Genomic DNA, 134,891 nt, shown 5'->3' on the forward strand with positions numbered 1-134,891 from the left:
TCTGTGATCCATGGCTTCAAACCTAGGATCAGGAGCAGCCTGACTGTTTGTACTTGCAGGATCCATTGGCCCTGTCGTAATGTCAGGATCGGGACAGGGATCCAACACGCAGAGTACAAACAGTAGCCAGATACGTATACCGGACCTTAGAATGGCCGGACTAACGTAAGTAGTACAGTATAGAATGGTCAAAGACAAGCCGAGGTCGAGGGTAACAGAAGACAGGTAAGCGAGAGACAAGCCGAATCAAGGGTAACAGAGATAAGCAGAGTAAGGTAAACAAGCCGGGTCAAAACCAAAAGGGATAATAGAATACACAAGCACTGAGTGACTAGAACAAGCTAGAACCACGACAGGGCAATGAGCTAATGAAAGAAGCTCTGTTAAATACCCTGTTCAGAGCAGTAACCACGCCTCCGAGGCGTCCTGATTGGTCCTGCAGCAATTGACTGACAGGTCGTTCCGGGGGAGTGTCCTGATGACTACTTCCTGCCTAGATGCTGTAAAAGGCAGTCACTCCCTCGCGGCCGGCCTAGCATGACCGGATAGACCGCGGGGAAGGGAGCCATCAGACCGTCTGGATGGAGGAACAGCTAAGTCTCTACCTCTTTCGGAGGTAGAGACCACAGGTACCCTGACAACAACCTAGCTTGCACCAGTCAGTTGTTATTATTATACCAAGATATGGAGCATAGCTGAGCATTATCGTCTTATTATCCAGGGAGCGCCTTGTGCTACATGACCATCCCATGCCTAGCCTGAATGTAATACCACTTGACAGCATAGGTATAAGTGTACATATACAGAAACCTGCAACAAGACTGCTTGTCCCAATTTAGTTAAGCTTGATGTCTACATAAATTTACAAAAATGTGTGTATTCTCATGCCACTGTCTAACCTGTTGTTACTCTTGAACCGCGCTGTTGTGGCGTAAGTTGATACCCTGTAACCACCTGCACAACTCAAAATAAAGAATAAAAAAAAACTAAAAACTTAATGTATAAGCTTCTGTACTCATAACCACTACAATAAAACAGATTGTTTAGGGTGCTTGTAGCATTTCTTTTCTTTTTCTTTTTTTGGTAAGAGCTTGATTCAGAAGGCTTTATTTTTTCATTATAATTAAATTATTGTATTTGAATATTGTTTTAGTGGGTCAACTTTAAATAATTGCACTGAATTGCTGCAATGTCTTTTTTTTGTGTGTGTGTTTTACTTGTTGATGAACAGAACTTATCAATAAATACCAAAACAATTACTCTTTTATGTAACATTTTTATCTTGAAAATTGACCTTTGACAGTTTAATATTATTATACATAACAAGGAGGTAAATATTAACTTGAGATTGTTGACATTTTTGAGTCCAAGTTTCCGATGAAAGTTAACACTCATCATTTTTCTGATGAAAGTAACAAAGTGAAGTGATTATAAGATAATGCACTGAGCCCTGGGCCCAGCTAGACCAAAGTTTACACAATATCATCTGTCAATAGTAATTAAATCCTTCATTAACGGATATGGTCCCATTAAGTGAAAAAACATTTTTAATTATGTGATAGCACTTTTTACTCCACCAATAATGAAATATTTTTACGTAAAATAGCAATATTGTGGTGTGCAAAAATAGTGAACGTTTTATTATTATTATTATTATTATCATTAGCATTTATGGGCCAACTTACTCCGCAGCGATTTACAATGTTAAAAAATGGGAAATTTAAAGGGACACTTTAGTCACCAAAATAACTTTAGCTTAATGAAGCAGTTTTGGTGTATAGATCATGCCCCTGCAGTCTCACTGCTCAATCCTCTGCCATTTAGGAGTTAAATCCCTTTGTTTATGAACCCTAGTCACACCTCCCTGCATGTGACTTGCACAGCCTTCCTAAACACTTCCTGTAAAGAGTCATCTATAGATTATTTTTGCTTTATTGCAAGTTCTGTTCAATTTATTTTAACTTTTGTATCTAAGAAAGGAGGAGATTCACGGCCATGTATTGATTAAACAAGATCACCATCAAAAATGCTTATCCTATTCCCCTTATCTCAAAGTAGTTTGACAGACTCCAGGGTGCTAAGGTGTTTACCAAATTTGACCTTAGTAGTGCTTATAATTTTGGTAAGGATTAAGGAGGGACATGAATAGAGAACTGCATTTAACACAAGAAACGGTCACTATGAGTATCTTGTCATGCCCTTCGGCTTATGTAATGCTCCAGCCGTTTTTCAGGATTTCATTAATAATGTTCTCAGAGACTACATTTATACTTTTGTATTATTATATCTGGATGATATACTCATTTATTCCCCCGATCTCCAGACTCATCATGGGCATGTTAAACTAGTTTTACAAACTTTGCTCAAAAACGGGCTATATTGCAAACTTGACAAATGCCTATTTAACCAGACGCAAGTACAGTTCTTAGGCTATACTATTTCGGCCTCTGGTTTTCAGATGGACCCACGTAAACTAGAAGCTGTTCTGCACTGGCCATTACCCAATGGGTTACAAGTCATTCAAAGGTTTATTGGGTTTGTGAATTATTATACGAGAATAAGAGATGCATCAAAGGTTTCTCTACTGTAATTGCATCCATCACCAATATGACTCGTAAGACTGTAAAATATGCTCTAAAGCGGCTAAAGAAGCTTTTGAGCTACTTAAAAAATGATTCGCTTCTGCTGACATATTGTTACACCCTGACACTAGCAAACCCTTCATACTAGAGGTAGACGCCCTTGAGGCAGGGGCTCTACTTTCTCAGAGGGAGAGTCAGGATACCCCTTTGCATCCTTGTGGGTTCTTTTCTAGAAAGTTGTTGCCAGCAGAATGCAATTATGATATTGGTAACAGGGAATTATTAGCCATTATCCTAGTTGCCCGGTCTCCCTCCTTTCCGTTCCCCAGCAGGTGCAACGTTCTAAGGAATGCCGGCCGCTGCGGTCCAGATTTTTATAGGAAACGTACCTTTGCCCACATCAAAGATGGCGCCAACGTGTGTTCGACGTTACGTCATAGATGCGCATGCACGTTTTGGGGTCAGAGGTCAGAGACAGCCAATTACAGCCTAAGGAGGGTTGTTTATACACAAATTGCCTTTTTGTCAGTGCCCTTTCGTGGTTTCCACTAGCTGGTTATCCGAGAGTGTGTTCCTGATTGTGTTTTTCTGGTTTTTGACTTTGGATTCATTATGACTTCCCTGATTTCTGGTATCCTTGACTTCTGGCTTTCCTTATCGTTCCTTATCGTCTCATTCTGTGTCCCTGACCTCGGCAAGTATTTTGACTATTCTCAATTACGTTAAGTCTGGCCATTCTAAGGTCCGGTTAGACGTTATTCTTAGTCATAGGTGTGATACTATTCTGCGTGCTGGATCAACTATAATCCTGACACTCCCCCGCTAATCCCAGAGTCCAGATATACTCCGCCTCCATAAAGGCCTGGTTTTCGCAGCGTAAGACCAGGCGCAACCCCTCTGAAGCCAACCCCTTTCCCACGCCCCCTTTTTTTGTTTTCTCTCTCCTTCTTCTTCTTCCCCACCCCTTCTCACCACATTCCTTCGGCCCTTTCTCCTTCACCCCCCCACCATCAGATTGCTGCTGGCCCGGGTCCCTCAATAACCCCAAGCATCTCTTCCCCACGGAACAATTGACGGTGCACTTACCGCAGTTGTTCCATGGGGGAAGAGGTCAAATGCGTATCTATCAACTGTAAGGGCCTCAATAATCCATCAAAAAGACACCAATTTCTACGCTGGGCCAATAGGACCCGGGCAGATATACTCCTTCTACATGAAACTCACTTAGTTCAGAACAGACCACTCCCAACATTATAACAAATACTGCACAGCCGATTGCCCTTTGGGCAAACAAAACGAAGTGGGCTACAGCACATGACTACACATTCTACTCTCACCCACATCAATCCCACTCCAGAATAGATATGTTCCTGATCTCCCCATCCCTCATGCCACAGGTCGCAACAACATCCATAGGTTTAATCACCTGGTCAGACCACGCAGACATCATACTCACGATCAACATGCCCAACACAACGAGACCATAGTCATGGCGCCTAAACCCTACATTCCTCCACAACCCACCAATCAGAGAACCTATCCAGAAAGCCATCACCAAATACTTAAACAAGGACTTGGTAACCTCCAAAAGCATGCTCTGGGCAGCACACATACCAGTACTCAGAGGTACAATAATAAACCTTGCATCCATACACAAAAAACAATACCTCACTGGCCTGGAACACACTCTAACAGAGCTGCGAACCCTGGAACACCAGTACAAGCGCAACCCTACTCCGGCCCTTAAACTGCACATAACTAAATGCCAAACAGACCTTAAAGAATTCATGGCCAAAGACTCAGCTAAAGCCCTTCAGTGGACAAAACAAATGTTTTATGAAAAGTCTAACAAAGCTGACAAAGTTCGTTGTCGCATAGATTACGACAACAAATCGCACATAAACACATTGACAAAATCTCTACCCCAGACGGACGATTAAAATAACTCCCTGACCAAATAGCTGAAGTCTTTTAAATTATTTCTCTGTATTGTACGATCACAACTCACAAGCACACTTAGAACCCAAGGCGCTTTAGAACTTAACTTATAACTATTTAAATTCGATACGATTACCCACCCTCTCCAAGACAGCAGCAAACACGATCTCAACCCAGATAAAAACAGAAGAAGTAGCAAAGACACTGAAAACACCGAACAAAAGCCCCAGCCCAGATGGCGTCACTGAACTGTGCTACAAAACCTTCTCCGGGACCCTCATTTCACATCTGTGCAATCTTTTCAATACAATTTTACAGGGGAAACCCGCTACCGCCAGAGATGCTTAAGTCCCTAATTCCATTTCTGTGCAATCTATTCAATACAATTTTAAAGGGGGGACCTCCTACCGCCAGAGATGCTCATTTGCCTCTTTCCCAAACCAAATAAATTCCACCTTGAACCAGGACACTTCCGCCCCATATCGTTATTGAATGTAGACGGCAAATTATTCGCTAAGCTACTGCCGCAATGCTTGAACCCCTTTCTCCACAAATTAATCCACCCTGACCAGGTGGAATTCATCCCCTCCAGACAAGCATGCGACAGCATTCGACGCACATACAACCTCATTTGGGTGGTGACACATAGGAAAATCCCCACTCTAGTCCTGTCGCTTGAGGCCGAAAAGGCATTTGACCGACTGCTATGGTCCTTCCTATTCTCGGTACTACACAAGTTTGGCTTCCTGTAGCCCTTCTTGAGGATGCTGCAAACACTTTACGCTACCCCCACAGCAAACCTCCTACTTCCTCTTACCCAACCCCCCTCTTTTGAGATTCACAACGGCACAAGACAAGGCTGCCCGCTATCCACCATTCTCTTCGCTCTCTCACTAGAACCCGTCCTACAAACACTTAGGCATAAGGGGGAAATTAAAGGAATCACAATAAGCACAGATCCATTCCTCCTATTGTCGGATGTAAGGATGTATATAACAAACATTTTCAGTGCAAATATAAGCCATCGCTTCCACAGAGAAGATGATTCAATAAACTCAGAATTGTAGCAAACTGAAAGCCAAATGGCAAGATTGAGGCTATAATTGATGATTTGGTAAAATTCTCCAATTTAGTTAAAGCCACAGCTGGTCTATTTTTTTTTTTTTTTTTTTTAATTCTTTATTTTCATTGTGCATGAAATAATAGGCGAGCAGAGCCACAATAGCAGCTGCAGGCTTTTCATAACATTTTTACAAATTAAATTGTGGCAGATTAAACAGCACTTTTTTTTTTTTAAAGCAAACATGCAAATATCCATCGTTATGACAATAGTAGATATATATAGATTCACTAAGCTATACAAGCCTATGAATTGTCAAGTTTAGTTACGTTTAAGATTATATTAAATGAAGCAAACATGCAAATTTCTAGCGTTATGACAATAGTAGATATACATAGATTCACTAAGCTATACAAGCCTATGAATTGTTAAGTTTAGTTACGTTTAAGATTATATTAAATGTTATATCAGGTTAAAGTAAAAGGAATAAAACAAGCTTGGACCATGTAACTAGGATTACTGAGCATATGATAATGTTTTAGTTAATAGAACCGTCTGGCTGCCTAAGTGTACAATCTGCAATCTGCATATCTTTACAAGGTATATACAAGTGAGGCACATATTGGATAGCACGTTGAGGCATTAATTAAGCAGGCTGTGTGCCTAACATTAAACTTAGTTTGCGTTACAAAAATTGACAAGTGGTTCACTTAATGCTGACATATTACTAAACATGCTCGGCAACGAATTAGTATCGATTATGCTTAAAACCAGGTATGGTTGACCTATTATGCTTGTTAATGAGTACGTTTAATGAAAACAAGAAGGTAAGTGTAAGTCCCTTACTGTCCATCAGGTTGGGGGCTGACAGGATAGATAGAAGGCTGTAGACTGACCCTATGGAGGCATGCTCGTTCATAGGTCACAGGGGTAGTCTTGTTAGCCTATGCCCATTGCAGTGACTTGTGTCCTGCCTGCGTCGTTTGTCTCAGGGGCTCCTCTGGGTCGGGAATCAACTCCCTCTGCATTCCGTAGAGTGTGCAGCTTTGCGGCTCCTCGCTTGGCAGCAGTGGCGTGAAGGGGATGATATAAGTTCCCGGTTCCCGGATCATTTTGCCGTTCATAGTTTGATTTGATAAAATTCAAAGTTTAGTGTATAACCCTGAGACTGAGAAACTGAAATAAATCATTCACTAAGGTAAAAATTGTAGTACGAGATGTTGACTTTATTGACAGTTCTATTTGAACATTGAAGAGAACAGATGTACTATAAGCCACGCAGACATAGATCATTATGTGATGCTTTGCAAGTCAAATGCCAGTTTATTTATTGTTTTGCTTGTGATTTAGTAGACTCCGCTTGAGAGGTCTGTGAACCTATTTTTTTTTCTTTTTGCTTTGGCTGCTGGTTGAATTCTGAGAAGTCCACAATTACTTTCTATAAGGTATTAAGAAGAAAAGAAAATGTTATGAGTCGCATGCATTAAGTATGAAAGCTAGGTTCTCAGTGAAGAGAAATACCATTCTAAGAGGATAAACATACCAGAAGTAAAATTAAATGCTCACTTCATTCACACTACACACAATTCCATATGCAACTTAAAGGACCACTATAGGCACCCAGACCACTTCAGCTTAAAGGACCACTCTAGGCACCCAGACCACTTCAGCTTAATGAAGTGGTCTGGGTGCCAGGTCCAGCTAGGGTTAACTAATTTTTTTATAAACATAGCAGTTTCAGAGAAACTGCTATGTTTATCAATTAGTTAAGCCTTCCCCTATTTCCTCTAGTGGCTGTCTCACTGACAGCCGCTAGAGGCGCTTGCGTGATTCTCACTGTGAAAATCACAGTGAGAGCACGCAAGCGTCCATAGGAAAGTATTATGAATGCTTTCCTATGTGACCGGCTGAATGCGCGCGCAGCTCTTGCCACGCGTGCGCATTCAGCCGACGGGGAGGAACGGAGGCGGAGAGGAAGAGGAGAGCTCCCCGCCCAGCGCTGGAAAAAGGTAAGTTTTAACCCTTTTCCCTTTTCCAGAGCCGGGCGGGAGGGGGTCCCTGAGGGTGGGGGCACCCTCAGGGCACTCTAGTGCCAGGAAAACGAGTATGCTTTCCTGGCACTAGAGTGGTCCTTTAATGAAGGTCTAGGTCTAGGTTTAACCCTTTTTGCTTTTTCAGTGAAACTGCTATGTTTACCTATGGGTTGATCCAGCCTCAAGTGGCTGTCTCATTGAGAGCCGCTAGAGGCGCTTCCGCGCTTCTCACTGTGATTTTCACAGTAAGAAGACGCCAGCGTCCATAGGAAAGCATTGAGAAATGCTTTCCTATGGACTGACTGAATGCGCGCGCGGCATTGCCGCGCATGCGCATTCAGCCGATGACGGAGAAAAGGAGGAGAGTTCCCCGCGCCGATGGAGTCCGGCGGGGGAAAACAGGTAAGATTTAACCCCTTCCACTCCCTAGAGCCCGGCGGGAGGGGGGCCCAGAGGGTGGGGGGGACCTAGAGACCCTATAATGTGCCAGGAAAACGAGTATGTTTTCCTGGCACTATAATGGTCCTTTAAGAAGCACACCAATAATTTTCCTATAGTTACTTTAATAGGGACAGACTGAGAGAAACAGGTACACATTACAGCTAATTCTATACAGAGAGCCTAAAGCTATATGTAGTTTGACAGTTATGTTAAGTACTAAACAAGCAAATCACTCTCCATTTCACCCATTTGGGGATGGGATTTCTTTTTTTTTTTTTATTATTATTATTATTATTTATAAAGTGCTGTATAATAGGTGGATTAATAAATCCAATTTGCAATAAGCCAAGCTGGATATACAGGGACAGTAGCAGTAGGTGCTGAGGGCCAAGCCAAAATTACAAAATAAAATACATACAACACACATTTATACCCTAGAAGGGTAACTATCACTTCTTGTTTTATATTTTAATACTATTTTTTACTTATTTCTTTATTTAACCCCTTAAGGACCAAACTTCTGGAATAAAAGGGAATCATGACATGTCACACATGTCATGTGTCCTTAAGGGGTTAAAGGGACACTATAGGCACTAAAGCAACTTTAGCTCAATTAAGTAGTTTTGGTTTGCAGATCATGCCCCTGCAACCTCAGAGTTCAATTATCTGTCATTTAGGAGTTTAATAATTTTGTTTATACAGCCTTAGTCACACCTCCTTGCATTAAACGTCCTGTAAAGTGACATATAATACTTCAACTTTATTTACTGCACATTCTGATTATTTTAGAATTTAGAATTGAACTCCTGCCATGTTAATAGCCTTCTAGACCCCTCAGGAGCATACTGTATATGATTAAAGTTCACTTTACAGAGCAGGAGATAAGAACTTCCAGAGCAAGTTTACATCTGGTTGAACATAAAATATTTTTTTTCCATGCAGCCTGTGTCAGTCACAGTCAGGGGAGGTGTGGCTAGAGCTACATGAACAGAAACCAAAGTGATTTAACTCCTAAATGGCAGTGAATTGAGCAGTGAGTCTGCAGGGGCATTATCTATACACAAAAACTGCTTTAAAGGGAAACTGTACTCACCGAAAATACAGCTTATTTTCCTCCCAAACTAAATTCTACCCATCCCCTGCACCTCTGTAACCCCCCTTGCAAGACATATAAACTTCAATAAATATTATAATTCTTACCTTATTTCCAGCGCTGCGTCACACATCCATCCTCCGTTGTCTACACCCCCTTCCGCGTCATCCGATCAGCTGACCCACCCTCCTTCCCTCCGCCAATGAGCTCATACTCATTGTGAATCATTGGGAAGCAAGAGTGCATGCGCATCTAACGCAGCGCCCCGCCCCTCGCACGCTTCACGCAGAGATTCATTGAATCTCCTTGTGAAGCTGCATTAGACCCACGTGATCTGCGACGTCCTCATACAGTGCGTGGGGGCGTCGCACGTCGTAACTCATCTTTCCTCTCCTGTGGACGCGGAAGCACCATCTAGCGGCTATGTAAGGGGAGGCAGCTGGAAGTGGGATTTTCAATTTAATCAAAACACTGCGGTTTAGCAAAAACCACAGTGTTTTGACAAACTTGGTTAAGGGTAGAGGGTCAAGGCACCCAGACCACTCAAATGAGATGAAGTGGTCTGGGTGCCTAGAGTGTCCCTTTAAGGCAACGTTTATTTGATACCTGAAGCATCCCTTTAATAAATGTTTATTTGTGAGTTGTAGAAAACAAAACTGAAAACAAAGGTCATGTCAAACTAACCTAATTGCATAGGTCATGTCAAACTAACCTAATTGCATTCTACGAAGAAGTAAGTAAAATATAGATCAGGGTGTTGCAGTGGATGTGATCTACTTGGATTTTGCCAAGGTGTTTGATACGGTCCCTCACAATAGGTTAGTCTTCAAACTAAAAGAAATTGGTCTAGATGCATATTCTTGTTCTTGGGTAGAACATTGGCTTAAGGATAGAGTACAATGAGTTGTCATTAATGGTACATTTTTAGGCTGGACAAAAGTGGTAAGTGGTGTTCCTCCAGGTTCTGTTTTGGGACAACTTCTATTTAACATATTTATAAATGATCTTGAAATAGTCATTGAAAGCCATGTTTCAGTGTTTGCAGATGACACAAAAGTTTGTAAAGTAATAAAACGTGAGCAGGATATTGCTTTGCTGCAGAGGGATTTGGATAGATTTGGGCACTGGGCACTAAAATGGCAGATGAAATTTAATGTAGAGAAATGCAAAGTTATGCACTTCGGGGTCAAGAATGCACAAGCAACTTACACCTTAAATGGTAGTGAATTAGGGATAACCTAGGGGCATAAATTCTCGGGATGAAAATATAATTTTGCCTCTTTATAAATCACCTTGAATAAGCTGTGCAATTTTGGGCACCTGTTCTAAAGAAGGATATCATGGCACTAGAAAAAGTGCAGAGACGAGCTACAAAAGGTAGGAAACAGGAGGGTGACTAATGTATGAGTGTGTGTGTCTCTGTGCATGTTATATGGTATGTATCTGCATGGATGTCAGTGTGTGTTTGTTTGTATATCTGCATGTGTGTCAGTGTATGCACGGGTGTGTCTGTGTAACTGTCACCCCACCAGACACACTGTCACCCCCCTTCACCCTGCCACACTCCACCAATCCTGTCACTCACCCATGCCATACTTACCTCTCATCGCTCTGCCATATTCACCCCATTACACTCACCTTCTCTCGCACTGTCCTACTTACCCCCAATCCTGTTACTCAACCATGCCATATTTACCACCCATCGCTCTGCCATATTCACCCCATTACACTCACCTTCTCTTGCACTGTCACACTCACCCCCCCCCCAATCCGGTCACTTACCCATGCCATATTTACCACCCATCGCTCTGCCATATTCACCCCACAGCCACTCTTTCTGCATATCTTGAACACTTGATTGAAGAAAGTCAGACAGACTTAGTTCTACCAAATGGGGGCTGTGGAAGAGCCTTTACTTCAAGCCTTCATTCCTGAATTATTTCCATAATATGAAAAGTCTATATAGAGAAGGGCAAGATCACTCAACGAGATACATATCTGCTTCTAGAACAGCTGAATCTGAGGTCTCTCCTGAGAGCGTTTGTTGGGCAGCATCATGGAGGTCTTTGGATACCTTTTAGAGTTGAGCGAACCCGAACCGCAAAGTTCGGGTTCGTACCGAACATTACGTTTTTTAGACCCCGGACCCGAACACGGACATATCACTGTATGTTCGGGTTGGAGTTCGGTGTTCGGCGATTTAATGGCGCGTTTGGAAAGGCTGCAGGGCAGCCAATCAACAAGCGTTTGACTCGTTTGCCCTTAGAAGCCATCACAGACATGCCTACTAATGGCATGGCTGTGATTGGCCAGTGCAGCATGTGACCCAGCCTCTATATATAAGCTGGAGTTGCGTAGCGACGCACGCACATGAGCTCTTATTAGTGTAGGGAGAGGATGCTGCAGCTGTTAGAGACATATTAGGAAAGAATTCTGCAAACTAGTACATTAGTAGGGTGCACTTCATATCTGAGAGTCAAATAGAAGCGTAAAATAGAAGCGTCAAATACTGCGGTTACATCGGAGTTTTAAAACTTTACATTTTTTGGGTGCTAAAAAGTACATTAGTGGGGTGCACTTCATATCTGAGAGTCAAATAGAAGCGTCAAATACTGCGCTTACAGCGCAGTTTTAAACATTCTTATTTTCTGGGTGCTAGTCTGCTAAATAGTAAATTTGGGGTGTGCTCTTCATATCTGAGAGTCAAATAGAAGCGTCAAATACTGCTGTCACATTACAGTTTTAAAACTTAAAATGTTTTGGGTGCTAAAAAGTACATTAGTGATTGCACTTCATATCTGACAGCACGGGACAGCCCTACAGACACATCAATGGAAAATCACGGATTATCTCTCCCAACACGTAACCAAAATGCTCTCTCAGGAACAAACCGAAGACCTGGAGCAACCCTTAACCCTTGAGGAACTCAAGGGAGCACTGAAAAGCATGAAAGCCCATCGGGCACCCGGCCCTGACGGTCTGCCGCTTTCATATCTTCGTGCTTTTAGTGATACCCTATTGCCCAAGCTCCTGACGGGACTGAACTCGATTCGCGAGGGCGGTCAGTTCCCAACAGATACCCTGGCAGCTACAATCACAATAATTCCCAAGGACGGCAAGGACTCGACCAATTGCTCGAGCTACTGTCCGATTTCTCTTCTGAATTCGGACCTCAAGCTCTTTGTCAAGGCTCTGGCCCGTAGGATCTCTCCGATCCTCCCGGGCCTTATCCACCCTGACCAAGTCGGGTTCATCCCAGGTAGAGAAGCCAGAGATGACACGATACGGGCACTCAACATCATTCATACGGTGAAATCCAAGAAATGGGAGGCTGTGCTGCTATCGACGGACGCCGAAAAGGCGTTCGATCGGGTAGACTGGACGTATCTCACAACTACTCTCCGCCACTTCAGATTCGGCCCTCAGCTATGCGCCTGGGTGTCAGCACTGTATACAACGCCTACAGCGCGGATCCGCATAAACGGAACCTTAACGCAATCTTTTCCGATCAGCAACGGTACACACCAAGGTTGTCCCCTGTCCCCCCTCTTGTTTGCCCTCTCCCTGGAACCATTTCTAGAGGCGGTCAGACGGGACGGGGGCATCACGGGGGTGTCACTGGACGCGGAGGAGCACAAACTCGCTGCTTACGCGGACGATATGTTCTTCTTTCTAGAACAACCCCTAATCTCGATCCCCAACCTCCTCAAGGCGTTTCAGCTGAAGCACGCATGGGTCAGTCGCTCTGCACCAGACTTGTCCTCTAATTGATCAGTTAAAGGATTTCAAGTGGACTCATTACAATTACAGGGCCTCTAGAGAGTCCTGTATTGTTATTTGTCGTCACTACCTTCCCGCGTCAGGAGTGGGTCATTTGCGCGCCTTCTGCCTTCCTTGCATGTGGTAGCCGTTTCTCAGGCTCCCTCTCCAGAATCGAACCCTGATTCCCCATTACCCATGGTCACCAGTAAATGGCATTGAAAGTTGATATGGATGACATACAAATGTGTTGTCGCCTTGTCGTTGGGGAGCCCATTGAAAAAGTGCTCTAGCATGACGAGCTGGGTGATCTCCTTCGGGAACTGGGCTTTATGGGAGTTGAGCCAGTTCTGGGTGGCCCTTTTGATGCGGCATGCCCACTTCGCATGGGAGTCCTTCTCCCCTTTCCGGGTCTCCCTAAACTTTTGGTGGTATTGCTCGGGGGTGACCGCATAACGGGCAAGGAGGATTTGGGTAATAAAGGGATAGTCTCTGATCTGCTCTTCTGGTACAGCCCGGTAAATATCCGCTGCCTTCCCCACTAGTTCAGCTTTCTGTTCTGGCCACCTCTGACATAGAAATGTGGGCTGACACTCTGGTGTGTTACACCACACCCCCACAGCCCCATTCGCAGGAGGACCAGAGCAGCTTAGACACAATCACAGGTGATTACAATAAAGCTTATGAGCTTAAGGTATAAATTTACCACCCGGACAGTTTCTGCTCACTGCTGATACCCCTGAGGACGGCGTGTGGTCACGCCGAAACGTACGTCGGGTTCTTCTGTGTTTTTAATACTCTTTGAGCACTTTGCTCTGAGCACCTTTTTCATTTATGTTTTTCTAGCATGTGTGTGTAACCTGGGGCTTCAGATGTTATGACAGCATTTAGATTAGAACACCCATGAAGGTGTTTTATAGGAGATAGGGTATTAGCATAGCACTACTGTTTGGTTGGGAGTGTGTGTTTCTCCCTTTCCCTGTTCTCTCATACTGCTTTGTTACCTGAGTTATGTATGGGGGTACATATTGCCTTCTATCCCCTCTCCGTTTTTTGTGAGGGTTCCTTTTGGCTATTAGGCTCTTGACTAGCCCTGTTCCTACCATACATATTTCTCCCTATATTATTCTGTCCATCACTGATAACCCAGGTTTTTAATAGATTTCAATAAAGGCTTTTTTATTTTTTGGCAACTACACTACTGTTGAGATTGGACTGGGTATTTACCCTCTGGGCGGTCTTTATATAAGACATCCCTTTTTGGGTTTTTTCTTCTTTTTCCCCACTAGTTTGCTGGCCAGGATGGTGACCCAGTCGCTGGGGTCTACGTCTTGGAGTCATCGATGCCTTCTTCTGCTTCCTTGAACTCTTTGAAGGAATTGTATGGTAGTTTGTGGGCCAGGGTGGTTGTGCTTCCCGGCGTCCTCTGCTCCTCTGCTTCTGCGCAGCGCAAGCAAATTTAATAACATGCTTGCGCTGTATTTGCTTTTAAATTGTCTCTGGTGTCTCCACAAGTGGGATACCAGAGGACAAAAGGGCCAGGAAAGTGTATGGTGCATGTGTTTGGAGCCTGCTTGTGGGATTGCGTGTGTGTAGAGTGTCGTGTGGTATTGTGTAAATAGGTAATTTCATTTGTGTTTGTGGTGTAATATGTGTGGCTAGGGGCTGTAGAGAGTGTGTGTATAGATGGCATAGTGTTATAGGGGATGTAGCGAGTGTGTATATATGGGCTGTAGTGTGTGTGTGTGTGTATAGGTGACGTAGTGTGTGTAGGGGTTGTAGAGAGGGTGTGTTTAGAGAATGTTGTATGTGTTTGCTGACAAGTAATGCAGTGTGTGTGTGTGTGTGTGTGTGTGTGTGTGTGTAGGAGTTCTAGTGTGTAAAGGACCCAGAGTGTGTATAGGAGATTGTGTGTGTGTGTGTGTGTGTGTGTGTGTGTATAGAGGATTAAGAGTGCATATAGGGTAAGGGATCTAGCGTGTATCTGGAGCGTAATGTGTGTAGTGGTGCAGTGTGAGGGGTGCTGTAGTGTGTGTGTGTGTATATATATATATATATATTTGGACGTATTGTATGTGTGAGGGGCGCAGTGTGTGTGTATGTAAGAGGGGTGCTGTGTGTGAGGGTGTTTTTATCTGCCGTCACAGTCTAGGTTTCTAATTTTCTTTGTTAACTCACTGAGGGTTATTTTATATATATACGAAGAAGCGAATAATGAATAGGGTAGATCCAATAATTCACATAGCTATATGCAAAACATTGAAAAGGACCCCATGCATTGCCTACCTCAAAGCTGCAAAGTAGGGGGTAACCCAGAGAAAATACACAGAAAAGGAGACCCTTGAAACAAGGGGATCCTGAGAAGCAACTTTGGACACGGAAAAGGCACTTGAATGCCCGGTAACAGGAAAGAGAGAGAGAGTAATAGGAGAGTGAACAGGTGAAAGATAATGAATCATAACCTGTACCCCCAACTTGCTTGATATATCATACTTGTACAAAATAATAGTAAAAATAGATAAATAGCCCCACACGAGGACTATAGAGGAGTAACAAACAAGAGAACCCCCAAAAATATCTCTCCAATAGCTGCCTAGTATAGTATGTGGATACAACCACCTTAACTAAGGCAAACACACTAAATACCTGCTACCGCTGGCAAACCGAAAAGTCACCTAATAAAAAACTATAAAGTGCTACCTAAAAGTGTGAGACAAACATTCATTATCTTTCACCTGTTCACTCTCCTATTACTCTCTCTCTCTTTCCTGTTACCGGGCATTCAAGTGCCTTTTCCGTGTCCAAAGTTGCTTCTCAGGATCCCCTTATTTTATATATATATATAAAATAAAACAAAACAAAAATAGTAATGCACTCCACCTTCCTTGATGTACTTGCCCGGTGCTTATCAGCAAACAGATACAGCCAAAAGTACAAGATAGCACTCCAGGGACTTCCAAGTTGAATGAATAAAACTTAGCTTTTATTAGCTTAAAATAAAAATCAACGTTTCAGTCTGTATCACAGACTTTCATCAGGATGACTATATATATATATATATGTGTGTGTGGGAGTGTGCTGTGTGTGTGAGCGAGGGTGCTGTGTTTGAGGATGCACTGTGTGTGTCTGAGGGTGCTGTGTTTATCTGAGGGTGCTGTGTGTGTCTGGGTGCGCTGTGTGTGTCTGGGGGTGCTGTGTGCATCTGAGGGGGCTGTGTGCCTCTGGGTGCTGTGTGCGTCTGGGTGCTGTGTGTGTGTCTGGGTTCTGTGTGTGTGTCTGGGGGTTGTGTGTGTGTCTGGGTGCTGTGTGTGTGTAGGTGCTGTGTGTGTCTGGGGGTGCTGTGTGCATGTCTGGGTGCTGTGTGCATGTCTGGGTGCTGTGTGTGTCTGGGTGCTGTGTGTGTCTGGGGGTTGTGTGTGTGTCTGGGGGTTGTGTGTGTGTCTGGGGGTTGTGTGTGTGTCTGAGGTGCTGTGTGTGTCTGGGTGCTGTGTTTGTCTGGGGGTTGTGTGTGTGTCTGGGGGTGCTGTGTGTGTCTGGGGTGCTTTGTGTGTCTGGGTGTGCTGTGTGTGTCTGGGTGTGCTGTGTGTGTTTGGGTGATTTGTGTGCCTAGGGGTGCTGTGTGTGTCTGGGGGTGCTTTGTGTGTCTGGGGGTGCTGTGTGTGTCTGGGTGTGCTGTGTGCCTAGGGGTGCTGTGTGTGTCTGGGGGTGCTTTGTGTGTCTGGGGGTGCTGTGTGTGTCTGGGGGTGCTTTGTGTGTCTGGGGGTGCTTTGTGTGTCTGGGGGTGCTTTGTGTGTCTGGGGGTGCTTTGTGTGTCTGGGGGTGCTGTGTGTGTCTGGGGGTGCTGTGTGTGTTTGGGTGCTGTGTGTGTTTGGGGGTTGTGTGTGTGTGTAAATGTATTTTGTATTTAAAGAAAAAAGTTATATCCCCCCCTTCCTTCTTACCTTTAGCCTGGGGGGGGAGCCGTTCTGCCATGAGGGGGGGGGGGCATGCTTCCTTCCCTGGTGGTCCAGTGGTCCTGAAGGCTAGAGTTCACTCTCGCGAGATCTGAGCATTGCCCCGGTAACCGCTGGATAGAGCTTTGCCGGTCCTCTCTCCTGCCTCCCTCCCTCTCCTGTCGGCAGCCGCATCTGAGTGCCTGTGGGCCGGTGAGGGAGATCTTTGATCTCCCCACTGGCCCATGGAGGCACACAGTGGGGCCGGCGCTAGGGTAGCGCAATGGCCCTGCAGGGGCTGGCAGGGGAGATCCTGTGATCTCCCCTGCCGGCCTCGGCCCCACGACCATCGCGGCCCACCGGGCATTTGCCCGGTGTGCCCGATGGCCAGTCCGGGCCTGACTCCAACCCTCTCTCAAATGGATAATTCTGGTAATCCTCCTGACAGCCATGCTTTAGATTTTGATTTAAGTTCTTCCAAAGCTAAAATCAAAGATTCCATCTAGTGCTATTTTATGGCTCAGCTGTATTTTTTATTTTTAGGTATTTTATGTTATTTTAAATGATTTCCCTATCCACATTTGTTTGCAGGGCACTTGTCCTACTCTTACCCCCATTTTACTTCCTTTTGCAGCCCTCTAGCCCTTTCCAGGACTTTTTTAGAGGCATTTTTGTGCCCAAAAGTTCGGGTCCCCATTGACTTCAATGGAGTTCAGGTTCGGGGTCAAGTTCGATCCTGAAGCCGGACTTTTTTTTTCAAAGTTCGGCCGAACCCGCCGGACCCGAACATCCAGGTGTTGGCTCAACTCTAATACCTTTGACATTGCAAGCAACAAGTTCTTCAGATGACAAATTTAGGCACAAATAACTTTCTTCTGTTTCTCATAATAAATGTATTTATAGTTTTCATACGGCTTCACTATCTTTTGTTTATAGGCATGGGCAGCTGATTACAATATTGCTGAGTTACTGAATTTAACGTCATAATTTCTCATCTGTCAAATGAGAGAAGAGGAACTATCTACATGTATGCCGCCATGAAAAATAACCAGGGGGAAAATAATTATATTGTAATACAATATATATATATATATAAACATTTAATATTAAACAGTGACGTGTGCTGCTTGAAATAGATTGATATATTGACTAAATTAGCTGCACTTGTTAATCTAAAAAAAAAAAAAATTCATTTTACCTGCATGGCTGCTAGAATGTCATCGTCTGTGAGTTCAACCTTTGGAATAGTTGCTCCCGGAGCGCTGAATGTAATCTGAATTATTTGACTACGGAATTTTTCAAACTAGATATAAGAAAGTAAAAGAAGGTTATTATTATTTTACTCTCCCTGAGGGTTTATTACATCCCATTATTTATTTATATAAAAAGTTATTTAGGTGTGCATAGAGATTTGGGATAGGGCGCAAGTAACTTTTTTCTTAGTTTTTTTTTATTTTATGCTGAGTAGCCATGGTGGGTCACATTCTGATGTTAACTGATCACATACTGCTCATTGTAACGTGCTTGCTGCAGCAGGCTGAAAGAGACCAATCACATTATCGCCCGGTGTATACTTTATGGCAGCAGCTGACAGCCGTGTCTGTGTGTCTGTGTGTCTGTATGTGTATGTGTGTGTGTGCGTCATTCTGCTCTCTTCTCACCTGCACCCCTCTCTCAGCATTTCAAAATGACCAACATTAACTGTTATATAATGTTTGTTCCCAGTCTGTTCTGTTCTACCTTCTGATTATTAGATTATTCTAAAACATTAAAATCTTATAAAACATTAAAAAAAAAAGTGATCGTCCATCATTTTGGCTAGCAGAAAGTATAGCAGAAAGGATGCTATGGAGCTTTTGGTACAGTTAGGGCAGCCTCTACTGGCATTTTATGATATTACATAAAAAAAAACCTTCAACCATAATGTATCTATTACCTGTGTTCTTTAAATCAGCAATATATTTAAAGAAACACTACAGCATTAGGAATAACACTGTAGTGTTCTCTTCACCAATTAGATTCAGGGCCCCCTTAAATGTAAAGGAAAAAAAATGGAAAGGTATTTACTCACCTATTCCAGCTGACCCCTTTCCTGTAGCCGTTTGATTTGTCACCCATGATGGCACGCTATCTCTTCTCCTATCCAACCCAATGCTTTTCATAGGGGAGCATTGGGGATAAAATGCACATGCATGGCAAGTGGAAATAAAGTAGGAATATAAAAATAATAGAATAAAAATACACAAATATTACACTATTAAAATGGGCTAGATGCTGAAGGATTTTAATGATGTAATATAGGTGTCCTTTAAGTTTCTTTATTTTTTTTATATCTACTTTATTTACCATTAAAGTTTTGTTATTAATTTTCTTTATCAATTATAGTTTTAATTGATGGGTTATCCCATCTATGCATTTACCCGAATCATTAGACTTTCCAGTGACATTTTCACATTTATTATTATAGGGACTTATTGTGTGTAACAGGCCTATTAGCATGTGTTAGACATTTTTGTATAATAGTTTTAATAGATGGTTTATCCCATCTATGCATTTACCCGGGTCTTCAGACTTTCCAGATCCATTTTCACATGTAGCTCAGAATACTCCAAGTCTTCAGCCTTGCTCTGAATGCTGTGCTTTTCCTGCTTAAGTTTATTAATTTCACTTTGACATTCTATAGTCTCCTTCTGTAGACCCAGAACTTGGGTCTTGAACTCATCAATTTTATCATTTTGTTTTATCAGCTCCGATTTCAGTTCTAAAACAAGCTAAAGACAGAAAGGGATTATGGAAAACAGAATAGCAAATTAAATCTTCACATTCAACAAAAGAAATCAGGCACTTCACTAACAAGCAATATGTGTAAAAAAAAATGCAAAGCAATGACCAAAAGATTGTTTCCTGGACAGGAAAAAAAGTTTGCAGAATAACAAAGTTAAAAGACAACAATCGTCACTGTGACACTATCGTTTAATATAATGATCCTTTCACCAAGTTCAGAAAGGATTCTGTGTTATATGAAGTATATGTAAAAAAAAAAAAAATTTAAACGCATACTTACCTTTAGTATATGGCAGGATCCTACATACACCTTTGGTTAGACAGTGTTTAAAAACCTCTATATAGTCTCTATGGTCTTTCCTGCTTCACTTCTTGCAAAGTGCAAAGACATGATTAAAATGAATGCTGGTCAAATTCAATCACTGTTTGATCCAGGGTGCATGTATCCTGTATCCTGGATACGCAGGGAGGAGTTTTTTTATTTTATTTTTTTACATATACTTAAAGGGACACTGTAGGCACCCAGACCACTTCAGTTCATTGCACTGTTTACATTGCATCTCTAAGTCTGCCCTCAGTGGCTGTCTATCAGACAGCCACAAGAGGGCTTCCTGAATTGAAACAGACCTTTGGTCCAGTATTTGAAGCTGGAAGCCCTCACACTCTGCATGGGGACCTCCAGCGTCAGATTTTTCCCCAATGCTTTCCTATGGAGAGGTCTAATATGCAAGCACGTCCATGCGCATTAGGGTCTGTTAATTGCGGGGCTTTAGAGGGGGCAGAGCATCAACCCAGTGCCGAGGGACATCAGCGCTGGGATAAGGTTTTTAACCCTTTATTCACAGGGTAGGGGGGCGCGCGAGGGAGCAGGGAGGCAGGGGGAGCGATAGTGCCAGGAATATAGCTTTGTATTCCTGGCACCATAGTATCCCTTTAATGTATCAAAGATCTATTTCCTTTCAAAACCTGATGAAAGGTTCATTATATTAAAAGATGGTGTTGGGGTGACAGGTCTCCTTTTAAAGTTAATGAACACATATGCTGAACAATAAAGTGTTTATAAATTTAACAATCTGATATTTTTTTTTTTTTATTTTTCCTGTGCTATGATGACACTTTATAATCCTATATAATATAGTGGGATAAGCTTTTCAAATGATTTAATATTTTTGGAAACCTTTTTTATGCCATTATGCAATACAGAGCTTTAATGTCCAGTGACAGCGTAGACTGTAATGTGATAAAACTACCAAAAGGGTTAAATCCCTGATGGCAACAACCCAGTTATCTTTTGATACCTGGCGGTCCCCTCTATCAGCTGGGGCCAGAATAGGTGAGCGCTGCAACCAGGGATTTAACCCCTTAAGGACACATGACATGTGTGACACGTCATGATTCCCTTTTATTCCATAAGTTTGGTCCTTAAGGGTTAAAGGGTTTCTCCAACCACCATGACCACCTCTGCGTTTTGAAGTGGTCACCATGGTAGGACTCTGGCTTGAAACACTGCACATCCAGAGTAATTCAAAGTAATAACACTGCACATCCAGAGGGGGCAAGTTGCACTAATGCCAATTCTGTGCATTAATTATGTCTGTCGTCAGCGTGCCATGCATGCTGGCCACAGATGTAACTGCTTCCCCCTTGTCACTCAAAAACTGGTAAATAATAAATGTTGGTGCAGTAAATGAGAAAGATGGAAATTGGGGTTGAACACACTCAGAGCACTCAGAGCAAAAATGTAAACATTTCTTGTGTCCTGAAGTACTAAAATACTTTCCATGAGACAAAATTATGGCCTTAATTTTGATTGCATCATTTTTAACTGAACTTTAAAAATATAATTTTGGAGGGATTGACCAGCATGGTGAGCAGTCACACACCACATGAGCTCCAGCCTCCAGAACATTTATTGTAACAGAGTTCTTTTTGGCTGAAACCTCGAGAGCTAATTTGGTACTGCTGACCTACTGCATACCTGGGGCTCCTACTCTGCTCTCTTGGAAGCCCACACGGCTTCATTTACTGGATGACCTCCCAGGGCTGTCCTGCGGTCTAGTGACACAGGAATGTGTGAGGCAGCCGATCCCTCACCCCATGATTTACCAGTGGAAGACACAGTGGACTACCCTGTTTTCCCCTCACCCTCTCCTGCCCGTGAGGGATAATCCGTTACTCTTTTACCTTTTATCTGGGACAAACCTGAGCACACCCCGCTACAGAGAGGGAAAAACGTCTTTGATCCCCTGCTGATTTTGAACGTTTGTCCACTGACAAAGAAATGATCAGTCTATAATTCTAATGGTAGGTGTATTTTAACAGTGAGAGACAGAATAACAACAAAAATAAATAAATAAACCTCAGAAAAGTTATGAATTGATTTGCATATCAATGAGTGAAATAAATGTTTGATCTCCTATCAATCAGCAAGATTTCTGGGAGAACTGGGTGAAAGTGTTGTGGTCAGATGAGACTAAAATCGACTTCTTTGGCATCAACCCAACTCGCCATGTTTGAAGGAGGAGAAATGCTGCCTATGGCCCCAAGAACACCATCCCCACCGTCAAACATGGAGGTGGAAACATTATGCTTTGGGGGTGTTTTTCTGCTATAGGGACAGGACATCTGCACCACATCAAAGGGATGATGGACGGGCCCATGTACTGTCAAATCTTGGGTGAGAACCTCTTTCCCTTAGTCAGGGCATTGAAAATGGTTCGTGGATAGGTATTCCAGCATGACCATGACCCAAAACACACAGCCAAGGCAACAAATGAGTGGCTCAAGAAGAAGTACATTAAGGTCCTGGAGTGGCTTGGGCAGTCTCCAGACCTTAATCCCATAAAAAATCTGTGGAGAGAGCTGAAGGTTTGAGTTGCCAAATGTCAGCCTCGAAACCTTATGACTTGGAGAGGATCTGCAAAGAGGAGTGGGACGAAATCCCTCCTGAGATGTGTCCAAATCTGGTGGCCAACTACAAGTTCGACCTCTGTGATTGAAAAGAGGGTTTTGCCACCAAGTACTAAGTCGAAGGGATCAAATACTTATTTCACTCAGTGACATGCAAATCAATCAACTATTTTGACATGCATTTTTCTGGACTTAAAAAAAAAAAATGTATTCTGTCTTTCATTGTTAAAATATGCCTACCATTACAATTATAGACCATTTCTTTGTCAGTGGGCAAACGTTCAAAATCAGCAGGGGGTCAAATACTTTTTTCCCTCACTGTATGCACAAGGGTATTAGCTCCAAGTCAACAACTAAAATGGTGACGGAGCAGGACTACGCGGGGCCTGTGAGGCCTAGCCCTGGCTTTCTGGCAGCATTCATTAGTATATGCGCTGCCTACTGAGATTGATTGGGGCAGCAAAGGATTCCAGCATACACAGGGCACTGATCATACACATGGATCCAGCATCACTCCCCCTTACACTACGCCAGAGCTGCCAGATTAGCTCACAAAGGTACACCAATCAGTGCCGCGATGGAGAGCTTTTGATCTCCTGCAGGGGTGGAATGTGGTGAGTAGGGAACCCTGGTACGCTCAATGTGAAGGAAGAGACGGATGAAGCAACCAGGTGGTGTGAATCATCGGGGGAACTTCACAGCCTTGCTCAGACCCCCTAACTGTACAGTAGATTGTTCTAGGGCACGCTTGTCTCTATGCACCGACACCTGAACGGGGTTCCAGCCAGTTGTTTCTCTGAGAGGGGTCCTCCCCTGTTTTAACTGGCATTTTGCCAGCGTTGGCCTTGCCAAGTGGCTTAGGCTAAGTGACTTACCATGTCTAGGGTCCCTTACATATGCAGCTATACCTGGGTCTACCACCCCCAGCATTGTGCCCCTAGATCAGGGATAGGCAACCTTCGGCACTCCAGATGTTTTGGCCTACATCTCCCATAATTCTCTTACAGCCATAATGCTGGCAAAGCATCAAGGGAGATGTAGTCCACAACATCTGGCATGCCAAAGGTTGCCTATCCTTGCCCTAGATTATAATCTGACCGTTCTCTATACCCTTTCGTGTGACCCACAGAGTTATTTCATTGCCAGTGCACAGTCCTCTTGGGTTTTGCCACAAATTATATACCATTCGACGTAGCTCTGTCTATGTACCACTGCACTCCAAAAATAAAGAATTTACAGAAAATATGTATAATTTTGAAGTCAATTATTGCTCTGTCATTTACAGTGCACTTAATGCTGGTTTGTATATCAGCTTACCTCTTTAATGTCACAGTTTTCCTTTCTTATAGCGGCCATCATTTCTTCATGATTTCCCTCTTCCCGCAGTCTTGAAAACTTTTAAAGGGAAAAAGCAAATCTACTTATAATTTCTGAAAACACCCTAATTCTGTTCAAATTAAATTATAAACTAGAGGTGCTTAGTTGCCACGATCTCTTTTGCTGAGGTCATTTGGATACACACACAGGTGAATTATTTATTTAACCCAACTGCCCACCTATAGGCTTTGAGTGGGGTTATGGATAAAGGAAGGGATGGACATAGTATTAGCTTCAGGTGTGGTAATATTGGCATTAGCACATGGCATAGCAATAGCATCGCCCACCCAAAAAAGTATTGGCCTCTGCCCCACGGTGTTTATGGGTCCTCAAGCCCCTGACCATGCCCCACAATACAAAACAAAACCCTGCCTACCACCTCACCTACACATTCAGGAGAGCCCAATAGACCTAACACCTGTAAAAAAAATTGTCATGTGTTACTTCAAAAATATATTTCCTTATTGTCTTCTTTTTTCTTCAGACCCACAAAAGACCACATTAGAATAAAAAGAGATCTCGATGCTACAAAATAAAAAAGAACCAAATCGCAAACAAAAACATACACAAACAGAAAAAAATTAAAATCATATGCTTAACCCTGTTAAAAGTCCTAACCATGTTTTTTTTTTTTTTTGTACACAGCGTTATTAACGGCACTTTCAAATTGCTGTGATCGTATAAACGCCGTGATATTTCAAAGTTGTTCAATATGGGACAATTGGTATTTAAGAGATTTTTTTACTGCATATCAGAGTAATAACGATAGCAAAGGAATCCACATCAACAACATGACAGTGGCTTGTAAGTGTGATATGCTTCCCTACTGTCACCCAAAAGTGGTGGGGGAATAGTTTATAGAAAACTAGAGAGGCTACCGGTATTTACTAACAAGGTTTGCTAGAGTGCTGATGGAGAAAGCTGGAAATGGGCCCAATTAAAAATGGTGGATATGTTGCAGACGAACAAGTGGGAGGCAGGCACAGATAGTGAATACTGGGAAGTATGCTTGTAAGGAAGTCCGGAGAGGCTATTAATGGAAAAGCCTGTGAAGGGTACTGATATGAAAGGCTGAAATTGGCTCTGGTGGCAGAGGATAGAAAGTGTGAAATTGAGCAATGCTGTATGGTCAAAATGTTTCTAAGACAACATTTTAATGTCAATGTTTTAAAGGGAACCAAACGATTCTTGGACAAGCAGCTGGGTTTTGCTTATTTTTTAAATCAAAATTTTAAGCCAGCCGCTAAATTTGAATAAATCATTAAAAACGTTTCTCATTTTTGCTGGTAGCTATTAATTTAAAATGTGTCTTGGAATTTTTGTAGTTTTATTTTGATAAACTGCTAGAGAAAAGTTAGTTCATCTATATAACAGGTAGATCTGATTTATATAGTAAAAACCAAAGAAAAGAAAATGTTACCTGCGCTCTCTCCTTAATCCCTATGTATATTTAGACAAATGGAGGTCATTTAGTTGCTCCAATGGCCATAGGAGGGAATGAACGCCTGCCAACGTCAAGGCAGACCCCCCTAAGCAGGTCCTAACACTGACCCTTCAGCCTGCTTCCTTGAGCTTCTGGCAAAGATATCTCTAATGAGACAGAGAGGGGTATTACACCCCTATATACTTATTAAGATCTGATTTATATGTCCAACTCTAGATGATAACAGTTGAACATGGTTTTAAAAGGTAAATAACTTTGCATAAACAATTGTCTGAAAACCAAAAAGTAATACGCTCTATAATGCATTACCGTATATACTCGAGAATAAGTCGAGTTTTTCAGCTCATTTCTTGTGCTGAAAAACTCCAACTCGACTTATACTCGAGTCACTGTCTGTATTATGGCAACTTACATTGCCATAATACAGACAGGGACCGCCCGGGACTCATTACAAGCTCGGCTGTCCTGTTGGGGGCTGGCAGACAGCGGTAACTTACCTTTCCTGCAGCTCCTGTCAGCTCCCTTCTCTCTCCTCCGTTCCGGTCAGCTCCTACTGCAAGTCTTGCGAGAGCCGCGGGGTCACAGTGTTGCCACGGGTTACCGTGGCAACGCTCCGCACGGCACTCGCACCGCGAGACATCCACTGGACCACCAGGGAATGAGAGCCGTCCTCCCTGGCCATGTATTAAGCAGGGAGGGGGGACGAAAAAAAAATGTAAAATTAAATAATATAAAATAATTTAATTAATAATATAAGTAAAAAATAAATAATAATAAAAAAAAAATGCCCACCCCCACCAAGGCTCTGCATCACACACACACACTGCACACACACACACACACACACACTGCATTCATACACACACACACACTGCATTCACACACACACACACACACACACTGCACTCATACACACGCACTGCATTCACACACACACACACTGCATTCATACACACACACACACTGCACTCATACACACACACACACTGCATTCATAAACACACACACACTGCACTCATACACACACACACACACACACACTGTATTCATACACACACTGCATTCATACACGCACACACACACACACACACACACACACACACACACTGCATTCATACACACACACTGCATTCACACACACACACACTGCACTCATACACACACACTGCATTCATACACACACACACACACACTGCACTCATACACACACACACACACACTGCACTCATACACACACACACACTGCACTCATACACACACACACACTGTATACACACACACACTGCATTCATTATATACACACACTGTAAATAAATATTCAATTAATATAATTTTTGGGGGATCTAAATTTATTTAGAAATTTACCAGTAGCTGCTGCATTTCCCACCCTAGTCTTATACTCAAGTCAATACGTTTTCCCAGTTTTTTGGGGTAAAATTAGGGGTCTCGACTTATATTCGGGTCGTCTTATACTCGAGTGTATACGGTATGTAAATCAAAAGGGCTGAATACCTTCTTATGGTACAGGTAACTAGACTGTACCTCCAAACATTTCAAATGGACAAAGAGGGACACTTTAATTTTTGTGTTGTAAAAGTCGTGACTGTTCTGAGATATTTTAGGTGATTTACTAATAAAAATTTATACAACTAAAATATAATTTAGAATAAGAGCAATGTATCTTATTTACACAGACTGATTTCCAAACACATTTATTGTAGTTTAAAGACACATTACTGTGAGTATTATTGCTGTGAAGCTCTGTTATACACGCAAACACACCAACAATACGGAGGTCCTAAAAATAGAGGGATATTAGGATAGATTAGGAGGACAGAATAATTTAGGACTGTCCCTCCTAAATAGGGACACTTCTGAGGTATGCTAGGAAACTAGCGAAAACTGATTGTTACTTGTGAATACCTTGGAAGACATGGCCTTGATCTGAATGATTCTCTCCTTTAGGTGTCTCTGCAGGGTATCTTTTTCAGACTCCGATCTCCTGAGTTGACATTCTTGTAATGAAATTTGTCTCTGCAGTGAGATGACTGTTCCTAAATATATATATATATTTTTTTTTTTTAAAAGAGAGAAAAAAACGTATAAAGTGTGTGTGTGTGTGTGTATATATATATATATATATATATATCAAGCGATAAAGTGGAGCACTCCAAAAGGACTTTTCAATCGTGTATTTATTGATACAAAAAACGCTTACATTAAATCATCTGTTTCGACGTTTCGACCCCTCAGGGTCTTTATCAAGAACAATTTGCAAGTGACAAAAACAACATTTATATACAAGTGAAGATAATTGACTCACCAATCTCTAGTGTGTGTGGCCAGAAGGTTCAGAAGGTTCATTTAGTCATAGAAGTCGTAGGCGACCCAAATTAAATTATCAAGTCTGCTCTGATCTTCTAAGTAATGCCCCACTATTTAGTATTTGAATTATAGAAAATAGCCATTGAATTTGTATTCATAATCTATAAGTCATGATAATAGATCCTTGAAACATAGATTTTCCATATTACTCTACCTAAGAATTAACTCCTTCTACTTTGTTTTTAAATATAATTTATGAGATGTATGCAGTGGCGTACTAAGGGGGGGGCGGGGGGGGCTGTCCGCCCCGGGTGCCATCCAGTAGGGGGGTGCCACACTCTGTACCTCCTGCTGGTCGTCCTCTCCCTCGCGGCTCCGGCGCCCAGTGAGTGAGTCAGAGCACAGGGAGGGGATTCCCAGCCTGTGTTCTGAGTCATCACTGAGCACCAGGGATGCTGTTATGGAGTGTGCCAGCAGGGGGCGCAGGGCGTGTATTCTGACAGGTTTCTCCCCTGCGGCCACTCTGCCTGCACCTGCTGCACTGCCTGGGCTGGGATAGAGAGAGACAGCCCCTGAATCATGGTAAGATAATATTATTGTAAATTCACCCTCACCCCCTCCCTCAGTCACCCTGTCACCCCCTCAATCACCCTGTCACCCCCTCCCTCAGTCACCCTGTCACCCCCCCTCAGTCACCCTGTCACCCCCCCTCAGTCACCCTGTCACCCCCTCAATCACCCTGTCACCCCCTCAATCACCCTGTCACCCCCTCAATCACCCTGTCACCCCCTCCCTCAGTCACCCTCTCACCCCCTCCCTCAGTCACCCTCTCACCCCCTCCCTCAGTCACCCTCTCACCCCCTCCCTCAGTCACCCTGTCACCCCCCCTCAGTCACCCTGTCACCCCCCCTCAGTCACCCTGTCACCAATCACCCCCTCAGTCACCCTGACACCCCCCTCAGTCACCCTGTCACCCCCCTCAGTCACCCTGTCACCCCCCTCAGTCACCCTGTCACCCCCCCTCAGTCACCCTGTCATCAGTCACCCCCCCCAGTCACCCTGTCACCCCCCCCAGTCACCCTGTCACCAATCACCCCCTCAGTCACCCTGTCACCCCCCTCACCCTGTCACCCCCTCACCCTCCTCAATCACCCTGTCACCCCCTCACCCTCCTCAATCACCCTGTCACCCCCTCCCTCAGTCACCCTGTCACCCCCTCCCTCAGTCACCCTGTCACCCCCTCCCTCAATCACCCTGTCACCCCCTCCCTCAGTCATCAGTCACCCCCCCACTCAGTCACCCTGTCACCCCCCTCAGTCACCATGTCACCAGTCACCCTGTCACCCCCCTCAGTCACCCTGTCACCAATCACCCCCTCAGTCACCCTGTCACCCCCTCCCTCAGTCACCAGTCACCCCCCCACTCAGTCACCCTGTCACCCCCCCTCACCCTGTCACCCCCTCCCTCAGTCACTCTGTCACCCCCTCACCCTGTCACCCCCCTCAGTCACCCTGTCACCAGTCACCCTGTCACCCCCCTCAGTCACCCTGTCACCAGTCACCCTGTCACCCCCCTCACTCTGTCACCAGTCACCCTGTCACCCCCTCCCTCAGTCACCCTGTCATCCCCCCATAGCCACTCAGTCACCCTGTCACCCCCTCAGTCACTCTGTCACCAGTCACCCCCTCCCCAGTCACCCTGTCACCAGTCACCCCCTCCCTCAGTCACCCTGTCACCCCGTCACTCTGTCACCAGTCACCCCCTCCCCAGTCACCCTGTCACCAGTCACCCCCTCCCTCAGTCACTCTGTCACCAGTCACCCCCTCCCTCAGTCACCCTGTCACCCCCTCCCTCAGTCACCAGTCAACCCCTCCCTCAGTCACCAGTCAACCCCTCCCTCAGTCACCCTGTCACCCCCTTCCTCAGTCACCAGTCAACCCCTCCCTCAGTCATCAGTCACCCCCCCACTCAGTCACCCTGTCACCCCCCCTCACCCTGTCACCCCCCTCAGTCACCATGTCACCAGTCACCCTGTCACCCCCCTCACCCTGTCACCCCCCTCAGTCACCCTGTCACCAATCACCCCCTCAGTCACCCTGTCACCCCCTCCCTCAGTCACCAGTCACCCCCCCACTCAGTCACCCTGTCACCCCCCCCTCAGTCACTCTGTCACCCCCTCACCCTGTCACCCCCCTCAGTCACCCTGTCACCAGTCACCCTGTCACCCCCCTCAGTCACCCTGTCACCAGTCACCCTGTCACCCCCCTCAGTCACTCTGTCACCAGTCACCCTGTCACCCCCTCCCTCAGTCACCCTGTCATCCCCCCATAGCCACTCAGTCACCCTGTCACACCCTCAGTCACCCTGTCACCCCCTCAGTCACCCTGTCACCCCCCTCAGTCACTCTGTCACCAGTCTCCCCAGTCACCCTGTCACCAGTCACCCCCTCCCTCAGTCACCCTGTCACTCTGTCACCAGTCACCCCCTCCCCAGTCACCCTGTCACCAGTCACCCCCTCCCTCAGTCACTCTGTCACCAGTCACCCCCTCCCTCAGTCACTCTGTCACCAGTCACCCCCTCCCTCAGTCACCCTGTCACCCCCTCCCTCAGTCACCCCCTCCCCAGTCACCCTGTCACCAGTCACCCCCTCCCTCAGTCACCCTGTCACTCTGTCACCAGTCACCCCCTCCCCAGTCACCCTGTCACCAGTCACCCCCTCCCTCAGTCACTCTGTCACCAGTCACCCCCTCCCTCAGTCACCCTGTCACCCCCTCCCTCAGTCACCCCCTCCCTCAGTCACCCTGTCACCCCCTCCCTCAGTCACCCTGTCAACCCCTCCCTCAGTCACCCTGTCACCCCCTTCCTCAGTCACCAGTCAACCCCTTCCTCAGTCACCAGTCAACCCCTCCCTCAGTCACCCTGTCACCCCCTCCCTCAGTCACCAGTCACCCCCTCCCTCAGTCACCAGTCACCCCCTCCCTCAGTCACCAGTCAACCCCTCCTTCAGTCACCCTGTCACCCCCTTCCTCAGTCATTCTGTCACCCCCTCCCTCAGTCACCCTGTCACCCAGTCACCCCCTCCCTCAGTCACTCTGTTACCCCCTCACTCTGCCACCAGTCACCCCCTCCCTCAGTCACCAGTCACCCCCTCCCTCAGTCTCCCTGTCACCCCCTCCCTCAGTCTCCCTGTCACCCCCTCCCTCAGTCTCCCTGTCACCCCCTCCCTCAGTCACTCTGTCACCCCCTCCCTCAGTCACTGTCACACCCTCTTTCAACACCCCTGCCCTCTCTGCCATATACACCACCGCCATATACACCCCTGCCTTGTCATAATATCCTCCCTGCTATAAACCCACTACCTGGTCATAATTCCCACCCTGGCATATACCCCTTTAACATGTCATATAATACCCACACTGCCATAATCCCCTCCCTGCTATATACCTCCACCGTATCATAATACACACCCTGCCATACACCCTGGCCCTGCCTTGACATAATATCCTCTCTTCCATATAACACCCAATCCCATTGTTCCCACCCGTGACATAAAACACCATATACTCACCACCTCGCCTGCAGTCACCTCCTTCAATCCACTGTGTGCAATGGCACACACTGACATAGTATCCACCACACTGTCCCACCCTGCCATATACCTTTCTCCTGATCGTAATACTCACCCACTTACATATACATCCACGTTGTCACATTCCCCCAGACAGATAGGACAGATATATACTGGAAGGCAGTGAGATTAAACATTTTTATGGACCATATAGGAGCTTGTGTACGCCCTGCAGTAAGCCGGCAGCCGGGGTATGACGTCATCCTGGCATCGGCATCACTACTGGTCGTGCAAGTGAGCTGTGAAGGAAGAGCACAGAGATCCCAGCAGCAACCGCTTGTCACTCCCAGAGTAAGGTAGGGAGGTTGGTTGGACCTCTTAATAACTAAATGCGTGTGTATATCTGTGGTTGTGTATATGTTTAGTAGATAGCTCCCTAATTTGGTGTCCTTAAATATGTCAATCCCACATAAGGATAACAAATAAGTGAGTTATCTACTAAACAACCTAAATATTAAAATTAAGAAAAAGGCTTTTAAAATGTAGATCTTTTAGCTATTTAGTAGAGAATTCCCTAAATTGGTGCCCTTATGTGAGATTCCATATGTAAAGATACCAAATTAGGGTGCTGTTTAGCAGATAGCTCCCTTATTTGGTGTCCTTAAATATGGCAATCCCACATCTCAGCATCTTGCCAACACTACACACAAACACATCCCTGCATTCCAGTGCAAACACTACATACAAACACACCTCTGTATTAAAACATCACCATTATATATAACCACACCACTGCATCTCGCCAACACTACACACAAAAGCATGCCTGCATTAAAATGCCAACACTACATACAAACACACCCATTCATTCACTCACACTTACTCCATACAAAAGCATGCTTACATTGAAACATGGAAGCACTGCTCAATGCTACATACATTAAAAAAAATTGTGGGTGTTTTGTACATTTTAAAGTGCGGGGGGGGGTGCCAAAACTAGGACCCGCCCCGGGTGCCATATGCTCTAGGTACGCCCCTGGATGTATGTTATTGTATGCATTCACTTGGGTGTTGGTATTCTTCACCACACGGTTTTCAGTGTTTTTCAGCACTAATCGCACTCTGACCCTTTCGGGTCTTATGTCTCATAATGATTTATTTACTTCATTAACCCTGAGGTTTCCCCTCCGGCATACCTATCACTATGTAGATCTCCTTTCCAGAGACCACATATTTTATACACGTTTCAGACTGTTATTCTGAACCTTCTGGTCACAGTAATCACATGACCGCACTGAGCATAGTCTATCGCATAGCAACCACGTTGCACGCACTGACGCACGCTAGGGAAACCACGTGGGTCTCCGTGACACTTCCGGGTTCGGACGGGCGGCCACACACACTAGAGATTGGTGAGTCAATTATCTTCACTTGTATATAAATGTTGTTTTTGTCACTTGCAAATTGTTCTTGATAAAGACCCTGAGGGGTCGAAACGTCGAAACAGATGATTTAATGTAAGCGTTTTTTGTATCAATAAATACACGATTGAAAAGTCCTTTTGGAGTGCTCCACTTTATCGCTTGATATAAATCCGGACGCTGGATGCACCAAAGGCAAGATATACTGAAGTAACTTGCAGGGGTGAGTGCCTAAATTATCATTTTTTCTATATATATATATATATATATGTATATATATATATATATATATATATATAACAAGAAAAATAATCCTGCACTCCACTCACAGAGTATATTAGCCCGGTGCTTGTCCAGCAAAATACAAAAAATAAAAATAAGATAGCACTCCCAGGACTTGTAAATCAAAAGGTAAAACTTAACTTTTAATAAGCTTGAAAAAGATCGACGTTTCAGTCTGTTAACCACAGACTTTCATCAGGACTAATACACACACTGTAAAAACACATATATATACAAATATACATATTAGCAATCAACTTACCCACCACCGAGATAATTGCATCTCCCTGTCAGCTCAGTCCGGGTTTCCCGCGGGTTCCGCCGACGTCAATGCGTGCGTCAAAATGACGTCATTGCGTAGCGCCGGCGTCATTACCGCAACACGTGACCACCCGTCCGGCAGCATCATGGGGAGGCTGTTACCATGGAGAAAAGCTCCATGGTAACAACTAAAAACAAAAACACAAATGACTGAAGAGGCAGTAGAAATATAGAATTAAATAACATTGCATATGGGAAACCCACAATGTAGCATCTGACCCTATAAACTAGGGAGATTTAGGAGTTTAGACATTATTAATACATTACTGTGAAGAACGCTATATTGGAAATATCTCCTGAGGGGCAGCACACATAGGTGCCAAAATATATGAGGAATAAACTATTTGTAGAACGTTAAATACAATAAAGAAATAAGTAAATATGTCCTTGGGAATAATACACAAGTAGGAGCAAATATACAGCCACCAATGGTATCCCTAAATCATGTAACAACCCAACACAACAACTCAAACAAGTAAGCAAGTAGGAAGGTATACCAGACCTAGCGAGGATGATTCAAACTTTTTTACCATCATCTATGAGGTGTCAAGGGAATGTGCCTATCCCACCGGGTGGGCAACATTAACCCATATTCATCTCATCCGGTCACCAAAGTATATCTGATCATCGGCCTTAAGGTATATTTATCATATCACCAGTTAAAGTCCAACATATTAAGAGACAGTAATGGATACAACAGAGGATAACACATGTGGTGATTCCACCAACAAAGTGGACACCCATGCCATCGTTCTATCTGTACTGGTAGCCACCGAAACAAAAAAAAAGGGAAAAAGAATAACCATCCTCAAAACTGAATATACAGGGAGGTAGCTTAACCCCAAGGGTGAGCCCCCATCTCCTATGTCAGTATCCGTCAGGTTATGTATAATTCAAATCACAAAAAAACAGATAATGAATATTTTTCATTTAGTCCATGAGGATGAACTGTTTGTAGAGTCCTTATCCAGAACAACTCTCGTTGCAGGAGCATCTTTTTGCGGTTCACACATCCTCATACAGGAACAAGTTTCCGCATTCAACACCGATTAACGTGCACCAGTGACTTCGTGATTTATAAGCTGACGTGCCCTTGTGGCTTAACGTATATTGGGAAAACGGATTTACCATTGAGGGAACGTATCCGGAACCATAGGTCCAGCATTAGAACAGCATATAGGGACCACAAGTCGGAGTTACCGGTAGCGAAGCACTTTCTTGAACTAGGTCATACTCTGCCATCTATGAAGCTAATGGCTATCGACCATGTCCCTGTGCCTAGGAGGGGTGGTGACCGCAAAAAGATGCTCCTACAACGAGAGTTGTTCTGGATAAGGACTCTACAAACAGTTCATCCTCATGGACTAAATGAAAAATATTCATTATCTGTTTTTTTGTGATTTGAATTATACATAACCTGACGGATACTGACATAGGAGATGGGGGCTCACCCTTGGGGTTAAGCTACCTCCATGTATATTCAGTTTTGAGGATGGTTATTCTTTTTCCCTTTTTTTTTTTTTTTGTTTTTTTTGTTTCGGTGGCTACCAGTACAGATAGAACGATGGCATGGGTATCCACTTTGTTGGTGGAATCACCACATGTGTTATCCTCTGTTGTATCCATTACTGTCTCTTAATATGTTGGACTTTAACTGGTGATATGATAAATATACCTTAAGGCCGATGATCAGATATACTTTGGTGACCGGATGAGATGAATATGGGTTAATGTTGCCCACCCGGTGGGATAGGCACATTCCCTTGACACCTCATAGATGATGGTAAAAAAGTTTGAATCATCCTCGCTAGGTCTGGTATACCTTCCTACTTGCTTACTTGTTTGAGTTGTTGTGTTGGGTTGTTACATGATTTAGGGATACCATTGGTGGCTGTATATTTGCTCCTACTTGTGTATTATTCCCAAGGACATATTTACTTATTTCTTTATTGTATTTAACGTTCTACAAATAGTTTATTCCTCATATATTTTGGCACCTATGTGTGCTGCCCCTCAGGAGATATTTCCAATATAGCGTTCTTCACAGTAATGTATTAATAATGTCTAAACTCCTAAATCTCCCTAGTTTATAGGGTCAGATGCTACATTGTGGGTTTCCCATATGCAATGTTATTTAATTCTATATTTCTACTGCCTCTTCAGTCATTTGTGTTTTTGTTTTTAGTTGTTACCATGGAGCTTTTCTCCATGGTAACAGCCTCCCCATGATGCTGCCGGACGGGTGGTCACGTGTTGCGGTAATGACGCCGGCGCTACGCAATGACGTCATTTTGACGCACGCATTGACGTCGGCGGAACCCGCGGGAAACCCGGACTGAGCTGACAGGGAGATGCAATTATCTCGGTGGTGGGTAAGTTGATTGCTAATATGTATATTTGTATATATATGTGTTTTTACAGTGTGTGTATTAGTCCTGATGAAAGTCTGTGGTTAACAGACTGAAATGTCGATCTTTTTCAAGCTTATTAAAAGTTAAGTTTTACCTTTTGATTTACAAGTCCTGGGAGTGCTATCTTATTTTTATTTTTATATATATATATATATATATATATATATATATATGTTACCATACTGAATAAAAACATATAAATAAAGCACTCAAAAACCTCAATTTACTGATGCCAAAGCAAAGGTCCCACTGGCCAAATGAATTATATTGCACAATTAAAATGTAAAACATTATCCAAGTTAAAGAAAAACTCCAGGCTCTACATTGTGCTGCTTTCTGCAGCAAAGCTCCACCCCCTGGGCCACACCTCCCTTTTTCAGAAAATGTCTTCCTAATTGGAAGGTAGGCAGTATGCACAGCTAATGGGTAAGGAGTGTGTGAGCTGAATTGCTGACTGTACTCTGTCCCACTGCCAATCAGTAAACTCATATTATCCGGATAGTATTTCAAAGGCTATGAAAATCATGAAGGCTATGATTGGTTTTGAGGTGTAGTCGTGTCAGTAAACCACCACCCACAAAAAGATATGTTTAAAAGAAATGTGATGGAAAGGAGAAAAGAAAAGGAAAAAATGAGTGGGGTATAACCTTACATCCACTGCATGATTGTAAAGTTATGCGGGCTATTCTGACACTATATAAATGCTAACAATAATAACCAAATTGACAAACACTGGGTCACAATGAGAGGGGCAAATGTTTCTGTCTTGTCTAATGCCGACTATCGAATAGGACCTCTCAACAAAGTTGAGTGGCACCCGGCCGTAGGCATCTGTGTATCTCCTTGACTGGTCCTGCTCCCCATCAATGCTGTGAACACCCTAATGCAATGTATGGTACACGCCTATGATGATACCTTTACTTATCTCATGGACCCTTATCAGGCTTTCTAGTTCATGTTGTAACGCCTTAACTTGATCTTCTTTGCTGTAAGTTACATCTGGGTGGTCTGGAATCGAGTTACATAAATGACTGGCATCTTCACTCTCACTAATTTCTTCATCTGCATTGCATTCAGTTAGCAAACTCTGCTCGTTCCAGAAATGAACACATGAAAAATATCAAAAGTTCACCATAGAAGTGAAAGACAGACTACAGCAGACATTCAGCTGAATATTTATTAAGGTGACATTACATAAATTCCTGGAGAATGATCCTCAATCCACACTTATCAGCTTATATTTTTATGAAGTTTTGAAGCCACCCTGGGTCTGGTGACATCAAAATGGGTTCTCATTTTTGGCTCTAACATCTGATTGTTAGTCTATTCAAAGCCTTGCTCAATTTTATTTAAAGGAACAATCCCAGCAACACAACTACTAAAGACTGCTATAGTGCTAGTGGTGCCATGAGTTTCCTGGAGTTCTCCCGGGGCAAGTAGTCAAACTGCAGCCAGCAGTTCAGGGCTTAGCTCCTTGGCTGAGAGCGCTTAGCTGATGCACTCAGACACGAAGTTGGCAATGAACAGTAGGGCTTAGATCAGTAGAGTGAACGGAAGTTCCTTGCAGAAGTTTCTGGCTTCAAGAGAGGGGGCAACCAGTGCCCAGCAGACCACAGTTGAGTTGTCAAACCATTTGCAAATGAGTTGACTACTTACCCTGTTAAGACACCAGGGCATTTCTGGTATCATAACCCCTACAACAGACTGTAGTGCTTATGGTGGTTGCAGTGTTGCTTTAATGTCATACTGTCTATAAAAGAAATGAAGGGTGAGCATTCACTTACTACAGTCCTTTTATGGTGTGTGAAACCTCAGACCGTCAAAACCATAATTAAAAAAACAACACCAAACACAACAGCCCAGCACTCCTTAGTCCCAGCTATCATTTACTGTAGCAAACACATAAAATTATGACATTTCAGTCTCAAATCAGGTCTTTGTCAGGTTCACTCTACATAGGCCTTGCATGAGGCCTAAACATTGTCATTTTATGAATAAGGGCTGCTGGTTCAACTGCTTTTTGTTTTATAACTTGAAGTTCAGATACATGTGATGCATGTTTTGGCTACATACATTTTCTTGATTAAAATAGCAGAAAGAAATATTTATGTATTTGCAGTGTAGCTCACCTCTGTATTGTCTGTTTCCATTGCTTATGAATTGAGAATCCTGAATTTGGGGTGCCAGTAGGGGCTCAACCCACGTCATGCCGCTTTTTCATGTCTAGTAGCAGTTGGTGCGTGTAACTGTTTGGAACATTGGCTGTTTCATAGACACCAATGAGAGAGATTTCCCTCTCACTCCCAGGAGGTATAGAGCCATGTTAAGTATACAGAGCACACACATAGGTTTGTGTGATACTTTTTTATGCCAGACTAACTTATAAACACTCTAGCAAACGTCAATCATGGCTTCTGATATCCTCTGTCATGGTGTCAATGCCCTGAAATTTCTCTGCCCAGCGTGAGTGTCTTTGATGATTCCCTTTTACGGCTTTCTGTCTAGCTCAAATTTGTAACTTTTTTAACTAACCTTGGACTGTTGGTAGGTATGTGCTACTGATGATATGGACTGAAAATTAAAGAAATAATCTCCAGAATGGCTAGGCATGTATGTGCACTTTCCTTGGCAGGCCATCTCTCAAAAATAGGACCAAATGGTGCTTCTTGTCAATCATTCTACTTTAGAAGATGCTAGCTAGTTTTTTGGCTATGAATAAATTAACCACTATTAATTATTATTAATACATATTACTAATAATATAATAAGACATAATACCAGATTTATATTAGACTGAATAGTATGATTCAATCAGAAGACTCTCTTTCTGCTGAATAGAGCCTGGCCTGACACCAACAGGGTTATCCATTAAATAAGAATTGATAGTAAGTCAATGTGAATTTCAAGTTCAAGTGGAAAAATTCTCCAAGTCATCTCTGCTTCCAGGTCATTTATTCTGGTCTTAGATTTCAAATTCACTTTCAAATGATTCAGAATTCCTGACCATTCTCATGTTAACGAATAACTGCATATATTTTATTATATTATGTAGTTAATGAACTTTATTGTATTAAATGAACAGAATTGATGTTTACGATTTACTGACAGCTCCAGTTAGCATGGAAATGAACACGGCTCAGGTTCCATCAAAGTATGTGGCTGTGAATTAGCAACCCATTAGCAATTAGGACCCAACTCCGTGACCCACATTCCGTGCCAAATTAGACAAATATATTGAACAATGGTTGCCCCCACCTCCACCCCATGGTCAGGAACTAAAATAATGAAGAATACAATAAGACGTGCCAGGTTCTTGAAGCTTTAATTTAAATAAAGGCAGAAAACAACTTTTACTTTTACTTATCATCATCCTCTATTTTCGTTTAACTCAAACAATGTCATCTTTTGCCCAAAAGATCAGGCTCCAAAATTGCAAAACAGAAATATGAAAATAAAAGTTTCATTCTTGACACAACACATAAATAATCCAATCCATTCAGTTCAGTGAAGAGAATATATCTCATTTCGTTGATGCGAGAGGCCCTTAAAATAACCCTGAAGTACCCCGATACCATTCATTTAGAGCTCAAGGAGTTGTGAATAGCATAACGATATATTTCAACTTAATTATTATGCAGCACTTCACAATCTACACAGAACTCTTGGGTAAAAATGTTATACCTTTGACGCATAACGAAACAAATTACATTATTTTCTTCTAAATTCATTATTTATTAGCAAAAATATTATTTGTTTAGTTTTATACATATAAAAAAAAGTCCCTCGTTGTACACCTGCTCATTTCCCTATTTCCTAGGGTCTGAGATGAAGGTTAAATAAGAGTGGGAGTAGGGGATGATCCTTTTAATACCTGGGAGATACCTGTTAAATGGCCCCCTGTCCCCAGGAATTCAGAAATAATTATAAGGAGTAAATTGTGGGGTAAAGTAGTAAGATCAATTGGCATGCCCATGCAAGTTTTGCAATAGGGAGTATATATGGACCAAACTAAATAACCCAAAAGGGTGGAATGTACAGAATTCCTATTGAGAAGTTTGCTCTAATTGTCTGAACGTTGATGCCCCGGACGCAGAGGCGGCTCTCTAATTAGGCGGTTTAGGCGGCCGCCTAAGGCCTCGCGCTGGCTGGGGCCTCGCGGCCGCCTAAACCGCCTGAGGGGAGAGTGTGTCAGGTCCTCGGTCACTGACCGAGGACCTGACACCAGGAGTGGGCCCGGCGGCTTGCCCGGTATGCCGCCGGGTGCGAGGCCCCTCCTGGCTGCCCGGCCACCATCGCAGACACTGGTCTGCAGCTCCGCAGTGTGCAGAGCTGCAGACCATGTGACTCGCGAGAATTGGCCAATCAGAGCGTTGCCGCGGGTTACCACGGCAACGCTCTGAAATCTCGCGAGACTACACAGTCTGCAGCTCTGAGGAGCTGCAGACCGGAAGCAGTGGCCATCGGACCACCAGGGAGCCCACTGGACCACCAGGGAAAGGTAGGCTCTCCCTCCCCATCACCCCCCACCACCCTCACCATCACCCCCCACCACCCTCAGCCTTACCCCCCACCACCATCACCCCCCACCACCCTCAGCCTCACCATCACCCCCTACCACCCTCAGCCTTACCCCCCACCCCCTCACCATCACCCCCACCACCCTCAGCCTCATCACCCACCACCCTCAGCCTCATCACCCACCACCCTCACCTCCACCACCCTCACCATCACCCCCCACCACCCTCAGCCTCACCACCCTCAGCCTCACCCCCCCACCCTCACCATGACCCCCCACCACCCTCACCATCACCCCCCCCCACCCCCATCATCTCCTCTGACCACCCCCAGCATCACCCCCCTCACCACCCTCAGCATCACCCCCCTCAGCATCATCACCCCCGCCATCACCACCCTCAGCCTCACCACCCCCCACCACCATCAGCCTCACCCCCCACCACCCTCAGCCTCACCACCCCCAGCATCACCACCCTCACCACCCTCAGCATCACCCCCCTCACCACCCTCAGCATCATCACCCCCCTCAGCATCACCACCCCCACCACCCTCATCATCACCCCCCACCACCCTCATCATCACCACCCCCCACCACCCTCATCATCACCACCCCCCACCACCCTCAGCTTTATCCCCCCACCCCCCTCAGCCTAACCACCCCTCACCAGCCTCACCACCCCCACCACCCTCAGCCTCACCACCACCCTCCGCCTCACCACCACCCTCAGCCTCACCACCCCCACCACCCTCAGCCTCACCACCCCCACCACCCTCAGCCTCACCACCCTCAGCATCACTACCCTCACCACCCTCAGCATCACTACCCTCACCACCCTCAGCATCACCCCCCACCACCCTCAGCATCACCCTCTCATCACCCTCAGCATCACCCCCTCACCATCCTCAGCATAACCCTCCGTCACCACCCTCAGCCTCACCCCACTCACCATCACCCCCTCCTTCTAACATCACCCCCTCTCACTCTCACATTACCCCCTCTCACATTAGCCCCTCTCACTCTCACATTAGCCCCTCTCACTCTCACATTACCCCCCTCACTCTCACATTACCCTCACTCTCACATTACCCTCACTCTCACATTACCCTCACTCTCACATTACCCTCACTCTCACATTACCCTCACTCCCACATTACCCCCCTCACTTTCACATTACCCCCTCACTCTCACATTACCCCCTCACTCTCACATTACCCCCCTCACTCTCACATTACCCCCCTCTCACATTACCCCCCTCTCACTCTCACATTACCCCCCTCACTCTCACATTACCCCCCTCACTTTCACATTACCCCCCTCACTTTCACATTACCCCCCTTACTCTCACATTACCCCCCTCACTCTCACATTACCCCCCTCTCACTCTCACATTACCCCCCTCTCACTCTCACATTACCCCCCTCTCACTCTCACATTATCCCCTCACTCTCACATTATCCCCTCACTCTCACATTATCCCCTCACTCTCACATTATCCCCTCACTCTCACATTATCCCCTCACTCTCACATTACCCCCCTCACTCTCACATTACCCCCCTCTCACATTACCTCACTCTCACATTAGCATCACCCCCCTCCCTCTCACATTAGCATCACCCCCTCCCTCTCACATTACCATCACCCCCCTCCTTCTCACATTACCATCACCCCCCTCCCTCTCACATTACCATCACCCCCCCCTCTCACATTACCTCACTCTCACATTAGCATCACCCCCCTCCTTCTCACATTACCATCACCCCCCTCCTTCTCACATTACCATCACCCCCCTCCCTCTCACATTACCATCACCCCCTCCCTCTCACATTACCATCACCCCCTCCCTCTCACATTACCATCACCCCTTCTCCCTCTCACCATCGCTCCCTCTCACCATCGCACCCCCTCTCACCATCGCACCCCCCTCACTCTCACATTACCCCCCTCTCTCACATTACCATCACCCCCCCTCTCCCTCTCACCATCGCACCCCCTCTCCCTCTCACCATCGCACCCCCTCTCCCTCTCACCATCGCACCCCCTCTCCCTCGCACCATCGCACCCTCTCACCATCGCACCCCCTCTCCCTCTCACCATCGCACCCCTTCCCCCTCTCACCATCGCACCCCCTCCCCCTCTCACCATCGCACCCCCTCTCACCATCACCCTCCCTCTCACCCTCCCCTCTCCCTCTCACCATCACCCCCCTCTCACCATCACCCGTCTCTCCCTCTCACCATCACCCCCTATACACACACAACACACTTCAAGCAGCTACCACATGCTCACAGAGACATACATTCACACACAAGGATACTCTCTGTCAGACACACTCTCAGGCACATACACAGGTAGACAGTGCATCAATGTGTATATGTGACACTTTTTTGTTAGTGGGGCCTCATGTTTGCGTTTCGCCTAAGGCCTCATAAAGTCTAGAGCCGCCTCTGCCCCGGAGAACAATCTGACTGTGCTGACAATTCTAACCATGACTTGTAATATAGACAGTGTTCAATATACTTGATAATGTATACATCATTAAATAAAGTCTTTTTGTAGTTCATTTATTTTTTCGTGGAGTTGATGGCAACTGTTTAGTAATGGTTTCCAAGCTGTGTAGTGGAGGCACTTTTACTCCTTTTTGCTTCAGCTGCTGGTGGTAGTCTGACCGTTCTGTAATTATTCTCTATCAGACAAAAAAAAAAGAAGAAAAAATATATCAATCTGTGTGCATCATAAAATCTGAAAGCTAGACTTCAAATTAAAGAAAATATGTTCTAAAAGGCTTAGCAAACCTAATGAATGCCAAATTCATAGTACCTATAATTCAATGTACAACTTAAAGGGAATACAAAAAAAAAGTCCTGCGCTCAAACTCCCATCACTCCTGGGTGGCAGCAACGACAATTGTACACATCAGCCCAAATACATACAGTAAAAACCAAAGAAAAAAAGTTACCTGTGCTCTTTCCCAAATCCCTATGTGTATTTAAACAAATGGAGATTTTTAGTTACCTCCAATGGCCATGAGAGGCTATGCCCACCTGCACCTTCAAGGCAGACCTCTTAGGTGGGTCCAACTCTAACCATACCCTCTCATGGCCATTGGAGGGAACTTAAAACCTCAATTTGTTTAAATATACAACTTAAAGGGACACTGCAGGCAAAAAAAAAGTGCAACCATTCATCTTAACTTCAGGTTTGGCAGTTCTATTTGAAATTGGTACTATATTGTACCAATCACAAAATAAACTACGGACACATTTTTTTGAATACAGGAGAGGTCCCGGGACTGGACCGAAGGGACAGGAAATCAAATGTGGGACAGGAGATCATGTGGGACTGTCCCAGCATAAACGGGACAATTGGTAACTATACATGTTGTAAGTCAAATGATAATACATTTAATTAAAGATTTTGCATTTATTACCCCTATTAGTTTTTTTACTGCAATAATGTGTACATATCTTGTATTATGTTTCTTCTCAGTGTATACCCACCATGTTAGCTAGGGGTCTAAGTTTATACAGGGTTATTTACTAAAGTGAGTAAAGTGAGAATTCAAAGTGAATTGAAAGTAAATGTAAAATTTAGGTCAAAATAGCCAAAGTGGAATAAATCAGCTATGCGTTGTGTTTAGCTATCCTTAAAGGGACACTGCACTTTCCAAATAAAATAGGTACACAAAATAAAAATCACTGTTTACTAGATTAGGAACGATTTTATTTATGATTTTTTTAATTCGGGGTATAGCTAAAAACAACTTGCAAAAGTCCAAGTGACTGCTAGGGGGTGTAACAAGGTTAATTTATAAAAGTGCCAATATCTATTAAAATCTGCACTTTATGTAAAATGAAAAAAGGGGTCGTAAGTGTCCCTTTAAATTTCAAATGCACTTTGATTCGGAAAGTGTACTGGGAGGATCCGGCTAGTGGTTAAACTACACATTTATATTGTGTCACCTGTCACAAAACAGGGTGAACTTGTGGCTGGACAAATAATTCCTGCAATCCATAAAGAAGAAATAAAACGGTCTTACCTGCATAGCCTCTAGAGCTTCATTATCAGGTATTTCAACATGTGGAAACTTAACTCCCGGAGCACTGAATGTAGCTTGAATGATTTTACTCCGGAATCTCTCAAACTGAGTTTTAAGAAAGTGAAAGAAACAAAAGAATTAATTATCTGATTCATAGTATCAAGTAAGAAAGCCTTTTTAGACACTTCATTCAGAACTTAAAGGGACACTATAGTCCCCAGAACAGATCAGCTTATTGGATTTGTTCTGGTGAGTAGAATCATTACCTTCAGGCTTTTTGCTGTAAACACTGTCTTTTCAGAGTAAATGCAGTGTTTACATTACAGCCTAGTGATAGCTTCACTGGCCACTCCTCTGATGGCTGTTAGAGATCCTTCCTGGGTCATGGCTGCCTAAACTGCATCCAAACATTCAGGGTCTCCTCCCTCTGCATGCAGACACTTAACTTTCCTCATAGAGATTCATTGATTCAATTCATCTCTATGAGGAGATGCTGATTGGCCAGGGCTGTGTTTGAATTGTGCTGGCTCTGCCCCTGATCTGCCTCTTTGTCAGTCTCAGCCAGTCCTATGGGGAAGCATTGTGATTGGATCAGGCTACCACTTCTGATGATGTCAGTAGGCAGTGGGAAGGTCTAAAAGAAACGGTGACAAAGCATGCAGCTCCAGACTTGAATACAAGTAAGATTTTACAATATTTAGGGAGGCATGAGGGGACCAGGGTGGCTAGATGGTGGTTTTAACCCTTTGGGTCAGGAATGCATGTTTGTGTTCCTGACCCTAAAGTGCTCCTTTAAACTTAAACATTGCGGTGTGTCATACAATAAATCTGCTTGAAGATATATCCACCAAAGCCTGCTCTGCATGATCACACTGATCATACTCTTTTCTCCCCCTGTCGGGATGTTGCAAGGTGAAGAGATCTTCTAACTTCACATGTGTAAATCTGCCAGGCATGTCCAATGCACTTTTCAGTATCCCTAGGGATAGAACACTGATTGGTTAGATCAGTGTCTCCCTGAAGTAGGTTTAGAAAGAAGAAGCATGTAACCATGAAAAAAATCATTTGCACTTGCTTTCTTCAGCCTGCAGAGTGAGGCAACTGTCTTACTCAAAGCAAAAGCTTTTGAATGAAACAGTTGTTTCAAAGCTTTTTCAAAAATTAATATCAATTGTTTACGGCTGGGCAATGAAGTTTGATTTGTTAAGAATTTAACCCCTTAAGGACTGAGCCAAATGTACACGTTGTGAACAAAACAAAACGTAAACAAAACCTGGCATATGCGCTATATGTCTGTCCAACCGTAATTCACCTCTTTAATATTAAATGCACACCCCCTTATTATATATCATTTTATTCAGGGGAAACAGGGCTTTCATTTAATATCAAATATTTAGCTATGAAACATAATTTAATATGTAAAAAATGGGAGAAAATAAGAAATGTTGTTATTTTTTTAGTTCTACATTACATTTTAACTGTCAATGTCATAATACTGTTTGCTTTTACTGCAATAAAATACACATATTTGTATTCAGCAAAGTCTCACGTGTAAAACAGTACCCCCTATGTACAGGTTTTATGGTGTTTTGGGAAGTTACAGGGTCAAATATAGCACGTTACATTTTAAATTGAAATTCACCAGATTGGTTATGTTGCCTTTGGGACTGTATAGTAGCCCAGGAATAAAACTTACACCCATAATGGCATTTGCAATAGTAGACAATCCAAGGTATTGCAAATGGGGTATGTCCAGTCTTTTTTAGTAGCCATTTGGTCACAAACACTGGCCAAAGTTAGCGTTAGTATTTGTTTGTGTGTGAAAAATGCAAAAAACGCCAATTTTGGCCAGTGTTTGTGATTAAGTGGCTACTAAAAAAGACTGGACATACCCCGTTTGCAATACCTTGGGTTGTCTACTATTGCAAATGATATGCCATCATAGGGGTAATTTTCATTCTTGGGCTACCATAGGGTCTCAAAGGCAACGTAACCAATCTGGCGAATTTTAATGTGAAAAAAATGAAACAAAAGCCTTATATTTGACGCTGTAACTTTTGAAAACACCATAAAACCTGTACATGAGGGGTACTGTTGTACTCGGGAGACTTCGCTGAACACAAATATTTGTGTTTCAAAACAGTAAAAAGTATCGCAGCAATAATATCGTCCGTGTAAGTTCTGTTTGTGCGTGAAAAATGCAAATTTCGTCACTTTTACTGGTCATATCATCGTTGTAATACATTTTACTGTTTTGAAACACTTATATTTGTGTTCAGCGAAGTCTCCTGAGTAGAACAGTAAACCCCATGTACAGGTTTTATGGTGTCTTGGAAAGTTATAGGGTTAAATATAGTGCTAGCAAATTAAATTCCCTTTACTTTCGGCATGGGTTGTCAGGCAGGTCCCGCTAATTGTAATTAATTAAGATACCTAATTATGTAAAAATATTACATAAATATATGTGTAGAATTAATATATGTATATATATATATATATATATATGTGTATATATATGTATATATATATATATATATAATTTTTACAAAATATTTTTATTTATAGGTATATATATAGTGATATATACGTATATATTTATGTATATAGATATATATATTATTTAGTTCTACGTGTATTTTGATATAATTATATATATATTAATATCACAATACAGTTAGAACGAAATAACACACATCTATATATTTTTTAATTATTTTTTTTAATTTTATTTTTTAACGTATTTACATATTTTTTTATATTATATATAAATATATATAAAACAATAATTATATATATATTTAATCAGCATCAGTCTACGTTTAATTTGATATTAATATATATATATATATATATATATATATATATATAATTATATATATATATTAATAGTAAAATACACCTAGACAGTGTATGTGTGTGTATGTATATGTGTATATATATACTTAGATCATATATATACTATATATATATGATCTAAGTATATTATTTTTTTTTTACACTTATTAACTTTATTTTATTTTATTTCCAGCCAGTAGGGGGACTAACTGTCATTACAGTTAGTCCCCCTGCTGGCAATGCCTCAGCCAGCTAACCCGGCCATGTGATTGTGAGGTCCTCGCAAGGACCTCACTCTCACATGGCCGGGGGGCCCCCAGGAGGACGGACGGTAAGTAAAAAAAAAAACGGAGGGCGTACTATTACGCCCGGCGGCGTTTAGAGCCGCTTAAAATAGGGCCTAATAGTACGCCCTCCGGTCTTAAGGGGTTAAAGTGAAGTTCGAATTACAGTCCATCACATAAAATGAAAAAAATCCGATCTGACTTTGAGAATTTTGCCAATTGTCTGTATTTGTCTGCAATATGGACTTCACTTTAAAATCCCTGTCATTCACACTGTACTGATTGGAAGACTGAAATCCATGCATTTACCCTGGACTGCAGGCATTCCAGAGACACTTTCACATGCTGCTCAGAACTTTCCAGGTCTTCAGCCTTACTCTGAATCACATTTCTCTCATCTTCACGTTTCTTCACTTGCGTCTGATATTCTGAAATCTCCTTCTGTAATTTTTGATTTTGGGTTTTCAAATCACCGATCACATCATTTCTTTTCATCAGCTCAGATTTTAATTCTGAAATGAGCTAGAGCAGAAAATAGCAAAATAACATGTTATACATTGTATATATTACTATTTAATACATATATATTTTAATATTTTACTTTTTTTATATATTTATATTGATACATTTATTTCAAAAGTGGATCAGTACCTTAATGGAACAAGAAATGGACACACAACTATTATATTCTGCACAATTCAAACATTGACTAAAACATATATATTTACAGGTTTATACACTAAAGTGAGAAGTCAAAGTGAATTTCAAACTTAAGGTTGAAGTAGCCAAACTGGAATATTTAGAAGCTCTTTAGTAATCTACTTTTGCCAATCCCACTGACAGGTAGCTTAGCCTGTCCCCTCCTACAAGTAAAGCTGACAACTTACCGTCATACCAAACCTGAGAATAACACAATAAGCATGTCATCTGACAGTTAACCAGCACATGTTATTCTTAACTCACCCCGCAAATGTTTATGATTATGCCTGCATGTCATGCCCGAACCATAAGTTACTTTGAAATGTGCAGACTCCTTTAAATGCCTTCAAATGTTGAGCTTTATCTTAACCGCACACACTACTAGGGCATTGCAGACATGTACTGTTTAACCTAACTTGTGTTGTGCCATGATCTTTTTTTTTTTTCAGTTTGCACACCTCTATTTACACACACCCCATGACCTGTAGGGGCAACCCAGGGGATAGCATCATTAATCACACTGCAAGGGCCCACCTCAAAAATTCCTCAAACAACACACACTATAGGTATATACACCAAGCTACTATGCAACACCAGACACCACATTAAAGGTGATATACTATTGCCTATACTATAAGACGACCGAACAGGATACTAATTCATAGCTTGTACCTAGCCTGTTTAACAAACACCACTGACGTCTGATACACTCTTGTCACATACTCATACCAAAACATTCACCTAAACTTTAACACTAAGCATGTTCAGCATGTTCATAAAATACATGCTGAAATGTGTAGACTCTGAGCAAGGCTAACAACTTGTCAAATTATGAAGTTTCTTTGTATTGTTATAACTTATTTTATTTTCTCTTCTACTGTTTATTTCATCTTTCTTCTTCCCCTTACAATACTTCCCCTAACTTCACTCCATCTGCTGTTCTATGTTCATTCGCACCTGCTACATTGGAAGAGGTTTCTGCTCTGCTCCAGACCTCCCGCCCCACCACCTGCTCCCTAGATCCAATTCCCTCGCATCTCATACTTACTCTGTCTTCTTTTCTTTCTCCACCTCTCACTAAAATTCTCAATCTCTCTCTCTCCTCTGATATATTTCCATCGCACTTCAAACATGCAACTGTAACCCCAATTCTAAAGAAGCCCAATCTTGACCCTAACTCCCCATCCAACTATCGTCCTATGTCGCTACTGCCTTTTGCATCCAAGATCCTGGAAAGAATTGTGTATGTGAGATTGCCAGACTTCCTCGAGTCCAACTCTCTGCTAGACCCGCTTTAGTCTGGTTTCCGCGCTAAGCATTCTGTGGAAACGGCACTGACCAAAGTATCCAATGATCTACTCGCTGCAAAATCTCGTGGTCACTACTCTATCCTAATTCTCCTTGACCTGTCTGCAGCTTTTGACACTGTTGATCATCAACAGCTTCTTCTCATCCTCCGCAATATCGGTCTACAAGATATTGCTCTCTCCTGGTGCTCCTCCTACCTCTCCCAGCGCTCTTTCAGTGTTTCTTTCTGTGGCTCTGCTTCTTCTCCCCAACTCCTCTCTGTTGATGTCCCCCAAGGTTAAGTCCTTGGTCCCCTACTGTTCTCTACCTATACTGCCTCCCTTGGTAAACTCATTAGCTCCTTTGGCTTCCAATATCATTTCTATGCAGATGACTCGCAAATCTACCTCCTCTCCTGATCTCTCCCCGTCCCTCTTGACTAGTGTCTCTGACTGCCTCTCTGCTCTTTCTAACTAGATGGCTGCCAACTTCCTTAAACTAAACTTGACCAAAACTGAAATTCTGGTCTTTCCTCCCTCAAGTGCTGTTGCTCCTGTGTCTGTCTCCCTCCAAGTCAACGGTGCTACCATCAGTTCCACCACGCAGGCTTGCTGCCTGGGTGTTCTCTTTGACTCCGACCTCTCCTTATAGCCTCATGTTCAATCTATCGCCAAATCCTGCCACTTCAATCTCAAAAACATTGCGCGCATCCGCCCCTACTTAACGTCAGATGCGACTAAGGTGTTGGTCCATTCCACTGTCCTTTCTCGCCTATACTACTGTAAACCGCTTCTCAGTGGTCTTACGTGCTCCCAACTTGCGCCGTTACCGTCCATAATGAATGCGGCGGCGAGGCTCATCTTCCTGTCCAACCACACCTCCCATGCCTCATCCTTCTTTCAGTCCCTACATTGGCTTCCTATAAAATATAGAACTCAATTTAAAATTCTGGTTCTTGCTTTCAAAGTTATCTTCTGGCATAATTAGCACCATCCTGTTTAATTATAAAAATTGTGCAGTTTAATCTGACGTCATGGTAATGTTTGCTTGGATATGCCTCTTACTGCTTTTGTGGAGCTACAGGCTTGCTACAGGCTTTTTGCACTTCAAAAATAAAGAATTTAAACATTTTTCTTTTTAAAAAACCCTTCTGTCACTTGGCGCTGGTTCAGGCTCAGCCTCCACTCCTCAACAGTTTACAGGAATGTATATCATCTTGTATTACAGGATCTGGACTGCCCGTATGGGTGGGGCCAGTCTGATATGTTTCAGAGATGTTCTCTCTGTAATGGCACAAGATGAGCTAAAACCAGCTTGAGATTTGAGCAGGGACCCACCGAAGGGCAGGCTATTTCAGCTGCTGCCTGTTCCCAGTATTCTCTTGCGCCACCGTTTTTTGCGCTCTTCTTGTATTATAGTCCAAGAAGTCAAACTGTAGCTTGTATATAGGATCCCTGTGGGTTAATCTATTTACACCCCTCTAATCACTTATCAACATCCCATTCAGTCCATCTCAGAGTCTCTCTCTCCCCTTCTTGATCTAAATATAGAGCTTATTTTCTTCATAGATCTTTTTAGTGGGTGTATGTTATATGCTTTCTTTCCAGAGATTAAATAAAATGTATCTTATTGTATGTTATGTTATATTATCTGTAAGGAAACCAAGTATATTTAAACCTCCTTCGGTAGTTTCCTCCAGAACCGCCAGAGCCTAGTATATATAGCTCTCCGTTCGGTAGTTGCAATAGACAAAATCCATATGAAATACCAATAGCTTTACAAGATAATTCCCTTAGTAAAGCATACAAATCCCCAAACATCAGCCGAAGTCAAGAAGAAGGGTACAAAATTAACTGTCTTTAATTACCACACACCGGCTTATATGCAAGTCCCCATGCAAGGGAACATCCCACAGGGAGGGACAAAATCTAACCAATCACACACAGTAAAAGCATAAAACACACCCAGCACAAACATACAATTCCCTCCCCTAGCCCTGGAGATAATCAAGTCTGATAAAGTAATAACTTGATTATCTCCAGGCAGAAAAATCACCATTTTCCCCAATATCTGGAACACCCCTTTATACATGGAGTATCCCCACAAATAATATGTCCCCTGATAGCCCCAATCTGGGTGACCAACATATTCAAATTTCACCCAGATCGGTTCAGGGGTTCTCAAAAACTATGGAAGTCCTCTGTGACCGGTTCACTGTGGGTGGGCTGCCCAAAATAGTTCCACAAGTTTGGGTGGTTTTGCCGGTCACTTTAGAAAAGGGAGAAAAACAAATAAAAGTACCGAATGGATTCCCCTGGCTCCTAGCAGCGATTGTTCCCCTCATTCGTATGCACAACCGTACCGAATAGCGCTCTTCTAGCTAATCGGTACATATAGATCCAGCGTTCGTGTGTTTGAGACCGATGTTCGGGAAGTCGAGTGTCCGATTTTAGTTCCAGACACTCGATGACCAAGTCCCGCTGCCTTTGTTCGTCTGAAAAAAAGATGGCCGCGGTTTTCTCAGCCACGTGGCGTTCGGTAGTACGAACGCTGGCCGCACATGTAGAGGGTTTAATTGACGCAGGCTTTGAAGTTAAATGAGCTAGGGGGTGGTCTTTGTTCGGTAGTTCCATCTACCGAAGGGAAAAATGAAGAAATACCGAATAAAAAGGTAATTTCTTCACATTATCTTATATTATACAAGAAACTTTTTTGTGTCCATTTGACTTCTTCCTATGGAAATGTATATATTTCCTCTCCACTCCTCTTCCGCTGATATCAGCCAGTGGTGGAGGCCTAATGTGCATGCGCGGTGAGGGCCGCAATAGCATTAGGACATTCCCAGTATGAAAGCATTGTATAATACTTTCCTATGGGTAACGCTGGATGTCCTCAGGCTTAAGCTCTGTACAAGGGATAGCTGATGGGTACAAAAACATAAATGATGATTATTACGCTCCCCTTTGTTATATCTTTGCTTCTCCCATTCTTTAGTTTTTCTTCTACATCTCCCCATTCTGTTTGCTCATTGCCTTCCTCTGTTCTCTGTGCGTTCTTGCACTTCCCTACCCAACCCAAATCCCCTTGTGGATTGCTTTTTTATTGTCAATTAATATTTTATTGAGGTTTAGGAAACCCATAAAGTACAGAAAAATTTAATGAATGCAATTGGCACATTTCAGTATCAGAAAACCTCATTTTGGTACAATGATAACCAGATAAATCAGTACAAATTGAGATATTATCAGCATGTTATTACTCAAATCAAATAATACCAGCATGCAATAGCCAGAGCATTTTTTGGCATCTGTAAAGACATCTAATTTTGTATATTAAAAGAGAATAACAGTCATATGGGTATGCAAGGAAAACATTAAACATACCTTAATGCGAGACAATGACAGGTTAAGTTAGAGTGACTTAAGCTATTACAAGTCAGTAGAAATTGTCAGGATGTGTTGGGTTCATAACCTATGTATGCTACTAAAGTAGGATTAACCCCTTCAGGACCTGACTGTTTTTGCGATGTTTGTACGTTAAGGACCAGAGCTATTTTAACACTTTTGTGGTGTTTGTGTTTAGCTGTAATTTTCCGCTCTCTCATTTACTGTTCCGATACAAATTATATATTTTTTTTCAGGACAAAAAGGGCTTTCTTTACATACTATTATTTTTATCATGTCATATAATTTAATTTTAAAAAAATAATAAAATATGGTGAAAAATTAAAAAAAATGTTTTTTGACTTCTACTTAAAAAATATTTTACTGATCTACAAAATCAAATGAAACAAACTGCTAAATAGATTCAAAATGTTGTCCTTAGTTTAAAAACACCCAATGTTTGTGTTTTTTTGCTTTTATTTGCAAGTTATAGGGCTATAAGTACAAGTAGGAAATTGCTGTTTCAAAATGTACATTTTTCAAATGTATCAATAGTGACATTGTAACACTGTTATGTCATAAATCTCCAAAAAACACCCAACATGTATATATTTTTCTTAAACTACATAACCCAGGGTTCATCTAAGAATATTTTGATACTTTCTATGCAGCCATTTTATCACAAACCTTTGCCAAACTTTGCATAGGTAGTTAATTTTTTTTATTTTTTTCACATAAATTGCAATTCAGGTATACATTCACAGATTCTGTTAGGTGTCACTACCAAACAACACCCCAATATGTGTTCAGCAACATCTCCCGAGTACAAAGATACCCCCCCATGTATAGGTGTGTCGGGTTGTCGGGGGGCTAAAGGGCCAAATTTGGCAGGTGCGCATATCAGTTTCCCAGCTTGGAATTTTGACATGTAGTCAACCTGCATGCATGTCCTATTTGGGACATTTTTGAAGCCGGACAATGTTTTTTACCCTCATCAAACCATATATTTTTGAAAAGTAGTCACCCTAGGGTATTTCACATGGTGGAATTTTTACACTTTCCATGCACTAATTCTACCACCAGGCTTTGTCAAACATTGAGTTAGTAAAGTTTTTTCAGTTTTTTTCAAACACCTTGTACTTTAGGCATGAATTATCAGATCCTGTTATGTGTCACTGCCACACAACACACCAATATGTGTTCAGCAAGATCTCCTGAATACAGTGATACCACCCATGCATAGGCTTGTCGGGTTCTTTGGGGGCTAAAAGGCCACATTTGGCAGGTGCGCTTATCAGTTTTCCAACTTGGAATTTTGACATGTAATCGACCTGCGCCCATGTCCCATTTGAGCCAATGTATTTTACCCCCATCAAACCATATATTTTTGAAAAGTAGACAACCCAGGGTATTTTAAATGGTGGTATTTTAACACTTTTCATGCACTGAATTCTACCACCAGCCTTTGTCAAACATTTGGATAGTAATCTTTTTTTGTTTCTTTGTCACACACATTGTACTTTAGGCATGAATTAACAGATCCTGTTATGTGTCACTGCCAAACACTGCCCAATATGTTCAGCAACATCTCTTGAGTACAGTGATACCCCCCATGTATAGGGTTTCTGGGTTGTTTGGGGGCCAAAAGGCAACAATCAGATCTTGTACAGGTCAGTTTTTCAACTTGATATATAGGTATGCTTGGTCTATCTCCAGTTTGACATATTTTTTGTACCCCCCAGTTAATGTTACCATCATGACAGTATATATAGTATATATTTTTATAAAGTAGACATCAAAGGTTATAGAGGATGGGGTGTTTTGACTTCTTTCCCCCAACCATTTTGCCCCCCAAAGAAAGTGTAGTGGTAATTTTTTTATTCTGGTTTTTATGCACATGTCATCTGGTTTTGGCCAGCTGGCAGGGCCGGTGCAAGGATTTTTGAGTACATAGGCGAAGATGTATTTTCCGCCCCCCCCCCCTTTCAAAAATAACATCTTCACCTATGTGCCTCTTAACCAGCCCCTCTCCCCGTCCATTATTGGTCCCCTCCCTTCCCTGTCCCTTAGTGTTCTTCTGACAGTCACACATACTCAATGACAAACACAGAGACTCACTGATCTGACACACACACTGATTGACACTCATTGACAGACACACTGATAGTCACACACAGACTCAATGACAAAGATACTCTCACTGATTTGACAGACACTCACAAACACACACTGACAGACACACACATACACTGACACACTCATACACTCACATGCAACACTCATACAATCACTCACAGACACACATACACTCACTCATGCACACACTCACAGTCACTCACAGACACACATACACTCACTGACGCACACACTCACAGTCACTCACAGACACACATACACTCACTCACACACTCACAGACACACAGTCACTCACAGACACACAGTCACTCACAGACACACATACACTCACTCACGCACACACTCACACACAGTCACTCACAGACACACACTCACACATACACACTCACTCACACACACACTCACTCACACACACACTCACACAGACACTCACACACACACTCACACAGACACTCACACACACACACTCACACACACACACACACACGCAGACACACACACACGCAGACACACACACACGCACTCTCACACAGACACTCTCACACAGACACTCTCACACAGACACTCTCACACAGACACTCTCACACAGACACTCTCACACACACACACAGGCACTCTCACACACAGACACATCACATACATTCACAAATTATTTTAATAAATAAATAATATCCACCCAGCCTCCCTACCTGGAGAGCTGGTGTGGATCATTCCCTGGGGTCTAGTGGGGCTGCTGGGCGGCGTGCGGCAGTGCTGCGATCACGCACGGCGAGGGAGCTCTAACCTCTCTGCTCTGCTCCCTCGCGCGCTGTCTGCTGATGCCGCGGGAGCCGGAATATGACGTCATATTCCGGCTCCCGCGGCATCACTAGACAGCGCGTGAGGGAGCAGAGCAGAGAGGTTAGAGCTCCCTCGCCGCGCCTGATCGCAGCACTGCCGCACTGCCGCGCCGGGGCTGTAGATGGTGGCCGGCAGGAGGGAGAGCTTCCCTCCTGCCGGTCACTGAAATCTTGCGCCCCCGGAGCCGGTGCGCCCTAAGGCAGCCGCCTGTGCCGCCTTATGGACGCGCCGGCCCTGCCAGCTGGTTATGGGATACTGCCAGAAAACTTGTTAGGCTAAATGTGTAGGTAGCAAATGTACATTTAGCAACAATCTTTAAACTGACTCCTGCAAATAGAATCTAACTGGAGATTTGGGGGAAGGAAACTGACTAACAAAAAATGGCTGCTTTCCAAAGAAACTGAAAATAAAATAAAAATTCAGGAACACTTGTTACAACTGTTCTGTGTGCTACAGCTTGAAACATGTTCCTACACACAGTCCTGGTTTCGAAGGGCAATCAGGACAGTGAAAAGGGGTGTCTGTCCTTTTCCCGTTTTTAAAACAGACCCGGCAACGTTTCTGTTTTTTTTTTTTTTCTAGCAGTTGGCGGTAACTTAAAAATAAAATGTCTGGACTCAGCTTGCACCATTGTTGGAGCTTGTCCATCTCCATAAATTGTTAAAGAAATTATTTTCAACTGAAATTGGAGAAAGGTGGTTTTCCCTGGATTATTTTTTTAAAAAGCAAAAATGAGTTGTGGGTTGCTATTTGCATCAGATAGATAGCCACCTTTTTATACCATGCTTTGGTTTTTCGTAAAATAAGATATGGCTGCATCAGCTGATCAGCCAAATCAACACCCCCCATGTACTTATTATACGCCCTGATGCAAACCGGTTTGGACTCTACTCTGCCCCGGACAGAGACGTCTGACATGCGTTCGTCATGGATGGTGGTTAGCATGTTGACATCCTTCCTGTCCCTAAATTTTAGTGCAAGCACTTCAGCTTTCCGAAGTGCTTTCCATTCGCCTTTTTTTAATTTTGCATCTATGAGAGATTGTGGAAAGTCTTTGGATTTTTTTCTGGCAGTGACGCAGGCCAGTGTCTGTAAACCATAAAGTGTTTTAAACAGACGGACACTACTATAAAAATTGTCCACATTAAGGTGGTAACCTTTATTAAACAAGGGGTTTAGTAGGTCCCATACAAGTTTCCCACTTGTCCCCAGGGAGTCAGGACAGCCAGGAGGGTCCAGTTGACCATCTTTCCCCTCATATACACGAAAGGCAAATGTGTATCCACTTTCGCTCTCGCACAGTTTGTACAGTTTTATGCCATACCTAGAGCGCTTTGAGGGGATGTATTGTCTGAACCCTAATCTCCCTTTGTATTTCATTAGAGATTCATCTATGGATACATTTTGTTGGGGGGTATAAACATCCGAAAATTTGTCCTGAAAATGGTCTAGCAGTGGGCGTATTTTATAAAGCCTATCGTATTGGGGGTGATCTCTAGGGTGACAGAGGGTATTGTCACTGAAATGTAAAAATCTCAGCAGTAACTCGTATCTGGCTCTAGGCATGGTTTGGGAGAATACTGGACTAGACATTATTGGGTTGGTGCTCAAGTATGAGCGAATCGATGGCTTCTTTATAATCCCCATGAGCATTGTAAGAGCCCAGAATTTTTTAAGCTCTGGGACATCTGTGGGATACCAGTCATGCTCCCTGACTGTATAGCTACCTGGATTGTTATCAATAAATTGGGTAGCATACAAGTTAGTCTGGGAAGCAATCTCCTCCCAGATGGTATCCCCTAAAAATAGTTCTACATACTGCATTGGGGAGAAGCCATCCACATTAACATTAATGCCAGCGTTGGCACTAAAAGGGGGGACGTCACGTTGGGCTTGGCTAACTGTGGAGGTACCCAGTCCTCCTCCACATTCGGCGTAGCAGAGGAAGCACAGCTTCTTTCTTCAGCCGGCTCACACACAGACAGGGCCGGCGCGTCCATAAGGCGGCACAGGCGGCCGCCTTAGGGCGCACGGGCTCTGGGGGCGCAATATTTCAGTGACCGGCAGGAGGGAAGCTCTCCCTCCTGCCAGGCCACCATCTCGACCCCCGGCGCGGCAGTGGTGTGATCAGACGCGGCGAGGGAGCTCTAACCTCTCCGCTCTGCTCCCTCGCACGCTGTCTGCTGATACCGCGGGAGCCGGAATATGACGTCATATTCCGGCTCCCGGCATCAGTAGACAGCGCGCGAGGGAGCAGAGCAGTGAGATTAGAGCTCCCTCGCCGCGCCTGATCACACCACTGCCGCACGCCGCCCAGCAGCCCCAGGCACGATCCATCATCCACACCAGCTCTCCAGGTAGGGAGGCTGGGTGGAAAATGTGTATTTATAAAATAATTAGTGAATGTATGTGATGTGTGTCTGTGAGTTACAGTGTGTGTGTCTGTGTGTGACAGTGTGTGTGACAGTGTGTGTGACAGTGTGTGTGACAGTCTGTGTGTGACAGTCTGTGTGTGACAGTCTGTGTGTGACAGTCTGTGTGTGACAGTCTGTGTGTGACAGTCTGTGTGTGTGACAGTCTGTGTGTGTGACAGTCTGTGTGTGTGACAGTCTGTGTGTGTGACAGTCTGTGTGTCTGTGTGTGACAGTCTGTGTGTCTGTGTGTGACAGTCTGTGTGTCTGTGTGTGACAGTGTGTGTCTGTGAGTGACAGCGAGTGACAGTGTGTCTGTGAGTGACAGTGTGTGTCTGTGAGTGACAGTGTGTGTCTGTGAGTGACAGAGCGTGTGTGTCTGTGAGTGACAGAGCGTGTGTGTCTGTGAGTGACAGAGCGTGTGTGTCTGTGAGTGAGTGTGTGTCTGTGAGTGATAGTGTGTGTGAATGACAAAGTGTGTGTATCTGTGAGTGACAGAGTGTGTGTGTCTGTGAGTGACAGTGTGTGCGTCTGTGTGTGTCTGGGAGTGACAACGTGTGTGTCTGAGTGACAACGTGTGTGTCTGTGAGTGACAGCATGTGTGTCTGTGAGTGACAGCATGTGTCTGTGAGTGACAGCATGTGTCTGTGAGTGAGTGTGTCTGAGTGTGTGTGTGTGTGTGTGAGTGAGTGAGTGTATGAGTGTGTGTGCATGTGAGTGTATGAGTGTGTCTGTCAGTGTATGATGAGTGTGTTTGTCAGTGTATGAGTGTGTGTCTGTCAAATCAGTGAGAGTATGTTTGTCATTGAGTCTGTGTGTGACTATCAGTGTGTCTGTCAATGAGTGTCAATCAGTGTGGGTCTGTCAGTGTCAATGAATGAGTGTGTGTCAGATCAATGAGTCTGTGTCTGTCAGTGACGTCTGTGTGTTTGTCATTGAGTGTGTGACTGTCAGTGTGTACAGAGTGTAGCGGAGCGGAGTGCGGTACAGGAGCTTCTGTTTCCTGTACCTGGCCAGACTGACAGGAGGTGCTCACAGAGAGAGCACTCCCTGTCAGTCCGGCCGGGTACAGAAAACTGAAGCTCCTTTAGAGGCACACCAGGAAGGGGAGTGTGACCACTAAAGGGGTGTGGGGTGCACCAAGGGACAGGGAGGGAATGGGAGAGAAACATCAAGAGACAGGGAAAAGAGGGGGGAGGGGAAAAGAACACTAAGGGACAGTGAAGGGAAGGGACCACTAATGGTCGGGGAGGGGAGAGGGGCTGGTTAAGAGGCACATAGGTGAAGATGTTGGTTTTTTTTTTTTGTGGGGGGGGGCGGAAAAATGCATCTTCGCCTATGTACCTATAAATCCAAGCACCGGCCCTGCACACAGATGTCATGTCGTCTTGACTAGACGTGTCAGAAAACTGACCTGGGTCAAAATCTGACGCAGTGTCAGTGGCGTCAGAGTTTGACGCCAAGAAGGCATATGCCTCCTGCAAGTTATACAGACGCTGCATGTTTTACACACGACTAAAACAAATTACAAACACACACATTTTTTTTTATACTTTTTTTTTTTTTTTTTTACTAAAACAGACTAAACAGCAATCCCTAAACTAACTCCTGTCACAAAAATCTAATGGAGATTTGGGGGAAGGAAACTGACTGACTAAGACAGACCAAGACAGACCAAAACAAATTTAACCCTTTAAGGGCAAAAAAAAAAATACAGACAGTACAAATGCACTGCTGTAACAGATCTGGCAGGGAAGGGGTTAAAACTGATTTTTTTAATTCACTTTAGATACTGTATAAAGCTTTGGAACACTTCTGCTGCAACAAACTATCACGATCTCTGTCTCTCTCGCCTCACAAAACGCTAAAGAGGAGAGAGGGGCAGAGATCACTGTCAAAGTGAGTGTTTGTAACATCCACTTTGACAGCAGCCAATTGTGAGCGATCGCGGATCGCTCACACGCCGCAATTGGCTGTTACTATCTGCCTGGGATGTCTGGCAGATATTGACAGTGTTATACTGGTAGGAGCGATCTTAGATCGCTTCCCGCAGCCCGTTTTTTGCTATGACGGTTCAGGACCGTCAGCGGTCCAAACGCACGTTTTACCGCTGACGGTCCGGAACCGTCAGTGGGCCTGAAGGGGTTAAAAATTAATGAAAAATATTAGAGAATTAGAGAAGTTTTCTGTTTACTAATACTAGACTTAACATAAGTGATACATTGATTTGGTTTGATATTAGGGTAAGACTAATGCCAAGCAAAAAAAAAATGTTAATGAAAAGAATAAATGAAAGTAAGAGACAATAGCAGAACACGTGAGATAAGCACTCAGACACCAGCAATACAGTGTCAGATGAGACACAGACAGCACTAGTCCGAGACTCCCTCAGCCAATGCCACAGCTCGGAAACCACAGGCCTCTAGAAGGTACTAGGTCGCAGTCATAGGCAACCTTCAGCATTCCAGATATTTTGGACTACACCTCCCATGATCCTTTGCCATCATTATGAGTGTAAGAGCATTATGGGGGATGTAGTCCACAGCATCTGGAGTGCCGAAGGTTGCCTATCCCTGTTAACTAGGGGTAAAGCACAGCAGTATGGGAGTTGATGTAGATCGGCATATCAGCGCCCTTCTGGATTGTTTTTAACTGCTATCTACTTACAATTTCCACCTGGCTCTCTTCATCTTTGTTTATTTTTAACATAGGAACTCTCACATACCTATACTTTTGGATTTGTATAGCTGAATGCTTCCTATAACAGTATACATTTTGCATCCAAGAACATGATTGGAGTTTCCTTACAGATTTCCCATTTATCTTTTATGCACCCTTTTACTTATTTTTCCTTGAAAATCAGTAAATATCCACAATTTGAAAACCAATTATAGAAGTCTAAGGAATCCGTAAGCACCCACGGATTATTTAGGGAACAATTGTGCTGTTAGTCTAGTAAAACACTCCAAGTCAACAATGTTTTCATTCTGTCTATTAGAATGAATTGTCAGGAATTTAAAGGGATTTCTAATTTTAGGTCACGTTAGCCAAATTTGAGAAATTCTCCACGTTAGCTATGTTTGCATTTCTACCTAAAATGTAAAAAATCCCTATGGATTTAGTTTCTGATATTTCTCATTGAATAACCTTGTATAAAAGCTAAGCAATGCCATGGAGCTTAGTAAGCAACTTTCTTCATTAATGATCTTGATTTCACTGTTAATTATGGTACACAAATATAATCCAAAAGGCAGATTCGATATTGCTATGTGTGCAGCCGCTAAGTGGGAGCTGCACCCAGATCTTTCCATTTTTCAGAAGCTTACCTCTCTTAAATTAAAGTTATCCTTCTCTATAGCTGCCATCATGTCCTCGTGTTTTCTTTCTTCCCGCAGACTGGAAAACTTTAAAGAGACAAATCAACTTATATACACACTCAAGATAACATAAGAATGAAATTGTGTTTAATTGCTTTAATTAAAAAAAATCTTTGTCCCTTAAAAGTTCAAATGGAGTCAAAAATATAGCAAACCAGAATTACAAGAATTTAAGTTATTAGGGTACTCTAAGGACACCTAGTGGATGTTTATATCATTATACATGGTCATTTTCTTTAATTGACTAGATCACAGAATTTTTGTCCGTACCTGTTAAATTGCTTTTTAAGTACAATATTATTTTAGCAAACAGGTTTGGGTTCAGCATCTAATTACCCCTCGGCTGCTTAGCTGCAGTATTACCTGCCCCCACCCACCCACCTCACTATTTTATTTAGTGTTTCTTTTATTTAGTTTCTTATACAGGACTAGTGAGCCCTAATCCAGTTGAGCATTATTTAGCATCTTATTTCCACACTCCCTCCATTTATCAGGATAGCATGCCCAATCCTTACTGGGTCACCTTGCCCTGTACTAGATTTTTATTAAAATACTTAAATCAAAATATTAAATAATTTGATAAATGTAAAAAAATATATATTAAATCGAGGCCATGAACAGAAAGTTTGGATAACCAATTCTGAATGTGCATTCTACTGAACTATTTCCCTTTACCTTATTAAACAATACTCTCTTCATGTGCATTCATTCAACCATTCATTAGAAACTTGTTGTTAGGAATCTGGCTATTGTGACACATGCTCTACCAACAGTGCCTTTTTAAATAGTGATTTAATAATGTAACATGGTATTCAACACCCAAAATATTACAGGAAGAGCTGCATACATAATTAATAACTGGTGATTGTTTCTTCTGAATACCTTGGTAGACATGGCCTGGATCTGAACTACTCTCTCTTTTAGGTGCTTTTCCAGAATGTCCTTTTTGGACTCTGTTCTCCGGAGCTGAGACTCTTGAAGCGAAACCTGTCTCTTCAGCGAGAAGATTGTTCCTAAAATCAATGATCAATGATATAAAACAAACATAATTAAAATAATTTAATTATTATAATCAGATTTATTGTTCTATTTAATCACAAGTAGCACCCACCTTAATTCTAAGAATATTATTTATTTATTGAGAATCCACCTTGAAGCTAAGAATATAAAATTTTCATTATGTTTCACAAATAACTGTACATCAGTTTTGATGTGACAACAGAATGAATCCTAAAAAATGCAGAGTTTCGCCAGGAAATCCTTCAAATTAAAACAAATTTTAAAATATAAACAAGGAACACAACTACTACTGAGTTGGTTGATCTATGTATGAATTTGATTTTTAATACCTGAATTTGCTTCTTTGTGTTCTCTATTTAAAAAAAAAACTGTATACACATCACAGGATCAAATTAAAATTTACATAGCGTATGAATTGGCTATATTTAATAAATTATACATTAAGCAAATATTACAAAAGTACCTGTTCTAAATATACTACAAAAATATTTGTGAATAATTCAGACATAACCAAACATTTTCCATATCATTTAATACAATTCCCATTTGTAGAGTTCGAGTTTAGAAAATATGTCTATATTCTCAATAAATTTAAAATTTACCTTTAGATATCTCATGGTCTTTTTTAAGGTTATCTAATTCTTTCTGTAATTCATTAATTTGTTTTACTATGATGTTTGGTACGACCATGCCACCATCAGTTTGGCTCTGGATAAAATGGTCGTCTTCTGAATCATTAGACTGTCCTTCAGCCCTGTGGGTCTTGACCACATTCTGCATACGAAAAATATCACAAGAGTTATAGAAGTCAATCTGCTGCCATGTGAAGATTATTGATCACGTGTTATTGATAGGGTAATTCCAAGATAACGGGTAATTCTCGATATTGTATTACTCAACATTTATGGCCATGGAGTAAAGCTTGGTGTGACTCACGTCAAAATTTTGCAATTGCACTGCAGGTATCAAATTTCTAAATGTGTTGTCATAGTTTTATAGTTAAACTTGATTCTGTTATCGAAGGGTTCTTCTTAAATTATTTGCTTAAAAAAACATCTTATATATCAATATAATTTTTTAAACCTTTTTTTATACATGGCTAGATACATTCTTGTACTGTGTGGATGTATATTCTGAGGTTATTCCAGTTAATCAAAGAGACACTCCACTGTCAAAATAAAAAAACAAATAAATCGCTGTTTAGTAGATAGAGATACCCCCAATGAAACCATGCGTGCATTCATTTAAGATTTTTTTCAATTGGGGTTATATCTAAAAAAAAAAGCTTGCAAAACGTACAGATATCTTGTTTGCTGCCTTTTGAAGCCCTCCCCTTGTAACTCCGCCCAAACTTTCTGTGACTGTCCAATCACAGACACCCAAATTCAGCTCAATGAGAGGTCTCTGCATGGCAGGTGCTCTGGGCAATTGGCTGCCTCTTGTGTTTAGCCCCACTGAGCTAACCAAAGCAGTAAGTAACATGAAAGATGACACACTCTTCACTCATGAAGCATTTCTGCAAGCTAAAGTGCTTTAGCGGTCTGGAGTGTCCGGCTTTAGAGGTTCCAATTTAGTAAACTTGTTCGTTAGCTAAGGGGAATTCTATTAACCAGTTTAATATCTCTCATCGTTAGTGTTGTGTTCCATGTAACACGTGGCGTTTTAACTTTTAAAGAAATTATAATGAAGTGAACAGACCCAGACATTACCTTTGTTTCAGGTGGTATCGGCTCACTCTCATTGTGTGACTCAGACACGTTTGATGATGATAAGGAATTCAAATTATCTCCTTCTGGATTCGTTTCTGAATCTCTGTGACATAGGGTAGAATATTTTGATTCGTCTTGGAAGTTATTATTAATTGGACAGGTATTAAAATGTGGTTTCTCAGAGATGGTAAGCTGATTTGGCTCATTATTTTGCTGTATAGCGGTGTCTTCCTGTAAACACAAGTGAATAAAGTGTTTAAATAGACTGTTTGTGTTTATTAGCCTATTGTTTGACATGGATGTCATCTATGCATACATTGACTTCAAGTGCCCACCTGTTGTGAGTCAGCTTCGATATCAACTGCTTGTTGTAAATCACTCTCAAGCTGCAATATAACATTCTTCAAGTTGCAAATAATTTCGTCCTTCTTCTTGCATTCGACTTCATACCTCGAGAGGCGATTTATTTCTTCTCCTAATTTAAGAAGATAGCGTTCCTGATAATGGACAAGGAAAAAAAAAAGAGAGAGAGAAACGGTTGTTTGTGAATTTACAGAATGTATGCATTATCCTCTAATGAATGTTTTTTTGCTGTGTGTTTGTTTTGTTTTTTATTTTGTTGTCTCCTACAAGGCACTAAATGTCTACACTTCCAGTAAGATGTCTCACGGCTATAGTTGCACAAAGACAAGTGCTTGTGAGTTGCGGAGCTTTCTACCCGCACATACTCACCTTCCATTATCTTGTAAGCAGCTGTACATCTATTGTGTGTTTTTTATATTTGTAATAAACTTTTTTTTTATATATCAACTATACACAGCTAAGCTCTTTACCAAGTATTTATCAGCATCATTTTGATATATTGATATACTGCACAATCATTTGGTATCTGTGCTCTTTTTTAAATGGCAACATTTGATTCATCGAGAGCCACCTAACATAAATGTAAGTATACTGTTCAATTGTAGTATCTACACTTTTGGGTGTGTACAGGGGCTCACTGTAATTATCTATTTTGTTTGCGCTCCACTTTCATTTATTTGCATTTCAAGTGTGTTGGAGTTGGTATCTGGAGGTGCAGCACTTAAGTGTGTAGCAGCTTTTGTATACACTGGTATATACCATTATATATACATCTGTTGATTTTCTGCACTTTAAGGGAGATTATCCAGTTTTTTACCAATTTTTTTCTTGCTCCTGTGAATGCCTTTTTAGCACTTTTAACTATATTTTAAATTCAGGATATCTGCACAAAAGCATAGTAAAACATCAAACACTAATTGTTTCTACTGACATTGCTTCTGTATTGTGTTTGAGATTGCATATCAACATAAAAAAGAGAAATGACTGGCTTCTGATTGACTGAGCTATCAATGGCCAATCAGTCTATTGTATAAACTCCATTAAATATACAGTTGCAAGAAAAGGTATGTGAACCCTTTGGAATGATATGGATTTCTGCACAAATTGGTCATAAAATGTGATCTGATCATCATCTAAGTCACAACAATAGACAATCACAGTCTGCTTAAACTAATAACACACAAAGAATGAAATGTTGCCATGTTTTTATTGAACACACCATGTAAACATTCACAGTGCAGGTGGAAAAAGTATGTGAACCCTTGGATTTAATAACTGGTTGAACCTCCTTTGGCAGCAATAACTTCAACCAAACATTTCCTGTAGTTGCAGATCAGACATGCACAACGGTCAGGAGTAATTCTTGACCATTCCTCTTTACAGAACTGTTTCAGTTCAGCAATATTCTTGGGATGTCTGTGTGAATCGCTTTCTTGAGGTCATGCCACAGCATCTCAATCGGGTTGAGGTCAGGACTCTGACTGGGCTACTTCAGAAGGCGTATTTTCTTCTGTTTAAGCCATACTGTTGTTGATTTACTTCTATGCTTTGGGCCATTGTCCTGTTGCAACACCCATCTTCTGTTGAGCTTCAGCTGGTAGACAGATGGCCTTAAGTTCTCCTGCAAAATGTCTTGATAAACTTGGGAATTCATTTTTCCTTTGATGATAGCAATCCGTCCAGGCCCTGATGCAGCAAAGCAGCCCCAAACCATGATGCCCCCACCACCATACTTCACAGTTGGGATGAGGTTTTGATGTTGGTGTGCTGTGCCTCTTTTTCGACACACATAGTGTTGTGTGTTTCTTCCAAACAACTCAACTTTGGTTTCATCTGTCCACAGAATATTTTGCCAGTACTGCTGTGGAACATCCAGGTGCTCTTGTGCAAACTGTAAACGTGCAGCAATGTTTTGTTTGGACAGCAGTGGCTTCCTCTGTGGTATCCTCCCACGAATCTTGTTTAGTGTTTTACATATTGTAGATTCGCTAACAGGGATGTTAGCATTTGCCAGTGACTTTTGTAAGTCTTTAGCTGACACTCTAGGATTCTTCTTCACCTCATTGAGCAGTATGCGCCGTGCTCTTGCAGTCATCTTTACAGGACGGCCACTCCTAGGGAGAGTAGCAGCAGTGCTGAACTTTCTCCATTTATAGACAATTTGTCTTACCGTGGACTGGTGAACAGCAAGGCTTTTGGAGATACTTTTATAACCCTTTCCAGCTTTATGCAAGTCAACAATTCTTAATCGTAGGTCTTCTGAGAGCTCTTTTGTGTGAGGCATCATTCACATCAGGCAATGCTTCTTGTGAAAAGCAAACCCAGAACTGGTGTGTGTTTTTTATAGGGCAGGGCAGCTGTAACCAACACCTCCAATCTCATCTCATTGATTGAACTCCAGTTGGCTGACATCTCACTCCAATTAGCTCTTGGAGATGTCATTAGTCTACTTTTTCCACCTGCACTGTGAATGTTTACATGGTGTGTTCAATAAAAACATGGCAACATTGTATTCTTTGTGTGTTATTAGTTTAAGCAGACTGTGATTGTCTATTGTTGTGACTTAGATGATGATCAGATCACATTTTATGACCAATTTGTGCAGACATCCATATCATTCCAAAGGGTTCACATACTTTTTCTTGCAATTGAATATCTACAAAGGGCACAATGATTGCTCGTCATTATGTCCCCCCCCCCTCCCCCCAAATAACTAAATAAATAAATAAGCAAACCCTAAGACCCTAAGATCCTTAGTTAACAAAAAGGTCTGGATAGGTTGTCCCTCTTCCCTTTCTCCATGTCTATTCTACGGAGAATTATATATATATATATATATATATATATATATATATATATATATATATATATATATATATATATATATATATATATATATAAAATATTTAGTAGTTTGTCTAGAACAGGTACTGTTGCTAATGAATATCTATCTATCTATCTATCTAACCTATGTAGCTGTTAATTGTAATTTTAGTTAGCATCTACCTTAAAGCACAACTGTAATGTTGCATATATTTTATTATTCAAACATTGTAACATTGTAACTCTTTTACCTCATGAACAGTGTGCTTTTTATTTTTGCTTTTTTTTTTTAAAAAAATCATTGATTAAACCATCAAGTTCCCACCTCCCTTCCCTCATTCCACCTACTAGAGCTGCCAGAACTTATCACCAGCTTCAACCAAAGCGGTGGATTCAATTACAACAAAAAATTGATCATGAAAATTAAACTAATGTGGAAGAATTTTGGATCATCACAGATTCATTTTAGCATTCAACATATTAATAATTTTATTTATATTTATCATTTAGTTTTGTGTATCATCTCAAATAGGACCTTGGAAAAAGTCTGAATTGGGTACAGTAATTCGAAGACAACCATGTTTTCCCAAGGTTCCCAGCGTAAAGTGCAATTGAGCATAGACAAGCATCATATCAGATGTATAGAAACCGTATTTTGAATTTATATAAAAAAGTTGAGAATTTTAACAGTTTGTTTTGACCACATCTTCAACCTGCAGAAAAGCAGAATTATAGAAAATTGCGTAAACATGATCTTCCGGAATTACTGTGCACAAGGTCCTACTTTAGATACATAAATCGATGCGCAAACCAGTGGGGAATTTTATCATTTGTGTTCCCACCACAACTTATTTAGTACTCAACTTTACTTACTAAATAATTCTCGCTGGTAGAGTAGAAATTTCAGGACAATGCACCATACCTTTTCATGTAGTAAAGATATGTACCAAGGTGTTTTTAGCTCTACTGATGTGAGGTACGTTTGAGAGCTTTGATATCCACTATTAGGTATGTGTATTGATGATCCATCTACTGACATGCTGGTCTTGGAAACATCACTGGAGGAGTTAATGAGAGGAAGCTTTCGATCTACAACATATACAGAAACAATTTAAAAAGAAGGATTTTGGAACTTTTTGTATAATCTAGTTTTTTGAACCTATCCAATGGCATAGTAGTAATAGGGGAATCTACAGCAAACACATATAATTGAGGACTCTAATTTGTGATCTTCTGCAGCAGTTCTATTTCATAACTACATGAAAAAAATAAAGACCTCAAAATATTGGAAAAAATATATATTACTTAACATGAACAATTTTAGTTTTTGAAATGAGCCACTGTTTTCTGATTCTATCTTAGAGCTATCCAAATTATACATAAAAGAAAATATAATAAAACACAAATTGCATAATCTTAATGTTCTTATTTAATTATAACTATAGGAATATAGCCAATGGGTGTCTAACTATGACTCTATCATTTCTTTTTACTAGTGTTCCACTAATTCCATGCTAGCAATTTATAGACTATGGGTGTTGTGTATAAAACGTGCTGTATTCTGAGAAGTGGAGCAAAGTACTAAAAGTGGAGCAAGCAACAATTAAACCAAAAGAATAAGCAGGTGCATTCCAATGTATAACATTATATATAATTTAACCAGTATAATTTTTAAAAAAATTACTATTTAGTAGACAAATTCCCAATGAAAACATGCATGCATTTATTTATGGGTTTTTTTTCCATTGGTGGTATATCTAAAAACAGCTTGCAAAAGCTGCAGATCTCTTGTCTGAAGCCATTGCAAGTCTTCCGCTTTTTCTCCACCACATGTGATAGGCACCTGACTTCTAAAGTGCTTTAGCAAGCCGAATTGCTATTTGTTAATGGAATGTTCCCTTGAGACTAGCTGGCAAGCCATGGCTAGGCAGGCTTGATAGTGAACCATTATTCTGTTTCATTACTTGAATTGTGAGTTTCCTACGTGTTACCAAAATGTAGCCAATCCAAAATTCTGTACTGAACTGCCAAATCACAGTGCCCGCGTTACTAAAACAAGTGTAACATTGTAAGAAATGTCCAAGGCTATCTGAATTTTATTGGCATCTAATTATTAAATGTCTTGTTACTACATTACTACATAGAAAAGTACAAATGTTTTGGTATGACTTTCATATTCTTTTACTGATGGAACAATCAATTGCAGAAATGATAAATTAGTTGATTATCACACAATGCGTTATCACATTGGACAGGCCTTACCTATGTGATGTGAAAACAGGGAAATGTTGTTTAATCTGTAGGACTCCCTGAGTGATCCATTGGATGATTGTAAATTAATTACCCCAGATGTACTGTAATTATCCAGTGAGGAGGCTGGAGAGGATGGTGTAATAAGAGACTGCAAAGAAATTGAGACAGCTATAAACCATTTGATGTGATATATGGATGTTGTAAATGGCAATTTGTAAACAAGCACTAATGGACAATAAACATGCCAGCACCTTGAGATAAATTACATTTTCATTAACATTCATTAGGCTTTACCCAGTCTTGCCTTGTAGGATTACAAGCGAGTGATCAGACAACACATGTTGGCAACAATTTTGCTTTTAAAATGACACCCCAAGCACTTTGCCACTGCAGCTTATTGTAGTGGCTATGACGCTAGGATAGGGTGGGTGCAGTCGATTTACTTTTTCCTGTTTGTTTATAAATCAAAAGGATTCTGTTAGCTCTTTGACATCTTGCTCACTCTACAAGTTCTTTCCCTGTTTGGATCAGAATCTGCCCAACAGCTACATTGCAGTATAACAGGTAGCATACCAGATATTTATGAACTTCAGTTCAAATGACGCTTTGTCTGCATATGGGAAATGTAACATCAGTGGGCTTACTACTATGCTTGACGCAATTGATTACCAACAAGCTGTCATTCTAAGTCATTAACTGAGTGTCAGGACTGTGCCCACTGATAGTCTGCACCTGATATTGGTACAGACCACAAGGCTTCCCAATTGATCCTTGTAATGAACCCCCTGTATTTCGTATAGTACATTCGTTCGCACTCTCCTGAACTCCTGTAAGGTTGTGTGAATATAGTCCTTTCGATTCTTACGTCCATTCATACTCTCCCGAACTCCAGCAAGGTTATGTGATTATAAGCTCTTCGCCGTTCGCATACCCAAACATCAGTCAAGACTTGATGAAGGGTACAAAAGGAATGTTTTATTATGGCCAGATGGCCCACTTTTATACACAGACCCCTACTCCTGTGGGCATGTTGGGTATTGTGTTGTGTGTTACCCATGCTGCTCCAGGATCTCCTCAGGGTGACAAAGCCCTGGGGAATCCAGCTCAGCAAGCATGGAGGTTTGCAAGTTAAATGCACAAACTGACATAGCGTCCTGCCCACATAGGGAGGTGTGGACACCCTGTATCTCAGAGGAGCCTTCCACTTATATAGATCCTTAGACCCCGCCTCATGGAAGATCTCCCATTCCCTTTTCCCTATTTAAGCACAGACCACCCTATGGTCTGTGCTCAGTTGTTTTGTTGTTCTCCTGGAGTACAGAGCCAGCTCCTGACTGAAGTGAGTTGATTACCTTCTGTCAGGATTAGTAGTTGATCCAGCACGTAGAATTGTGTCACACATGACTAATAGGTAACGTATTACCGGGACTTATAATGGCCGGACTTAACGTACCAAAGAGTAGTCAGGATACTTGCCGAGGTCAGGAGATACAGAAAGAGACACAACAGTAAGGGAAAGCCAGAAGTCAGGGATACCAGAATACAGGGATGTCAAAATCAAAGCCAAAGTCAAAAACCAGAAGAAACTTGAACGCGCTCTCGGACAACCACTAGGGAAACCACGACAGGGCACTGAGCAGGATGAGAACTGGGCCTAAATACCCCTCCTCTGGATCTCATAGGCTGTAATCAGCCTTTGACCCCAACGGCAGTTACCAGTAGTGATGTCGCGAACATAAAATCTTCGGTTCGCGTACCGCGAACTTCCGCAAATGTTCGCGGACCGGGCGAACCGCCATAAACTTCAGTAGGCAGGCGAATTTTAAAACACACAGGGACTCTATCTGGCCACAATAGTGGTTGAAGGGGGGGGGGAGACCTACTCTCCTTCCCCCTCTCTGGCCCCCACCCCTGTGCGGCGGGTGGGGGCCCTAAAAATAACAGTAAGGGGGGACCTACTGTCCCCCCTGGCCCCCACCCCTGAGCGGTGGGTGGGGGCCCTAAAAATAACAATAAGGGGGGACCTATTGTCCCCCCCCCGGCCCCCACCCCTGAGCGGTGGGTGGGGGCCCTAAAATTAACAATAAGGGGGGACCTACTGTCCCCCCCCCCGGCCCCCACCCCTGAGCGGTGGGTGGGGGCCCTAAAAAAATACAATAAGGGGGGACCTATTGTCCCCCCCTGGCCCCCACCCCTGGGCGGTGGGTGGGGGCCCTAAAATTAACAATAAGGGGGGACCTACTGTCCCCCCCCCGGCCCCCACCGCTGAGCAGTGGGTGGGGGCCCTAAAATTAACAATAAGGGGGGGACCTATTGTCCCCCCCGGCCCCCACCCTTGAGCGGTGGGTGGGGGCCCTAAATACAAAGGGGGGGACCCTAGTCACCCCTCCACCCCCCCCCCAAAAAAAATGATCTCCCTACCTAGCCCCCTCACCCTAAAAATAATGAGGGGGGGACCTTTAACTAAAAACCTGTAAAAAAAAAATAGATAAAAACAACTTACCATTCGATATTTTCTATCTTCTAAAATCTTCTTTTTTCAGCCCCAAAAAAGGCCAAATAAAAAACCATAATAACCGACACAATAAAAAAAAAACGAGCGCACAAAAAAAAAATCCATGTTCACCCATGGAGGGCTCCGCGCAGACTGAGCTCTGCAGGGCGGGGGAAGGCTTTTAAAGCCTTGCCACGCCCTGCAATTAGGCTAAGAACACTCTGATTGGCTGGTTTAAGCCAATCAGAGTGCTCTTTGTCATTTTACACAGCGTAGGTTTTACATTGCGAGTAGGGGCACAATTTACTAATACTAAGTAATTTTTACTTAGTATTAGTAAATTTGGCCCAAAAAAAAAGGGGGGGGCGGACCGAACATCGCATATGTTCGCCGTCCGTGGCAAACGCGAACACTCTATGTTCGCCAGGAACTATTCGCCGGCACTAGTTACCAGCTTCCAATTTGCATAAATGCTGCTTGGCACAACTTTTCCTGTCAGAACAGTACATGTCATTAATCACATTTTTATATGCGGATGAATACGTGACACCTTCACCTGTGGATTTCCCTGAATCAACTTGTCTGCCTGAAACCTTGATTAACCCCTACAACGCTGTTTCAACCTTGATTAACCCCTGCAATGTTGTCCCAGCTCTGATTTATCTCCTTCAATCAAGCCTTTTTTTTTTATTTACCAAGTGAACTCTGGTAAAGACTTTATTTTTCCTTAAAGACTTTTATTTCTTATGAAGGAACTGCTTTATTTACCGTTTATACTTGCATTGGGACTTTTGCATTATATCTATTTGTTTTCAAACTAAAACCTTTAAATTTAGTGACTGCCCATATAAATCTCTGCATACTGAGCTCATTCACCCCAAACCCATGACATCAATTAGCTTACTGTACTTAAACTAATTATCTCCTAGGCACTAGAGGTACAATGAATAAAATATAAAACACCCCAAAACATACATAACATTAATAGGGACCCCCACAAGTCTTATATCTCCGGATTGCCCAAAGTGTCCAAATAGCGCTCAGATCCCAAGAACACAGCCGAATTGCCACTGGGGTATAGTTTTGACCAACCGCACACGTGGCGTCGGTCCAAATTAGTTCCAGAAGAAAAGTGGTAGCGGTCGGTCACTTTCGGGAGTCCCAAAACTGTTCCCCTGGCTCATAGGTAGCGATTTGTTTGTCTAGTTCGCACATACCTTTCCACCGAATAACGCTCTCCTGGCTTGTCGAGAACAGAAACAGGCAGGGGTACAAAGTTACCGGTCTTCGAGTTATAGGCTTGGAGTTCCAGACACTCGACGACCAAGTACCACTGCCTGCGTTCGGGAGACAAGATGGTCGCTGTTTTCCAGCGCACATGTCTTTCAGTTATACGAATGACGGCGGCCCAGAGAGAGCACTTAACTTTGTGGTTACGTTGAAGATAATGAGCCAGAGGAGTGGTCTGCGTTCGGTAGATAGAACTACTGAATAAAGGGGAACATAACTTGGGATAGTTTGTCACAATCCTGCTCAGCCTTTAATAGATCACCAGGGAATGGTAAACAGAAGGAAGGCAAAACACACACTACTCAAACAGCTCTCAGTGAAACTCATACTCCCCTATATACACACACACACACACACAACTGCCAGACTGTTCCACACACAAAATTCAGCAACCACACACACAACACTCAAACAGCGCACACAGGCACACTTAGCCTTCACCCTACATACAACTTAAATAATTGTATCTCAATCTCTAAATTGAACTTTAATCACATACCAGAGGCTCTTGCAGGGTCTAGCAAGCTTTTAACATAGCAGGGGATAAGAAAATCTTAATTAAACAGAACTTGCAATAAAGAAAGCCTAAATAGGGCTCTCTTTACAGGAAGTGTTTATGGAAGGCTGTGCAAGTCACATGCAGGGAGGTGTGACTAGGGTTCATAAACAAAGGGATTTAACTCCTAAATGGCAGAGGATTGAGCAGTGAGGCTGTATGGCTATGTTCTATACACCAAAACTGCTTCATTAAGCTAAAGTTGTTCAGGTGACTATAGTGTCCCTTTAATGGTGTTTTTCTTCACAAGTCCTTGTGTTTGGTGTGCATCCTTATAATATTTGAGGGGCATTGCACTTTTGGGAGTGCACAGTATGGTTTGCACCCTGGATGTATTGCTTGTTTTTGTGACACACATTTCTTTGTTTTAGATTTTAACATTTGTATCATGTCCGTTGGAGTAGCTAGCTCACTCAACTTTACATCTACTTCAGCTAGATGTAATATGGAAAATCTAAGAGAGAAAATGCAAACTCTGAATATATCCTACAGGAGAAAGTAATCTATTCAAAGTACAAACAAGCATTAAAGTCTATCTATAAGTAACATGCTGTATTTGGTTTTCGACAAACAGAACACGAAAATGAAGGGAAAGTTTAAGAGGAGGAATAATGTTTGCTCAAAACTAGCACCTCATAGGAAAAAGCAACCCATGGGTAAAGCAGAACCTTTAAAAAATCTATTAAAATACATATTGAAAAACAATAATCAAAATAAAGTAATGATCTTAGTCAAGATAAGGCTATAGCGTGTAAAATGAACAAGTAGGCAAAAATTTTTGTAAAGGCTAGAACGGATGATAAATCCAATATCAATACTTCAAAGGATAGAAGCTAAAGTATTAGTTATATTGTAACTCCCTAGCCATACAGAGTTAGAAACAAATGGGCAAACAAATAAGACTGCTATCTTGATACAATGGAGCGAGGAACAGTGAGTCAAGGGGAAAAGGTAAACATCCTACCTAAAAGTACTCCAGACAAAAATCTCTAAAGCATAAGAGCATAAAGAGGTGGGATGGGGAACGACAGTAAGAAGGGAGAGGGACTATATTACTCCTATTGTGCCTTCGAGGACACCCCTTAAAAAATCTAGACCACCTAAAGATGAAATGCCTGTAGCTAAGCTTTAAACTAACCCCTCTGTTATTAATACACGATAAGAAGGTAATAAGAATAACACCATGTAAGAAAAAAATATGTGATTGATCAAAAAACTAAAAATGTGTAAAGAAAAAATGTGTTTTAAAACCAACCAATACAAGCAGTAAAAAAAAATTGTCATGAGTGTGGTGGCTGTCTACAAAATCACATATTTGCTGCAGCATCGTCCCCTATAACAAGCCGACCACAAACATAAGCATCCCGACGGGCGTTTCGACACTAAATGGCTATTAAAATTAAATTAGGGGTTACACCCCATCTTCTACCAAGCGACCTGACACCCTCTCCCTTATGAATTCAGTTTGTGCTGGTTTTCAGCAAACACCCATTAAACGTAGAAATTCAGGTATATTGAAGCATTAGGAGATTTATGCACTAAAATACAAATTGTAGTAAATTTAGAATTGAATTTCAAAATTTAGCCTAAAATGTATATCAGCTATTTTTTTTTTTACCTTATTTCATTTTTGTAATTCTGTCTTCAATTAACTAAAACTCACTGTTTACAAAATAATTTCTTAAGAGCCATTTGCTGAGGTGATTGCAGAAGACGTGGACATGTGCTGAGTTTTATAGTGTCCTGGTGGATTCATTGTGGCAAATAATTGGAGATGTCCGAGATTGCATGTTGGATCACCACTAGTTTTGTAAAATTAATGTTGTACTCAGAAAAGTATAGTAAAAGGGCAACCATGCTTTTTGTAAGAAATCCACGTCATTTGCGTGAGAAATGTAATGTGAGAAATGTAATATAGTGCGCAGCACAGAAAAACTGGCTAAACCTAAATGCCATTTTGACTGCAAACTTGTGTTCGATCCATACGACCTGTGATCGGTTATAAATTTACTCTTGTATTTTCTGAGTACTTTTTCTAATTTGTCAATATAAAAAAAGAGACCACAGATAAAATAAAGATAAAATAAAGATGGAATGCTAATCACAAATATGGTACTGTGGAAACTATTATCTACGACTGCTGGGAGATATGACTTGTTAACTAATGTGAAATAAGCACCTGTTTTTCATTTCTTTATCTTATGTAATACTTTTTTTTACCACATGATGGCCCTGTCATAACTGACTTACTGACAATGTTAAAGTGCACAGGTGGCCGAGTGTTGTACACAACATATATTTTGTTCAATTAACTTAGAGGCATTTCACACTAGAAATGATACAATGATCTGCATATCATTTGAACAAGGTGTGGCTGCACCCACTTACAGTCTGGTTCCCTCAATACTATCAGTCCAGCCTACATTGTCCTATATTTAAATTGGTTTAACCCTTTTCTCTCCAAACATTTGATTTATCTTCTCTCCATCAGCCTATTACATCTCTCGGTTACTTTTAAATAATTTAACTGCTTACTCTTCTGGGGTTACCTCCGTGATGGTAACAACAAAACGCTACTTTATCTCTCCCTTTGACATTTGTAGGTGATGGGAAGGGTGTCCCACCAATTTTCAGGTATGCCAAAGCAATGTTCTGCATTTTAAACAATACCATTTATTTAATGTTCACATTAAATGAGAAAAAAAAGTAAATTTAATACAGTACTTGGGTCTCAAAGGGATTTCCACGTTCCGGAGCGGATTTGCTATAACTTTCTCTTCTTGCGTCCATTTTGGGTATTTTCCATATTGCGGTCTCGGGCCTGCGATTCCTGGTCCACTGGGGCTCATAAAAGCTTTGCATTTTCAAACCAATTTCTTCTTTCATCTTAGTAAATGATTCCTTTACCATTTCAACCTGCAGGGGGGAAATAATTTCGATATAATACAGAATAAAACACAATTCCTGCTCGGATAATAGGGGACATGTTATATCAAATAGTTTTTTTTTAATTTGCCACTCAAATATTTTATAAGAATTTGCTCTTGCGCCTACCCTGCTTTGATCCATCTTAGTGAAACCTTTTTTAAAACATTGTTTCTTATACCCCATTTTGTGTTTAATGCTGAATTTGTTTAGCTTTTCCTCATTTAGCCACTGTAGCGGAGCGGCAATATTAAAATCCACGATCTCCGCTGGTACAGAAGATAATCCACAGTCAAGCGCTGAAAAGTAAGGCAATGTCCCAAATCCCCCAGTAACTGGACGAAACACAGTTCTGGGAGTCAACTGAGGCTTTATTCACAGGCTTCCAGTATTTATGCAAGTTCCCATGCAAGGGGTTTCCAGACAGACATAATACAGTGGGGGACTACATGGGGGACTTCACATTCTGGGCATTTCTCCCATAAGGCACTGCTGCACGAGAGGGATACTCCCACTGGGATACACCGTTAAGTGGATTATCCCTCCGTGCAGCAGAACCGGAATTTCATATTTAAATCTGTAACTTCCACATAATTCACCTAATTTGCACAAATGGACGTTCGGTAGATAGCTGGGGTCTGGGGTTACATTTCGTGGGAGTACCACTCAGATCCCAGCTAAAACTACCGAACGCCGCACGATATACACTTTGTATTCGAGTTCGGTTTAAAACCACCGAACACCGATGGGGAACCTTGATGGGACACAGTCGGAACTCCCGAACGGCCTGGAAGTCCAGCGGTGTTCGTGTCGTCGAGTAGCCGTTTTCACAGCAACCACTTGGGTGTCTTGGGTAACCAGTCACCAATTACTAGGACCAGTTCTTGGGCATCCATTACTGTCCTTTATCTTTGCTAAAATGACCATTTCTAGGGGTCTGGCCTGAGAGCTTTGTGAGTGACCCATCGTTAAAACTGCTGCAAACCCCATTAGCCGTTGAACCATATCAGTGGAAGAAGAGGCAAGAGAACACATAGACTCTGCCTAGTCCACGGAACAGGCAACCCTTGGCACTCCAGATGTTTTGGGCCATATTTCCCATCATGTCCTTACAGCCATATTGCTGTCAAAGCATAAGGGGAGATGTAGTCCACAACATCTGAAGTTCGGATGGTTGTCTACTACTGGCCTAGTGTATAGAATCTTCCATCTTGCATGCAGTAAAAGGAAGATAATTTATTTTTATTTATTTACCAATGGGTATCCTGTTCCATGGTTTCCTCCAATTGTCAGGCATTTTGTGTGGATGTATCTAGAACACTTACCCGGTTTATTATTGTTTTACTTTCCCCCTAATTCTTCTTTGAGTGAAATCAGAGGGCATCTCAACAGGGTCCCCTTAGTTTTTATGGGTCCCTCTGGGTTTCATGGAGTTGCTTGCAGCCTGATGAATGTGATGTGTGCATGCTCCAAAAAACTGGGTACCCACTGAAATAGCATTGGAACTCAATTTTGTACATCGATACGGGGGTAAAAAAACAAAACACTGAGCTACATGGAGCACTTGCAAGGAAAGCTACTTCAGATGCACCAAGATGCACTTTCCCTGCACTCGTTCTCCTATCTATAACAAAGTTTGTAGGTGCAATACAAATGTTTTTTTAAAAAGAGCTATGTCAGTATAAAAGCTAAAATCTTCACTTGACTACAGGTAAATTAATTTTGGATTTTGATGAAATTAGACATTTTCATGAGGATTTTTACTAGAGCCATTACACGATTGGCACATTACTAGTTACTAGTTAGAATATTTGTGAGCTGATATAAACAGCTTAACAAGTTGAATATTCTCAGGTCCAGAAATAGAACATGTCCAGGTATGAATGTGAAATGTTTGTTTTAGGTGACTGGTTCACTTTAAAGCATTGTGGGAAGGGACTTTGGGGGGGGGGGGGGGGGGGGGGGGGGGGGGGGGGGGGGGGGGGGGGGAGGGGGCACATTACTTTACTAAGAGTTTGTGTAAGAGTTTGTTCCTAAGCTACTTGCCAGCTTTAAGACTGACCTGTTAGTATAATACCTGGCAATAAAGGGATAATGGACAGAGAGCAGTAAGATAACATCAAGAGTCTAAAGCTTAAAGATAATTTATGGCTGTCACATACCACTAGGAGAGCCTCAGCTCTGCCCCAACACACAACAAAGGAAGCTATAAACATTATACTCCCTCTATTGTCAATATTCTTGCTGTACCCGACATGGTGGGATTAGTCTAGCAAATCTGAGAGACTAGCCACATAAATTGTGAGATGCCTTTGGTATTTTTAAGGGTTTCAAAGACCCCAAAACTCCCATAAATGATTTTTTGTGTACCTGATTGCATGTTTATTTTCCATGTTGTAGCTAAGAGTTATTTTTTTTATTTTTTTTTACCATTCTTACTTCACCATTATCTATAGAGTTGGCACTTACACAATGAGGGTTTTGGGGTTTGATATTAATATTGAAATTAACATTTTTAATACTGCACTTGTTTTAGCTCCTAGCTCTTTCTTTTAGCTCCTGAGAGACAACACTGTCAGAAGAGTCAGTTAAAAAGATTTTTTACTGTGCATTTGGCATTTGTATATTACCTTTTATCAAGGGAAAGCGTTTTTACTTATCATTTATAAGGCACAAAAAAAGGTTATATAGGCTTACAGTTTTCAATTTAGTTAACTTATTAAGTATTGTTAGTGAATAAAATTACACTGAATTAAAAACGTTTAGATTTTATTATTGAATTGATCACAAACTTACAGGGGTATTCGAAGCACCATAAAGACTGCAGCATGCTGTAGTGGTTATGATGTCAACATAACTATGACTCAATACGGCAAGTCAGAGGCCAAGTCAAAGAACTGGATGATGGCGCCAGGGGTATGCTGGCACCATAACCACTACAGAGAGTTCTAGTGGTTGTAATGGTTAGAGTGACCCTATTCATTATACTGATTTCATTAATTAAAATTGTGGTGACTGCAACAAAGGCATTAGAGGAACCTGGGTAACATCTAAGCACTTCTCTGTGACACCTTAATTCATACAATGTGGTTTGGGATTGCTAATAAAGGAAAAATGGCACATGCAGCTAGAGTACTAAGAGCATCTTATTCATATACAAAGCTAATAATATCACATTCAATAAATGTAACTACTTACATAATGAGAACTCACCCGTCCATCTTTAATACAGAAACATATCACTCAATGCTGCGGGAGGCAAGAAGAAAAACAACGTATTCTTGGATTTATTCTGGCTTGGATACAGGATTAACATTCACAAAAATACAAAAAATTTCCCCGGACATATCTATTAAAATTACACCAATAACATCAGAATGTCAGTTATTTTGAGACTCCGTATTCATGCATTAAAATGTATACAATAACAATAAACTGAAAATAATTAAATACAAAATAAATATACTCAGATTTTCAGTTACTGTATTTGCTGTAAACACTAAGGCTTTTTGGCTCTCATAGTGAACCCTGCTCACACCAGGAAGTAACTCAACCAATCAAGATAGTCCTTTAAAGGAACACTACAAACACCATAACCACTACAGCTCACTGTGAAGTTTATGGTGCCCGGAGTGCCATTGCTCTGTCCCGCAGTAAGTAATCAAACCCGTATGTAAGTGTTAGTAAGGTTTCACAACTTACCAGGGTTCCTCAGGTGCCCGCACCACATTCAGTCTTCTTCTGAAGGAGTAGCTGAATGCCTCTTTGGAATAAAGCACACCTGATCCAGGCCCACACTCAGCTTGAATATGTTACTGACCAAGGTTACTCATTACACCCCGGTCAGAAGTGAATTCTCCGCTCAGCTTATCAACCAGTATTTCCAGGTAAAGCTAAAAGAGGCACATAGATATATGCCTGTGGGGCTAATGAATTTGTAGAGCATAGCTTACTAGCAGGAAGTGGTTTTAAAAGAACATAATAACATACATTAAAACAATGGATAAGCCGGTCACCTGACTTAACATTTGTTCTAAGAAACTAAACATGATGTTTTCTAAATTCCAAAAGTGATACAAATAAAGATTAAAGATAAAGTGCATTCACATACTGTATGTCCTATAATCTTCTGCCACTGGGAATAAGACTCTCAAATTATTCCCAAAACAAATAAAAAAAAACATAAACTACAGGAGCTAAAAAAAATTATCTATCTAAACCAGTGGTAGTCAACCTTTTTCTACCTACCGCCCACTAATGAATCTTTCTTGATGGAAACATTTCCTTACCACCCACCAGTTTTCGCGCAAGTGCGGAATATTTTTTAGAAAGCAGGGTGTTTTAAAGAAAATAAATGTACGTACATTTATCTTTTTATTTCTACTTTATGCATGTTTATAATGTTTTTAACTTTATAAAGTTTAATGAGAAAACAATAAAGTCAATTGAAATTACCTTTACAAAAGATTAATAAGATCCTTGATCTGGTTCGATTTTCGTAAGGAACAAACAAAGGTCTCCTCTTTCGGTGATATTCAGACGACTTCTCTGTTTGCTCATAATATGATTTCTAATCTGTGCGTCAGCTCCCCTCCTCTCCCTCCTCAATTCCCCTCCCCACGTTTTTTTTCTATTTTTAACCTTCCTTAAAGCAATGCCCAGTAGGAAGGCTGAGCTAGGTAGCCCACTTACTATTACTTACTATAGCCCACTATAACAGACATGCACACATACATACAGATACACACACAAGACACACATACATACACACATACAAGGCACAGATACATACAAAGACACATACATACAGACAGGCACAAATACATACAAAGACATATACAGACACACACACAGGCACACATACACACATACTAACACACACACAAGACACACACAAACAAGACACACATACATACAAACAAACATGCACACATACATACATACAGACACACACACAGACAGGCACACATACATACACACATACAGACACACACACAATACACACATACATACAAACAGACAGGCACACACTCACACAGACATGCACACGTACATACAGACACACATACACATACATACAGACACACACATACAAAGACACACACATAAGACATACAAAGACACATACACACATACAGACAGACACAAGACACACATACATACAAAGACTCATACATAAGACAAACATACATACAAAGACACATACACACACAACACATACATACAAAGACAAGACACACATACATACACACATATATACAGACACACACACACACACACAAGACATACATACACAGACACACACACACATACATACATACAAAGACACATACATAAGACATACATACATACAAATATAATTGTAGCAAGGATAGGCAATTTGTATTGGACCCAAGAACCACATGTGTGTGGTTCTTGGGTCTAATAAAAATTGCCTATGGTTTGGAACAAATTGGAGTGCCTGGATTATTTTCTACAATTATATTTCATATATGGTCTCTTTGGTACTGGGACTGATCCAGCAGCACCCTGAGAGTCCAAAGCGAAGGGTTGAGTGCAGTTCCACCATCTATATATCAACACATACATACAAAGACACATACACACATACATACAGACACATACATACAGACAGACACACACACACAAGACATACATACAAAGACACACAGATACATACAAAGACACACACACAAGACATACATACAGACACACACACAAGACATACATACAAAGACACATACACACAAACAAACACACACAAAATATTTTAGTCACCCTCCTGTTTCCTACCTTTTAGGTGCAGGAGGGTGACATTCCCTGGGATCCAGTGGTGGCTCAGGTGGATGGGAGTCAGAGTTCCCACTTGACTCCCTCTGCTTCCTCCCGCACGGTCTGTGTGTTAGCTGGGAGGAGTGACTTCCTCCCAGCTCTGTGTGATGTAATCACAGGGGGTCCGGTCGCGCTGTTAAAGCGCCCAGCGCTGACCGGGCCCCCTTACAATCCATACCCATCGGGTGGCCCTGACAGCATGGGCCACCCGATGAACTCCTTGGACGGCGGCCCCAATCTCTCAAAATGAGGAAATCCCTACCGCCCACCTGAAATCCTGAAACGCCCACTAGTGGGCGGTAGGGACCAGGTTGACGACCCAAGATCTAAACCGTGCTAAATAGCACCCAGTGAATTATTCTCTGCAACAAGTATAAATTTATATTCCACAACATATTATTCTAATGCAAAGTATCCAGGTTGAATGTATTATATAAAAAAAATACATAATGCAATACCATCACTACAATGTATACACAAACTTAAAAATGGATCACTTACACAGCAAAATGGTCAAGGTATTAATTTGCGCCGATTGAGCAGTATGACGTCGATGGCTTCATCCACAGTCATCACCTGCAGGATCAGAACTTATTTAAGAGTGGTGACTTTTGAGGGGGCCATAAGGGGCATATTGCTCTATTGCTACAAATTAATACCTAGCGATTTTTACTCTTAGAGTGTGAGTTTGTACTCTGTATAAAAGTGGTTATAGTGTCATCATGCTCCTAGAGCTAACATAACCCAATGAAGCTTACTAATTGAATAAGACTCCGCAGGCAAATCTTGGATGGAATGATTAATTTGGATGTGAATTAACAGAAATTTGAGGTGGACGAACCGGCTCACGCTAATCAAACTATAGATTGCACTACTGTGCATCAATTTTTATACATAACCATTTACTTTTCTTATGGAACTTTGTCTGTATCATAACAAAGTAAGGCTTCAAAGAAATGGCTATTTCCTCTTGTTTTGTCATATGTTACAACCAGTTTTATGTCTATTAATGGCTCTTCTTTGTCTACTGTATGAAGGCTTGAAAAAATGAGTGAAAGGTTGCGATAAATGCCATGGATGCTAACAGCAAACATATCAGTAATTTTGGGCCATTGCCAAGCCAAATGTGTTCACCAGACTTCTGTTGACAGAACAATAATAATGCTGCATTGTTGAGTTCTAACACACCTTGTGATCCATGTGCAGTGCGTTGTGGGTAGCAACCATGCCACATCATTAAAGGTGCAACTTCTAAATCCGTTCTGGTCAATTGAACTGTAAGAACAATTAAGGCTCCTGGGAAACATGTTGTGTTGCAAGCTTAATGACAACTTCTAAAATAGGAAATTGGTTGCAACAGAAAGGAAAATAAGGATGTAAAAATGAGTTGTTCATCACAACTAAAGGTTTTCTGTAAGGGTAAATTCATAACAAATATAAAAATACAGACTGCAGACAGAAGTCACTCGGCCTTAGGGTATCTCATATGGTGCATATTGTGCTTTAACATGCCCCCATTTTTTCACCAATATATGCCAAAGCATGTGGTAAAATATAATTTTGGGCATTTTTTACATATGGATTACATTTTTGCTGGGCATTTTGTACATTTCATATGTGCCACTAAGTTCAAACCCCCCAAATTATGCTCAGCTAAGTCTTCTGAGTAAAGCAATATGCCCAATGTATGACCTAGACACTATTTTGTGAAGCTACACTGCTGTAAAAGAGACATAACAAGTTAAGTTTTTTAAGTGTGAATTTTCATGGAGGGTTTTGATGCGTCCGTGTCCCACTTTGGAGCACTTGAGCAGGCTATATATTACAACTACACTATAAAGGCATACCATTTCTTAAAGAAGACATCCCAGGGCAATTCAAAAGGCATTTTTTGAACCTTAGCGTGGGATCATTTTTCCGCTAGCTTGTACCAAGTGTAGTGGTAATACGCATTTTTTCTGCCTTTTTGACACACAAAGTGAGTTTGCGCAGTATATTTTTCAAACCTTATGTGTACTACGACTGTATAATACTTCATATGTTGCTCAACTATGTCGGCTGAGTACAGCAATACCCCCGTATGTACCTTTGCCAGGTATATGTTGACATTGAAGGGGCACATTTGAGACACAGCCATTCCAGTTTTTTTCAAACTTTGAATTTTTACGCTGTGTCCATGTCCCATTTTAGAGTATTTTACAAGGCTATATATTACAAATACACTATAAAGGCATACCATTTCTTAAAAAAGACATCCCAGGGCAATTCAAAAGGCATATTTTGAACCTTAGCGTGGGATCATTTTTCCGCTAGCTTGTACCAAGTGTAGTGGTAATGAGCATTTTGTAATGTATTTTTTTACTTTGTAAATCTTTTTTTACTTTGTAAAACTTTTTTTACTTTGTAAAACCCGTTTTTAAACTTTTTTTTTTTACTTATTAAATGTTTTACATTTTCTTAACTTTTTTTACACTTTTACATTTTTTTCTAAACTTTTCTTTTACCGTTAACCCCTAACTAGCAGTAAGCAGCACTAACAGTAAATTCCCCATTTTCCCATAACTCCCACCCACCCCAGCTAGCAAAATATATAATTATAAAATATTTAAATGAATTAATTAAATAAATTGAACCCCTGAGGGTTAAAAAAATAAATAAAAGTTAATTAGATCACAGTATAATACTGCGATCTGTATGTTGATCACTGTAGGCAGTGATCAACTGGCAGGGAAGGGGTTAATTTTTATTTAGACTGGGTAAAGGGGGGTGGTATTTTTTTTTTACTTAAACGTTACTAAAACAGTTAAAAAAATGTATTTTACCTTTTAAAGCTTATTTTAAAAAAAAATTAACGTTAACCCCTAGTTAGCCTAACACCAAATTCCCCAATTCCCCACTAACTTCCACCCATCCCAGCTAGCTAAATATATAATTGTTAAATCTTTAAATTAATTAATACAATAAAATTAACCCCTGAGGGTTAAAAAAATAATAATTAACCCTCAGGGGTAAAAAAAAAAAAATCAGATGACATTAAAATGTATACCCTGCCAATTGATCACTGTAGTCAGTGATCAATTGGCAGGGAAGGGGTTAATTTTATTAAAACAGGGGAAGGGGGGGGTGGGATTTAACTTTAATTTTTTTTTTGCCACCAGGGGGCAGGATCAGTGAAGATCCGTCTCCCTGCACTTTACACAGAACCCGGAAGTACAGGGAGGCGGAAGGTAAGTACATTGAGCACATGTGCTCGCTCTGACATGCTGTCAGAGCGGGCACATGAGCTGGGGTAGCCCGATCGGGTGCTCCCGGTCTGCCTCTAATACAGAGGCAGACCGGAGCACCGTTAACCCCGCGATCGCCGCGATTGCGGCGATCTGGGGTTAACTTTTGTAAATGACGGAAATTTTCCGTCAACGGTCCTTAACTGAAGGACAAGGTTGACGGAAAATTTCCGTCACCGGTCGGGAAGGGGTTATTAGTCCCTGGCCTTATCTTATAGTTAGGATAGCCTTATGCCTATCCCACGCATGCTTAAACTCCTTTACTGTGTTAACCTCTACCACTTCAGCTGGAAGGCTATTCCATGCATCCACTACCCTCTCTGTAAAGTAATACTTCCAGATATTATTTTTAAACCTTTGCCCCTCTAATTTAACACTATGTCCTCTTGTTGTGGTAGTTTTTCTTCTTTTAAATATACGCTTTTAAATATCCAATCTATTTTAAAACTTTTTGTTTAACCCCTTCACAAATTAAATGTCTTAATAGTGGCCACTCTGGCATTTAAGACATTTAAGAAGTAATTACTTTATCTTATGTTTATCCAAAAATTAAATAAAAAAAAAAGCTATGGTGGAGTAAAGGGACAAAAAAAAAGAGTCCATTTAAAAACGAAACCCGCAAAATATATAAAAAATTGTTTTCAATTCTTTTGAAGAAACCAGTGCATTAACTGGCATAACCCATATCTAACACTTAGTACCTTAAACAGATACATTTGAGAAAATATAACAATTAAAATTTCTTCTTTATATTAAAAAAAAAAAAAAAAAGCTTTTCATTTTGGTTTGTAGTATATGTTGAATATTCAGGTACATTGGATCACCATTATCCATGGGTGAATTGTGAATTGTGAATTTCAATTTTTTGTCTTTAGTGGTCTTTCACTAGGTTCTCTATATTCATTTCATAAAACAAGAGGTCTTTTTTTTAGGTAGCAATGGGAGAAATTTGAGGAGTGACCAGAGGCAAGAACCTCTTATATGAAAGCCTCAACTGTTAGCTGCGAGTGAGTTTGTAGCTTGTGTGTTCAAATGCTGCCTGATCAACTCTCAGACAACTTCCCACACAAGATAAATCCTCGATTTACATCACACGGATTGCCATATTTTTTTTACTTCTCATTCTAACATAGAAACAGCTGGTGATCTATCTAAACCATGTGAGTTAGGTATGCTGTCTTGGTAATAAATGGGTTTTAATGGGTTTCATCTTGGTGTCGATGACAAATCCTGCATATCATTTCGAAATCAAATGTTTTGCCTTTTCAAAGACTAAAGTTTCCATTACTCTGATTTAATCCACAAAAGAACTATAGCATTAGCATAGATGCTTCTTGGTCAAAAAATGTTTCATAAAAAAAGAGAATCAGGTACAAACCAGAATAGACATCCATCTTTAAATAATTCTCTTGATAATTGACATGCTACATGAGGTCAATATAGCTATGAAGAAACAATATAAAAAAAAAATGTTTTCACAAGTTACAATGACTATATATTCACCGAATCAAATCATTAATGTTGTACCTTAAATATAGATATCAGATATTTCTAATTTTCTCATTAATAGAAACATAATAAAAGTATTGTACTTGCCTCTTAAAACCATTGTCTTTACGTTCTTTAACACACTGGAGCAGGGTAGAATGTCAGGTGCATGTAGGCACAAGATTCTAAGGTTCCTCCTCCTTCACAACCAAAATAAAGGCAATTTATTACCTGGACATATTGATATTTGACTGATGTAAATGTATTTATGTGTATATTTCTGCTCTGCTTGGGATGTACGGCATTTGGAGACGTGAGTGTATGCGGCTGTGTAAATTCATGGAGGATTACAGATAATATAAGGTGTTTAGTGTTAAGAAGAAAAAAGCCTAAGAGGGGTTACAGTTGTAGTATAAGAGCTGTTTGGGTTTAGGATTCCAGTAAGATTAAAGTCAGCATTTGAGAACAAGGCTTGTTTCGTTTTTAAGAGGCGTTAAAGACGGGATTAAGGTAGAGTATATTTTCAGGTTTAGGCTTTGAGTTCTGGAGTTTGAAGGGCTATTACCCTACTATGTCTACTGTAGGTCACTCAGAGCTGCAGGATTAGTTATACAATGTGCATCAGTCAGTGTGAACTTCCCCTGCTCCTCCTGCAAGGCATTTCCTGTGTGACCAGATGGAAGTGATCCCTTCCTCTTCCTGTCCACTCCAGTCTAACACAGAGACAATGGAGGAGCTGGGACAGTCTTATACTCTCTATAACTCTATAGCTAAGCTATTAAGGTTGACCAGACTACGGAGGCCAATGTCCAAGGCTCCTGGTACTTATCTCTCGGCAACAGCCTATCTATGCTCAAAAAGGGACATTTAGTGCTGAAAACAAGCACCTGTGGGCATGTGCCTACTCGTCCTAATGTGAACTCCAGCACCCCTTGATGAAGCCCTGTGTTGGCGAAATGTGTTTTGTTTGTTTTTAATAACTATTTCATTATTAAAGAAATATTGGCCATTTTTATCATCCTGTGCTATATACCTTTTTTAAATATTTATTTATTTATTTATTTTCATCCTGGTCACCTATGTACGTCTTTGGAGAACAACTCACCACAGAATCCCAGGTGGGGATTATACCATTATACCTGTTTAATTAAATGTGAGTATAAGACCAATTTTTACTGTCTATTCCATATTGGTTGTATACAAAGAGCACTATCTTGCCTTGTCTCTTTTCTTTTGGGATACCTATCTCTGAGAAATCTGTTGAAAATACCGTCACCTATATCCTTCCAGTGGGGGATCAACGCCACTGAATTCGAATTACACCAGAGCTTGTATTAGCTCTAAAATATGTGAGTAGGACTATTAAGTACTGTACGCTACCTATCACATTTCTGTGACATAGTACACTATATTTTTCTTCTTCTTCTTTTTATAGTTAAATGGATTGAAGAAGCCGTAAGTCTCCTGATTCCCACAAGAAAGCAATGGATATAAGGTCCTGATTATAACATTTGCTGTACCTCAAAGTTTGGATATTTTTATCTCTTGTTTTATTTAAAGGGACACTATAGTCACCTGAACAACTACAGCTTAATGTAGTTGTTCAGGTGAGATCTATAGCTCCCTGCAGGCAATCTAATGTAAACACTGTATTTTCAGAGAAAATACAGTGTTTACATTGATTGATAGGAATACCTCCAGTGGCCGTCACTCAGACGGCCACCAGAGGGACTTCCTATCACGCAGGGCCCTAAAAAGGCCCTGTACACGTCAGACGTTTGAAAATACGTCTGACGTGTTCAGGAGAGAGAAGGCACTGTGTGCGCGCCTTCTCTCTCCAGCTTGTCAGCGGAGAAGGGGGGCGGGCAAAGACCGCGAGCTGAGCTGTCACTCAGCTCAGCTCGCGGCCGCGCACACCGCATTCATGCCGCTCTCTGAAGTATGTGCGCATGTGCAGCGAAGCCGCGCATGCGCTCAAGGGAGCAATGACGCTTCCAAATGGAAGTGTCTGATTGCTCCCTGCTTGCGCCCGCCTATTTCGTCATTTTTACAAAATAGGGGGCGCGGCTTCTCGAGGCTCCCGGCGCTGGAACCAGGTGAGTAAAATTGCCTCCCTGGAGAGTCCCTTTAATTTTTAAATACTGGACTTTTAGCATTTTTGATTATAATTACTTTTTATTACTTTTATCTTACGCTACAACCCCAAAAATTGTGTGTATTCCTGGGTAACAAAAATCTGGCTTTATAAAATTTTATCAAAACTAACACACATGGTAAACAATGCAAAAAACATATACAGCAGGTGTGAAATTACAAAAATATGGGCAGACCAAAAAGGTGGGAGAACAAAAGCTGGAAATTAGCTTCCTGAATCCTTGGTATTTCATGGCATCAAGTAAATTATTATTATTATTATATTTATATAGCGCCAACAAATTCCATAGCGCTTTACAATGAACCACTCACCACTGTGTTCAACACAGAACAGAAAGCTGTGTCAGAGTTTAGTAGATAAGTATTGAAAAGACCTATCTGAATAGATACTTTGTAACCATCCTGTGAGGAATACTGTCAGGAATACGTCTGATCTTGGTACAAAATCTAGTTCAGGGGTATGCAACCTACGGCACTCCATATGTTGTGAACTAATCTCCCCTGGTGCTTTCTTCGCATTATGACTGTAATGCCAAAGGTTGCCTACCTCTAATCGTACCAAAATGAAACAAAAGAGAAGAGTATTACTTAGAGGTGGCCAGTATAATGCAAATACCAAGATTGACAAAATGCCTAGAGGAGAGATTAAACTAGAACAAATCGAGGTCAGGGGAGAAAAGAGAATCAGTAATACAATTAAACAAACCAAGGTCAGGATAATAGAGAGCAAGGAAGTGTCCCCAAGCAGGGAAAATCAAAAACGACTTTGTGAGGAGCGAGGGACACTTTAATTTTATGGGTGTGAGTCGGGGTTTAATTTTATGGGTGTGAGCACGTTTTGCGACTAAAATTTAATTTAGAGCAAAAATAATGTATCGTATTTACAGTCTGATATCTAAACATATTTATTGGAGTTTGAAGATACATTACTGGGAGTATTATTGCTGTGGAGCTCTGTTATACACTCAGACACATTACTGGGAGTCGTATTGCTGTGGAGCTCTGTTATACACTTAGATACATTACTGGGAGTATTATTGCTGTGGAGCTCTGTTATACACTCACACATTACTGGGAGTATTATTGCTGTGGAGCTCTGTTATACACTCAGATACATTACTGGGAGTATTATTGCTGTGGAGCTCTGCTATACACTCACACATTACTGGAAGTATTATTGCTGTGGAGCTCTGTTATACACTCAAGACATTACTGGGAGTATTATTGCTGTGGAGCTCTGTTATACACTCAGACACATTACTGGGAGTATTATTGCTGTGGAGCTCTGTTATACACTCAACACATTTCTTAGAGTCGTATTGCTGTGGAGCTCTGTTATACACGTAGATACATTACTGGAGGTATTATTGCTGTGGAGCTCTGTTATACACTCACACATTATTGGTAGTATTATTGCTGGGGAGCTCTGTTATACACTCAGACACATTACTGGGAGTATTATTGCTGTAGAGCTCTGTTATACACTCAGATACATTACTGGGAGTATTATTGCTGTGGAGCTCTGTTATACACTCACACATTACTGGGAGTATTATTGCTGTAGAGCTCTGTTATACACTCAGACACATTACTGGGAGTATTATTGCTGTGGAGCTCTGTTATACACTCAGATACATTACTGGAAGTATTATTGCTGTGGAGCTCTGTTATACACTCAAGACATTACTGGGAGTATTATTGCTGTGGAGCTCTGTTATACACTCAGACACATTACTGGGAGTATTATTGCTGTGGAGCTCTGTTATACACTCAACACATTTCTTAGAGTCGTATTGCTGTGGAGCTCTGTTATACACGTAGATACATTACTGGAGGTATTATTGCTGTGGAGCTCTGTTATACACTCACACATTATTGGTAGTATTATTGCTGGGGAGCTCTGTTATACACTCAGACACATTACTGGGAGTATTATTGCTGTAGAGCTCTGTTATACACTCAGATACATTACTGGGAGTATTATTGCTGTGGAGCTCTGTTATACACTCACACATTACTGGGAGTATTATTGCTGTAGAGCTCTGTTATACACTCAGACACATTACTGGGAGTATTATTGCTGTGGAGCTCTGTTATACACTCAGATACATTACTGGGAGTATTATTACTGTGGAGCTCTGTTATACACTCACACATTACTGGGAGAATTATTGCTGTGGAGCTCTGTTATACACTCAGACACATTACTGGGAGTATTATTGCTGTGGAGCTCTGTGTTACACTCAGACACATTACTTGGAGTATTATTGCTGTGGAGCTCTGTTATACACTCAGACACATTACTTGGAGTATTATTGCTGTGGAGCTCTGTTATACACTCAGACACATTACTGGGAGTATTATTGCTGTGGAGCTCTGTTATACACTCAGATACATTACTGGGAGTATTATTACTGTGGAGCTCTGTTATACACTCACACATTACTGGGAGAATTATTGCTGTGGAGCTCTGTTATACACTCAGACACATTACTGGGAGTATTATTGCTGTGGAGCTCTGTTATACACTCAGATACATTACTGGGAGTATTATTGCTGTGGAGCTCTGTTATACACTCAGACACATTACTTGGAGTATTATTGCTGTGGAGTTCTGTTATACACTTACACACATTACTGGTAGTATTATTGCTGTGGAGCTCTGTTATACACTCAAACATTACTTGGAGTATTATTGCTGTGGGGTTCTGTTATACACTCACACACATTACTGGGAGTATTATTGCTGTGGAGCTCTGTTATACACTCAGACACATTACTTGGAGTATTATTGCTGTGGAGTTCTGTTATACACTCAGACACATTACTTGGAGTATTATTGCTGTGGAGTTCTGTTATACACTCAGACACATTACTGGGAGTATTATTGCTGTGGAGCTCTGTTATACACTCAGACACATTACTGGGAGTATTATTGCTGTGGAGCTCTGTTATACACTCAGACACACCAACTATATTGTGCTCCTAAAAATAGGGACATTAGGATAGAAAAGAGGGACAGAGGAATTCCCAAAATAGGGACTATGTCTCCTAAATAGGGACACTTGCGATGTATGTAAATGTAATAAATCATTAGAGCATGGCATTAAAAGGTAGAGGAGGACTGGCAGAAAGGGTGTAATAGTTTAGGATAAATGGCATAAAGTAAAATTTAATGTTAAGGGGAGTGGTATAAATGAAAGAGAGAATGTAAGGGGACTAATAGAAAGGAAATGAGGGGGAGTACTATTAGGGTAAAGAGATACTAACGGTATTTGAAAGGAAGGTACAGAATGGCTGGTACCAGAGTCTCAATGAAGCATGGAGGAAAGAAGGAGAAGGTAGATTATATGGGAACCGTGTGCAGGGCCGCCATCAGGGGGTGACAACCAGGGCCGCCATCAGGGGGTGACAACCATGACTGTTGTCACGGGCCCGGCGGCCCTGGGGGGCCCGGACTGCTCTGGCAGTCCTGGGCCCCACTTTCTTTCTCTGCACACATAGATAGCGAATATCGCTATCTATGTGTGCAGCCGCGGGCCCCCGGCTCCCTGTTACCGCAGAGGGGGCCCAGGCAGCACACAGCCTCTTCTCTTCTCCTCCCTGCTATAACTCTCGCGAGACCCGGTTGCCATGGCAACGCTCCGCGGGTCTCGCGAGAGTTATTGGAGGAGAGAAGAGAGGAGAAGCTGTGTGCTGCCTGGGCCCCCTCTGCGGTAGCAGGGAGCCGGGGGCCCCCACCGGACCACCAGGGATGGAATCTCCCCCCTCCCTGGACAAAGGTAAGCAGGGAGGGGGGAGAAACAATGTAATTAAATTTAAATGTGTAAAAAAAAATTCTGTGAAAATGCCCATTCCTCCCCCTCCCCCTCCCCCCCAGATTTACACACACACACACACCCACACTACACACACTGACACAACACACACACACACTACACACACTGACACAACACACACACACTACATACACTGACACACACTACATACACTGACACACACACACTCTCTACATACACTGACACACACACACTGCATACACTAACACAACACACACACTACATACACTAACACAACACACACACACTACATACACACTAACACAACACACACACTACATACACTGACACACTACATACACTAACACAACACACACACTACATACACCGACACAACACACACACTGCATACACCGACACAACACACACTGCATACACCAACACAACACACACTGCATACACAACACAACACACACTGCATACACTAACACAACACACACTGCATACACTAACACAACACACACACTACATACACTAACACAACACACACACTACATACACTAACACAACACACACTACATACACTAACACAACACACACACTACATACACTAAAACAACACACACACTACACACACTAACACAACACACACACTACATACACTAACACAACACACACATACTACATACACTGACACACTACATAACCTAACACAACACACACACTACATACACCGACACAACACACACACTGCATACACCAACACAACACACACTGCATACACTAACACAACACACACACACACTACATACACTAACACAACACACACACACACTGCATACACTAACCCAACACACACACACTGCATACACTAACACAACACACACACTGCATACACCAACACAACACACACTGCATACACTAACACTGCATACACTAATACAACACACACACTGCATACACTAATACAACACACGCTGCATACACTAATACAACACACACTGCATACACTAACACAACACACACACTACATACACTAACACAACACACACACTACATACACACTAACACAACACACACACTACATACACTGACAGACTACAAACACTAACACAACACACACACTACATACACCAACACAACACACACTGCATACACCAACACAACACACACTGCATACACCAACACAACACACACTACATACACTAACACAACACACACATTACATACACTAACACAACACACACATTACATACACTAACACAACACACACACTACATACACTAACACAACACACACACACTACATACACTAACACAACACACACACTACATACACTAACACAACACACACACACTACATACACTAACACAACACACACACACTACATACACTAACACAACACACACACACACTACATACACTAACACAACACACACACACACACTACATACACTAACACAACACACACACTACATACACTGACACACTACATAACCTAACACAACACACACACTACATACACCAACACAACACACACTGCATACACTAACACAACACACACACACACTACATACACTAACACAACACACTGCATACACTAACACAACACACACACACTGCATACACTAACACAACACACACACTGCATACACTAACACAACACACACTGCATACACTAACAAACACTGCATACACTAATACAACACACACGCTGCATACACTAATACAACACACGCTGCATACACTAATACAACACACACTGCATACACTGACACAACACACACACACACTGCATTCACTAACACAACACACACTGCATTCACTAACACAACACACACACTGCATACACTAACACAACACACACTGCATACACTAACAAACACTGCATACACTAATACAACACACACACTGCATACACTAACACAACACACACTGCATACACTAATACAACACACATGCTGCATACACTAATACAACACACACTGCATACACTAATACAATACACACACTGCATTCACTAACACAACATGCACTCTGCATACACTACACACTAACATACTCACTGCATCAACTATACTGACACACACTCTGCATTCGCTACACATTAACACACTCTCTGCATCTGCTACACACTAACACACTCTCTGCATTCACTACACATTAACACACTCTCTGCATTCACTACACATTAACACACTCTCTGCATTCACTACACACTAACACACTCTCTGCATTCACTACAAATGTACACTGACACACTCTGCATTCTCTACACCCTAACACACACTCTGCATTTATTACACACTAACACACACTCTGCATTTATTACACACTAACACACTCTGCATTCACTATACTGACACACACTCTGCATTCACTATACTGACACACACTCTGCATTCACTATACTGACACACACTCTGCATTCACTATACTGACACACACTCTGCATTAACTATACTGACACACACTCTGCATTCACTACACTAACATACACTCTGCATCAACTGTACACACAGCATCCACTGCACAAACCTCCTGTATTCACAGTACACACACTACATCCACCACAAATTGAAACACTCTGCATTCACTATACACAGACACTGCGTCTAATACACACACTACATCCACTACAGACACTGCATCCACTAAACACATTTCATCTAGTACATACAAACACTACATCCACTACACAAACACACACTACATCCACTACTCAAACACACTCTGCTTTCACTATACACACTGCATCCGCTACACAAACACACACTCTGCATTCACTGCACAAACAGTATCTAATACACACAAACACTACATCCATTACACACATTCTAATTCACTTCCACTATACACACCACATTCAGTCCTGCATCATTGTCAGCGGACTAGGTAGGGCATGGGCGGGCCCGGGAGGGAGGGGGCGAGGGGGGGGGGCCCAGACCTTGTGCTTTGTCAGGGGCCCCAAAATTTCTGATGGCAGCCCTGACCGTGTGAAATGGGAACCCGTAAGCAGCTGCTTGCCAGGCCCCCGTAAACATTATAGATGAACACACGTAGACAGAATATAAAAAAAACCTACATTTAGTAATTAGCTAACACACATAGTGAAGCTAAATATTACTGTAGACCAGCTTCCATGATGCTTTGTCATTCTAAATGCATGCAAAGCATCATGGGAGTTGTTGTTTTACCACATCTGGGGATCTACCTTTTGGGCAGTCCTGCTGTAGACCATATAGGTTTCATATATATGCAAATCTTTCTTAATACTATACACTAATCTTAAATAGAGGCAAGATGCGCATTGTAAAACCACTTTTACTGGCGCCCAAAGAGGTAAGCCAGTTAGAAAAGAACATTATGAACTTACAAAATACTATGACATTAATCTACACCTTTACTGAGGTAGACAAACAGCAATTACATTTATTCTTGCTACCTATTACACTCTGTATTGGTTTGTTTGTGCATTTTGCATTTAGTCGGCTACCTTGTGGTAGTCGGCAAGAAAAAAATTGACAACCAGTGCACAGGACTTTGCTTTGGCACTGCCAAAATTAGAGTTGCCAGACTTCTGTTTTCTGGGACCATTCTTCATAATCACAGGCAGTGGCACTGTAGTATGTAGCATGCATATGCTGCAGTACTCTTCTTTCTAAATGAAATTATTTACTACTTGCAGCATTTGAATCCTACATCATGTGGGGAAGCACTTTTCCTGTGTTGTCAGTCTATTTGCATAGGTGATATCTGTCCGGGAAAATAGGATGGATTTGAGAACACTAGCCAGCGTTAATATTATCAGAATTAAAAATGTCACAACAGGATTAAATGAACTAAATGTTTTCAATTCTAAATGGTTGTTCACAAATGTGGGTATTGCCAGGAATTCAAAGTGAATTAAAAAATGTAGTAAAAAAATAGCCAAACTAGAACAATTCTCTAAGTCAGTTCTGTTCTCAGTTTGGCTACTTTGGCCTTACATTTGAAATTAACTGCAAATTCATTGCAATTTTCACTTTAGTCAAAAGCCCTGTGTGAAATAGTTCATCTGCCAGAAACAGAGCATTATTCTTAACTGTAGGCAGTAGATATTTTAACCTCAGAAGCTGTTCTCTTACCGTGGATTGAATCTTTTCAGTCCCAAACAGACAGTGATCTTGGGAGTCCGTAGAAAGCTAGTGACTTAAGAACTGTCTCTTTTAGCCGTGTGACGGAGAGCAACTGTAAGGCCAGTCACAGCCAGTCTCATTAAGTGCAAAGTAATTACCACGTGTTGCAACTTTTTCATCTTCACACTAATGCTTTTTATTCTTTCACGTAAAGGAATGTCAGGGTGAAACAGGGATTGGCTTTAGGTCTCCATTGCTAGGAGACCGATTGTTTGGCTGATAGAATCATGCATTGTATAGAGAGGTTTTACTGTGTTAAATGCTCTACTGCCAATGACACTATCACACAGCATTTTGAAAGCGGAACTCTTGTTTATATACAAGCTGCAACTATGCTATGAAGAATTGTGGAAAAAGTACAATATGACAATAATAAAAATGTTGAGTTTTGACGCTGGAAAAGTTGCGTCTCTCATTCATTTATTTCTTTTAAGTGAACCACTTTTGGTTCTGTGTGTTGCATGCCCTAGCCAACATCTGGAGTGCCAAAGGTTGCCTATCCCTGCCCAGGGCAATACAGGCAATTTATGGGCGCGAATAGACAGGGAGGTTCTGTGAGTAGAACGTTCTAGGAAATCAAAGTGCTATGGCAAGATGGAGATAGTTAGCAGAAATGGGGAACAACGGGATAATAATCTTTCAATGTAGGGTAATAACTGCTTGATTCAAGGATAAATCTGACTGCCATTCTGGGGTCAATAAGGAATTTTTTGTCCTAGCTTGTTGCAAAATTGTGCTTCAAACTGGGGTTTTTTTTTTTTTTTGTTTTTTTTTTCTCTTTTGGATCAACAGCAAAAAACAGGTGTGAGGAAGGCTGAACTTGATGGACGCAAGTCTCTTTTCAGCTATCTAACTATGTAACTATGTAACTATGTAAAATACTAGGTTATATAATATTTGAAGGTATCGGTGTATTTGTTTAATAAAGGGTTACTCCAGGCTTTATAACAACTACAGTCCGCTTTAGTAGTTATGGAGCCAGGAGCACCCTGGCTTAGTCCCCGGTAATGGGGTAAATAGTTTAGTAATGGTTTGCCCTCTTAAATGTGTCCCCGCCGATCTGAGTCTCCCTGCTGCTGTGGAGATGTGATGCCGTGGAGTTGTTAGCGAAAACAGGCACCATACATTGGCTGAGAGTGTTAGCCGACCACTCTGATTTCGGGTCGGTAAAGAAACACACAAGGAATAAGGAGAGGGTTAGGCAGTAAATAGAGTTATGAGTCACACATGGTAAGGGTGGTTAAAACTCTCACAAGTATGTATCTGGTTATGAGACACATTAGTACAGTTGCCACCGCCAGTATTTTACCAGCACATTGATAAAATACCAGCAATGCATATACTCTCAGACTCTAAAGAGTGCGGTGTTCTGTCTGAGAGAGCCTAATGTCTGCCTGATTCTGCCCCCTCACACCGTACACGTGGTCTGGGGCAGCTGCTGAGGACGAGGGAGAGTAAGGAAAGAACAGGAACCAGAAGGACCACCTTGTATTATATTTGGCAGGTGCACTCACTACTTTCTACACACAATACTACACACACCCCACTCAAAGTATACACACTGACAGACATTGCTACACACACACATTATACACATAATGGTGCACAGTATACACACACTGCCACATTCTCTCAAACACTGTATAAAAATGGCACACACTGCCACGCACTAACTTTATACATACACAAATACACTCAAACACAGTGTACACACAATGGCACACACTGCCACACACACTAACTATATACACACTCAACTACAGTGTACACACGTCACTGCTATACACCTGCTACTAATAGACACACATTCAAGTGTACACACAGTGATATATACTACTATATACTGTATAAACATAAAAGCACACACTGTTATACACACACTCAGGCACAGAATACACACTGCCACAAACACAAGACTGTTACACACTGTTATACACATACTCGCCAAGGCAGAGTATACATACTCTACAAAACATACAAACAGAAACAGTATACATATAGTGACACACATAAACAATATTACATGTACAGTCAGATATAGTGCACAAACTGCTACCAACCCAGAAACAATACACACAGACACAGTATACACACACTATTATACACACACTCTGCTACAAGCATACACAGACATACACAAACAAACACACAGACATTTGCATACACTCACACACAGAAACATATGTCTGCGCGTATATAAAGCATTTTTATCATATTTAATCTTTTTTGATTAGGTTTTTTATTTTTTTTTACAACGCAGAGAGCCACACGCACAATGCAAATAGCCAAACACACATACACAAATAGACACACATACAGATATACATACATACACATGAAGCCAAACGCTCTTACACAGTCATACATATGGTATAAACACAAATAGCCATAAACTCACATACAAGTTATACAATGACACACTAGAACAAACACACACAGACATACGTAACCATATACTCCAGGACGGACCGTATGCCTGTATAACTGAATTTAAGCATTACAGACAGCAGGGAGCTACCAACTAGCAAACCTACTGTTATACCAATATATCTGGATGCCCTTGCAGGATTTACCCTCAGCTGCCTGGGACCTAAATATCACTATACAGTACTAGGCATCAGTGAATTATCTCATAGTGCTGATTTGTGAGTTTTGTCAGGAATCCAATGTGAATTTCAAAGTTAAGGCCAAAATAGACAAGCTGAAATCATATCTGACTTGAAGAATTTTCACCTTAAATTTGAAATTCACTTTGAATCCACTTGAAATTCCTGACAATTCTAACTTCACAGAGTAAATTTAGAATTTAAATGACCAGTTTGGGCACCATAACAACTTCATCGAAATTAGGTTGCTATGGTGCCATGAAGTCCCTGGCGCTAGCTCACCTCCCCCCAAAATCTGTGTTCCACCGCCGAATAGCTCGGCCTCCCTTCCACTTTCGGAAATCCTAAATAATGGAAGGCTCAGGCAGCCACGAGCAGTAGTGCCGCCGATTGGCTTAGAGTGGTCAGATGACACTCTAAGCCAAGCAATGGCTCCCCCAATCATAAAAAAGGTACTTACTTGCTGAGCCTTTGGTTAAAAAAGCAGAAAGACAGGGGGCAGAGCAATCCGGCGCTGGAATGCAGACTTTGGGGTTAAACCGTTCATGAATAGTTAGTTCCTGGGGCCTCCTGGCATCATAACGATTTCTAATGAAGTTGTTATGGTGCCCAAACTGCTCAAAAGTCAATTATTATGGTGCTTAATCTGGTCAACAGTCAGCTGTGCTTTCATATGGCCATAAATGGGAAAATCACTTCATTAAATAACCCTGTTAGTAAATAACCTTTCATCATGTTGCACTTCCTTGTTGTGTACCAAGGAGAATGAGCCATTAGTGACCTCTAAAGGATGAAAGACTCGTCAAACCTGCAATTTCAATAGGTTCTTGAGCTACAAAAGCTTACTAAGTGAAAGCTACTTAGTGAAAGTAGTCATAAATACTACCTGTTACCCTAATGTTTATCCCTCAAAATCACAAAGCTAGAATTGTTTGTTACTCGGTCGCAAACATAATCACCGCACATGTTTAGAATTCGTGTTTTAGTAAGCATGGCTGGATTTCAGAACACACAAGCATAATTTATTGAACTTGCAATAAGTTGCAGCATCATGGCACTTGACCCACCCAGTGCACCAACATTTCCACGAACGTCAATGATTTTTGACCACAAACAAATTCAAGATTTTAAATGTCGCGGTAATTCACTTAAGCGGAAATTGTAAGGATTTCAAAGTGAATTCAGAATTTAAAGTTTAAGGCTGAAATTGTCTAACTGAAACCATAGCTGACATGGAGATTTTTTATTTTTATAATCTAAAATTTGAAATTATTTTAAATACATTTTAAATTCACATATTAGTGAATAACCCTGTTATAGGGTTTATTTGTAAAACATCGAATTGTACTGAATTGAGTACCATATTGGAAATTTTGGGAGAAAATAGCAAAGCTATTGTAGATAATTTTTCCAAATCAGTACTTTTTCTCTATCAAGGTCATTTTTTTAAGAAATAGGTTTTAGGCTTGATAAAGAGAAGAACTCCCGAAAGCGCGTCACTACAAATGTCTGTTTCTAATAAAAAAAAGGTATTAGTAGAAACTGCTATACATCATTATTCTGCATCTAAAAAGATGCACAGTAACATCTTATGGATGAAGTTTTGAGTAGAGAACATGAAAAAAAAGACATTCCGTTTTGTTTTTTTTCTAAGTGCCAAAATGTAGTGAATTGCAAAATTTAGGCTAAAGATTATGATTTTTGAAAAATTATTCACAATAGTAGCAGTTTTGGCTATTTTCTTCTAAATTTTCAAGTTTGGAAATCAATTTACAATGATTCGATGTTTCATAAATTTCATAAATAAACTAGCTGTGTTCCTCTCTCAATACGTCTTCCTAGTCCTAACATTTCTCTCACACTGCATAGTTTCTCTGGAATTCCTTACCTCACGCTGTGCGTTTAACCCATGATCTGCAACTTTAGACCTTTTCAGTGAAACTTACCATTCACATCTTTAATAATAACATGATAAACTGCTACATTGATTTCTAAGAAAGATCTATTCCTTCACCAAGCTCTATGCCCTAATTTAAAAATCTTATTTTAAAGTTAAAATGTTATCAAAGTATCGAGGAACACTCACAATACCATAACTGGTGCCAGGAGTTTCCTGGAGCCCTCCCAGTGTGAACAGTCAAAGCATTTGAGACCACTTGGCTGGGGTCCAGCATGCACCTTCTCCCAATGGAGTTGGAAGTTCTTGTAAGGAGCTTCTGTTAGCTCCACAGAGCTAAGCCCTGCTATGCGGGCTGGCTCTTTGGATAAGAGGCTCAGCTGATTGTTCTGAGCCAATGATTTATACCATGATTAGTTAAATGCAGGAGCTACTGGCGTGCTGCCAGTAGAAACTCCTTGTGTGCTGCCAGCTGCCAGCTCCTGGTGGACTCCAGATGAGTTCACAAACCATTCTCAAACAGCTTGGCTACTTAAATTGGCACTCTCATGCCAAAGTAACCTTTCCCTAATCGCTTCCTCTTCTCTTCCTCTCTCAGGATCTGTTCTTCATTTCTTTCAGTCTGCTCCAGTTTTCTTTAAAACATAAGACAAAGTAGGGTCTATTTTGTTTTATGTATATTTCCTACGCCTGACCAGCTATAACCAGCGGAGGAGCAAAGTGTGCTCCATTTCCTGTGGTCAGAGAAATTTCCCCACAATTCTCACCTTTCCTACGTGATCTTGCGATGACTCCTTTCACTTTTCCCGAACGTCCTGTCATTTAGCCAGAACGCTGGCGAAACTGACGACAATCAGTACTTTTAGGTTGGTTCAAAATTTCATTCAAATGAATTACATTTCGATCCGTGCTGCAGCTGCATATTGCAGCTGCTTAGTAGATAGCGCCCTAATTCCCACAGTATCAGGGAGCTATCTACCATTCAGCCAGCTAATACCAAGTAAAGATTATTAGTAATTAATCTGCCCCTACTCGCTAAATCAAGAGTAGGGGCATGTCTAGCCTGTGGATGCTCACTGTTATAAAAAATAAATGAAGCACCCGCCTCCCCCCCAATAAATGGCCCCACGGTGGGGCATCTCTAAACTAGCAGGAGGGGGATAGTGTTCCTCCGAGCCCCCACCCGTGACCAGCGAGTGGGGCCTATTCAACTAAACGGGCGACATAGGGTCCTCCTTGGTCCTCACCAATTGCTGGGTGGGGGCCCTAAAAGACAATATGGGGGGGAGCTATTATTCTTCGCCCTGGCCCCCACCAATGAGCGTCAGGTGGGGGCCCTAAAAGACAATGGGGGGGCCTATTGAAAAAGGGAAAAAAGGGGGGAACTATTGCCCTCCCTCCGGCCTCCACCCATGAGTGGTGGGTGGGGGCCCTAAAATACCTATTGTCCTCCCCCTGGCCTCTACCCATGAGTGGTGGGTGGGTGCCCTAAAAGACAATAGGGTGGACCTATTGTCCTCCCCCCTGGCCCCCACCCATGAGCGGCATGTTGGGGCCCTTAAAGACAATAGGGGGGACCTATTGCCCTCCCCCCCGGCCCCCACCCATGAGTGGCGGGGGGGGGCCCTAAATGGAAAAGGGAAAAATGGGGGACCTATTGCCCTCCCCCCAGCCCCCACCCATGAGCGGTGGGTGGCGGCCCTAAAAGACAATGGGGGACCTATTGTCCTCCCCCCTGTCCCCCACAGTATACACACACTGCCACATTCTCTCAAACACAGTATAAAAAATGGCACACACTGCCACGAACTAACTTTATACATCCACAAATACACTCAAACACAGTGTACACACAATGGCACACACTGCCACACACACTAACTATATACACACTCAACTACAGTATACACACGTCACTGCTATACCACTGCTATACCAACCAATTTTCTAACCAATCAGAGTGCTCTTAGTCATTTTACACAGCCTGGGAAAGTTCTTTGGAATTTTCCCACGCTGTGTAAAATAATTCAGAGCACTCTGATTGGTTGGATTCCAAGCCTACCAATAAGAGTGCTCTGATAGTTACATTTTAAGGCCTTGCCTGATAACACCCGGTAAACCCATCCAACTTCCCGAACAGTTATGAGAACAGTTATGAGAACGGCGTTCGGGAGGCATTAACTACCGAACAGGGGGAGCCTTCGTCAGTGTTCATGCGAGAACCCCTGAAAGATGACTGGTCGTTGCCTTGTTTTCTCTGGAACTGTTTTGGGGCATCGCCTCGTGGCTGACTGGTCAAAACTTCATTCGAATGGCGTTCCCGAACCACCAAAGGGATCTGAGTGATATTTCGTCAAAGTGTGTGCTCACATTCAAGCTATATCATTTATATGCAGATGACACACAAATCTACCTGTGCTCCCCTGATCTCTCTCCGCCCACCTTGACTCGTGTTTCTGACTGCCTCTCTGCTATTTCCAACTGGATGGCTGCTCACCTTCTTAAACTCAACCTGTCCAAAACAGAACTTCTAGTTTTTCCTCCCTCAAGTGCTGCTACTCCTGTGTCTGTCTCCATCCAAGTCAACGGCGCTACTATCACCTCTACCTCACAGGCTCGCTGCCTTGGGGTTCTTTTTGATTCTGACCTCTCTTTTACTCCCCATGTCCAATCGATAGTCAAATCCTGTCGCTTCCAACTCAAGAACATAGCGCGCATCCGCCCATATCTAACGCCGGACGCGGCTAAGATACTGGTTCATACTGTTGTTCTCTCTCGCCTCGACTACAGCAATCCCCTTCTCACCGGTCTTACATGTTCCTCGCTTGCACCACTGCAATCTATAAAGAATACGGCTGCGAGGCTTACTTTCCTGTCCGGTCGCACCTCCCACGCCTCCACGCTCTGTCAGTCCCTGCATTGGCTTCCAGTTAGATATAGGGCCCAATTTAAAATTCTGGCGCTTGCTTACAAATCCCTACATAATGCTGCTCCAACATACCTATCCTGCCTCATACACAAGTATGTCCCGTCGAGACCCCTGCGCTCAGCCCAAGACCTACGCCTATTCTTTGCCCGGATCCCCACCTCTGACGCTCGCCTTCAAGACTTCTCCAGGGCTGCATCTATTCTGTGGAACTCCCTTCCCTCCTCAATCAGACTTTCACCTATTCTCCACTCCTTCAAAAAATCTTTGAAAACTCACTTCTTCATTAAAGCGTATCAATTAAACTGTCAGCAGGCTTCTCATCCCCCACCCCATGACTCCTTTCCTGCAACTGTCAAAAATGACCTACCAAGCACTCAATAAACCCTTCTCTAACAAACTATTTAATTCCCCTACTTTAACCCTTTGTGTCACTATACCCCACTCCCTCTAGCATGTAAGCTCCTCGAGCAGGGCCCTCAACCCCCTCTGTTCCTGTACATCCAGTGGTCTGATGTGTCTGTTAGTCCACCCATTGTACAGCGCTACGGAATTTGATGTCGCTATATAAATAATAAAATAATAATAATAATAATATGGGGTTCTGAAGTATTAAATGTATTTATGGGGTGTTTTAAAATATTGTAGATTTTTCTGCACCTGAGAGATAATTGAGTTATAATTTTTTCTCATGCAATTCTCTCTCAGTCACAGAGGATCTTGGGAGGAAAAGCCCTGTATTTTTGTATAGGAGCCATGTGTGGCCAAAATAAAATCAGTTAACTCCCAGAACTGTGTGTCGTCCAGTTACTGGGGGATGGGCTATATCTACTAACCAGCGCTTCCATTCCAGTTCCAGAGGACTACAGCGGAGATATTCAGTCTCAGCATTGCAGCTCCACTACAGATTGTCTCAAGAACTTAGGTCTTGAAGTGAGGCCAAGATATATCTCCATGGGCAAACCTCCTTCTGAAGTGTCTTGGGGTGTGGGGGGACATCAGCCACAAAGCCAACTGAAATAATAGTACCTAGGTCTACTCCACCATAAATATAATTTTATTACAATCTATAAATAGAAACTTTATGTCTCCAGCTTTCTGTTTTCTAATGGTTGCTTCAAAAAGATCTCTTATTTTCATAGTGATTCCAGCAAATCTACCCTACTAGTTGTCAATATTTACAGAGGCAAATAGTGTTCACTCAAAAACTGTGCAACACTCTTTGTCTTAAAAGAATACACTGGAAGCTGTGTTTAGCTATTTGTTAAACAAATACAGCTAAACTAATAGAGAAAATATTCTGAAGGTATAATACGGTCCAGCAGAACGTGATGACGTATGGAGCCCCATAACAGGTTTATAAAGACTTAATTAAGCAAAAGTCTTTTAAATAGAAGCAGAGTGGAATGCACATTTTCTGTTATATTGAAATGCCATGGCAGAGTAGTAAGGTGCGGGATGGGCTAGCGGTACAATTATTTTCTTGGATTCATTATCCTAAGACAAAGCCAAGTGTATTTAGCAGTGGTGACTGGTGAAATGTAAAAATGGTGGGCGCTTAGACAGTGGGCAGAAGTTGACTCTACCCTCTGACATTATGGGTTAAACTCGTTTACATTCCTTGTTTCAACCTTTAACCCAATGAGAGGTCATACCCTGTTCAACACTATAAACTTTTAAATGGACAAATTTGGGAAACAACAACCACTTTAAAGAGATTTTATGCCACCAACTGCTACTTGTACGTAATGACAGCCCTAGAAGACAAGACAATATACAGGTTTATCTATTAGGCTCTAATGGCCCAATAGCCAGTGGATGATGTCAGTCCTCCTATTAGAGAAGACTAAGCATGTCTAATCATGTTTGAGACTTCTATACTCAAATAATGGTAATTTTGTTTTTAAAAAATACCCCACAATCTTGTGGTTTAGTTACTCTTACTCTACAGTCACGTCTACAGCTTTTACAGCTTTTATTACTTTGCATTTCAACACAAATTGATGGGTGCTGCCCTACCTGCCCCTAAGGACCAGCCACCACTGTAATATAGAGTGTTCTACACCTATGGAGGTCATTTGTCCATCTCATCCATGAAAGTGCTCCATTTATGGAAGAGTAGATCATATGTGTTCAAGATCTTAAACTTGTCTATGCAGTAGCTTCATTCTTTTTTTAAACAGTCTACAACCAGTACCAGTTTAAACCCAGTAAGTAGATATTGTCGATGGAGATACACATACTAACAAGTCAACAGCCATGATTTAATCCTGTTGTGACCATTACAAACCTTTAAAAGGACACATTGAATTTTTAGTGAATCTTGGAAATATTTGGACAGTCTGCCATACGTTTAAAAATGACTTAAGTAGGACAATTATTATAATGCAAGAAATAAACACAGGCATATAACTGCTTTATGGATGGACAATATATTCCAGTTCACTCCTGTTACAGGGAAGAGAGATTTTGATACTTTTCTGTGATGTCTTGTTTGATGTTTGAATGAAATAAAGGTATTCTGTGCCAACTGCACATTTGCAATTAGGCCAAGTGATTCTGGATCTCTGGGTTTAGAATGACATAATGGAGGACAGGTTAGTTATATATACATTTCGGTAACGTTGATTCATCTGTTTAACATTGACCAGTTGACTCCCACAGTAGTATCCCAATTTTCCATCCAGGTTTATTCCCCAGTGCCTCCTTTTATTCCTCATGGTTTCAACGTATGCATTGTTTATAATATGAAGGTGAACGTAAGTTTTTTTGGCACCCGGAGTGGAATTGTGAATAGTGTGTTGGCATCCCTACAAATTATATGTTGGCAACTTGCCTATTCCTTGCTGATTCAACAGTAGCCTTATGAAAAGCTGATTTGCTTTTTTCTGTATTGGTAATAGGAAATGGGCGATATCAAGCTCAGTTAGGGATTGACCCTAACAACTCAGGAAAGAATGTATTCGCATATATTAGTTGCTTTACAATACATAGCAATCTGTATATAGCTTGTGGTATTCAATATATGTAAATATGCTGCTGCATTGTGTCTTCTGGCCACCAGGTGGCAATACAAAGATAGTTCTTAAAGGATTGATCCAAGCATCATGACCACATCAATGTGTTGAAGTAATGATGTCTACAGTGTTTTACTAAGAAAATTAATGTAAACACAAACAACCATGACACTGCACACACATAGAATCATTTTTAAACATGACATTGCACACACAGAAATACTCTCAAACACACATAGTGACATTGCACAGAGAGAAGCACTCACAAACATGCAGAAACTACACCATAACCATTCCCCTAGAAAAGTCTCAGATTGGGTGGGAAAATTCAAATTTTGAGCCCAATGAAGTTCCTTTTTTCTGAACTGACTGAGTTACTAAAATAAACGATTTGCAGATAAAGCGCCACACACCTACGTTTTATATAGGAGTGGGGTAGGCAACCTTTTAGTAGCGCTGTTCCAAAACAAAAGTCCCTTGGCGTGCCAGTCCTATTTTTTTAAATTGAGGTGTGTATGTTACCTTAGCGAGCTTGTGTTATTTATGGGCGCTGCAATATTTAGACAGTTATATTTGTGACTACCAGCGACCAACATAGAGGGTTACTCCAAGAACCATGGCCACTTCAGTGATTTAAAGTGGTCCTAGTGACTGCAATCCGTATGTACAGATATTAACCCCTTTGCTGCTGGAGGTGTACATCATTAGACAGAAGCCTAATGTCGTTAACCCTGCTTCAGAGCAGACCTGATACCCGGCGGAACCCAGGTAAGAGGGCAAACTGTTGTCAAATGATTTGCCACATTGCTGTGCAACGGGGTCATTGTACTCCTTGCATCATAACCACTACAGCAAGCTTAGAGTAACCCTTTAAAGGGATTCAATAGTGTAAGTATTACAAATCTGTATTCCTACCCCACCTACCCCCATTGTCAGAGGCGGCTCTAGACTTTATGAGGCCTTAGGCGATACTCAAACATGAGGCCCCACAGTTTACATGTGTATGTGCCTGGGAGTGTGTCTGACAGAGAGTATCCTTGTGTGTGTGAATGCATGTATCTGTGAGCATGTTTGTGTTTTTGTCTGGGACCCAGGGACAGACTGACAACTCAAGGGACCCTGGGCAATAGAAGATCATGCCCCCCCCTTGAACAAACCAATTTGCAAACTACACAAATATACATCACACCCACTTACACGCACTTTCAACATGTTCATCCTTGTGTTACAGATAAGGGCTCTAATTGGCGACAAGGGCTCTAATGGGGAATAGGCGCTGTAGTGGGGTTATAGGGGTTATAATTGGGGATAGAGAATGTAGTGTGGGGCTGGGTCGGTTATGGGCTGTCATGGGATATAGGGGCTTTAGTGGGGCGGTAGGGGCTGTAGTGGTGCCATAGGGGATGTAGTGGTTGAAAAAAAAGCTGTAGCAGGGTATAGGGGTTGTAATTGGGAATAGAGTCTGTAGTGTCGAGGTTAAGAGCTGTCATGGGGGAATAGGGGCTGTAGTGGGGAGACAAGGACTCTAATGGGGGAAGCTGTCGTGAGGTGTCGTGAGGTGGTAGGGGCTGAAGCAGTATGGGAAGAAAGGCTGTAGTAGGTATAGGGTATGTAATTGGGGATAGAGCCTGTAGTGTGGGGGTTGGGTGTTTTGGGGCTTCATGGGATATAGGGGCTGTAGTAGAGGGATAAGATTATAACAAGAAAGCTACAGTACAAATGGAGCACTGTATTTGTTCTGGTGACTATCGTGTACATTTTGCCTCTGATTAAATATCCCCCTGCATTGCTAAATTAATGTTTTCCATGTGTTCCATTTTTTAAGTTGATAATCTGCATTACGCTCAGTGGTGGAACTATAGAAAGGGCCCTAGTCCAATAATTATTTTGAGGCCCCCCTATCGCAAGGATGGAAAAAAAGGTACAACTCCCACAATGCTTTGCCAGCTGGGGATCTACCATTTGCCTATCATTGCAGGGTTGTACCTAGCACTGATCAGTGTTTGTATGTTTATATGTGAGCATGTTATTGAATGCAGTATTTGTGTGTGAATGTAGGGATGTATTTGTGTGTAGTGTGTTGTTATGTACTGTTACCATTTTGAAGCAGTGGTTTACTTGTGTGTAGCATTTGCTTTTGAATGTAGGGGTGTGTCTGTATGTAGTATTGATGTTTGAATGCAGGGGTATATTTGTGTGAAGTGTTGGAGTTTGAATGCTGAGACGTATACACGTATACACTGACACACACACACACTAACACATACAGATACACAGACGCACACTAACACACACACATATACAACATATACACAGAAGCACACTGTCACATACAGATACACAGACGCACGATGACACACGTACAGACACACAGATACACACACTGACACATATACAAATACACAGACACACACTGACATACACATATACAGATACACATACACACATGAACACATACAGATATACAGACACAGACACACAGACTCAGACACACACAAATACATATAGATACAGAGACACACACAAACATACAGATACAGACATACAGATACACACAGACACATAGACACACATATAGATACACAGACGCACGCTGACACACATACAGATACACAGACACACATACAAATACACACATACAGATACAAAGACACACAGTGGCGGAACTAAATAGAGAGGCGTATGGTGCAATCATTTTTTGCCCCCCCCACCATCACAAGGATGGACAAAAAGGTAGATTTCCATCTGTCGTACAACTAGCGCAATGCTTTGCCAGCTGGGGATCTACCATTTGCCCATTCTTGCAGGGTTGTATTTATCAATGAGCAGTGTTTGTATGGTGGAATGTAAGTATTTTCTTGTATGGAGTGTGTGTGTGTGAATTTAGAGGTGTATTTGTGTATAGTGTTGTATTGTGTGGTTTTATGTACTGTGTATTGTTTGGTTTTGAATGTAGGGGTGTGTGTATATAGTGTTGACGTTTGACTGCAGGGGTGTATTTGTCTGTAAGGTTGGCGTGTGAATGCTGAGATGTATACTCATATACACATACACTGCCATACACACACACACACATAATTACACACACTGACACAGATACACAGACACACATGCATATGCACACACAGATACACAGGTACAGACATGTAGATACAGACACACACTGACACACACAGATACACAATAACACATATACCAATACTCAAACACACACACTAACACACATACACACTAATGCAAATACACAGCCTTATACATAGACACACAAATATAGATAGACACACAGATAACATTACATAGTAACTATCCCTCCTGCTTTCATACCTTTTTGGTGCAGGAGGGTTTTTTCCCTGGTGTCCAGTGGCATCTGGCTGAATGTGATTGGAGTCAGGCTTGCCTTCCTTTAGTGCTGCCTCTTGGTCTCCCTCTCTCTCTCCCGGCAGCTTGTTGGTAAGCAGGGAGGAAACTTCCTCCCAGCACAGCAGCAATGCATAGATCAAGGACGCATTGATATAGGGACCCCTGATAATTATTTTTTTCTTTAAAAAATGTTTTTACATCGTTGCGGCCCGTGCAGGGGACGCACATCAACGTTCATACGTGACATAGCACGCCTCCGTGCACTGGGCCGGATTCACTATCTGCTCCTCCGGTCCCCACCTCTGCTTCTGGTAAGTACTTCTGCCTCACTGGGCTCGAGGACGGCGTAGTTATTGCTCGTCGGACTCGAGCGGCCGGTATCAAAGTTGTAGTGTGTGTGACAGTGCCACACACAGAGTGGGCGGCAGGCCCCCTTTCTCGGCTGGACCAATCAGTCCGCCCCTGCTGGGACCGTATGTGTGTGGGGTAGCTGCTTGAAATGTGTTGTGTGTATGGGGGTGTGCATTGTGTTTATGGCAAAGCTATGTTTCCTGACTCTGTGTATATGATGAATTTCTTCAGCTGGTGACTGTGACAAGGTGAGAGGGAGGGGGTGATGGTGAGAGGTGGGTGATGGTGAAAGGGAGAGGGAGGTGATGGTGAAAGGGAGAGGGAGGTGATGGTGAGAGGGAGGGGGGGTGATGGTGAGAGGGAGTGTGGATGATGGTGAGAGGGAGAGGGTGATGGTGTGAGGGAGGGGGATGATGGTGAGAGGGTGAGTGGGGTGATCAGAGGAAGTGTGGGGTGATGGTGAGAGGTAGGGGGGTGATGGTGAGAGGGAGAGGGGGTGATGGTGAGAGGGGGTGATGGTGTGAGGGAGAGGGGGTGATGGTGTGAGGGAGAGGGGGTGTTGGTGTGAGGGAGGGGGGATGATCAGGGTAGGTGGGGGACTAAATACCTTTTTTAATTCCCTGGTGGTCCATTGTGGCTGCCTGGTGGTCCGGTGGCCAATATATCAGAGCTGCAGACCATGTATCTTGCGAGACCCGTCAGAGCATTGCCGTGGTAATCTCTGATTGGCCAGTTCTCGTGAGACACATGGTCTGCAGCTCTGCACACTGCGGAGCTGCAGACCGGTGTCTGCGATTGCTGGCCGGGCAGATAGGGGTCTGGTGTCGGGTTATGGGTCACTGACCGGAGACCCAACACTGTCTGCCCTAAGGCAGTTTAGGCAGCCGCGAGGCCCCAGCCATTGCGAGGCCTTAGGCAGCCGTCTAAACCGCCTAATAAGAGAGCCGCCTCTGCCCATTGTAAGTAGTCAAATTGTTTAAAATGCTTTGCCTTTTTCCCTATGATCTGCTGGGGGACCACTACCCACCTCTGCTATAGAAGTTCCTTAGGAGTAGTAAGGGCTAGCTTATTGGCTAAGAGCATCAGCTGATCACTCTCAGCCAATCAGCTAAACCCTGCACTGCCGGGCTTAGCTCAGACCGTTTCTGACTCTCTGACATCTAGAGTAGCTGCAGGGAACAGCAGCCAGCAGATACCAGGTGGGAAGTTAAAACATTCTAAAAGGGTTTGACTACTTACATTAGGCTGGAACCAGAGCGCTTGTGCCTCTGGTGTGTGATGTGTTCCTTTAAATATGTTAGAATGAGCATTGGAGTTGCTTTGCAATGAAAGAACATGACAGAAGAAATATTTTATTTTTCTTTATATTTATTTATTTATAATGAAGAAAAAAAAACTCATACAAAAGGAAATAAAAAACTTCATGAACAGGTTTATTCACTAAACTCGGAATTGTAGAAAATTAAAATCTGGTGGCAAAATAAGAATAGCTATAGTCAAAACCTGGCTGTTTTGCCTGAATTTGACTATTTACAGGATTATTCACTAAAGTTTCTGTGGCCAAAACCATATGGTTGCATAAGGGGAAATTCAGACTGCAAAATAACAACATTCTTCATAAGATTCAACAATTCCAGAATTTGCAATTTTGGCTCCAAATGTCTTGCACTTGAGGACTTTTCACTACTTTAGCACAGTGCAACATTTAGCAATTAATCCACCTAATCAAAGAACAGCACTCTTAGGCCTTCTTTCTCAACTTTTCACACATTTGCTGCAATTGTAACACAGAAATGTTAACATTTAGTTTTTTTTTTTATTTCAGAAATTCCTCTTGAATGGGCAGCTTCTAAAACAGGTGGAGTAATTTTGGCAGAATCAGCATCTTAAGTTCATAAACACAGCCTATTTATAATATATTATAAGGCATCCAGCACGTCAGTAAAGACTGCAGTTCCTTGTTTAAGGAATGATACCTAGCACAGTATATGTACCCCCCCTCCCATTGAGGTGTCTGTTTCACCCCAAACTTTTTAATGTGAGTAAAATTTGTTTTGCTAAAATTTCTGAAAAATGAAATGCTGGCTATGATAGAAAGGTGTAAGAACACACAGTGCATTACAATTTGCTGTGTATGGGGCTGCATAGCCGCAGACCAGGCATAGTGCCAATGATTATCCCTGTCCATCGCGGAAAGCACCTTTAATGGGGATGCAAGCATCAGGACTGGATCATGGAGCAATGGAAGAAGGTTGCCTGCTCAGACGAATCACATTCTCTTTTAGATCAGGTGGATGGCAAGGTATGTGCCTTTTGTTGCAAACCATGTACATCCCTTCATTAGTGATGTCGCGAACATAACATTTTCCGTTCGCAAACGGGAACTTCCGCAAATGTTCGCGAACGGGCAAACCGGGTGAACCGCCATAGACTTCAATAGGCAGGCGAATTTTAAAACCCACAGGGACTTTCTTTCTGGCCACAATAGTGATGGAAAAGTTGTTTCAAGGGGACTAACACCTGGACTGTGGCATGCCAGAGGGGGATCCATGGCAAAACTCCCATGGAAAATTACATAGTTGATGCAGAGTCTGGGTTTAATCCATAAAGGGCATAAATCACCTAACATTCCTAAATTGTTTGGAATAACGTGCTTTAAAACATCAGGTATGATGTTGTATCGATCAGGTAGTGTAAGGGTTACGCCCGCTTCACAGTGACAGACCAAACTCCCCGTTTAATGCACCGCAAACAACCGCAAACAGTCCATTTGCACAACCGCAAACTCCCCATTTGCACAAGGTTGGATACCAAGCTAGCCATGTCCCGTTCCTTGTCCTCACTGATGTCATTGAAGGTCTCTTCCTCCACCCAGCCACGTACAACACCAAGGGTCCCCGAAAGGTGAAAACAAGCCCCTTGGGACGCCTGCTGTGTTTGGTCCTCCTCTGACTCCTCTTCTTCAGACTCCTCTCTCTGCGTTGCCTCTCTCTGCATTATTATAAAGTGTGTTAAGTAGTACTATTCCTATCAGTTTAATCCCTGTTACGTCCCCTATCAGGGTACGTGTATATGGCATCGATTTTAGGAACCGGGAGATGGAAAAAGATGCTTGGTTGGTCCTTCTACTTCAAATTTGGGGCACTGCGCATGTAATCTAATGTGCCACCAGATAGGAGTGGTGTGTTAAGTAGTCCCCCTCATCAGTCCTTTTTTAGTCGAATGTATCACCCACTGTCAGTCCCTTAGGGATCCATCCCTCATTCATCTTAATAAAGGTGAGGTAATCTACACTTTTTTGACCTAGGCGACTTCTCTTCTCAGTGACAATACCTCCTGCTGCACTGAAGGTCCTTTCTGACAGGACACTTGAAGCGGGGCAGGCCAGAAGTTCTATCGCAAATTGTGATAGCTCAGGCCACAGGTCAAGCCTGCACAACCAGTAGTCAAGGGGTTCATCACTCCTCAGAGTGTCGATATCTGCAGTTAAGGCGAGGTAGTCTGCTACCTGTCGGTCGAGTAGTTCTCTGAGGGTGGACCCCGAAGGGCTGTGGCTATGCGTAGGACTTAAAAAGCTCTGCATGTCCTCCATCAACAACACGTCTGTAAAGCGTCCTGTCCTTGCCGTCGTGGTCGTGGGAGGAGGAGGATTACTTTCACCTCTTCCCCTGTTAGATTCCCGTTGTGCTGTGACATCACCTTTATACGCTGTGTAAAGCATACTTTTAAATTTATTTTGGAACTGCTGCATCCTTTCCGACTTGCGGTAATTCGGTAACATTTCAGGCACTTTCTGCTTATACTGGGGGTCTAGTAGCGTGGACACCCAGTACAGGTCGTTCTCCTTCAGCCTTTTTATACGAGGGTCCCTCAACAGGCACGACAGCATAAAAGACCCCATTTGCACAAGGTTGGATGCCGAGCTACTCATGTCCCGTTCCTCATCCTCAGTGATCTCACTGAAGGTATGTCCTTCCCCCCAGCCACGTACAACACCCCAGGTACCAAATAGGTGACAACAAGCACCCTGGGATGCCTGTTGTGGTTGGTATTCCTCCTCCTCCTCAAAGCCACATTCCTCCTCTGACTCTTCTTCCTCACAATCCTCTTCCAGCGTTGCCGCAGGTCCAGCAAGCGATGCTGATAAGGCTGGTTCTGGTGGTGATGGTGACCACAACTCTTCCTCTTCACGCTCATCTACGGCCTGATCCAGCACTCTTCGCAGGGCACGCTCCAGGAAGAAAACAAATGGTATGATGTCACTGATGGTGCCTTCGGTGCGACTGACTAGGTTTGTCACCTCCTCAAAAGGACGCATGAGCCTACAGACATTGCGCATGAGCGTCCAGTAACGTGGCAAAAAAATTCCCAGCTCCGCAGAGGGTGTCCTAGCACCCCGGTCATACAAATACTCGTTAACGGCTTTTTCTTGTTGGAGCAGGCGGTCGAACATTAGCAGTGTTGAATTCCAACGTGTAGGGCTGTCGCAAATCAAGCGCCTTACTGGCATGTTGTTTCGCCACTGGATATCTGAAAAGTGCGCCATGGCTGTGTAGGAACACCTGAAATGGCCACACACCTTCCTGGCCTGCTTCAGGACGTCCTGTAATCTTGGGTATTGATGCACAAAGCGTTGTACGATCAGATTACACACATGTGCCATGCACGGCACATGTGTCAACTTGCCCAACTTCAATGCCGCTAACAAATTTGTTCCGTTGTCACAAACCACTTTGCCGATATCCAGTTGCTGCGGAGTCAGCCACTTTTCCACCTGTGCGTTCAGGGCGGACAGGAGTGCTTGTACGGTGTGACTCTCTGCTTTCAAGCAAGTCAAACCCAAGACGGCGTGACACTGCCGTATCCGGGATGTGGAATAGTACCTGGGGAGCTGGGGGGGTGCCGTTGATGTGGAGCAAGACGCAGCAGCAGAAGAGGACTCAGCCGAGGAGGTTATGGAAGAGGATGGAGTAGGAGGAGTAGAGGAGGTGGCAGCAGGCCTGCCTGCAAGTCGTGGCGGTGTCACCAACTTCTCTGCAGAGCCACGCATTCCATGCTTGGCAGCCGTCAGCAGGTTTACCCAATGCACAGTGTAGGTGATATACCTGCCCTGACCATGCTTTGCAGACCAGGTATCAGTGGTCAGATGGACCCTTGCCCCAACACTGTGTGCCAGACATGCCATTACTTCCTTTTGCACAATGGAGTACAGGTTGGGGATTGCCTTTTGTGCAAAGAAATTTCGTCCGGGTACCTTCCACTGCGGTGTCCCAATAGCTAAAAATTTTGGGAACGCCTCAGACTCCACCAGCTTGTATGGTAAAAGCTGGCGGGCTAAGAGTTCAGACAAGCCAGCTTTCAAACGCTGGGCAAGGGGGTGACTTTGTGACATTGGCTTCTTACGCTCAAACATGTCCTTGACAGACACCTGACTGTGGGCAGATGAACAGGAACTGCTCAAGGCGAGAGACGGAGTGGCGGATGGTTGAGAGGGGGCAAGGAGGACAGCAGTGGTTGACATGGCTGAAGATGCTGGACCAGGAGGAGGATGGCGGCTTTGAGTTTGTGTGCTGCTTGTACTCATGTGTTGATCCCATAGGCGTTTGTGGTGTGCGATCATGTGCCTTCGCAAAGCAGTTGTACCTAGGTGGGTGTTGGACTTCCCACGACTCAGTTTCGTTTGGCACGGGTTGCAAATGGCGTCGCTGTTGTCAGAGGCAGACACACACAAAAAATGCCACACTGCTGAGCTCTGCAATGACGGCATTCTGGTGGTGGCAACAGCATGCGTTGATTGGCGTGTTGTCTGGCTGACCCTGGGTGCCGATGCATGCTGTCTGACTGTGCCACTAGTTCCTTGCGACGACCTCCGCCTGCTTCCAACTCATCTCCTCCTCCTCTCTGTCTCCCCATCTGAACTTTCCCCCTGTTCTTCTTCTCTTCTAGCAGGCACCCACGTGACATCCACGGATGCATCGTCATCATCAACCGCTTCACTTGTATCTGACAACTCAGCAAAGGAAGCAGCAGCGGGTACAACATCATCATCATCACACCGTACGTCCATGTGTGTAATGCTGCCTGACTGAGACATATCCCTGTTATCTACATCCTCTGGCAATAATGCTTGTGCATCACTCATTTCTACCAACTGATGTGTAAATAACTCCTCTTACATATCAAGTGAAGCGGCTGTGGTGCTAGTGTTGGTGGTGGCGGCAGGCGGGCGAGTGGTAACTTGAGAGGTGCCCGAAGCTAAGCTGGAGGAGGGTGGTGCGTCAAGGTTCCGAGCGGAAGCTGTAGAAGATTGGGTGTCCTGTGTTAGCCAGTCAACTATGTCCTCAGAACTTTTCGAGTTCAGGGTACGTGGCCTCTGAACACTGGGCATTATTCTAGGGCCAGAGGGAATCACAGCACCACGACCACGACGGCCCCTGAGGGGTGGCCTGCCTCTGCCTGTCATTTTTTTTTTCGATTAGTGGTAGTGCAAGCTACTGTGACAACAGATATGAGTGGCACTGTGCACTGGCAGAAGTTGGCAGAGTAGACGCTGTAGGCCTGACACACACGCTTGCAGACAACTTACTGCTATTCAATCTATTACAGTCAAAAAATTTTTTCAAATGTACACTACTGTTACACCAGATATGAGTTGCACTGATGTGACACTGTGCCCTGGCAGGCCCTGAAACGCACACGTGTGAAGGAAACTGACTGCTATTATTTCACAGTCAAATTTCTAGTTTTTTTTTTTAAATGTACACTACTGTTACACCAGATATGAGTTGCACTGGTGTGACACTGTGCCCTGGCAGGCCCTGAAACGCACACGTGTGAAGGAAACTGACTGCTATTATTTCACAGTCAAATTTCTAGTTTTTTTTTTTTAAATGTACACTACTGTTACACCAGATATGAGTTACACTGGTGTGACACTGTGCCCTGACAGGCCCTGAAACGCAGACGTGTGAAGGAAACTGACTGCTATTATTTCACAGTCAAATTTCTTTTTTTTTTTTTTTTTTAAATGTACACTACTGTTACACCAGATATGAGTTGCACTGGTGTGACACTGTGCCCTGGCAGGCCCTGAAACGCACACGTGTGAAAGAAACTGACTGCTATTATTTCACAGTCAAATTTCTAGTTTATTTTTACTGTACACTACTGTTACACCAGATATGAGTTGCACTGGTGTGATACTGTGCCCTGGCAGGCCCTGAAACGCACACGTGTGAAGGAAACTGACTGCTATTATTTCACAGTCACATTTCTAGTTTTTTTTTTAAATGTACACTACTGTTACACCAGATATGAGTTGCACTGGTGTGACACTGTGCCCTGGCAGGCCCTGAAACGCACACGCGTGAAGGAAACTGACTGCTATTAATTCACAGTCAAATTTCTAGTTTTTTTTTTTTAAATGTACACTACTGTTACACCAGATATGAGTTGCACTGGTGTGACACTGTGCCCTGGCAGGCCCTGAAACGCACACGTGTGAAAGAAACTGACTGCTATTATTTCACAGTCAAATTTCTAGTTTTTTTTTTTATGTACACTACTGTTACACCAGATATGAGTTGCACTGGTGTGACACTGTGCCCTGGCAGGCCCAGAAACGCACAGGTGTGAAGTAAACTGACTGCTATTATTTCACAGTCAAATTTCTATCTGCTGCTGATTGGCTGGAATGTGTCTGCTGACTGTGAGGTACAGGGTCAAAGTTTACTCAATGATGATGAATAGGGGGCGGACCAAAAATCGCTATGTTCGCCAGGAACTATTCGCCAGCGAACCGTTTGGGACATCACTACCCTTCATGTCAATGGTGTTTCCTGATGGCAGTGGTCTCGTTCAGCAGGATAACGCATGCATGCATTATGCATCCTACCATACTACAAAATATTGTTCAGGAATGACGGAGTTCAAGGTGATGCCTTGGCTTCCAAAATCTCCAGGTCTCAATCCAATTGAGCATTTGTGAGATATGCTGAAACAACAAATTCAATCCATGGTACTCTTGCCACTGGGGAGGGAGATAGACTACTCCTGCTCCCTGTTGTCCAATCTGCCAGCTAACCTTACCTCTTATTGCTGGGTTGTACTCTGCCACTGAAGAGGGAGGCCAACTACCTCCACTCCGTTTTTGAGGGCAGCCACTGGGGTGAGAGGCCAACTACCTCTACTCCCTTGGTTGTGATCTGCCGCTAGGGAGAGAGGCAGACTAACTCTCCTTGCTTTGCTGGCATCAGCCCCTGGGAACGGAGGCCATCTACCTCTACGTCCTCTTGCTAGGTTGAAATCGGCTGCTGGGGAGGGATGTGATATGCATTGTCTCCCTGGATCGCATCCTGCATCTCCTTACTCTCCATCTCCAACCTCCATTCCTCAGTCATGAGTTCCAACAGTTCACCCCAGACCTCTGGAATATTCGCAATCCCCAACTCCTCCATTAGTCTGTCTCGTATCACCCAGATCCAGACATTCTCTTCATCCCCATAGTTTTAATCATATTGTACGGAATCCCACAGGTGCCCTGGGCCATGGTAGACAAAGCCTTAGATCGGGAACTAGACCTCAGGCTCCCTGCGGTATTCATGCCAGGTTCTGTAAATGTAAGACTCCATAATGTTCTTATAAAATTATTATATACTGAATCCAGCAATCTAGCCACTCAATATCATCCAGGTTGGGATGAGGCCCTAAGATGAGGGAACTCCATAGCTCTCTCACCTAGTTATGCCTTTGCTAGTAAGGCACTAACCCCGTTTCTTTGGATAACTCTACCTGTTCGCGGCCCTGACTAGTCAGGCATATCTGCCTCTCTTTGTCCATCTCTGTGGTCACATCCTCCCACGATTATTGCACCACATTGTTAATGGATTGGCTTTGATGATAGCCAATCTCTCTGACACTTTACTCAGGAACTCCTCATTGGGGGAGGACACTGCACGGATTCTAGTTCTATCCATCTCCATGAATTCCATAAGATGTGCAGGGGTGTCTGTGGTAGTTTGGATGTTTCCCCAATATCTAGGAAGCATTTCACCGCTGTCACCAGATGTAATGGAGCTCCCATACTCTGATCAGGTACCTCCACCCAGTTCACTTCCTAGCCACTCACATGGACCATGGACTGGGGTCTCTCCAGAACTCTTCCACCTGACAAGGCTGCAGCTCTCTCCATTCTTGCAGATATTATACCCTCTGCCTTTTCCTCTGCAGCTCTTCTTCTAGGCAGGTAGCTACACCTCTGCCTGTAATGTGACTAGCTCCTGCCTTTACAAAGGCACTTGTGGCTCACAGGCTTAGCTCAATTTTTGAATCATCCCAGGCTACAGGGACCAAGCAGCAAGTCAACATGTTCAAAAACTCTGTTACTGAGTTCCCTGAACAAATCCAGCAGGACACACAGTTTCTAAATGAACAAGCATACACAACTTTAATTTTTAACTCAGGATTAGCCGTATGCACATTACATTTAACTTATGGTGAAAACTTCACTAAAATACAAATAATAAAATCATATGGGAAAACACACAGGAACTCACAATAACACCATAACATATTCATAACAGGGTGGGGAAAATTAATAACTCAAATTATCTCTCCAGCCTGCAGAAATCATAGTATATCTATCTGCATATGCAAATTAACAAGCCTTGCTATTCAGGTATTGCATATAGCTGTTTCAAGATTCTTGCAACCAACAGATGGCGCCGTACAGACTCCACAGCCAAATCCACATAGTTGATTGCAAGCGTCAGCAGGACAGGAGAGCACACAAACATTTAATAATGAACAATACATTTTACACCCTCTCCACCTATAATGGGAACAGGGTGAGTAAGACATAAGAAAACCTGGAGACCTACATAAAGTGTCCGTCTTCACACCCCAGTGATGGTGACTGTTATAGAATGATTAAAAACCTTTATTAAATTTCTCATTAACTCCATCTAACTTCATTATATGACAGATTTTCCTAACAGCATTTAGAATATTAGAATGAGAATGTATTTTCTAGAAGGATATGACTAACACCGGAATTGTCAAGTTCCTGTAATATGAAACAAAGTATACCATAGTTAGATCATGAGAAACTGCACTAATGAAATGTCCATTCACAAAAAAGCCTTGAACCTGACCTCGAATATAACATCACTAACTACTCAAAATGGCGCCTAAAGCCCCCCTCCCATCGAGTAAAGCCTCGTGCTAGCAAGATTTTCTCGAAGTTCTTTTAACCTGAACTCCGTGTGTCAGTGTGAATTTACTTCTGCGTATACGCAATTTAATCATCTCAGATTTGGACAGGAACAGATAGTCATTCAAACATATTTGTTTGCTTAAAATAATCTATATCAATTTGGCGCATCCAACGTGGGGCACCGGGTTATGGCCTTTGGCCGGTAAGCCGTCCTATGAAGACGCTGCTGGACGGAGGAATCCTGGGGGAAGGAAAGGAGACTGATCACCTCCCAGTACACGGTAGAGACTGCTGCAGAGCCTAGCCGGTATGTTCCAGCCCCTTTGATTGACCCGTCCCAGTGTCTGTGACTGCTACCGGGAGGACATCAAAGACAGGTAATATCTTGCCCGGTGCCTTATTGTTACCCACCTGTTTACCTGCATTTTGCCTATCTGTTACCTGGGTGCGTTTGTATTGGTTTGTTTTTAGTTTAAGTGCCCGGGTACAGTGTTTTCCTTTTTACCCCTTTTGGGATAAAGGGGGGTGGACCTGTGGGAGTTTGCCTGGGGGTCCTTTGTTGCCTGTTTACCCCTTTTAGGAGCCACGTGGCTGTGGCTGTAGGGAAAAAGGGGGGTGGACCTGTGGAAGTTTTCCTGGGGGTCTTCTTTTGCCTGTTTACCTCTTTTAGGTGCTGGGTAGCTGCAGCAGTAAGGAAAAAGAGGAGGGGGAATCTGTGGAGGGGTGTAGACTCATTGCTTCCTGGGGATTCCCCATGGTGTCACTTTGATAGCCTAGCTAGCCTCATTGTGCACATTGTTCTGCTTGCAGAGAGGTGGTACCCTCCAGCCTCGAGCGCTGAGGCTGGTGGCATACCAATTTCTATTTGTGGCGCGTGGATTCGGGCAGGCATTGCTGTCTCCATCACCACGTGGTAGTGAGACTTACGGGTGGGTCCGTAGGGGCGCTACGGGAGTGAGGGAAGTGGTGGTCACGAGTACCGGGCCGCTGTAACGGGGGAGGCATACGGATCTCGGGCCGGTGTTAGCCGTTTTCCGTGGCCGCTGGTAGTGAGACTTACGAAAGTCGTTCTCCGAGCGGGGACACTACGAGGTTGAGGGAGGTGGCTTTGGCCACATGAGTAAAGGAAAGGGATTACTGTTGAATTTATTTGAACTGTGATGCATGCACTGTATTTCAATTGAATTGTTGTCTCAATTGGGAGTCATTCAAACTCCTGTGTCTGTCTCTACTTTCACTTTTTACTTTTACTCTACTTCCTGTGTTATTTACACTTTCCCCTCCTATTTCTCTTGTGAGAGAAGTGATTGGTCACACACTTCTCACCTCGCTCCAATCCGTGGCTACCTCGGGTAGGCGGAATAAGTGACTAGTCTACGTTTTGGGAAGACGCACGTAGGGACCCACCCCTCACGTGGCAGTCGAGCATTGTAGACCCTCTGTTTCATTTCTTCCTCTATATCTGGGACGCCTTGTATAGGGGGAATGGGTCAGGGGTTAGATAAGCCCAGTAAGGGCTGGTTAGCGTGTGATCTAGTGGAAGACAGAGAGGGTGAAGAGATGGTTAAAGGAGTTGAAAATATTGCTAAAGTGTGTAGAAATGCTGTGCCTTCATGTGGTAGATTACAGCCAGAGAGCTGGCGCAGATTACTAACAGAGAAGAAAGGCAAGCTTACAGATAATGGTTTACTTCGTACAGCAGAATCCTGGTACAGAGTAGCAAGAGCTATTCAGCAGGAAGGTTGGGTTGAGGAAGAAATAGATCACAAAGGTTTAAAACTGTATGTATATCATAATAATTATGTTGCTGGGGCATTCCCTCAGCCAGCGCCCCACAATGGCGCCCAGGGGATGTCCACTCCCAAGGTTCAGTCAGCAATGAGTGACATTCAGCTGACCATGCTCCCCACCCCTAACCCTCCCATCACCCATTCCGTCATCGCCCCTGTTTGCCCGGTCCTGAATTCTGATGGATCTTTATTCTCCCCCTCATCATCCCTATCATTCCCATCATCCTCATCCATCCCTGCACTAACTTCTCTGTCTAATCCAACTATTTCATCCGTCATTCCTTCTCTACGCTCTCTCTCCGTCAATAATCCTACCCTCCCACTTGCATCCACCCAGTCCACTAACCCCTTCTCACTTGCTTCTACCCATCCTACTACACCCGCTCTGGTCCCTCCTACTACACCTGCCTCTGCTAATCTCTCTCCGTCCTCCCTTCTACCTACTCCTCCCACAGCCCAAGTTCCCGCCTCCCCACCTTCACTCCCCTAGCCCGGATATCCCACCTCCCTTCCTAGTACCTGCCCAGCTATCCCGCCCTCCCCAGGCTCTGCCTTAGCCCCTGCCCAGATGGCCTGGCCATACCCCTTCCCCTATCCCTTGGCCCTGTCCTATCCAAACAATCCCTACTTCCTTTCCCTAGCCACACCCCAGGCCCAGTCCACGTCCATCCCGATACAGTCTACCCCGGATGTGCCCACATCCAACATGGCCGCCACTACCTCCCTTGACCCTAACGCAGCTTCCTTTCAAGCCTCCAATATGGTGGCCCCCTGTAATCCAGCACCTCTAATGCTGGTACTTCCTGGTGATTTCTCACCCCAAGCCCATAACCCACTGACCACCCCGGCATCCGGGGTCCCCTCATTTCCCCCGGTCCTGACACCTCAAGCGGCCCCACTTCCCAGAGGGGTCCAGGTCACATACGAAGATGAGTATGAAGAGGCCGGCTCTCATGGTTACCAGGGCTCACCGGACGCCATAGAGCCTCAGCCTCGTTGTTCCCTCGATGATCCTTTCGGACATATGGGCCGGGGAGATCAGGCTCCTCCTAAATATGTTTCTTTTAATCCTACTCAGGCTAGTGCCCTGATGAAATCGCTCCCTGACCCAGAAAAGCAACCAATGCCTTTTTACCGAGGGATAGTTCAAATTCAAAAGACTTATTCCGCCGCATGGCGAGATTTACTAAGCATTTGTGCCATTAAAGCCGGAGATGCATACTGGCCCAGCATAGCCCGCCACCTCAGCACAGATTTGCTTGGGAGTGATATTGATTCCAAGTTGCTAGGGGACTGGAATCTGCTCAGACTCCAAGAAAGCCCAATTCAGCTCCCCTTATGGTGTCCCATCCTGGCACTGTTCCCAAAGCCATCAGACCCGAAGATGGATTCTGCTTTAATTGCAAAGCAAAGGGGCACTTCAAAAATGAGTGCCCAGAACCCAAGAAGGTGATCAAGTCTGCTCCTGCCCACAAGGCCTCAAAAACCGTTCCAATTGTTGAGGAGCCAGATGATTAGGAAATTGGCAAGCCTGTGTCATTAACCCCTGTCATGGCAGTGTCTTCAGGGGATCAAGGGGGGCCACTTGCCACTGTGACCCTACCCATTGAAGGACAACCTACTACATTTCTTGTTGACACAGGTGCAGCCCGAAGTGTTCTACGAGAGCAAGACCTGCCAGACCCATCATTTCTGTCAAATATTGATGTCTCTTGTGTAGGAGTGGATGGCCTACCAAGACAAAGTCCTTTAACAACTCCATTACGGGTTGGCAACTATCCTAGCTTGCTTGCTCGTTTTGTGGTATCCTCCACATGCCCCATTAACCTGCTAGGCGCTGATGTTCTTTCACGCCTGCAGGCATCTATCATCTTCACTCCAGATGGACAAGTAGAACTATCTACCCCTCTATCTGTTTCTGACACCTCAGCCTTGTGCTCCCTGCCTCTGATGCTCTATTTAGAAGAACCCCATGGGGATGCAAAGGATCTGAGGTCTAATTTCCCAGATACACTGAAGACAGATGTTCCTGCAAAACTGTGGTCCACAGGCCCAGAGGACATAGGTCACCTAAAGGTACCACCTGTGATGGTAAAGCTCATTCCAGGAGCACAGTTACCAAGGAAATCGCAGTACCCTTTGAAACCAGCACAAGCTGCAGCTATCACAATTCAAATCCAAGCACTCCTGGAGAAGGGTGCTCTTGTCAAATGTGAATCACCATGCAACACCCCATTGTTTCCTGTGAAGAAAAAGACACCCAAAGGAGAACCAGAGAAGTATAGAATGGTCCAGGATCTCCGTGCAGTGAATGAAGCAACAGTCCTGGACACCCCTATTGTGCCCAACCCACACACTCTGCTCTCTGGAGTTCCACCTTCTGCAAAATACTTCACAGTCATTGATCTGGCTAATGCCTTCTTCAGTGTACCCCTGGATCCAGTCTGTCAATACCTGTTTGCCTTCACACATGAAAAACAACAGTATACATGGACTGTCATGCCCCAAGGGGCACAAAATTCTCCAAGTCAATTTGCAAAGGCCATGTGCTCTATTCTTGATCCATGGCAATCTGACCATCCAGAGGTTGTCCTGCTCCAGTATGTGGATGATTTTCTGCTCTGTGGAGATGACATACCCACGACAGAAGAATGCTCAATTAATCTCCTTTGCTATTAAGCAGAACAAGGATGTAAAGCTTCACGTCTCAAGCTTCAATTCTGTCAACCTACTGTTATCTTCCTTGGACATTGTCTGTCTCAGGGTACTAGACATCTCACTCATGACCGAGTTAGAGCAGTACTGGATATTCCACCTCCAAGGACTTCAAAGTCTCTACATGCCTTCTTAGGCCTCATTTCCTACTGCCGAGCATGGATCCCAGAAGCCTCTCTACTCATGCAACCACTCTATGATGCACTCAAATCAGACCCATTCTGCTTGACCATAGAAGCTCATGACAACTTCTGCACTTTAAAACGTGCCATTGCATCTGCTCCTGCTCTTGGCCTACCAGACTATACCAAACCCTTCAAGTTATTTGTCTCTGAAAGACAAGGCCATGCTACAGGAGTCCTTACCCAAGCACATGAATCTAGAGGACGACAAAGGCCTATTGGATTTTTCTCCTGCCAACTGGATCTTGTGGCCAGAGGAACCCCTTCTTGCCTTTGGGCCGTTTTTGCAGCCAAAGAACTAATTGAAAGAACTGCAGACCTGGTCCTTGGCCACCCTCTAGTTGTTTTGGCCCCTCATGACATTTCTGCCATCATCAACCAAGTACAACTCAAGCATGTCTCTCCAGCCAGACACCTCCGTCTTCAATGTCATCTCCTTTTACCTGACAACATCACCATACAAAGATGTCAGGTTCTTAATCCGTCCACCCTTCTCCCACTACCTGAGGGGGGTATCTACTATGGGTTTATCATGGATGAAACCTATGTTTTCCTTCTTGCTGGCACCATCAAGAAGATGCATCCCAAGTTATCCTTCTATGACGGACAAACTCCTCTCTGTGATGGAGCTGGATATGCCTTCTGTACCATGTGGTACAAGCCAAACATCACTCCTGAACCTTGCTATGAAGATGAGCTCTATCATCTGGTGGAGGTGAAACTTACTTCACAAGACTTCTACTGTGACTCTGAAGGCAACAGCATGGTCTTGATTCATCTACCTTCAGAACTCAAACATTTGTATCGTCATTGGGACATTGCCATTCCACATGTCCCTGTCACCAAGTTAAAAACAAGATCATGGAATGATCTTGGGCCCATGGCAAAATTATGGGCCACCATGAATGAATCACAGCTACAGGAAAATGGCGTTGTCAAATACCCAGCAACTGACCACCTAGAAGCATGGCCACGCCACTTCCTTGAAAATGAATTTCAAGATCTGGTCATAGTAAATGACTATGACCCAGAGACACCTCATGACTGTTTTGAACAGATGAAAATGGAGACAACACATTTACCAACTGTGCATGAGGATCCACTAGTAGATCCTGCTCTCACTCTGTTTGTGGACGGCTCAAGGTATGCTGATGAAGAAGGAAAATACCACACAGGATATGCCGTAACCACAACAGATGAAATTATCAAGTCATCATCTTTACCACCAACAATGTCTGCACAAGAAGCCGAATTGCAAGCCCTGACTTCAGCATGCAAGATCTCTGAAGGAAAGCGTGCCAACATCTACACAGATTCAAGATATGCACTGGGCGTGGCACATGACTTCGGATTAATTTGGAAAACAAGAGGATTTCTTACCACTGCCGGTACGCCAGTCAAACACAGTTCTGCAATCAAGGAACTAATGGATGCCCTCCTACTCCCAGAAGAAGTGGCCATTTTGAAAGTGAAGGCACATGGGAAACTGGACACAGATGAAGCAAAGGGCAACCATTTGGCTGATCAAGCTGCTAAGCAAGCGGCAAGAGAATTGCAGGAAGTGGATGAAGAAGTGTCCGGACACGAAGAAATTCCTATTTTTACATTGCAGACTCTTCCTACCGACCTAAGAATCCTACGGGAACAGCAAGCTGCAACTGCCCCTGAGGAAATACAGAAATGGAAGAAGAAAGGAGCAGTCCTAAAGGATGGAGTATATTACAACAATTTTAGATTCTGTCTCCCTAAGAATTTATATCCAGCAGTAGTCCAATGGGCACATGGACCTGCACATCTGTCAAAAGACTTAATGGCTGCCCTCATACAGAAGTATTATGAGGCACCTGGAATTACAACACTGGTCAACAACTTCTGCAAGGCCTGTGTCATTTGCGCAAAATGCAACCCAGGAAAACCAACCAAAGTGCCCTTGAAGCACCTGGCTAAGCCTATGTACCCATTCCAGAGAATTCAGATTGACCACATACAAATGCCCAAGAGTGGGCCCCATGAATATGCACTAGTAATAGTGGATATGTTTTCAGGCTGGCCAGAAGCCTATCCAGTAGCCAATATCACTGCCAAGACAACAGCAAAGCGTCTACTCACAGATATTGTATGTAGATTTGGACTTCCGGAAGTTATTGAAAGTGACCAAGGCCCAGCTTTTACAGCAACAGTGACTAAAGAAATTTGGACTGCTCTGGGAGTGACCCTAGCTTTTCACACCCCTTACCACCCACAAAGTAGTGGCAAAGTGGAACGCATGAATGGCACCCTAAAAGCTAGAATGTTAAAAATGTCACAAGAAACAAAGATGCCCTGGCCAGAAAGCTTGTCAATAGCTTTATTCAGCGTTAGACACACACCTAGAGGGAAGCACTCACTATCCCCATATGAGATCCTATTTGGGACAGCACCCAGACTAGGTTGTTACTACCCCCAACAGCTTCAGCTTCAAACTGATGTTTTGGTAGATTATGTAACTGAACTTGCAAGTGCTTTGAACAAAATACATGCCCAAGTTTTCTCTTCAATTCCAGATCCTGATTTTGATACAGGCACCCACAGCCTGCTCCCCGGAGATTGGGTTCTGGTCAAGAAATTTGTGCGGAAACACACCCTAGAACCAAGATTTGACGGACCATTCCAAGTTCTCCTGATCACTTCAACCTCCGTCAAGTTGGCTGGCAGGCCACATTGGATCCACGCTTCTCATTGCAAGAAGACTCCTGCCCCAGAGGAAGCAGATACCGCACAACCATGTACCTCTGGTACATCATCTCCTTAATTAGCCTAATTAAGGCCCAACAAGTAGCCATTACTAAAGATGCCAGTGGGTATACCTTCTGGTACAATTCCTCATGTACCCGTGTGGCTACATACACTTTTGACTATTGTGACATTGTAGACTGCCCATTCCCTACATCACAAATTCAAACCATCTATAGAGATATCCCACATGTAAAAGACCCCTATGTTTGTGTAGTTGACAAACAATGGGGGCATAACTGTAACCATTGGGGGGCTGCAGGGTGGAATGCTGGGCCTGCCTGGGGTTACAAACCCAAAAGTGCCTTATCTAAGGTAGATGACCATGGTAGATCCCTCCTCCAAAGAATGACTCTAAGGAAGCCTGGAGGAGGTACACCCATGAAACTAATTCTAAACATAGAACATCCCAGCCCAACGGATGCAGACCAGTATGTAATGGGAATGTATTGGAAGAAAGGTTCCTATAACAAATTGGGGCACTTCTACCTAAAAGATATGTGCCACTCTCCAGAGTGGCAAGGGGCTACCCACATGGTCTCAAACCCATTAAAACCACACATCCAGTCCTTTAAAGACATGATGGCCATTGCTAACCCCACTTTTGAAGATACTATGGCCCCTGAAACAGGTTTTAATGATGTTAATTTATGGTTGGAATGGATGAAATATAATGCCAACAAACATAACAGAACCGCATGCTATGTGTGTGGTGGTGCCCGGCCTCACCTCGGCACCGTACCTTTGACTTTGCCATTAGATTTAGAAGAATGCATTTTAAGTCTTTTTGCCTAGCACTACAACTTTAATAGGTCCCTCTGCAAAGCATGGACAGTAGAATACCCTCTCCTAACCAAGGATGTCAAACCCCCAGATGGTGTTACGGTTTATAAGGGAAACTACACCTGTTATGCCAATTATGATGGAATTGGTAAGTTCTTGGGTAACTTTTCCAAAGGATATTGTGCCACCTACAGAACTGTCCCTATGTACCTGTTACAATTCCATACTAGGTCATTAGGGGATATTTACTGGTTGTGTGGGGATTTACAACTAAGATCCATAATGGACAAGGAATGGTGGGGGGGAGTGTACTCTGGCTAAAGCCATCATGCCTATACATATTATCTCTGACACACACCCTGACATACATGAGTCCATACACACACCAGCCAAGGTTAAGCGTGAAGCCCCAGTAAGAGGCAGTTTTGACCCCCACATTTACATTGATGCCATTGGGGTGCCTAGGGGGGTGCCTAATGAATTTAAAGCAAGAGATGAAGTTGCTGCGGGGTTTGAATCACTTTTTACCATAGTTACTGCAAACAAGAATTTAAATTGGATTAATTACATTTATTATAACCAACAACGCTTTGTCAACTACACCAGAGACGCCCTCCAGGGTTTAGCCGAACAATTGCAGGCCACATCCCAAATGTCCTTCCAAAACAGAATGGCCTTAGACATGATTCTAGCTGAAAAGGGGGGCGTATGTAAAATACTGCCCGACACCATGACCTGTTGTACATACATCCCAGAAAACACAGGTCCTAATGGTAAAGTCACCATGGCCATAGAGAAATTAAATAGGCTCTCTGAAGAGTTAAAAAGGAATTCTGGGGTGAAAGATCCCTGGGAAAGGTGGTTTGGTTGGATGACAGGATGGCAAAAAGCTTTAATTCACATTGGTATGGCATTACTATTTTTTCTTTTTATTCTGGCTCTTCTTGTTTGTTGTGTCCTCCCCTGCCTAAGAAAATTCCTGCAGAAGACTGCAGACCAAGCGGCACCAACTTTTGCACATCTGACAGTTGATGACCAAGATTTCCAAGATTTCAACTCACCCTGTATACCGCTGCAAACTATCCCTTTTACTGATAAAGTGCAAGAGTTTTAGGGGGGGACTGTTATAGAATGATTAAAAACCTTTATTACATTTCTTATTAACTCCATCTAACTTCATTATATGACAGATTTTCCTAACAGCATTTAGAATATTAGAATGAGAATGCATTTTCTAGAAGGATATGACTAACACTGGAATTGTCAAGTTCCTGTAATATGAAACAAAGTATACCATAGTTAGATCATGAGAAACTGCACTAATGAAATGTCCATTCACAAAAAAGCCTTGAACCTGACCTCGAATATAACATCACTAACTACTCAAAATGGCGCCTAAAGCCCCCCTCCCATCGAGTAAAGCCTCGTGCTAGCAAGATGGCGCCTGAACCATCGTGTCCACACCCGTGTCCAAGATGACGCTACCTCTCGGTGGGAGGACACTTAACCAGCCACTTAGTACTTAAGCCAATTAATAATATTGATGGGTGGATATTGACATAGCCACTTAACACCTAACCCAATTAATGATGTTTATTTGTGGTTATCTTGATATTCAATGATGATGTAATATTGCTCTTATAAGGGTCTGCGAGCCCGCTTTTTAACCAGATGCCATTACATTTTCTCGAAGTTCTTTTAACCTGAACTCCGTGTGTCAGTGTGAATTTACTTCTGCGTATACGCAATTTAATCATCTCAGATTTGGACAGGAACAGATAGTCATTCAAACATATTTGTTTGCTTAAAATAATCTATATCAGTGACTACTGTCACCATAACCCTATCACATTTTATTTTGCTACAATTCAAAGTTTAGAGAATGAGTGATCCAGAGGAAGGCAAAAAAAAAACTTGGTTATATATGATATGTCCAAGTAAAAAATTCCTTCCTGACCCCATACTAAAGCGATCGGCTAGAAATCTGTCCCTGGATCTCTATAAAATTTATTTCATACGAAAATCTTACTTGTTTACTATTACGCCATCCTTTATACATTACCAGTTACCACACTCTTGGATCCTGTTTAGGTCCATGTAGTAATAATACTGATTAGCATTGTCCAGTATTATCCTTAGGGTTTCAGTTTGTTCTGATAATAGATATAAATATGATGAGCTCCTGTTTACCATGTAGTCCCAGCTAAACATTTATGACTTATGTCAGAGCCCTTGTCATTTACCCTCAATGTATTATGATGTAAGATACATGACATCACTGTATAGTTGCAACTTTATAAGGTAAATGGGCACATCACATGGCTTGTGCTTTTTTTATCCTATTTTAATGGATATCCATTGATACAGTTTGCACATAAAAAGTAAGACTTTTACTGGAGATTATTATAAAAGCAGTAAAAAAATGATTAGCATATTTGTGTATTTTTTCTTCATTAAGTGTTCTTGCATAGCAAGACCACTTACTGTTATCTCACATATATATTATTATTATTAAGTGTTCCTGCATAGCAAGAACACTTAATGTTATCTCACATATATATATTATTATTCTTATTATAGCCAAATTTACCACCCTAACTCCTCCCACAGTTTTTACACTACATAGACAAAAATATACCAAAACGTGCGGATTGTTCCCGATTGGTGTGCTATTACTTTGTGGAACGTTTCGCCGAATGGTTCACGGAATATCGTCGTTCTCGAGGTTGGTCCCATAGGAATGAATGGCAAAATGTTCAAAGCTAGAGTGGTAGCTGGCAAAAGCTGAAAAATCAGGACATGATTTCTAAACTGCAACCACTCCCTCATTTTCAAGCCCACCTACACAAATCTTATATCAAAATGTTCAGCTATCCCTGCTGCCACTAGAATTGTCCACGGCTAAGCCATAGTCCTGATTGTTTTCACAATATGACCATTTGTTTGCAACTCACGCCGTCCATTGACATTCATTGAAACTCCACTCTGCAAAGCTCACATTTGAAGGGCAATTTCTAAACTGTGACTGTGCCTTCATTGTTAATATCTCAGAGACATATGCATCAAAATGTAGATCTGGGTCTTGTGATTCTCACAATATAAAGCTCTTCGCTGTAGGATTTATAGTTTTTAAAATACGACCGTTTGAAGATGGCAACCGCCAAAATACTCTGACCTGTGCCAGGCTGCAGCAGCAAGTGATGTCATAGACAGGGCCTTTTGTACACCTGCTAATGTTTTTATAAATGTATGTTTTAATGTAACTGTGCCTTTAAATGCACTTTGGGAAACAACATTGCAATTAAATGTGCTATATAAACTGGTGGAGGCAAGAACACTTCACACAATTTCCCCAGAAATTGTAGCTTTTCTAGTTATAGTATTATTATTTTACTTTACAGTGACAGTTTAGTTAAAATTGCCCTATTTTTAGAATAGGCTTTAAGGTTTTGAAGACAAATAGCTTTAACTATCCAAATATAACAATCCGTAATTGACAATGTCTGTCTTCTAAAAACATATATGTATTATGATGCCATAAGTGAATTTGTCCTTTATAAATTTTCTCTGACGGACCATCTAATTTGCAAGACTGTCAGCGGATTTCATGTCAAACAGTGTATATGAAATACTAATATTCTGTATCCATTATAATGCCCTCATACCCATTAACCCATAATATGTTAACAATAACAGTAATTTTGCAACAAATTATACTACTGAAAAAACATTAATAAAACACCTATAACTACCAATGACAGGGAGCCAAGATGGAGTATCCAGGTCCAGGATAGAGTTAAAAACAGCTGTTCGGACTTCTATATTTGATACTAGTTTTCCTCACAAATGTACATGTTCTGTACATAGTGAGTAAGTCATTATATTAAAAAAACGCAGGAAAAAAAAACGTGGTAAGCGAGTGTTCCCCTTTAATCATCACTTTCAATTTGCAGCTTTTGTTAAACAGTATCCAGAGTTGTAATTCTTACAGTGGCATTTGGTGTAGGAAGTGGAAAAATGGGGGCGGGACTAAAAATCTAGTGAGAGGATGGAGGTGGTGAAGCTTAGAAAATCACAAGTTTCACTTTTTAAGAAAAATCTGAATAAACTAAATATATTTGAAAGGACGTGGCTATCTAGTCCTTATAGCATTTAGAACAATTAAATTTCAACTAGAAGACATGTATGTAAAAATATAATTATAAAGACCCTAACTGACCAATAGATTATTTTTGGGGTGAAATTGCTAAATAAATAATATAGTTCTGCCACTGACTGAGTTCTATACTATGTTCTCCAATAAAATGATCGAGCAGAGCAAAATCTGTTCCTCTGTGAAGTCCTGCATCCTGTGCTACACCTATTGCATCCTGCTGGTATGAGTGCACCCCCATCCCTGCTGTCCCCTTGGGTGGACAACCACTCACAGACTGTAGGTACTAACAGAATTTCCTTTCATTAAATGTATTATAGTGGGTTGTCAGCTGACTGTAATAAATTCAATGAGAGTAAATTATGGAGTCAGCTGGAGCTGTCCCTCCATTTAATGTTAATCCAGTTTCAAACATTTTAACACTAAATAAGGGTCTCTGGCCACCCACAGCCCTGCCCTCTCTGCAGTTGTGGCTAAAGCAGAGATTACATT

The 134,891-nt window shown here is 42.5% G+C and overlaps 2 protein-coding genes across 3 annotated transcripts; both read right to left on the bottom strand.

The window, feature by feature from the left end:
* Positions 1-6,859: 6,859 nt before the first annotated feature.
* LOC134577563 (coiled-coil domain-containing protein 27-like) lies at positions 6,860-37,916 on the bottom strand. 2 transcript variants are annotated; one of them, XM_063436363.1, is made up of 7 exons: positions 37,811-37,905; positions 36,597-36,768; positions 27,277-27,407; positions 23,850-23,927; positions 19,397-19,609; positions 18,037-18,141; positions 6,860-7,018 (listed from the first exon to the last, which is right to left on the bottom strand). In XM_063436363.1, the coding sequence occupies exons 1-7, from the start codon at positions 37,829-37,831 to the stop codon at positions 6,908-6,910; spliced, it is 831 nt and encodes a 276-aa protein (XP_063292433.1). In that variant the 5' UTR covers positions 37,832-37,905; the 3' UTR covers positions 6,860-6,907. The 2 variants fall into 2 exon arrangements, with proteins under 2 accessions (XP_063292433.1, XP_063292434.1); XM_063436364.1 differs by lacking the exon at positions 36,597-36,768 and having other exon boundaries at positions 37,811-37,916.
* A 4,733-nt stretch (positions 37,917-42,649) lies between these two features.
* LOC134576709 (coiled-coil domain-containing protein 27-like) lies at positions 42,650-97,729 on the bottom strand. The gene is made up of 13 exons (XM_063435423.1): positions 97,584-97,729; positions 80,118-80,168; positions 76,719-76,910; positions 69,664-69,802; positions 68,324-68,490; positions 64,551-64,712; positions 64,216-64,446; positions 63,109-63,280; positions 62,369-62,499; positions 61,436-61,513; positions 47,663-47,875; positions 44,235-44,339; positions 42,650-42,881 (listed from the first exon to the last, which is right to left on the bottom strand). The coding sequence occupies exons 3-13, from the start codon at positions 76,902-76,904 to the stop codon at positions 42,756-42,758; spliced, it is 1,710 nt and encodes a 569-aa protein (XP_063291493.1). The 5' UTR covers positions 76,905-76,910; positions 80,118-80,168; positions 97,584-97,729; the 3' UTR covers positions 42,650-42,755.
* Positions 97,730-134,891: the final 37,162 nt, after the last annotated feature.

The sequence above is a fragment of the Pelobates fuscus genome, chromosome 11 (assembly GCF_036172605.1).
Source record: "Pelobates fuscus isolate aPelFus1 chromosome 11, aPelFus1.pri, whole genome shotgun sequence".
In the NCBI taxonomy this organism is placed as follows: Eukaryota; Metazoa; Chordata; class Amphibia; order Anura; family Pelobatidae; genus Pelobates; species Pelobates fuscus.

Bases quoted from the DNA above. Each gene is read 5' to 3' on its own strand.
- LOC134577563 (XM_063436363.1), bottom strand. From the start codon at position 37,831: ATGGAAACAGACAATACAGAG. The intron at 19,610-23,849 runs GTAAGCTGATAT...TTCTGTCTTTAG, and splicing joins AAAACTGTGACATTAAAGAG to CTTGTTTTAGAACTGAAATC. The intron at 7,019-18,036 runs GTAAAATGAATT...AATACCTTATAG, and splicing joins ACATTCTAGCAGCCATGCAG to AAAGTAATTGTGGACTTCTC.
- LOC134576709 (XM_063435423.1), bottom strand. From the start codon at position 76,904: ATGGTAAAGGAATCATTTACTAAGATGAAAGAAGAAATTGGTTTGAAA. The intron at 47,876-61,435 runs GTAAGCTTCTGA...TTTCTGCTCTAG, and splicing joins ATAACTTTAATTTAAGAGAG to CTCATTTCAGAATTAAAATC. The intron at 44,340-47,662 runs GTAAATGCATGG...CTTAAAACTCAG, and splicing joins TGGAATGCCTGCAGTCCAGG to TTTGAGAGATTCCGGAGTAA.